Source organism: Gallinula chloropus (genome assembly GCF_964237585.1).
Source record: "Gallinula chloropus genome assembly, chromosome: 5".
Taxonomy (NCBI): domain Eukaryota; kingdom Metazoa; phylum Chordata; class Aves; order Gruiformes; family Rallidae; genus Gallinula; species Gallinula chloropus.
The window spans coordinates 82,028,105-82,170,734 of NC_140090.1; the positions used below are offsets into that span (position 1 = coordinate 82,028,105).

Below are 142,630 nucleotides of genomic sequence, written 5' to 3' on the forward strand. Positions count from 1 at the left end.
AATGCACACAAATCCTTGGGCCCAGATGGGTTACATCCACGTGTGCTGAGGGAGCTGGCGGAGGTGATTGCTGAGCCGCCCTCTATCATCTTCAACAGGTCTTGGAGGACAGGAGAAGTGCCTGAAGACTGGATGATAGCCAATGTCACTCCAGTCTTTAAAAAGGGCAAGAAGTAGGAACCTTGTAACTATAGGCCAGTCAGTCTCACCTCTGTCCCCGGAAAGGTAATGGAACAGCTTGTTCTGGACACCTTCTCCAAGCAATTGGAAGAGAAGAAGGTCATGAGGAGTAGTCAGCATGGATTCACCAAGGGGAAATCGTGCTCGACCAATCTCACAGCCTTCTATGATCTCATGACAGGCTGGGTAGATGGAGGGAGAGCAGTGGATGTCATCTACCTTGACTTCAGCAAGGCCTGTGATACTGTCTCCCATGAGATCCTGATAGCAAAGCTGAGAAAGCATGGGATAGATGAGTGGATGGTGAGGTGGGTTGAGAATTGGCTGTCGGACCAAGCCCAGAAGGTTGTGATTCGAGGAGCAGAATCTGACTGGAGGCCTGTGACTAGCGGTGTTCCCCAGGGCTCGGTGTTGGGTCCAGTCCTGTTTAATATCTTCATTGACGACCTTGATGAGGGAACAGCATCGACCCTCAGCAAGTGCCGATGATACAAAGCTGGGAGGAGTGGCTGACACGCAGGAACACTGCGCTGCCATCCAGAGAGACCTGGACAGGCTGGAGAGCTGGGCAGTTAGAAACTGGATGAAGTTCAACAAAAGCAAGTGTAAAGTCTTGCACCCGGGAAGGAAGAACCGTTTGTATCAGTACAGGCTGGGGGATGACCTGCTGGAGAAGAGCTCAGTGGAGAAGGACCTGGGGGTCCTGGTTGATGACAGGTTGGCCATGAGCCAGCAGTGTGCCTCGGTGGCTAAGAGAGCCAATGGGATCCTGGGGTGCATTCGGAGGAGTGTAGCCAGCAGGTCAAAGGAGGTGATCCTCCCCCTCTACTCTGCTCTGTTCAGGCCCCACCTAGAGTATTGTGCCCAGTTCTGGGCTCCTTGCTATAAAAAGGACAGGGATCTCCTGGAGAGAGTCCAAAGAAGGGCTACGAAGATGATTAAGGCCCTGGAGCATCTCCCCTATGAGGAAAGGCTGAGTAAGTTGGGACTGTTCAGCCTTGAGAAGAGAAGACTAAGGGGGGACCTAATTAAAGTTTATAATTATCTGAAGCAGGGGATGCAGGGGGAATCAGCCAGCCCCTTTTCAGTGGTCTGTGGGGACAGGACAAGGGGCAATGGCTGCAAGTTGGAACATAGGAAGTTCCGCACCAACATGCGGAAAAACTTTTTCACAGTGAGGGTGACAGCCCTGGAACAGGCTGCCCAGGGAGGTGGTGGAGTCTCCTTCACTGGAGATATTCAAGACCCACCTGGACACCTATCTGAGTGATATGTCCTAGGGAGCTGCTTTGGCAGGGGGGTTGGACCCGATGATCTCTCGAGGTCCCTTCCAACCCCTACAATTCTATGATTCTGTGATTTACGATACTGAACAAGAAGTGTGGACATTTGCTTCATTGAGGAGAAATTGCTTCTTGAAACTCAGAAATACCATGCATAGGATGTTAAAAAAACAGCTGTGTGAGAGTGATACAAAGCAAAAGGTATCTGGTAAGACCTAAAAATAAATAAATGCCAGAACCAGTGGAAAGGGACAAATGCCAGTATCTGGCAAGACATGGGAAGTTCTGACACTTCATCGATATTATGCTGTGCCCTTAGTTTTCAGGCTGTGTAACAAAGCATAGTTACACAGTTACATGATGTGTACTTTATGTAATTTATACTCTTAGCCACTGCCCAGATGCATGCCATAAAACCAGATCAGTACAGAAGAAAAACACAGATAAAGGGATCACATATAAAGACATGTGATGGAACACAGTTTGACAGAGCAGCTGCAGTTCATATAAGGTCATCTACTTAAAGAGCAAGAACAAGGGGAAAGGAGGTCCAAATTTATATTCTATTGTGTGCATCAAAAAAAGTGTTCTGCATGTCATGATTTTGTACTTATGGTCTATATAACACTTACCAGGTTGCAATTAACTACAAGACAACAAGCTGACAAGAACAGTGCCATTTTGACCCTCTACCAGGAACATTAAAAAAATCTACCACTGGAAACAGACATCACCATTTTACTGGGGAACAAAAGACACTCTTAAAATGGTTTTTGGTTGCAGTAACAATCAAAACACTGTATTTTCCATAAGGGTTAAAGTATTTTACTTTTATTTCTACTGTTATCACTACAAAGAAGGCTTTAAAGCATGTATTTTAAAAACACACTGCTGATTAAAAAAGCTTGTTACAACATCAGGACATGTAATAATCTTATCTGGGATTTTGGAATGATTTAATCTATCTGCATAGGCCATTCAGGAAAACTACAGGGAAATAAAGCAAAACTTACGAAAAAATTATTTAACACTACCTTGTTTTCTAATTAAACTACAAGTAAAATCACATAAAAAGTTAAAAATCAATTCACTTAGAATAAGGTGACTTTGTATGTTTTTCAGCTACTCTCCCAATAAATCTTCCATGTAAAAATAAAATACATCAAGGAATTTTTCCAATACTGACTATTATACAGTCTGATTTCATTCATGCATCAATGCTCAAAAATACTAGCCTAATTTTCTTTACGACCTGTTGGTACTCACCAAATTCTTTCAAGGAATTAATTGAGGTCAGAAAACTTCAGAGTACTCACTGAAATCTCTAGAATAAACGTTCTTTGATGTTTTTCTGACACTTATTCTGATATCATACTGTTTACATGTGAAAAAGAAATCAGTCTAATCAGCAAAGCATACATCTTTGAAGCTTAACTCTCCTTAGCCCACACAGAGATAACAATCTGCCACATCTTTCAATGCACACTGTTCCTAGTCTGAAAAGTCTGGCACAAATCATATAATAATCATGTTGGGTAAACCATAGAGCACACAATTAAAAAATGATGGATAAATTGCAGGAAGATTTGAGGAAGTGTGAATGGTCTGCTCTTCTGCTTTGCTTCCAGCAGAACTGTGAGAATCAGCTTGCCCTATAAAAACATTTTAAACACATTCTGATTACAGCTGGGTGGAAGAATGATTTCAAAACAGTAAACTATCATTTTTCACTTTGATTAATATTTGTGGTTCTTTTACAATCTTTGTATAAAATTAGTAACTGCCACTATATTCAACAAACATTTTCTGGAAAAACCAGAAAACTAGGCAAAATTTCTGATCTGAGCACACTCTCTCTCTCTCCAATTCTACAATAGGGTAAGTTATATTTTCTTTACCCTTGTTTTAAGAGGTAAGTCCAATACAAAGAAAAATATCTATCCTTCTCCCCTCTCCAGCAAGATGTCAGTTAGAATTCCATCTATATAGTGTGCCCTTTACGATGCAGACTCTCCAATGACTGCAGGCTCACCATATCGTTTTGCAGTCTATAATCCATAGAAATTCTAGTGTTCGTGTTACACTCCTGATCTAACTTTTCAGTCACACTACATCATTTTATAACAGTTCAGTGGAACATAAATTTTAGCTCTTAGTCAGTTATGACAAAGCCTCCCCCCAAATTTTATATGCATAAAATACAGCTATTCCAATTCTGATCAATGGTCTTCCCACTCTTAATTCTTCTAAGTGTTACAAGAATTGGTCATAGTTCATCTGAAAGATTTCACTTTCATGTAAGCCTAACAGATTCCAGTTGACACCCACTGCCAGTCTTTTGCACTACTGCAATTCCTTTCCCTGTGAACCTTACTCTTTTGAAGAATACGGACTGTCTGCCCAGTTGTTCTACCGATGGTCATCAAATCTGGAATGAAATGTTAGTTTCTGTGAGTTTTTAATGAAAGACTTGAAAAACAGGTCAACAGCCACACAGCCTAGTGTCTTCTCATGTAAAAATTAATGAAAAAGAGTATGTTTACAGATTTAAGCCTGTATCTCTGAAGATATGAGTGATCTCCAGCTTCTGTTTTCTATAGTTTATGTAACTAGAGATTGCTAGGCCCTAGGGCACTGCTCCTCACCAGAGAAATTCTGTTCTTGCTGTATGACCATAAGCAACCCTCCCCACTAAAACTAGTTTAATTAGGTTACTGCTCTATTTGAAAGATCAACCTGTCAACAACACAGTGGGTCCTGCATGCAGTTTACCTCCTGCTTTGGAGTAAAGACAAGAGATTAGAGACAAGTAGATAGACACATTCCATGAGCGCAAACACAAATGTCTGAAATAACACACAGGCAAACGAAGAGGAAGACAAACACTCACTCTCGGACAGGATTTCCAGCCTTTCTGCATTCTCTTCCAAGGTCGTGTACCACTGGTTGGCTATAAGACAGTGAACACCAGTAAGGCTCAGAACCATCGCTGTCTCTGTTGGTCTCTCGATAGCAATATGTAGACAGCTAAAAAAAAGTCCAAAGTATGACATCAAGAAACTAAAAATGTATGCACTATAGCAAAAAAATATAACTAAATATGCAATGCTTTCTAATGGAAGGGGAGAGAGAATACCAGACTGCATTTTCTTATGAGATCAGCATAAAAAGTTTTCTAATATTCATACAGCACCTTAAATTCAACACAAAGAATTTAGGTAACTTTCTCTCTATATTTTTTTCATGGTGCAATTTTACTATTTGGATTGCTTCCTGTCATATTACTGTTCTGGATATCTCAGTAATTGTGGAAGGAGGAATAACACACTAACTTTTACAAAATACTGCAAGATTCAGTTGTAAGATAGTAAAAGTCTTGGCTCTGAGGTGAAAGGACTTGGTTAGTTCTGCTTAAGTTGCTAAAGGGAAACACAAAATATGAAAGCTTGCTTCTTATCATAAGAGTAGCAGTAATTTGGAGGCTTAAAGGCAAATCACTTGTAAAGTGCATTAGATTTTTTATTGCTGAATATTTAAATAAGTATCTTTGGTGTTATTGTTTCAGTGATGGGAGGGGAGGGATACTCCGAAGGCTGAATTTTATTTGTGCCTCTACTTCTCATGGTAACTTTATCAGACGATAGTAAAGTTTGCTATAATCTTTTGGGGAGATGCTGTCTGATTGCAGTTATGTGACTCGGTTTTAACTGAATGTTAAAAAACTTTCTGGAAGCCTTCAGGCTTAAGGATGTATATATCCTGTTGATAAATTCACCAATCTATTAAACAAAGACTCCTAAATTCCGAGTTTAAAAAACTAGCTTAAGGAATTGGAAATGGATATTTGGGTGAGGTGAAGAAGGATGTTAAAAATAAGGGGTTGTTTAAACACCCAGACACCTGCATATTGTACACATGCATATTACACACAGCTCATTTTGACTTACACATACAATAAAAGTATATAAACCCTGCCTCATGTCAACTTAAACCCAAGGAAAATACTGAGATGCTTTTAAGACTAAAAAAGATTTGATTGATAATTTTAAAGACTCTGAACAGGTTATTTAACAAGCCACAACAATTTATTTAAATGCCTGGCTGATTGTTAAACTGTTCTTTGTTCAAAATCTTAGATGGACTCTTAATAGTTAATCTGTAATATATATTCATATATTTACATATTTAAATATTCTTGATCATTGCCTATAACACATCTTTCATCCTATTTAGCCCTATGTAAGGGATGAAGCTACAGGATGAAGGCTAACTTCTCCCATAGGTGTAGATATGAGCCTTTCTATCTGCAGAAGTAAATAATATTTATAACTCAAAATTTGAATTTTGCTTGGAAAAAAAAATCTGCCATATTGTGGACCTTAGCAAAATAAACTTTATCCTACCTTTTGTGAATATCAGAGTTTGTAATTCTTTGATAACTTTCCTTTGATCGCACCAGATCCAGAAGTACCATCAAATGGCATTCTGGAAAAAAAACATGGTATAGCAATGGTATTTGCACTAATAATAATATCCAACAGACTAAATATCAATAAATCAGGCCTTCCTAAAGTTAATGACTGTCTTGAACACATTCTAAACAACCAATAGAAATGTACACATTTCAGGCAAAATTACAAAATTTTAAGTAAAAGAACACAAATAAAGTAATCCTATCATTATTTGATGTAACTTTGCTGCACTTTTCCACAATGTTATGCAGGTTTTTTCCTGTGTGACCTTAGTACAACTAATAATGAAGTTCACATGCTGTCTTATAACAGGCTCATGACCTACATGACTCAATTCTGTAAAATTCTGTAAGAGGGAGGTACAGAAATTCTATCTACTGCTGCTCCTCTCCACAAATTAGGAACAAGTCATATCTCAAACATTCCTTATTTTCCTTAAAAGCCCCCAGTGAAATAACTTAGAATTGAAAATTTTTCCATACTGTTTGGTTTGCTGCAGCTGCAGCTTAAACCTGTTAATTATTCTCTTAACTCAAACAGATGAGAAGTACATTACCTTTCTCCTTGGAAAGCCTCTGACATACTTGATAAATATTTCCCCTCAATATGTCAGGCTTTCCTCCTTAAGTATGTTTTATATGCATATATACATATGAATACACATACGTATTTATTAATAAAGGCAGTATAGCCTTCTTACCACTTCTAATGTTCTCCATCCCTGCGCCAGGGCCTTCTCCCTCCCTGGGAAGGGTTTCTGCCTCCAATTTCATCTAACTCTACAGTCTTTTATAAAGCCTAATTGGCTATGAAGGAAAAAATACCTTCTCAGTCTACAAACACTCTGTAACACCAGAGTAGCCATTCAGCATTGACCCAGTCTTGGCAGACAATTCTGCTTGGCATGTGTAGAGACAGGAATTTTGAGGACTTTGTTACCAATTAGTAAATTTCATAGAAAGGGAGAGGAGGTACTGGGAGAGCCATCAGACGATGGCTCAGTTTTTCATGCTTCAGAAATTCCATTTGGAAGTGAAGGACTAGACTTATTTGTGAGGAATAGTAAGAAAGTTGTGCAACAGAATAAAATCTACATAGTTTTTCCAGTTAAAACCCTGGATCTTGAAAAAGGCCCTTCATTGTTAACATCAATACTGTGATAATGATACAGTAATGGGACCAAAAGGTGGTGTAATTAAAGAAAATACTTTTCAGTTTGCTTATCATACTTGGGATGTTCATGGCAACCACTCTGTTCAGTAAAATGTGAGACATTAATCTTTCCATCCCATAGAACAGGAATGCACTGCAGTTTGTCAACAGCTGCTCCCATTCGGCTTGGCTGAAAGGAATGAAGGAGGAGGAAATTACTTTTGTGTTATTATTTTGCAAGAATAATTTTCAGAAATTATCATGGCTAACATTTCACTGTTATTTAGCACAGAAGTACTTATGACAAGTCAGCATGCAAAACAAGGAGACAAGATCTCAGAATTGCACAGAAAGTGCAAAAACTCATTAATAATTATTATTTTAATACAGAGGCACAGTTTAGTAGCATCTAAAAGTAAACAAGAGGCATAGTGTGTTTTTACATCAATACAAGACTTTCATAAAAAAATCAATGCATGCATTGTACAGCTTTGAAATATGCAATAAATCTATGGGATTATTCATATATGCACCCATTAGGATATGAAAAAAATAGTTATTGAAAAGAAAAGTGAATACTCAGCTTGGCTGGCAGCAAAAATAGTAATGCCTAACCATGTTTGTAATTGCTGTGAAGAACTACTTGAGTATGTACACAGTGATATTACCTAAGCAGAGATTTGAAAGGACTGAACAAACCAGAAGTGTTAGAGAAAGGTCCAGTGATGACTGCGTTGACAGGACTTGTCACTACCTGACCTCTTGAGAATCCCTTTTATCCCTCTGTTCCTATGACCTTAAAAGTAAAGTACTTCTACAAAGAACAAAGTCTGTTTATGAACAAACTCCATAAAATGGTATTAGTTTCATGATGTTTCAAATTTTTAACTGTGAAATGTAACTTTTTTGTATAACTTTGCTGCTGAAATCTGCACTGTCTCAGGGTGCAAGGAGATGCTACAGTTTTAGCACTTGGATTTACAAACGGTTATGAGCAGAGACAGAAATTACATTTATGCTCACAGTGAGTATTCAAAGACTGCACCAGTTTAGTTTTTGTCAGAACTGGATTGTTTACATATACAGCAACTCTAATGCAGCTAATCCCAAACTGGCGAAATCCCTTTGTGGCACTGTATCCCAGATCCCTACAGCATCCTGCCTACAAACCTAAACACATGTTTAAACCAAGGCAGTGGTTTGCTATGTGTTTACCAGTTCAGCACAACACAACCCTGTTTTATGACTGAAGCCTTAGGGAACAGGCACAATTTTAAAATGAAACATGGATAAACATAAAATCAGAGTCAATATCACAAACCTTGGAACACGTACGTTGCCAATAACTCCTTGCCACTGTAGTGTAAATAGGTCGTGGTATTTTTCTAGGATTTCCTTTATTTTTTGGGAAGGACTTAAAGCTTCTGTAAAAAATAGAATTTCATCATTACAGGTTAATATGCCACAAAAGACATTGAGCAATATTAATTTCAATTATTTTAAATATACTATTTAGGGGGTTTTCAGCCATCATTACGTCTTACGTTTTTTGAAAGCTCATTCTGGCTTTTAAAACCATAGCAATTGTGGGATTTTTTGAATAAAAACTGTGATCCTCATTCTGTGATTCTGTGATTTGAAAGGTATACTTTATAACTGACAAGGATTATCTGGTAGACAGGCACAAAGAAAAAATTCTAGATACCCTAAGAAGAGTTGGAAACACCAACACTGGATGTACAGTTCCAGTTTCTTTCCTGAACCTGAAAGAGGTTATGTTGTTTCACTGATGCAGTGTCTGACAGGTGATAAGCACCACTGTTCCAATGAAAAGCTAAGCTTGTCAACACACTCATGTCATGACTTCATTGTCTGTAACAAAAATTCCTAAATTCCATGGGTAGTTTGCGTTAATATATATTACCTGCCTCTCTTCCTTCATTATAGGGGTCCACAACATCTGATAAACAGTTAAGTAAGAAATGCAATATAAAGAACAAAAACAAGTTTAACGGGTACACTTAGGTAATAGTTTGTGAAAGGATACATTTAATATTATGAGTATCAACAGGCAAGCAATTAGAAGGTAAAGCACGATTAACTGGTGCCTACAATTAAAAAGAATACATATTTTATTACATGCACAGGTCTCAGAGATTAACAGCATTGCATTCTTTGTGAAACAACTAGCAAGATGACCTAAATTTGGAAGGTAGGGTTAAAAGCAGCATGAATTGGCTCAATTGCCAATGGAACTGGAAAGCATAAGCTATTCTGCATCATCTACAATAATATGCATACATTACATATATATACATATGTGCACACATATAAAATATACTATATTGTTGGTGGAATTACTTTAGTAACCTTAAACAGCTCCATTGGTGGGTTGTTAAATGTCACATTTACACTGAGTATGATTTTTCAAAGAAACAATTACTCTGATTATAGCAAAACCATCAAGAAGCAAAATTCTTATGGATGTATGTGGTATTTATTCCACTTCAGAATTCTAGCATATAATATATATGTGTAACTTCTATGCAAGCCACTTGCAGTTCTTTAACTTTTTTTAACACAAAAAGCAGAGCTACTCCTATTGAGTTTATTTTAAAAATGAGGAAACTTCACCGTTTTGACATCCTTTTTCTGATTGGCTTTTGGTTTTGTTGCTCTAGAGACCTCAGGGTCTGGTTTAATGTCCATCTCTGTGGAATTGAAAAGAACAGAGTTTGTTTTAAAAAGATACAGGTAGTTTTATAAAATACAACTTCTTTTGAGGTCTACAACAGATGAAAATAGGAAAAGAAAAATGTAATTTCACTTCACAGCAAGGCAAAGACATTCCCAAAACCCCCTTGCCTAAAAATAATGACTTGAAAGTGGAAAACAGGATCTCTTAGACATGCAAATGCTTAATTACATTGCAGGATTAGGATAAATAGAGCTGAACAGTGATTACTGAAGCACTTCTCAAGCCTATTGCCATATTTATTAATTATTCATGTAACTGGAATAACTGAAGCTTCTGAGAGACATGCAGAGACCAAAAGTAAAAAGGAGGTTTCATATTTGAATCTGATTTTTTTATTTCTTTAAAGGGTTTAAAAAAAAGCAGCATATAAAGCTGAACATATTTCTCACTGTATATATGACGATCACCCAAAATACGTTTCAGCCAGTTGTCACTTGACTATACTGCAAGTTGGTGGAAGTTATGCACTATTCTATTTAGAAAGGAGGGGTGAAAAACAGAGGACAGCTTATACTGGAGGTGATAAATATTACAGCTATGAACTCAATACAAGAACGTCTCTGGAACAAAATACCTTTAAGGTATTTTTCTAAACTTAGCTTATTTTTAGCTTAGACTCACAAGCTTTAATAATTTAATTTGATTTAAAATGTGTTTTTATCTATGTATGAGAAAAACGTGACTTCAGATTTTTAAATTCAATGATAGAAGGTACCAGATTTATAAAAATACCTGTTTAGTGCCTGAATTTGTTACTCACTTTTAGAATAAATTAGTTTTAAGATGCCATAAGGATATGATTACAAACTGTTCAACTACCTCACTTAACAGACTCTTTTCATTGGAAAGTTTATGTAGGGTGCAAGCATCTGCAGCAAAGAAAGTCCATAAAGACTGTGGGATCTCATTTTGCTCATTATATAATGTAATATTAGCTATATAGAGAGGAATGAGGTCAATTACTAAAAGTTTTTTGCATTTGTAATAAAGTTTTATACTAATGTTAATGAAAATTATCAGAAGTCTAAATACTCATTTCGTTTTTTCTTTTTTTCCGTGCAGCTGAAAACAGCTTTAAAGAGTTTAAGACGATACTTGTATAACTGAAACTCTGAAATCTATTTTAGACTCCACTAAGTTTTACATAATTATTTAATATCGAGAGGTTATTTTATGTTAGCTATATAATAACTGCAACTATAATCAACCTTTATAATAACTACATTTACTGTATTATCTATTCCATCTAAAATACTGGAAACTCACTGTATATGGTAGTCTTCCAGTAAAATCTAATATACCATTCATATTATTTCAATTTTAAGTTATCTTGTTCACTGCATTATCACGTTATTGCAAACAATATTTATCTAACATTACCTGATTCAGCTAGATGTACTCTATTGTAGAGAATCTGAAGAGAAAAATCTCTCGATACAGAACTTATTCTCTCCTCTTTAAAGATACTCAGAGCTTCCAAAGGCAATTCCATAAATAATCTGTCTGCTAGTAATATCACACACAGCCCTAAATCCATATGTGTACCTGAAGAAATGTGACAGAACATGATTTTCAGTTCTCAGTATATGTATAAATAACTGAAGTTAGATGTAAAAACCTACATTCCCTCCATTACATGATACCTGAACTCCATTTTAATGTGGATTAAGTGCATTATGCAAAAATATTTCTTTTGATACTGTTACTCCTAAGATGTTGTCAAATTTCTAAGCATATGCAATTGTGACCATTGATTCTTCAGAGGGAGATATATCCCCATATTAATAACCAATCATCTCAGGTGGAAGCCCAGGTGCATGGGATGCATTCGAGAGAATGATGTTTGGAAATGCAAAATTAGTTGTGTTTAGTAAACGTGATAAAAATGTTGTAAAGCAGATCTTAACCAATACTACTGTGTCATTCTGTTGTAAATATTTTGTTTCTGTTATTTAGGAAAAAAAAAAGTACTGGATAACATTATGACAACATTTTCCCATTCTACAGAGAAACAACAAATAAATGGAAGAAATTATTCAGTCCTTGCAGAATGACAGATGATGTCAGATGCCAGATGGCAGGAAGAAACTATTGCAGGTAAAAGCAAATGCAGGTCAGGTTTTGGTAATTTTTAATTATGCTCCTGCCATAAAGCAAAAAACTCATCCCCAAAGCCAGCCATGTACTCAATTGTCTCTTCTGTGGGAATTCATATAAGGGCATATTCCAACATTAAGTCTGCATTAAAGCAAACAACCTGTGAGAAACCAGAAAGTAAGAAGCAGGAAAAGACAAAACAACAAACTTAAGTTTTTCTTTTGGCCTTTCTCGTGAAAATACTAGTTTGTAATGCCAGTTGTAATGCCTGAACAAAAATCAAAACTAAAATGTCAGGATTTTGATATTTGACCACACACACACACATACACATTGTACTCAAGAGAGCACATACCCTGCATTCCAGTGTGTTTGGTGTCCTTATCTTTCACTTTTACTTTGCCCAATTCAGCTGCTGAAACTGATGTGCTCTGTTCTCTGGGAAGAATTACAGTGAAAATATTACCAGCACTAATAGTTATGTACGTAGAAGGTTTCACAGGAAACACAAAGACAAATCTGTTTCTCATATTGAAATGTGGAATTTTACACAAGAGGTACTCCCCTTTGGCGGTCCCACTTTGGAAATCCCATCCTTAAGTATTAAATTATGTTTCATCCTGATCTCAGTATTGTATAACTTAAATTGGAGAACAGTGCTTGTCAGAAATAACTGTTAGGCTGTATAGTTCAATCCCCTTAATATTGCATATCCTACATGTCTTTCAAGAGGTAAAAACTTCATTCAATAGGGTCCATTCTTGCTAAAATTACTCCTGTATTTGTTGGGATTGAGTCATTATCCTGTTTTCACAAATTATGATAAAACAAATATCTTACCTGATATCAAGAAAATCAAACTGAGACAGCACTGGCTTCAGATATTCTTCCATAATTTGTAATATTTCAAAGAAATCGGATGTCAAATCATGTCCATTATCATCTATTGTCTTTGTTGTTGTCTATCACACACATTGCAACAAAAAAATAGAATATTTAACAAGGATGAAGAGTGCATTATGTTAAATCAGAGGCTAAATCAAATAATTTGAAACCTTATTAAATGGAAAATGTAAATATAGTCTCAAAATTACTTTAAACATCATAAAATTACTTAAAAACATCACTCCCATCAGCATTTTTGCAAAATATTCTAACACAGGAATCAGTACAAGATGTCAATATTTATTATTTAAGAGATTAATACGTAATATACTTCTGCATTTTCAATGGAGAATGACAGCAAAGTCAGCAGAAAGATAATGTGGTTCTGCAAATAACAGGAAGAAATTGTGAATGGGCAACATTGAGAAGTAAACAGAAACTCTAAGATGAATGTAGAAGCAAATGGAAGGGTATGATTCTATGATTCCATGATTTTGAAAAAAGTAAACAGAGTAAAAAAATAGATAAGGAGAGAATAGAAGAATCATGTAGGATATGACAACAGTGAAAACTGAAACTTCTAAAAGCCAATACAGATGGACACAAAAACACTAACTGGAAAAACAAGCTCATCTAAATGGTGAAGAGTGCTGGTATTAATGATTGGACTTCTCACCCAAAACTGTAGCTCTATGCAGGTTGCATGAAGAATTATTGAAAGTTATAATGCGCCTTTTAAAAACATAAGCCATTTATTTTTTTCCCCATCTGTTCTACCTGACATTATCTTCTCACCTTTTCCTTTACTTATGCAACTACAGAATATTCATGTAAACAACCACCACAACAAAAGCTGGCCATGAACAAGAGACAAAGTCACCAACACTTCAACTATCTGCAGTCATCAGTGATGAATAAAACGGAATTATAATTCAAGAATCAAATGTGTTTAAGTCGTGTGATTAAAACAATGAAAACTTGTACAGAACATTTTGCATTAATGATGGGAATAGTTCTGTACCAGCTTTTTTATTATGCTATATGAAACAGGTAATTTTGAGAGATATTGAAAAACTTAAATTTATCAAAATAAATTAGTGTTGTACTTTTGCATGGCTGGGTTCTGGCGGAGAAGAGGAGGCTGGGGTAGCTTCTGCAAGAAGCAGCTATAAGCTTTCTGTAGGCCCAAAAGAGCAAACACCAGCCAAATCAAGGCTGGAGTCATTGTTGACCAAGGCCAAGCCCATCAGCGATAGCCAGAGCACCTCTGGGAATCACATTTAAGAAAAAAACCCATGATCAGACACTTTTTGCCACCAGAGAAGGGAGTGAGAAGATTAAAGGAACTCAAGTGGAGGGGCTTGTAACCCTGTGGAGGACCAGGCTGGAGCAGTCTGGGCCTGACAGACTGAGAGACATTCTATGATTTATGACTAAGATTCAGCAGAGTACACAGCATTTAACAGCTGTGAAGACTAGGGATGTTACACTTGGAATAAACTGAAAATTCTGCATAGAAATTGTTTAGATAGTTTTTCATTACATGTTTTTCACCCTATTTTATATGTAAGGTAATCAACTGTATTACCGCACGTGTTTTGGAGACACACTCCTGCAAGCTCTGAATGACAGGCTGTTGAAGACAACTCTTCATCTTTTGCTGCTTGTAAAGATGCACTTTTCCCAACAAAATACAGAATGTATCAGGATTCACGGGAAATCGAGAAACCTTAGCTTGCACTATATTAAAAGAAGGATAGCAAAATCTTGAAACTTTAAGACACCGCATTTGTACTTGAATAAATGACTGTACACAGGCCACTAGCTTCTAAACTCATGGTATTCTTTGAAAATTGTTTATATGTCTAACCATTTAGCAGAAAACATATGCATAAATATATAATGAAAAAATATAACAAATTATTTACCTATAACAACTTTAGCATTCAGATATAAGAAAAAATCTGTACATTGTGACTAGATACATTTGATCTGATAATGAAACACATGTATTTAGGTTTTTACTTTCTTTTGATATTAGTAAATTCTAATTATTTAAAAATTATTTTAAAGTTTTACTGACAACAGTGAAAGATAAGACCCTTCTCTCAACATGGGTACGATGTGTTTTATCTGTTAAATGTAAGAGCACTTACCCATTGGCTGAGGGGGGGTTCCTTTTTGCTGTGAAGTACTTACTTTTGGCATCTCAATCAGTGAACTGTACAAATTTGATCTATGGAAAGCAGAAAATTGCTGAGCAGATTATTTGACTGTACGGCCTTAGTTATATCAATCAAATTTATTAGATGAGTAATTATTACCCTCTAATTTAATGTGCTCACAAATACTCTCAAGATGCAATAAGCCATATCTACTCCCACCTTGGGGTGCAAAAGCCTGCAAAATCTAACTAGAAGAAATGAGAGCTGTAAGGAAAGTTCTTTCTTTGCTATATATCCACTAAGGCAGATTTTTATTTGTTCCACAACTGTTTAAGACTTTTCACAATTGGTGAAGCTACACAGAGTCAGTTGCTACAGCTCAATTTATGAGTAGTCAATAATTAGGCTGTAATAATGAGATCATTTGTGGCTTTATAAAGTTAAATACGACCCCTCCCAACATTTTCAAGAGCATAAGCAATAAGAGTTGGAAATTATTAACAGTATTAGGAGAATGGTCTGAAACCTTTCAAGTGACCTGTGGAGATTTAAGAGATAATTAGGGAAATCAAAAGTATGGAAAAATGTACAGCTTTGAGCTGCTGGCAGTTTTATTTATATATTAATTTGTTCACTATCCTAAAACCTAAGTTCAACAAAATGAGAAATAAATTGCAATAAACAACCAAAGCAGTGATTAGTGATGAAATTTTATACCCATCTTCTGAATGCTGAAGAATAATTATGCAGAAATTAGATGGCAATTTATCCATTATATTAAAATGTTCAACAGGAATACCAAGGTTTCTCCATGCCTGTAAAATAATTCAAAAGTAGCATTATTTTCACAGATGGCATAAACTCCCAGTTATTTCATCAGAAAATTGGTAATTATTCTAGGAAAGAAGATGTTAATATTAGGGAAAGAAAAAAAAAACAACCCAAAAACATTCAGCAGATGTGCCAGGAGAGGAGACTCCATGCAAACAACAGGAAATGCCTTTTCACCGTGAGGGTGGCTGAGCACTGGCACAAGTTGCCCATGGACGATCACAGAATCACAGGGGTTGGAAGGGACCTTGAGAGATCATCAGGTCCAACCCACCTGCCAAAGCAGGTTCCTTCGGACACAGAAGTGGATGTGGTCCTGGACTGCTGGCTCTAGGTGGGCCAGCTTGAGCAGGGGTTTGGTCAGGATGACCTTGAAAGGTCTTGTCTAACCTCAACCATCCTGTTCATGTGTGATTTTTATGCAGTGCAGAACAACTTAGAAGTATTATTTTAAAAAATTTAAAATACTGTAACTGATTGCCTTTTCGTAACAGCAGACATTTTGGCCTACACTATCTGCAAAGATAAAAAGCTATCAAATCGTAGAAGAGTATTACCAAAGGAAAGGAGCAGAATAAATCATTGTAACATTTACGTTCGTAAAAGTCCTGCACGATTTTGTTAAGAATAGCCACCTCACCAAAAGGGACTATATAAACTTGCATTGCATTACTGGGTGAGGTTTTGGTAAGAGGGAGAGCTGCAAGTAAAATGAATTACATTTTACCAGTTGGCTGCTTTAAATATCCAGCTGTAACACCACAATTCAGCTGAAGCCCAGTCTCATGGATATAGTGTTTAAAAATAACTTTTTTCTTTAAAAATAGAATCCAGCTCTTTTCATAGGGTGCCACTTGCATGGGGACCCAACTATCTCAAACAGGATGACTGGATGCTGTCCAGTGACAGGAGTCTCTGTTCCAAGGGTCCTTTACAATGGCATCTTCAGCTGGACTGGGCAAGACTCATATAGAATTAATGATTTAAGCATGCTGATAGCACAACTCTGACATCAAGCTATATCAAATTGTTACTTGAAGGTAAACTGAAATAATATAATTTAAAATCTCATTTCTGACTTAAATTACATAGCTCATGCCGCACAGATAACCTAGCATAACCAAAACCACCAGACAGTACATACCATACTAATAAAAGATGTATTCCAATTCATAAACAGTTCAAACCATGACTCAATTTAAGAAAAAAAGTTAGAGTGTTTAAAGAAAACCTGTACTACTTTATTCCATGACTAACCGAAACAACAGATATCTGTACATGCATATGTGTACATATGCCTCTCTGCATTGATATAACATTCTTATAAATCCCTAATAAGAAGCACATCTCAAGAAGTTACCAGTGAAGTAGCAGTCAGCTGCTGTTCCACATTTTTCAGAAGATCACTTGTATTTCTGTTTTGCTTTAAATGATTCTGAAGATGCAGTAATGCTGCCAGCTGAGAGCTGCTGGTGTTAGATGTAGCTGTTAAAAGGATTCTCTTCATCGCCATAGATGCTGCGCAGCTCTGTAAAATTTTTAGATGCATTGATTTTCCCTCAAAAATAATATAAATACATATATACTCTATGCTGGTTATAATGTATATATTTAAAAGAAAAAGTCTCTGTGTTTCAAAGGTGACATGGATTAGCAAAAGCCTGCCTGCTATTTGTGTTTACAATCTAATGTAAACAGTCTGGCAATAACTTAAGATTTCTTAAATATAAACAGCTAGAACTGATGTCTTTGTCTACATTTATCATCTATGTTCCTGCATTTAGTTATCCAAGGTCTACATAGAAAGGTGCCTTTTACTGTATAGCCATCACAACATACATCTTAATAGACTTCCTACAAAGATCAATATAAAGGGTAAGGCTTTATATCGTTTTCTTTCAGCAAGCATACAAATCCTGTCCTTTGAACCAATGCTTGCTAAGAGGTAAAGCACATTTTCCCCCTATGTAATGTAGCTGTCACATTACAAAAATGGAATTTGAGTTGACCTAACACAAAACTCCAAAGGGAGGCTTAGTATTGACATGGAGTTGCATTTATTTATTTCAACTTTTCAGAGCAGCATGGTCTGAATTAGTAGAATTTTTTGCCCAGGAAAAGACATGACTACTCATGGGTTTGGTGCCTGCCGCGACGGAGAGAGACGAGACGGGACACAGCTTGATGCAAGCAAGAGTCGATTTATTGCAAAGAATCATTCCTTTTTATATGCTCTGCAGACGGCTGCTTTCTTTCAATCATACGGTGTTCGTGGGCTACATCTGATTGGTCAACGTTTTGCTGTCACAGCAGCATCTCTATCTTATCACGCTAATAGAACTTCTAAACCCTCGTCAGACAGCAGCTACACCTTAACAATAGAGGACACTTTTTCCTGGAGCCTGTCCCAGCAGGGGGCCGGCAACGATGCTGCCACCTTGTTTAGTTTCCCCGAGGTTCATGGCCTAAAGGCTCCATCCCGTTATCTGTTAACCTGGCAGTGCTTGAGGCTTTGTTTCTCAAGCTGCATGCCACAGGTGCCTTGATATTTATTATACTTAACTTGTTCACTAGCAAGTGTGACAGCAACCCATAAATAACGTGGCATACTGCAGTAGTACAGGAGTAAAGGACTGTACCATAAAACCCAATATTAGCCATTTTCCGAGTTATAAAAAGACCTACCTCATCCACTCCAGCCATAGTTGGACATATTTGCAAATCTAAGTGCTCACAGAGAGGCAGGTGCTTACTGTCTCTCATAATTTCCTGTGATTGCCTTGATGTGGCAGGAAGAAAATCAGTGTAAGGGGCATTTTTGTATTTCTATGATGGAGATGATGGTGCATGAAGTTTGTATTATTTGTTCCTGATGTAGGGAGTATAAGTCACACAGCCATTCCTCATCGTCTCCATGATGAAGGCACACACTCACACGAATGATTCATACACCTTCTAGCCATCTGTGCGACCACACTGTGCAGGTGTTGGTTTGACAAACTAAATATAAACCTTCCCCACCTACTTCAAAATAATGAATGGAGAAATCCAGGGAAATATTTTTAAAGGTATTTTTGTTAGGGAAGGATGAAACCACATTGTGTAGTAATGGCTTAGCTTAGCTTATCACATTAGCACAAGTTATTTGTATTAAAATCTTTCCATGTATGCAATCATCAATGAAAATGCCAAGCCAAACACAACAGATACTAAAATTGTCAAAAAGCCACTGATCAAGCATTTTGAACTCAGCAAACACAGTGCCTATTCGATTAATTGTATTACTCTCTAGTTCTTAATATGTATCCACACATTCTGTCCAGTATGAACAATTCTCATGCTACATGAACATAAATTTTTGCTTATGTAACTTAAACCACCCTTTTTACACTGGAAAGAAGCACAATACATTAGCTGCATTACCTGATGAAGTGCCAAAAATTGGCTGGTTGAGACTGGATCAAACTGTTGAAAGCATTCCACCATTTCAAAACTAGCAGGAGCCAGTACATCAGTAATATTATGACTGAAGGCAACACCCATACACTGTAGCAAAGCTTCACTGGACTGAGAAAGATATTTCTGAGCCAACTTATGTTCCTTCTAGATGACAGAAATATATATATATTAAAATATGCAGTGTGTTAGAAAATATAAGTATTGCTTTTTCATTACGAATGATTTTTCTAATTTTTAGGGAATTCTCTTAATGTACAATCAAAATATGCAAATGCAGATTAACTAACTGGCAGACACCAAAATCTGTTATACAACATTAAAGAAGTTAACTATTTTAATAAGACACTCTCTGCAATGTAAAATGTGTTCTTAGCAGAAGAGTATTTAAATTATAGAACAAAGGAATTTTCTGTCAATTCTCAATAGTTTTTTCAATTGACTGTTAATTAAATTTAATACAAATAAACCCACAAATCTCTTATCACAGGTATTTACTGTTTATAGTAGCAAAACAAACTGTACATTCTGAATTACCAGTGTGCTTTGCACTGCAGTAGTTAATAAAGGGTAGTTCACCATACAATACAACTTAACTGTTGTAAGAATTTTAAATATTTTGTCATAGAAGTTATTTATGCCATTTTTCACAGTCCACAAAATCTCATTCTCCCTTATAAAAGCATGTCTGAGAAGCAGAGAGAAAGTTGCCTATTCATTTTGTCTTAGCTGCTATACGCTTGATCCACAGGATATATTGAGGGACAGGGCAGAGATACACAGAAATATAATGATGAAAAGCTGGTGTTCGGGGGTGTTTTGGAGATATTTTTCTTTTATAAGATCAAATTTATGTTATGAACATTTCCATTATCCGTTCAAACAGAACTGTGACTATTATTCCACGAAAAGGAAGCACTCAAATTCTAATACAAGCACATGTGCTAATATACCTTTAATTCCTGTATTTGCCTCCTATACTCATCATATTGACATTTATTAGTTGGTAAACTGATGCCAGTCTCTTCCTGTTCATGGCGTTCTGCTGAAGTCGGGAAAGTTTTCATGATGTCGGATTTAGCTTCTTCCTATTCAACACAGTATAAAAATCCCATAATTAATCATTTTGTTATGCATGGGTGGCTTAATTCCTTTTGTGAAAGTCTAGGTGAAAAGGGAACTGATTCCAAAAGAAATCATCTCACTATATGAATCCCTTGACGGTGAGAGATTTAGCAAAATTTCAAAATTTCTCAAGATATTATTATGACAATATGACTAATAGAGACTCAAAAGGTCCCCCCATACAACCTCAAAGATTTTGATTTTGCGGTGTTTGTCCTCAGTTGATTTCTCCTGGACATTTTTATTCACCACTGAATTTATGACTCAATCAATTTTGTTGACTGAATCAATGTCCATGCATGGATGCAGAGATCATCATACCCAGACCTTTAGAGTATTTAAGGAATTTTTCTCTCTCTTTTTTGAAATTGCTCAGGCACAAATTAAAGAATTATCTACATGAGGATGGCATCTAGGCAGAAGTATTTTCCTGAAATTACTTAGTTCAATATACATTTTTATTATGCCTTGCATACAACATTTAAAACCTAGCTCTAAACAAAAGGTAAACAAGTGTAAACAGACAAACTTTACAGACAGGAATGAATTTAAATGGAGAAAAGAATACATACCATAACATTTGGCTTCCAATAAGTCTCTGAATGTATAGGGTCTACATTAATCGCAAGTAAATGAAGAGCTTTTCCAGTGAGATATAGGCATTTAGATTTGATGTCAGGACAACCTTCACAAAGATTCTGTAGGTGTGCTAACTGAGCCAGTGCAGTATGACTCACGGTGCATTCCAAACACTTCCAATCCTGGTAAAATACAGTTATGTTTATTTGCTCATGTATGCCCACACATACAGAAACATATTTTCTTTAAAAAATGTATACTTTTTTCAAAACCTGGGATAAGGGGATGGTACCATGGAGAAGGGTGAGGATGCTGTTTTCCTGACCTGGTGCCAAGGTCAGAGAATAATGAGCAAGAATTACTGCTCATTACGTTCTTATTCATCAGCTCAGTTAGGCAGTTCTGCTTAAAGCCAACTGGTTTTAAAGGAAGAGACAATAATGGAAAAAATAATCCCTGTCAGTTACAAAGCCTCAAGTAATTTCCCTGCTGCCCTTAGTGGGTTTGAAGTCTCTGCATTCCAGATACAAAATCATTCTGAGAAAATTAAACAAGCCCCAATAATAAATCATGACTGGGACAGAAAACACATACTAGATCTTTCTTTGCTGCAGAACTTCATGAATGGGGACCCACTTCCTCAGAAGAGGAAGTTCTACTATAAAAAACATTGCTGTGAAACTTTGTTATGCCTTTTATATGCAAATCATAGGAGTACAGATTCTGAATTACCTGTTCTGTTGCACCAGCTTCAAGAGTTCCCTTGATGAATGCATTCACAATTTTATGAGAAGATGACACTCTCACTTTTTTAAGTTTTTTCTCAGTAACAAGTTGCAATACATCCAAAAGAATTTCTACAAGATTTATTTTCCTGTTAGCTAGTTGCCTCATTAATGGGATACTAATATTTCCAGTCTGAAATACAAAAGAAAGTAGAATTCTAATTTCAGATTTGTTGTGTTAAGAAGTTAGAATATTGTATTTCTTTTAACTAAAGCAGCAAACATTTTAATAGCATCATCTCCATAGACCAGAGATATTTAAGTAACTTAAAAGATAAACTTCACTGTGAAATATATTACAAAGCAATCAGAATAGCTGTGTAGAAAAGGAACAGTTGGGTTTGTGCTTTTCATGTTGTATGCACCTGGTACAAATATCTAACTCCCAAAGAGTTACAGACATATAGATACACCCAGAATTTTAATAACAATGGTTTTGGTAGCTGCAAAAAAATATTCGCTCACTAATATACAATAATGCTGCACAACAGCAAAGTGAGCTACAGGCTTTCATTACCCAAAATACACTATTCTGAGGATAGGCAAAGACTGACAAAGTCCAAACAAGTTCTCTCAGTTTTACTTCTCCCCTTTTAAAACTGTAAATTCTTTTAGCATGGAACGTTTCTTTCTATCTTCATATCTTTCATCTATCATAGGAATATTATAGGAAGGTAATATCATTTCAGGCTTCCAGGAATTACCCAAGAATGAATGAACAGTACAGCTAAATTACATTTTTTCTCCATGAGTAGAAAAAAAAAATCCATACCTCATTAACTGCAGATAAGCTGCAAACATCATGAAACACTTTCTCTGTTCTGGATACTGCCCTCTGAGCTAAGTGATAAGCATCTAGATAGTGACGATGTTTTTCTTCTTCATTTCTTTCCTTCTTGGCAATCATCCTGAAATAAACAAAAAACATAAACCCAAAGGAACTAAGGTAAGAAAATGTTTATTTTTATGTTAGCAACACTATCAAACATATACTATAAGCTAATTAAATGAATGTATTATAGATTAGATTAATAGATAAAATAGGTTAACTTTGTACATGCATTTTCTAAATGTTCAAATAGGAAAAGTTAACATTGACACATTATGTTTTCAAAGTCTTACTCCTGAAACTGCAGTGCTGCAATGCAAGAAGATGTGAAGACACGAGGAGGAGGTAGATAATATTCTAGAGTACGTATGTATTCACCAGGAACACAACAGCAGAATAGCCAGATACAAAACCTGCCAGCCTTTTTAAGGGGACACCCTGGAAACAGCTGGGAGTCAAGGCACATCATGTTTTGCACTTCTCCTGTTATAGAAATTTCTGGAGAGCCAATTCAACAGTAAGAACTGTAAAAGCCTATAAATACCTGAGAATGATTGGTATGGCTGCCAAAACACCTGTACAAATGTCAGAGACCTTGATTCTTTGTTTTCACCTTAAAAATAGTACAAAATCACTAGTACCATGCAAGATTAACTTTTCCTTAAGTGAAAAGAATTTTTGATTCAACAGTAATTTTCTGAATACAGACCATATTGAGAATGTAAATAGACACATAAAGCCAAGACATAAAACCAGACAATAATATCCACTCTTTTCCATTTTCACCCTTCATGGACGAGTTAAAGAAAACTTCATCAGAGGTGCAATTTTACCTGTGAATATTTGCACATTCTAGTAGGATCTCAGCGCTGTGGTTTTTATGGCCATAATGAAAGAAATCTTTCTCAATTTGAACTAATTTATCGTAAGATTCCTGTAGCACCGGTGCCATCTGACACGACTCAGCATTAAATGCCATGCAGTCTTGGGAAAAATGTAGCTGAATAAGTGTTTTCCTAGGAATGAAAATTAAATACAAGAGAGCAGTCAGAAAGTACCAGCTGTGTTTCAAAACAGCTATTTCACTCTGTTCTCCCTTAAATTTTAAGAAATCTAGAAACAGTCTCTTCGTTCTTTAAATCTGTGGTCTACAAATTGTCATAGGTCCTGAAAAAAATACAAGTATATTGTCAGATTAGAATTGAGGTGCCACTTGTTCATGTATCTAATTATTAAAACTGCCTAGGACTAATCAGTCATCTAAACCTACCTGAACTGAGAAAACTACTAGCCTTCCCTTTCTAATCCAGAAATTCCACATTTCCAAAAGGAGAAGGAAGTGTAAATGTTAGATACTTCTCTCTTTTTACCAACAAATTTCAAACTCTCTGTGCTTGTATTTAAATTTAATGAAAATCACCGTTTCACCATGGAATCACGATGAGAAGTACATCACCACTGCAGACTACAATAGTGTTGTGGGAACATCTGTGCTCAAAGAGACATCTCTGCTTAGGCAAATGTATCTTCCTCCTTTGGATAACCTACAATACAAACTATGCACCACAGGTTGTGGAATCTGAAATAGGTCACTAACTTCAACAGGTAGCAGAGCTCCACAAAAAAGAGTGAAGAAACTGGAAGAGAAATTTAAATTTTTAAAAGTGATAAAAAAACTTTATTTAGAAGAAAAAATATTTGAGAATCCACAGAATGCGCTTTGCTTAAATAAAGATGAATGGTAAAAATCCCCATGTACTTGCAATATAGCTGTACAGCAGAGGATGGACACATTTTGATGAAAAGAGACCTACCTGGCTTCAAGGGATGCAATTATAAAACCCAACTCTGACTGCCTGTTAGGTCTCTTCAGTAAAGTAGATCTGAGCGAATTTACAGTGTTTTCCAGTATTGTGCAAGCCTGCAAGTAACATCACAAATTTCATAATTCTATTTTAAATGCCTGTGTATAATATTAAATATTACTTTACAAAGCTTAAATTTTGTGCAGAACATTTTAAGTATCTTTCCCTAATATTATCCAAGATGACTGATTCTTGACAGCTTTATATAAGTCTAGAAAGCATGATTTATCATCAGATTTAAACATTTTTTATATGATTAAGTGATTGGAACACGTACTCAAAAGGAGAGAAGATGGAGCCAGCCTCTATCTTAGAGGTATACAGCACTCAAATGAGGGGCAACAGATTCAACCTGGCAAAATATCTAAACAGATGTTCCAGTGTTTGGGCCCCTTCAGAGGTGTTTGTTGGGATTTTTTTGGTGGGAAGGGGGGTGGGTATCAAGGGCCCAGGAAGGTTGTGGAATCTCTGTTCTTGAAGCTATTGAAAAGTAGCCATATATGAAACAGAACAACTTGATTCAACCATAAAGGCAGATTTCACTTCCAAATTGCCCCTGCTCTGCAATGGATTAGACCAGACGACCTCTGGCCTGGAGAGTCATTTGATTCCACAGCCATCCTCCTAGGGACAGATTCCTTCTTTACACAGACCAGCATATTCAATCCACAAGTAAACATTATAGTTTCACCACCCGGGGATGTAACAATAGTCCTCACCTAACAATTCAGAATGAAAAAGCCATTAGATGATACACAAAACCTCATCTACAGATTTGTCCTTATTAAAAATTTTGCTGTTGCAGTCATGTTGGTCAGATATGTGTAGGTACAAAACCCCCAAAACAAAATACCTCACACATTTCACTAATAGCTATACTCTTAAAACCTCACTAAATACTCTCATTGGTAACCAGGTGTTGTGTCCTTCAAAAATTCTAAACATGAGTTCAGCCCAAATCAAAGTAATCTCTCTATGCAAAACAGACTTGTGCAGATAAAGGACACAACAAGATTTCACTTACACTGAAACTCAAGGATTGAACAGTAAATTGATATTTTAATGTTAACGGTCAAATAGGAAAAGGTTTTCAATAAATGTATATATTATACGTACAGCAGTATCTTTCAGAATCTACAAATAATATTTGTAAGAACTTCAAAATATTTGAAAAAAGTGCATGCTTGGAAAAAATATTGACAGTTACCATCTTGACTAACTGTGGAAAATAAACACTTCGATGTATATACAAAATTGTCTGCATGCAAAACTATTCTAACCAAGAGAACTGGATCTCTGGGATTTAGTTGCACGTACTAGACTACAATTGCTTGTATTTCAACAGAAGGATATGCAGCTTATGGTAAAAACATCCTGAACTTCTCTGGGTAAAATCTCACTCCTACTAGCCTACACGTTTGGAACTGAACCAATGTTTTCTGGACGTACACCACAGAAAACAACATTACCTACACCAAAAAACCTACTTTTGCTTTTACTGAAATGCAAAAGCTGGAACACTTGAGAGGCACCACTGCTGCAAAAACCCCAACAACTAAACACAAAGTATTTCCTTACCATGCTCTGTTTTCCTTCCCCCTCTTCCTCTAGAATCGCATCTATTAGACTCAGAGTACTGTGGTACCAGAACTGCTCATTTCCTCCCAGAAGCTGTGCTTTCTCAAGGAGCGCTTTAGCTTGTCCATGGTTTCTTTCCAGGTTAGCCAACACAGCCAGTAAGTACAAGCACCTTGACACGTCAGAAAGGGTCCCCAATTCCTAGGAAGAAAGATATGTGACCTCTATTCAAAAAATCCACTACTGCTGTTCATACTCATATCTCTTCATATTTTAGATTAAAGTTACGAATAGGCACAGGAATAAGAAGTGAATGTTATCCTCAGTTATCTATAGAATTTCTTAGTCACTCCTTATATTTTTTTCGAAAACTTAAAGGTGTCTAGTTCATAACAAGAACTTCAAATATACTTTATACTTCTTAATGTTCCCAAATCTTCTACTCCCAAGTCAAATAAGCTATTTTTCTGCTATTTAGTGTGCATGTGTCTGCTGTCATTTATCAGTATCTGATGAAGGAATGTGGTGATGAAAAAACTCTTAGTGAACTGGGATCTAGACACACTGGAGCTCCAGTAAATTTACAATGCTACTTTATGCTACTTACAAACTGGAGAAGTATTATACAAGAGACAAATGTAGTGTTCAGTATAGACAATATACTAGCATACCGACATATAGGATACTGGTAAGAAATTATGTAATAAAAGTTATTGTCCTTCCCTTTGAACTTTAAAAAAAAAAAATCCAACTAAATTAATGCTTTAATAAGACATGTTATTAGTGAATATATTATTAATATATTATTGTTCAAAGTATTAACGATTCTTATGTTGTATATACACAGACAGCTTTTACTTACACGAACAAAGTATTATGTGGAATAACGGGATAACAAATACGTTTTCTAATACATAAAGGATTTATTGCAATAATTATGTTTCAGTAGCCCATATAACCAGGAAGTGGGCTATAGTGGAGAACATTAGAGAAAAGAATATCTTTAATGTAAACTCTTCATGATGATGTGGATTTCTTTGGTGGAATATAGACATACTTCAGATTTGCCAGAATTCTAAGTTGCAACTTCAGTATCAGAGGCTGTTTGTCAAGTACAGTGGTAAAACCATAATGAAATTGAAAATTATATAATCAGACCTGCAAATGAACAAAATGTTGAGAGGATGAGCTAAATGCTCTCTCTCTTGCAAGAAACTCTTGAGCGTCCCTAAACTATTTCAACAAACACCGTTCCGATATACATGCATCTTCCAAGGTCCAAAGCAGCCAGAGATGCTGACACCATTTCACAAGTTGAAGCAATCTTTAGACAATTCCCATAAATGTGAATTTAAATGCCACATATTTAAATGTACATCTTATATATGTCGAAATTCAAATGACATAGGCTTGGGGTAGGAGGTTTGGCTTTGCAATTTGATTATTATTATTATGAGGAATGACTGCATCAAAATTAACATCTTCCTACCAATTTTATTCATTTTTCCTTTTCTATTTTATTTCTGGCGTACCTGAGTTGCAGCATGGGCCTCTGAAAGCAGAAGTCTTGCTGGCTGATACAAGCCCAGCTGAATTAGTACTTCAGCTTTTTCTATCCACAAGTGAGGGAAAGAAAGTGCACTCAGTCCTTTTCCTGTTACTGCATTTAACTCAAAAAACTGAAAAATAACAAAACATTACACATTCATAAATGTCAAAGCTAAGCTAGATAAAAATTGTTAGTAACTATCATATTTAAATATTGATATATCCCACAGACCATCTCTATTCTAACTTTTAAGTTCAACAATACATAGCAGGAAGAATGGGTTTACTTAGAGATTTGGATTTTATAATCCTCAAAAGGCATCCAACTAATAAGTATATACTATTATAACTGATTTTAGAACAGCTTAACTACTTTGATGTGCTACTGGTGTGTAGAAGCGGATTCTTGGTAATAAAGAAAACAGTCAAAGAGAAAAAATTTGCAAGAGCTAAGAAAGATGACCCAAGAGGTGCTAATAAATAGAAAAAAAAGATACTTTATGTGGAATGGAAAATTATACAAAGAGAGCAAAATGATACGCTGAAAACAAGGACAAAATTGCCATAATAAAGAAGGAAGTGGAAGTAAGCTTTAAGAATATCAGTAAGCCAATTATCTTCCTAAAGAAGAGACAGAAAAGACAGAGCTGAAATACTTAAATTCCTTTAAAACAATGTGTAAGAAGGAGCAAAACAGTATGGAGCAATGTAATCGAGAGAGGAATACAATGTCTTTTTTGCTTCTCAGTCTTTTCCACTGATTTGCATCAATCCCAAATTCTGTCTGTAAAAAAGTAGTTTTGCTTCGTATGGACACAGCCTCTATCCTTGTAGGCGTTCCACAATACAGTAATACCCAGGCAAACCCAGCTCACATTCAGTGGATGCCTGCCACCAGAATTTAAGTAATACACATCTGCAATGATTTTTTGTGTTCATGTGTTTCTCAAGAATAAAATTATTTAAAAACAAACTATCAAGCATATTAAAGTAAAAAGTGAAGAGTAATTATTAAAGAAGCTATAGCAGAAATAAAAACCTTTTCACTTGAAGTAAGGATATTCTCATCTCTACTACCACTGAGCTGAGCAGTGTTTTCAAAAAATGTTTTTCTTTCTTCTGTCTTAATATGTACTTTGCTTTCTTTTTTCAGTGCAATCTCCTGCCTACACCTAAATCACAAGAAAGAAGAAGTAACTTTAAGTATATTTTTAAAGTATTTCATAATGAAGTATTAGTGTGCTTGACATCTTCACCATGCGCTTACTCTGTGAATAGATACAAAACAATTACACACAGAATTTTAGGGCACAGCAAGTACACAAAATTTGTGTTAAGAGATTATGGGTTTTACTAATTTTTATCCCCCAACAACAATTATCAACTCTAGAGAAAAAAACCCCCACTAAACAGCCTCTGTAGTGAGAATACATACATTGCTTGTTCTGATTCACTGATGTACGCTTCTCCTGCAGCATTCTCGTGATACAAAGATGCCTGACACAGTTTTAGGTCTGAACATATCAGGGCAATTCTAAGGAAAAGAAGAAACGTTTAAGAAATTATTATAATCTTTCATATGTTGCTTTACATAAACAGAATCACAGAATCACTAGGCTGGAAAAGACCTTTGAGATCATTGAGTCTGACCATATTTGTCCTATATCCCTGAGCACCTCATGTACCTGTCTTTTAAATCCATCCGGGGTCAGTGACTCAAACACCTCCCCGGGCAGCCCTGTACACACCTGTCTGGCAAAGCTTGGCTGCCAATCAGTTTCCTATTAATAAATAGCATCAGGGTTTTAACACTCATTTTAACACTCAAACACAGCATTCCATCCGCTGCTACAAAAGAAGTTAACTCCATCTTGACTGAAACCAGGACAATAAATCACTTTTAGTCTTGTAAGACAGTAACTCAATAATCAAGTGGCAACTCAGATGAACACAAAACACATTTGTGTACACAAATATTTATCTATACTGTTACGTGGGGCTTCAAGCATTTTAAAAATACTTAGTGCAGCATTTAATAAACTATCATGAATTAAGCAATTACTGCTTAGAACTGTTAACTATTAAGCAAACATTATGTAATACATTTCAAAAAACCATGAGGAAATTTTTCAGCTAAAACAGCAATTTGCCATTGTTTGACTGTTAAATATTTTTGAATCAAAACTTTTAGGGCTAATCATCCATAAAAGTTATAGAAATTTGGTCACAAAGGCAAATGTCTATAAAAGAGAATGCACTTACTTGGGGTATTTATTCAGGTTCTTAAGCCAAAAGTCAAAAGACATAGTTAAAACATCAAATGAATAGCTGGCACCGTAGTTACACAAGACATCCTGAAATATTGTATTACAATATAATCTCATACAATCTCACCTGCCAGATATGGATGATACAGATAAGCCTATTCACAGAATCACAGTTGATTAAAACTCTATTAAAATGTATAAAAAGGAATAAAAAAACCCCAAACCAATGCAAATATAAAACCTTAAGTCACAAAAAGCCTTGTTAGTATTTAGTGAAATATTAATGGATGGTCCACTCCATTCAGTTAATAAAGGATACAAACCGAAGGTGATAGAGATCAGATAAACTTCTACATTCCACAACTTCATTAGCAATAACTTCAGCTAGCTGAAAGATGGGAAGAATCAAGTGGGGGCAAAAAATTGTGTGTAGTTCTTTAGATAAAAGGTCCATAAAATACAAAGTGCAAGTCTGAAAAGAAATAATTTTTAAAATTTAATCAGTATAAACATAATTTTGTAGACAATAAATTTTTAATTAATGATTCCATCCTGAGTTCCAAACTTTACTTAACCTCCCCCGCCCCCGAGATCATTCCAGCTGAAAAAGCAGCAAGGTGCACAGAAAGTCAGTACATTTATTCTGTAAGTTATGTCCATTCCAGAATGCAGAGTACTGATCAACACTTTTTGAAGTATTAATGAATACGATGACAAGGGATATTTCTTGACAGCTCTCTGAACATACTCTTTATTGCAGACAGAAAAAACTAAAAAGCAACATAGTTCTATGCTACTCTCTTTTTTTCCTAACCAATGCTCTAGAATTTTTAAGAGAATGCTTACAGGTTTGGGGAAATTATCCCAGTTAATACCGTAATTACTTGTTTTCTGTTTAAAACTATTCCTGATTTCACTGGGACAGTCATAATGAGCCCATTCTTCCACATTTGCTGGTAAGGTATCAATCGATCCTTTTGCTTTAAGCTTCTCTTTCACAGCAGAACTTTTAACCTATATAAAAAATAAGGACATTTATGAGACCAAACTAACATTCTTGTTTGTATTAAATATTCAGCTAACATTAAAAAACCCTCCAACTTATCTGTTTGATATGCTCTGAAGTTTGGGGCAAAGTACTTGACCTCTAGACTGTTAGTTTTACCAAACAGGAGTATTTTGACCAATGCAACAAAAAAAGAAAAGTACACTTAGATTTATCACCTGTCAAATCTATGTGACCAAGAGTGAAGGTCTCACACAGAAATTCTTCACAGGTTATAAGAGTCTTTACAGGAAAGCACCTGAACTATTTCCCAAATAAGCCCAGGGAAACATCTCTTAGAAAGAGATGAGTGTTTTAATTCCACAGGAAAGGGGTTCTTACTTGTTCCTTTTTCTTTTTGTCCTTCTCTTTTTTAGGACTAATTAGTGACTGTTCCTTCTGAGGAGCTGTAAGTTGCGGAGGCTTTGATAATACATTTGTCATAGCTCCTGATGCTGACAATGACACCTAGATAAAAACATCGTTCCACTTAATAATTTTCAGTAACAATGACAATTTCTAGTAGTAATGATTATTCTCTCTAAAACACTGTTCCTAAGAGAAATGATTTTCTTGTTTAATCCTTAAACCTGAGTAAGTATACTAACTATACCATAAAATTGGAAAGTTAAAAGACATAGTTAAAACATCAAATGAATAGGTGGCACTGTAGTTACACAAGACATCTTGAAATATTATATTACAATAAAATCTTATACAATCTCACCTGCCAGATACGGATGATACAAGCATATGCCATCAAACAGTGCTGCTGATGAGATGGAGAACTATGACCAGAAATTAAAGCAAATAATGTCTGTGCTCTAAACAAAGCTTCCAGTTGTTTAATATTACTCAAATCTTCCAAAGTAATTTGGGGCACGGTATCATTTGCTCCAAAGTCTATCTTCGAATTTTCTGTAGGTGAAAATTTTGGTATGGTATTTTTTAATGTTAAAAACCAAAGAACATGATCGCAGAGACAGTATTGAAAAAACTGTTCCACAGTTTAAATTTCTGAAGTGAAAATAAAAATGTTTATAAAAAAACCAGAAAAATGGAAATCCATCTATTGAAGATGTTCTTATGATGATGCAATACTACTTGTACCATGTTTGCAATTAATAACGAAACAGTTACACATATTAAATGATTCAAGTCTGACACAGAAATGAAATCCACAGCAAGCACACTTTAACTGTGTTTTCTCAAAAACAGATCTGGGTGAAAGAGAGTCTAGCTTATTTATTTCAGCCACTTAAGTAGTGTGGCAGCCAAATAAAAATCCTCTTGACCCTGATGTAGCAGTTGTCCTGGTTTCAGCCTAAACCCTAAAATACTAGATATAGTCAAGGAAAGAAACAGACATAGGTACCCAAATCTTGGCACAGAAACCATCTCCTATAGTTACACCTGGCCCTCCATGAGGATGCACTTGAAACGAACTGTCTTCTGGTAGCATCTCACACCTCAGGAACCCCTACGTCAGACAGGAGCTGTATCTTACTGTACCAAGAGATGCGGGGAAGGTCTCCATGGCATGTCGCAGAATTCACAGACACATTTAAGCTAGCCTTGAACAAGTAACAGTGAATACTGGCCAAAGTATAGCCAAGCTGGTGCCATTCTCTGTGGTAACTAAGTTGTAAATGAAAAATGTCTCTTCCATTTGCTGCTGAGAAATTTCTCTGAATGATATACACCTTTTACATACCTTCTTCTTGTGAGGTCTGCATAGAAAATTTCATGTGTAGCAAGAGATCTACTACCCAGTCCAGAGGTTTAATAACCTCACTGAGGGGAAACTGGTTACAATATAACCATTCGGAAAATGCCATCAGACAATCAATTTTCTGCCATTCATTTTCTTGTTTCTATAAACATAATAAAGCAAAGGTTTGTTTACATCTGGTTAACCATCAAAATTATATTCAAAATTTCAATATAGTCTTAACAGAAGCAAAAAATAGTAATTGGACAGTGAGCAGTCTGTCAACACATAATCAGAGTTACGCCGAACAGAATGGAACAAAGAATTCTACCAGTTAATTCTTTGCTTTATCAAAACCTCTTGCAATTGGCTAATCATAGTCATTTTTCATTAACAGGACTCAAATGAACTGGCTACCAAGATTCAACCACACAGTTTTCCAACTGAAGAGCAATTTCAAAGCTATAAAGCCTAATGGTCAAGTTTTGTATCAGTAATAGTGTGGTCAGCAGGACCAGGGCATTGATCGACCCCCTTCACTGGGTACTGGTGATGCTGTGCCTTGAGTGCTGTGTTCAGGTTTGGTCCCCTCACTATAAGGACATCAAGGTGCTGGAGCAGATCCAGAGAAGGGCAACAAAGCTAATTAAGTGTTTAGAGCACAAGTCTGATGAGGAACAGCTGAGAGAACTGGGGTAGGTTAGTTTGGTGAAGAGCCTGATAGGAGATCTTCTCATGCTCTACAGGTCCCTGGGGGGTGTGTGTGTGTGTGTGTGTGTGTGTGTGTGTGTGGTGTGTGTGTGTGGTGTGTGTGTGTGGGTGGGTGTGTGTGGGTGTGTGTGGGTGTGTGTGGGTGTGTGTGGGTGTGTGTGGGTGTGGGGGTGTGTGTGTGTGGGGGGGGGTGTGTGGGGGTGTGTGGGTGTGTGGGTGTGTGTGTGTGTGTGTGTGTGTGTGTGTGTGTGTGTGAACCCCCTCTCCCAAGTAACAACCAATAGGACAAGAGCAAATGGCCTGAAGTTGTGCCAGGAGAGGTTTAGATTGGATATTAGGTAAGATGCCTTCCCCCAAAGGGCTGTTGAGCACGGGACCAGGCTGCCCAGGGCAGTGTGAGTGTCACCATCCCTGGGGGGATTTAAAAGACGTGTAGATGTGCTGCTCAGGTGCATGGGTTAGTGGTGGGCTTGGCAGTGCTGGGCTAGCAGTTGGACTTGATAATCTCAAAGCTCTTTTCTATGATTCTAAGTATATGGCCTTCCTACCAGTACCATTATGTACCTGCAATCTCATGAATCACTTGAGAAACATCATTCTATCAGCGTTTGAACATAACAGTAAAAACCAACAAACCTGTAAGGCAATGACTGCATTCTGGAAACAGCTGAGCTGTTCAGCAGTGCTTCTGGAGACTGTTACCAAATGATGCCACATATATGACAAATATTCTTCACCTTCATCTCTGCACTTCTGAACGTCCATCATAAAACTGCATCCTAATCTTGCCTTCACTGTCACTATATACTTAAAAATCAGGCTAGAAAATGACAAAATTAAATTGCAAATTACTTGCATCTGTACCTGTAAAGTAACCCTGTATTCACAGGGTTACAGACATCTTAGCTCATATCAGCATAGTACAGACACATAAAGTTCATAAACTGACATAAAAGTGCACAAGTCTTTGAACTCAGATAAGCCTATGTAAACAGTACTCCAGATAATTCAGTTTCCATTTAATGTAAGTGGGTTAAAACTAGGAAAATGAAAGTTTCTGCTATATAGCTGCAGTTTATGCACTTATTTTCTTGCAAAAGATACTACTTCTATACAAGTTTTTTAAAAATGGAATTTACAAATATTATGAACAGACTAATGATAAAAAGAACCACCAATGTATGTCTTTTTTCATCAATAAGACACAAAAGTGTTCTGTTATAAGAACTGACAGGCTGACAACAATCATAGTATCTTCCCAATGAAAAATTAATACAGTTTTATACTTCTCAAGAATCAGGATACTTATTTTAATAAAAATAAATCAACCAACTTACAGCCTGTGTCTTGTCTCAGGCAAAACTTTAATAGCTTCATTCAGGACTTTTAGCGCTGCATTCCAATCAGCTTTATCAGCATGTGTGTGGAATAATAACCCATATAAGAAGATTCTTAATGTCAGATCTTCCTCAGAACCTTTGAAGTATAACGAAATATTAATTAATATACTGCAGAATTAGAATAATGACCTTACAAAATACTGAGGGGTTTTATTACTAGATCAAAAGAATGAAGAACATGCCTGGGAGAGAGCACCCGACTGATAGCTCAATACTTGGAAAATCCTTCGTAATCCACTGATGCAACTGCACCGCGTCTTTCTTCTGCTAGTGAGACAAAAAAAACCAACTAAGACCAGACCCTTTTGGTTAACACGTATCTGTAAGCATTACTGTACTTCTGTTTCATTTGTAAACCCATGAATATGATTAATGGCTAATGATTAACTATTAATCTGTTACTTAAATAGCTACTTGTGCAGGAGGTGAAAAGCACAGCCATTTCTCCAAACTGAGTTCTGTAACAAAAAACCAACAGAGCAGTAACAGCTTATTATGTTAGGCTATTTTCAGGTCATGTTTGAAACATGATTTAGTATCTCAACCCATTTTGCTTATAGCTGGCTTTACTTGTGAAATTTGACCACTGGAGTCCTCATCCAAATGTAAGAGACATGGTAACTGTTTTCTCCCTTTCCCCTCCCATTTTGCAATTTCAAAGATAATTTCACTATCTTGTTTCATAAATAGATCCATATAGAGTTCTACTGATGCACTGGCCATTGAATACATAATAAATTATCTCAGCTGCAGCTACAACTTTTGGGTAATCATTCCATTATCATCATCAAAGGTTTATCAGATTCGATCCAATCATCATTTACTTCCACAAAGGCACAAAGTTTCACTAATCTTGTGGTCTTCCATGATGGAGTTACTGCATCAGTGGACAAAAGTAGAGCTATCAATGTCACCTACCTAGATTTCTGCAAGACCTTTGATATGGTCCCCCACAAACTTATTGCTGCTAAATCTGAGATGTGCTGTTACATGAATAAGGAAGTGTCTGGATGGCCACATCAAAGAATTACAGTCAATGGCTCAATGTGCAAGTGGAAACCAGTAATGAGTAGCATCCCTCAAGGGTCTGTACTGGGACCAATGCCATTTAATATCTTCATCAGTAACACAGACAATGGGATTAAGAGTACACTCAGAAAACTTGCTGGTGACACCCAGATAAGTGGTGCAGTTGATTCACGAGAGGGAGAGATCCTGACAGGCTTGAAGAGTGGGCTTGTGTGAACCTCATGGAATTCAACAAGGCCAAGTGTAAGGTCCTGCACATAGGTCAAGGGAATCCCAAATAGCAGTGCAGACTGGGGCATGAACTGAGAGTAGCCCTGTGGTGAAGGACTTTAGGGTACTGCTGGATGAAAAACTGGACACGAGCTTGCAATGTGTGCTTGCAGCCCAGAGAGCCAACCATGTCCTGGGCTGCATCAAAAGAAGCATGGCCATCCAGTCAAGGGAGGCAATTCTCCCCCTCCACTGTGCTCTCACGAGATCCCAGTTGGAGTACTGCATCCAGTTCTGGGGCCCCCATCTTAGGAAAGAGGAGACCAAACAAAACAGTTCCAAATCTGAAAATTTCCTAAAACCAGAAGAAACTCCAAAAGGGAAAAGAAGAAGAGTACTTAATTCCCTGTATGTATGAATGTGTGCCATGTGATAGCAGGCAAGAAACCATATACATGTTTATGACAAATGAGTCACTTTCTTCTCTTAGAAAAGGCGTCTTCAAGTATATACTCAGAGCTTCACAGCAAACCAGTATTTTTATCATTGGTACCAATCACTAAACACAAGCACAATTAACAATAGCTATAGTCAGTCTTACCTGTTCATTTTTAGATTCTGCTTTAATTATACTCTTAAGAATTATTTCAGTAGGTTCTTTAAACTGCTCTCTGTCATGTGGAGAACCTAGCAAAGGTAAACATGTGTTCCAGAAGTGTCTAGCTGCAAACATTACAAGGGAATAATTTCTGGCTTCACCTGCATACCTGAAGAAAGTGAAGTACAGATTAATGAAAGATAACAACCCCACTCTAGCCAAAATAAAGGATTTTACTTTTACAAACATCTGGGTTTACCTGACCTAGCACCACTATGTATAATATCACAATGAGGGATTAACATAAGCTTCACAATAAACAGGTACCATATTGATGGTTTTACTGTATTTCTGTGTAATCTTAAGTCAAGAGCCTTCATTAAAAAATAGAAATCTACTCAAGAGGTTCTCACTGAAACCATTTTTGACTTCAAATCATTTTAATTTCTCACTCTAAAACCATTACAAAATAGAACTATTACTGAAATGCTACAGATTTTGGACAGTGCAGTACCACTGTAACACAAGAATATACCCCCAGATGCCTCTAGCTGGATTCAAATTGTTTCGAGCATATTCCACACAAATGTTACTTCAAATTAATAGAATTTAGTAATACTCTTGATACAACACAATACTCATGCGTGAGGAAAAGCTTTAGAATTCAGTTAAAAATGTTGTATTTGCATTAACCAATCACCCATTCCATCGTTTTACTATTTAAAAAAAAAAGACAGGTTTTGAATCTTGTGATCTTTGTCATTTTCTTGCACATTTCCATGATTATTAGAGTCCATGTGCTCACACACCTTATGTTTCAACACTAGACTTATTAAGGCCTAGATCTGCTCCCTACTTTCTGACACCCTTTTGGAATGGTCTTAAGATATATATATACACACACACACACGCTCATTCCTTCTTGAGAAAGTGCTTGTCATACCATATGAAGTTAAAATATGGAGATTCACCTGCACCATGACATCACCTCAGAGTTCTTTTATACTGGCTAGACTAACTTCATTCATCACTTGTTTTAATGATCAACAGAAGGAAAAAGTATTACAGTGTTAATTTCACAACCTACTGAGGAGTAGCTTTGCTGAAAATGACATGGAGATCTTGGTGGATAGCAAGCTGAAAAACAGCCAGCAGTGTGCTCTGGTAAAAAGTCAGCAGCATCCTGGGCTGTTTGAACAGGAAAACACAACAGACCGAGGGAATTGATTCTTACCCCTGAGAGGAAAGGCTGGGTACAGGGCTAGTTCAGCATGAAAGGTTGGCTTTGGGTGACATAATAAGAAGAATTTTCTTAATAACCTAACGAAGTTAGTGAGAAGCAGCAGCCAGGCTCTTCACAGTGGATGGCAGGACAAGTGACAATGAGCGTAAGTTGAAGTAAGAAAGGTTCAAATTGGATATAAGCAGAAACTTTTCCCCCATGAGTACAGTGATGCAGGTTCCTCACGGAGGGTATGCAGTCTCCATTCCTGCAGGATTTCAAGACCAGACTGGACAAAGCCCTGGGCTGGCCGGCCCTGCTTTGAGCTGGTCTCTTCCCACCCCAGTTTCATACGATCCTATGACATTACAAGATCAGCTATGTGGAAGATACAGTACTTGATAAATGTACTAAACTAAAAATCAGTCAAACCCTTTGTCAAAAAAGCATTTCAACTCAGAATTATCTGGAGTTTTATCAGTCTAGGGAGATAACATGTTGTTCCCAAATCCACAAAGCAAATTTTATGTCTGTTTTATATTGGTCATCTCTCAAAATAAAACATACCTGGCACTCTGAACAAAGGCTTCTGATGCTTCTACACGTAAATGTTTTCCTCCAGACAAATGTTCCATTATACTCTGGCCTTGTATACAGGCAGCAGTGCTTAACATTTCTTGTCTCACTCTGTTACCAGGCCTGCATAAAGGCAAATAATTCAAGAAGCGCTACTCTTACAGTCTAAGAACATACCAGTTCCTATTAATGATGCTTTCAAGTTGTTACTAAACAGACAGATGTCCATAGCTTTAGAATTTACAAATGCTTCTACAGGATTTTCTTTTAGTACCAGAAAATATTTTAAAAACTGAGTATTTTGTGAAAATATATCAGAAATTAAGTATAATTTTTACAGCTCTAATGAAAATGACCATGAAATAAGATTTTTAAATATTATCTACATTTAACAAGGGGAGAAAATAGATTTGGGATTTTCTCTCCATTATTCACTACTGTACACGTACAAAAATATTAGTCCAAAGTCAAACTTACATAACAAGCAATTAAAAACAGAAACAGTGGAAATTAGACAATTTTTGATACTATTCTTTGGAACTGGTCTCACTTATGTCTGGTGAAGTATGCACAGGAAAAACTGATTTGGATCATATTCCATTACATTTAAAAGAAAATAAGGTAGATTTTAGTCCCAGCAGATAATCAATTAAAAAAAAGTAAGTAAGCAAGTCTGGTATCTCTGGCTAATAGTGATTTTGTACGAAAAGAAGTAATATAGTTTGCACAATTTTATTTCTTACATCCTAGTTACAACGTGCAACCAGATACAGAACCGCAGACACTCTAGTCAGACAAATTCCTACTCTGTGGTGAGAACCATCATACAGCTATGATTTGCGTCCACAAGAGGACACCAGTGTTCTACAGTACAAGTTAAACAAGAAGTGTAAAATGTTTAACCTTTCTTTGTCCTGAAGCTGTGCTTTACAATGGGAAAACTAAGTTTAACTTCGATTTCTATGGAAACAGCATTGACAAGCCATGACTACTTGTCTTTACCAAACAATCAAACATTTTATCTTTTACTGGTTTGCAATTTACTAGATATGCATCAAGTAGTTTTTCAATTTCTGCAATGTTCTGGAACTATATATTTAAGGTATCTTACTGGATTTTACATATTTTTCCCCAGCTAGCAAACAACCATGAATTTCAAAGAGGTTTTTAGTAGGTAAGTTTTTTTTAAGAGAAATTATTTTACAAGAAATTACATTCAAAGTGTTTCAAACAAATTGTCATTGAATGTAGTTGACTCCTTCCTCTTTTGATAGAATTTCATTCTGGTTCTGGAGGAAAGCATACCAAAAAAGAGAAGGATTGAAGGATATCACCATTTTAAGTGACAGGACTTCACTGACAGATCTGTTCATATATAGAACCTTTTTTTCTTTTTTCCTTTGAGATCAAAGTTTTAAACTATCAATCAAGACACTGGACTTTTTAAAAAATTAGTAGCATTTCTACTGTAAGTAAATGCCATAATAAGGACCATAAAGACTGCCTGATACCAGAGCTTGGAATACAGTAGCTGCAATCACCTATTGCCACTCACAGCTCCAACTTCTTCTGTGAACTATGTAGACCCTTTGCGTATTACAGCTAGCTTAGCACTGATGCAAGGTACTAGAATAAGCTATGTTCTGCTTGGAAATCATGAAAGTGTGAACAGACCGAGATTGCCAGAGAAAAGCATTGCTTCAGAAAGTTCAGAACACTCAAATTCACATATGCGTGACAAAATTCATATATTTTCTTGAACTGGGTCCAGCAACACTGGAACTCACACTGCCTTTTATGCAGGCTACACTGCAGAGTTAAAACATCACCTGCAGTACCTTAAGCAACTGGTAATGACAGTCAGCAGCAGTAGGAAAATTTCACTTTCACCACTAACTGTACCATTTCTATGTTAAAAAATGACTGATTCACTGTTGATTATGTGATGAAATGTATTTACCATATATACTCTTTCTTCAAAACTTAGTTCAAGCATACAGCAGTATCATGCAAAATTCCACATACTCACATTCCATATTCCTCAGTATCTCTGTTGTGGAAAACATTCTCATCTGGTTGTAAAACCCTTTTGGAAAGAGTCATTACTATGTCATGGTCATGCGATACATACGCAAAGTATGTAAGTCGTGTCAGTGTCTGCAGTTCCACTAAGGAATCTGACCAATTGCACTCTAAAGCCAAATTCACTAACTGGGGAAAAAAAGAGAGGAGGAGGGTGGAGAAAGGAAAAAAAAAAAAAAAAAAAAGGAAAGAAAAGAGTTAAGAGAGTTTAAATCTCATATTTTTATCAGGCTCTTTTCTATAGCATTTACATCCCTGCAGCTGTAAGTTTTAAAGGAGATAATGGTACAATAAAAGTTTCAAAATTAATTTTGAGTCCATCCAAAACTGAAACTGAAATCACATTTGTACTATGTAACTAAAACTTGAGATCTAATAAACCAAAACCAAATACCTGACATATGCTAGGAAGACTGAAATCCATGAGACCCAAGCCATTACAGGAATACATTTCCAGACCAACAAGAAATCTTGTCATAGGATCTTGTGCTGCATCATTATTCTAAGCAGAAATAAAAAATTCATGTTAAAAAATTCACATTAACAGATCTTTCTTCCAAGTAAACATTAAGGACATAAATTAAGATGACAAGGTAGTAACAATTATGCTTGAAAACTTCCATTTGCGTTATGCATGTGTTCCTCTCTACTGTGTCCTTAAAGCAAGGGGTTTTACCTATTTATTAATTTTAATTATCATTGTGAACTCTAAGCTAAATCAGTTTCAACAACACAATGAATAGAAAGGAATTTATTAATTCAATGGAATGTATTAATTCAAAACCAACTTTTTTATACAGTATCATATGACAAACATCACTGTAACTGTTCTTGGCAACTAAAAACAGAAGATAGAGTTAAGAAATATAGACTCACTGCTATGTGCAGAGTGACGAATTCGCTGTATTCTGTAAAAATTAGTGGGAAGTACAGCCCAAATTTATTTTCACATTGTATTCAAATACATAGAAGAAAACACACATTAATAACTTCAGTCCATATTAAATGAATTTATGAATTTAATTTTAAGCATTCAAGTAGAAGTTTCAATGTTATGCAGGAATTCAGACAAAAAAATACCTCCTCCTCAGTCCAAAGTTTATCTCCGATCTGCTGCTGATTTAGCTGTTTTGCTTTCACCCACGTAGCAATGAGCTGCTGTTGTGCAGCAACAGGTACCGTTTCCTTACGTATGGTCCCAGTTGTCGCTTTTAGGGCAAATTCACAAATCTAAACACCAAGAAGAAAAAAGGCTGACACGCAAGAGAAATGTGAAAAGCTCTAGTATGTAACATGCCATCCATCAATTGTTTTTAAATTATTGCACACACACCACTGAGCCTAACAACATCTCCATACAGTCAGCCCATACAGCAAATTGAAGTTACAGTCCTCACCCCCAGCTGGTAAGGAACTTCAGTGTGCCTTTGCAGAGGACCTGTGGTTGCAGGAACTGGAAAAGACAGTAGCTTATTTTTTCCAAAAATCTCCACACTTTAATTTATATGAATTCCAACATATGAGAGCAGACCAAAAAAAGACTACAAAAAATGATGGCTTCGTACCTCTAACGCAGCTTTGATATCAGGAAGTCCTCTGGGATCTACTGAAGAAGACTGAACAACACTTGCTTTCTCATGTTTCTTTGCTGCAGCTGTTCTGCTTGTCTCTGTTGCTGCACCTTTTTTTTTCCTCTCAGCAAGCTTTGGCTTTGGAATCCAACAGAGGATTAAGCCCCGAGCCAAAGCATTACATAACATCAGCAACATCACAGTACTTCTGCAGAAGAAAGCAAAAAATTGGAAGTGAATACAGCCACAGTTACTAGAGGAAAGTAATAAAGTTTATTACCTTCAAGTAATGAACATTGCCTGAAAATCTAGATTTTTCTTAGAGACCAAAACTATGGATATTTCAAAAAAATTTTGCATTGGAATAGCAGTTAAAATGGTTAAATATACAAAACCAGCACAACTGACTTTCATAGTTTACATCATAATTAAAACTTCACTTTCCACACAGGAATAAAAAGTGTCAGACATTTAAAATATCTTTTATGATTGGTGGAATGCTATGTATAAAAATCATTAACTATATCCTGAAAAATTAACCAAAGCCAAACACCTCATATAAAACCATTTATTTAATACACTCTATTATTCCTCATACCAATCAACTGGTGAGCTGGAATTACTTTTTTTTTTAATAGAAAATACAAATAAATTGAATTACGACTCAGAGATCATTGCTGATATGTGCTAATATAAATATCAGAATTAATATGCAGGCTCTCTTCACAGTACTGGAGAACAAAGCCTTCCCTGCTGCTGGTCCTGACAGTTCACAGATTTACAGAACTGAATTCACAATCTGTCTGGTGCTGGAGTCACTGCCAATAACACGCTGAATCTCTTGGATTTTGTCCCACAGTCAGGCTTTGACTTGAGCACTCTTCTGTCACAGCCAATCATTCTGCCATTGCATTTACTACAGAACAGGATTTCTCTAAACCACTGTGGAATCTATGTTTTCATGGTCTATTGATGTGCACCATTCCCTTTCTTTTCTTCCATTTTATTTTATATTTCAGAACCAGCAGTAACCACCTTACTCTGATCACAAATATTTACAATGAACTGTAATTACAGTACAATTGAACTTCAGAGCAACTGACAGCAAGCAAATAAATGTCAAGCTGTCCTGCAAACTCAAAGTCTGAAGAAAATCTTCCTGATTATTTCTGACTAGCTTAATAAAATGCTATTTCACATGTACATGTTGCTGTTCCACAATGAAGAGAAATGAATACTGTTTAGTCTGAAGTTAATACGGCTTATAGTGAATAACAACAAATAGAAATGATTAAAAAGTCATTTTCACACCACAAAATTAAATTTATCTTCTGAACTACTCTGTAGTCAGTCCTTCTACTACTACTAAAGGCCAGAAATAAGTCTTTCACAGCACAAAGTGATTTATGGTGTTTGTAAAAATATTTTTTCTGTTTTAGAAAAAAAAGTGTGCTCATACCCAAACATCTAAACGTACCCAGTGTGTCCAACAGTCTTCATGGCTCCAAGAAGAGTCTGCAGACACTCAATAATTTCCCTCTGTCTTCCTGAAGAGATAATATGTCTGTTGTAGTTTAAGACATACACCACAGCATTGTGAACAATCCAGGCTTCATTCAATTCTTCTCCTATTTCGGCTGCACGCTGGAAGTTTTCCATAGTATACTGAGATAAGTAGTCTATCCATGAACTATAAAATTACCATGAAGAAGCTGTTATTCCAAAACTTCAACACTCAAAGGATAAACAACCACAATAAATATTTAATTGCCAGTTGCATTTATTAAGTCTTCATCTTGCATTTTACTTGAATGAGAAAATGAATTAGTTTCAATATAAAATGTGTAATCTCTGACAATCTAAAACTATTGGCTTCAAAATAGTGCATGCTTCATCCACATGTTCTGTTTAAATGCACATTATGAATCCACACATCAGTGCTAGAAATCATTAAATATCCATGACAGGGCACTGCTTGCATGCCGATACAAGTACGGCATTCCACTCAAGTGTTAAGGAGGCAACTTTTTCACTTAAATGTGCTCTTGCACTCAAAGATATCCAGATGTTCTGAAATGCTAAAGTCATTTTAAATAGAATAACACCTTTTTCATAGTCTATGCAACAGTTTTCTTCCATGGCTTTTTTTTTTTTCCTCATTATCAAGATGTATCATTACTTTGAAAGAGCAGTATCAGAAATACAGCATTGAGTGTCCAGACACAAGAGCTATGGTTAAAGTCACAAAACCAAAAGCACAACTTGACACAGGGTATTGCCATGACAACAGTGGTTCAGTGCACAGTAAACCAAAGTGCTTTTTTCCTATGACTTCTTAATCTAATTGGGTAAACTCAAAACCAGCTTACTAGCAAATTTGGAACAGAATCCTCATTATCTTTCCCCCTTGGTTCTGATCTGCTCATGCATTTCCCCATTTTCAAAAACATTTGCAGCAGACAGTGTGGGAAACTTTACTTAATCTTTTGATTTAATGAACAGACTCTGGACATGACCAGTGCCACAATAAGGCCAACATTAATATGGATGTGAACAGAAGATTATTTAAGTATCTTCAGAATTCTCCCCCCTCCCCTTCACAAGAAATAATTGCATGAGATCAGAAAAAAACCCAGTAGTGGCTAAGTTCTACTCTCCCTTACTCATTTCAGTTGGTTGGATGGAACAGACTAGTTTCTCAAACTGAAGTAATTCATTGTATGCATTCAGGTACTCAGACATCATTACAGTCATAGGAACTATAAAGCAAAACAAAGACTTTTTGATTTGGGGAAATTTATTTTTAAATGTAGAATTTCATGGTCTAAGTGTCAATATAATACAATTTTAAGTTTTTAAGGTTGAGGTACTAGCAGTTTCAGAGAAAGAAATATTAAATGAAACACAAAAAGCACATTTCAGAATGAAAACAAACAAGACAAAATATTTCAAACTATTTTTAAAGATTATTTAACGTTTTGTTATTATCATCTCTGTGTGATGATAACAATTTGTTAGAGTTATCAGGTCTTGTTATATATTAAAGAAAATCACCTATATGTTTGCCATTCTGGATTGCTTTCAGGAAGATATGAAATACATCCTGGATTATCCTGGCTTGTGTCTTCTGGAGGTACCGCACGATCATTCAGTTCAATTCCCTGCAATCTTAATAAGTGAACAGTTGCCTGAAAAGATACAGAGAAATAAATTTTCTACCCATGTTATCATTGTGAAAAAAGACTGTGACTTAATGTTGTTATCTCTTCAAGAATTAAAAAAATATAAACTGCCTTTCCAGATGTTGTACAGGCGAAATACAATGTAAAATAGTTCATAATCTTCCAATTACCTAGAGATAATTTTACTAATTTAATTAAGGAAAAAAATTAATCATGTCAGAACATTAAGAATCCAGAAATATAATTTTACATCAGACATTTACAATAAAATCCCTTATAAAAAGGTGTTATCACCACCTGCAGTGAAACTACTGCTTCAGTTACTTTCACATAGTATTTTAAAAAAGACACTACACAAAACTACTTCCTTTAGTTTCTATGGAAATAGACAATAAACTAAAAATTCCAGTGATTTCAGATTTATACATTAAATTATGCATTAAAAACACTACATGAAACAAATATGAGTAACAGCTGGATAGTTTATTTACCTCTGCATTAATGAATCGTATTTCTGCTAATATTCTGAGTAAATCTCTTTCAAAAGAGACGGATTTAGCAAGTAGCGATGATTCTCCCGGTAAGCTGTTACCCTGATCATCATCCATCACAGTCATACTAGCTTTCTTCTTCTGTGCTATAAAGAAACAATAATTCCCTTATTATTATTATTATTACCACGTGAATAAAAAAAAAAAATCACCTTCATTTTAAAATTTAAAATCACTACACATTCATAAATCCACCAGAAAATGCCGAGTACACATGTAAAATTATTTAATTCAACTATTTTTTCATCAGTACAATATATTGTACTCAAACCCAGTTCTTCTCAGGTAATGCTGAGGTATTGGCTACCTGTCATGAACCATTTGTGCATAAATTAAAGTATTTGCAGCAAACTTCCTCAAGTCATAACATGCATACTGAAAGTACATTAGTATGAATATAAACCACAGCCTCTAGTTGAATGTTATGGCTTCAGTGGAAGAGAAGCACTGAACACTATGTAGTGGAGAAAGTCTCAGTGTGCTTGAATTATAGATGAGGCTGACTTTCTGGCAACACACACAACAATAAAGTGAAAAGGAGCATTATATTTCTTTGGTTTAATAATGAAGAGTAAGGAGCAAGATTATTTTAATATAAACCCAAAGAGATTTTAATATAAGCCCAAAGAGCAAGCATAAAAGCTGTCACAGTGGGTTGCCTCTATATTGTTGGCCAACAATAGGTGTTTGAGGGAAAGCATAAAAAGTAGGATACACAAAGCTACTTCTTCTCCTGGCCTATCTTCACAGCTTCGCAAAACCTATTTTCTTGGATAGGGAGGTACATTCCATAAGAACTTTTCTTGAGCACTGATGAAATGCTTCTGAAGGCAAAGTGGTTCCAGTAGAAAAATGTATTGACTGATTTCTAGATTCAGAGGTAGAAGACACCAACATGCAATGACAGACAAGAGTCTCAAGGGATTTTTAGAATGGGAGGGAAGAAAATAGTAATACTGGCTGATGCCTTCAACCAACCCTTCAACCAACTCTAACAAGTGAGGAGAAAAGTTCTTCTTATAACATTCAAAATAACTCATTCACTTACTTTTTTTAGGCTTTGTTTCTTTCCTAAACAAGGTATCGTCATATAGGAGACAAAACCTGCATGCTGCGCGGCAGACATCCCACACTTCTTGTTTACGTGCAACTTTTGCCAAATCTGCCCAAGGAATAATTCTACCAAAGAAAAAGCCTACGTAAAATTACTTTTTAAGTAGGATTATCTTCCACACTTCAGGATCATAAAAAAAAAATCACATCAATAATGATGTCCGTCATAAATACAATGTTAAATCTAATAAAAATAAATTGAAGATTTCTTATCAGTAGTAAAGATATAACAGTTACTTTATTAATTTTTTTAAAAATCCCCTCATATATCAAGAGTGGGATGAAATTATTGTTTTGGATAGTAACTATCCTAAAATTTCAAAACGTGTATGACACCCCTAATTATCTATCTTATAAAATAAACCACACTCAATATTACAAAACTGATGTTGAGAAATTCAAAGTAAGTCTGGGAAACAGGTTTATATTCAGAATTTTTTAGAGAATCATTTAAATGGGAATTTTTAGTGCAGCAAAAAGGAAAAAACTACTTCAAAATAAAGAATGACAAAATGATACATACATAGTCAGAACAAAACCTGTGACATTCCTACAGATGAATCTTTCTGACTCTCAGAATAGACTATTTAATTTCTTTATCAAAATAAGATTTTGTATGCGATGCCCAAAGAAGCTGTGGTTGCCCCTGGATCCCTGGCAGGGAAGCTTTCCCATTAGAGACTTTTACCCAAGATTAAAGAGACACATTTGACTATTGTAATTACCTCTCTCTGTTATTGTCATTTAAGTGTTTCAAATGTTCAGCAACTTTCTCCACGCTTTTAATATGATGCTGTGCTTTTGCACAGAGGTAGCTTATATGACTCCCACTTTTACCTGAGAAAACTTAGCAAAGAAAAATAAAATTAAGGTAGTTTTTAAGTATTAGAAATGAAAAAATCCACATGAAGGGTATTAATTTAATATATAAGTACTTTCTGAAATCCCGCCCTTTTTTCAGTCCTTCAAGCTTCTCCAAAACTAACCAACACTAACAAATATCCCACACCCCACCAGCACCGAGTCTGTTTTTCCTCTATCTTCAGATATAGTTGTCCCATACAAAAACTAATTTATACTTGCTTAGCCTCCAAATATCTGAAGTACCCCTCCTTTCGGACCACACCTGTAATTCTCTAACTAGCCTCAGTCTAGAGTAAATGGATGAAGTAATACGTAAAGCTCATATTCATGCTGAATTTTAAGAACACATCTAGTCAAACACTTTTCCAACAATATTAGGGTTTTTTTTTTTGTTTGACAATACTCACTTTCACTTAGTTAGCAAGATATTGGGCAAAAATATTAAACAAATAATCAACACAGAAAAATGATGCGAGAAACAGGTTGGTCCAGAGTTAGAAAGTTACTCCACTGGTACAGGATAATTTCTTGCAGTGTAACGACACAGAGGAGATGCTTTGCTTTAGAATACAAGTAACATGATGTGCCTGGGAAATTCGATGAATCTGTATGTTCACTTGAAACTAAGTGATGATCCCTGACATAAGGGCCAAATAATAGCAGCAAATACATGTAACATATTTCTGGATTTAGAGTGTGAGAGTGCGTGTGTGAGAGTGTGTGTGTGCACGCGCCTGTGTGAAAAGGCGAAGACATCAAATATTTTTGTACTGCATTATCCAGTCTATGATGAGGCTGTGTTGCCTAACTACATATATAGATCAACTGACAGAAATTGTTCAGTGTAACACATGACAGCAATATCATGTAAGGTTTCAGGGTAAAGATTTGTGGATTAAAAACACACGATGTTCTCTGGATCTATGGGTAAAGTCTTGTTAAATTAGGCCGCATATACATCAAAAAATAATGAAAAGTTGATGCACAGTTATTTATGCAACCTAAAACAAAAAAGAACACTGATCTGATGTCCTGTCCTGTGTATATTTTAATAATACGGTTGCATATATATTATTTCTTTCTCTCTTGGTGGGACTGTTGGTTCAGTAAGTAACACCCTGTAGTGGTTTCACCCTGGCTGAGGGCCAAGATCCACGCAGCTGCCTGCTCCTTAAAGGAAAAGAGCAGGTTAAAGGGAAGAGAGGGGGGGAATGTGAGAAGTAAGGGAAGGGAAAAGGAAGGAAAAATGGGTGTCTGAAGCAAGAAATGGTTGGATTTGGTCATGACGTAAATGGTATGGAATAAGGGGTGGATAATGTCCTGGTTTTGGTCAGGATGGAGTTAATTTCATTTGTAACAGCGGATGAATGCTGTGTTTGAGAGTAAGATGGGAGTAGTGCTGATAACACCCTGATGTTTCTAGTTGCTGTCAGACAGTCAAGGACTTTCTCAGCTCTTCATGAGAAAGGAGGGGCGAAGCCGGGACAGGTGACCGAGCTGACCAAAGAGAGTATTCCACGCCAATTACGTCCTGCCCAGGATATCGGGGGGCTGATGGGAGGAAGGCCTGGGCCGGGACGCGCGGTTCTTGGGGGACGGTCAGGTTCTGGGACGGCTCTGGGTGGCACGGCCTGAGTTGTGTGGTTTGGTGAGAAACTGCATGGTGTATCAACAGCTTCATATATTTTTGCTTTGAAGTCCTGTTAGCATTGTTACATTGTATCTTTCTGTTATCTTAGTAAACTATCCTTATCCCAACCCACGGGCCTCTTAATTTCTTGGTTTTGGGGTTATTTGCCCCTTCCTCTTACTATTTCCCTTCCCTTACTTCCCCCCCCCCCCCCCCCCCCCCTTCCCTTTAACCTGCTCTTTTCCTTTAAGGAGCAGGCAGCTGCGTGGATCTTGGCCCTCAGCCGGGGTGAAACCACGACACACCCTTACATGTAATTTGTCAGTTGATCGCAGCCTTCCATGTCATGCGGCTACAGGACTCTTTCTGGAGCATTCCCTTCCTCCAGCAAATTCTCTACCCTGGAAGTACACTGGGCACACTCAGAAACTTGCTTAAATCAGTCACATGCTTGGTTTATTGTCAAGTGATCTAGAAAAGTCTGTTCTTTGTCCACGCTCCTTCAAGAACAGGCTGTCCTGCCACAAACCGAAGCCCTTAGTGACATAACAAAGTGCCCATTTTTGATCCATCTTTTAGTAAACACAGATTCATGCCTAAAGCTCCATCTCTCAGAAGTAAGATTTTTAGAAGAGAAAAGCAATTAAAACACAGAATTAAGACCCAATATTGCATGTAATTAACACAGAATATTATGGGGTGTTCAAGGCCAGGTCGGACGGGGCCTTGAACAGCCTGGTCTAGTGAGAGGTGTCCCTGCCCATGGTAGGGGGGTTGGAACTTGATGGTCCCTTCTAGCACAAAGCATTCTATGATTCTATGACTCCGAAAACACCACTTAAAACTGAGCTTGGGTAAGAACATTCAGGAGTGGCACATAGTGAAAATTAAATTACAGCCCAACTTACAGCCCACTACAGCACAACAGTAAGATTCAGATGAATTCAGAGAGGAAAATCACAACATTCCTTTTTCCAGTATCACAATATAAAACTTAGATCCCCAATGAAATTGCTAGAGGCCTTGCCACAGAACTCAGCAGAACTGTCACTTCACCTGTACTGCAGTGTTCCATACATGTTGCCACTAAATTTTATGTCCAACATCTACAGCTGCACAAAGCAGCCAAAATCGTGCACAGTAACTTCTAATCACACATACGTACGTTACCTTTAGCTTCATTTTCACTGTCAAGGACTATTTGAAATGAATCAGGAGCTAGTGCAAGACCTGCATTTACCAGAAGTAACTTCTTTTTCCTCACATCACCATTCTGCTTTCCCCTTTTAGCCTACATAAAGAAAAGAACTAATGGTTATAAGGTTATGTTTTTATTCTATTCCTATTTAAATATCTTTTTTTTACTAAACATAATATAACGCAGATCACAGAACTTGGTACTATAAAAAAATACCTACAGGAATTGTGTATCTTCATATATCTTACACATCATTCCAGTATTATTATTGCAAGTGACTGTTGAACTGTGGTTAATCCTAACATGAGTAAATCAAATGTAATTGAATTCAAAGGACTGTCCATGCTCCTCCTGAATCTTGACAGTTATAACCTGTCCTTAAGTTACTTTCTTGGATTCACTATTTGTTTAGAAACAAACAGTAACACATCTGTTGTGCAATAACTAGGAATTACTACAAAATATATACAATTCCTAGTCAACTCAGAATTAGCCAAAGTCCAGGGGGTGCTAAGTACTTCTTTAAAAGTAACATTTAAACAGAGTAAATGTGCATGGAAAGAACATTAAAACTAGACAAAAAAATTCTTCACTTTTCTTTCTCTTTAACAATAGACATATCAATTCACTGACAGCTTTCCAGCATTGATTTTAGGTTCAGTGAACACATCTTTATTTCTGTGAATATCTCAAAATGGTGTGTATCTGAAATTTCTTTTAGACAACTAACACTCAGTTGCCAAGATAATTTCTGTTTAGGTGCTGAGTTACCACAACAAAGTCAGACGCAGTAACTCTTGCAAAGACTACAATGTGACTTGCTATTATTTAGCATCATTTGTAAGCGTGACATAATACTGATTTATCTCAAAGCCAGCTAGGATGTTTAGCTATTTGTCTACTGCTCCTCTCTAACACAGTCTTCGGTGCAATGAAATCCTAATTTTTAACAATTATGAATAGCCTGCTTTTATGCTAATGAATAACTTCCTCCCCCCGCCCTGCCCCACAAATACATTTTGAACATAACTGGAAAAAGTCCTCTATGGCAATCTTCAGCGTGCAAAGCAGCATGACCACCACAGAGAGAACTCAGGCAGTTTTTAAGGGCAACCAGGCAATGCCAATTTGGTGCAAGCAGGCTGATGCTGGCTCTACTAATACGCAGGTCTACTAAACTGCTGGCTTTCCTCTGCCAGAATTTAATAAACCTGTTTCAGCTACTGACCTTAGTCTTCATGATTACCTGTTCAATCATCATTACTGCCTGATCCTCTAGACGCTCAGGTGACTTATACAGCATAGTGAACAAACGAAGACGGTTAAAAGTCAGTCTTAGATGTTCTTGATACTGCCCACTGCTGTCTAAATGCATAGCCTTTTGTAAATGTTCCAGAGCAGCCTCTATTCTATCTGCATCTTCTTCAATACGAGCTACTTCCATATGAACTTGGCAACGCAACAAAATCAACATGCTAAAAAATATGAATTTAAATGCAAACTGTTAACATCAGGCAAACTAAAATACTTAGATCTAAAAATTACCCAAAAATGAAATTGAGTAGTTAAAAGTGACTCCCAGTTTGAGATCAGGTAATCCCATTTTAACTTACTGGTCTTTTCTATTATCACTGTCATGCCTTTTTAATGAAATGGCTTAGAAAATGTAACTGTCATGCCTTTTTAATGAAATGGCTTAGAAAATGTAACTACCTTTTACTTCCATTGTCCCTTCCTAAGAAAACACAGCCATGAGAAGCAACATATCTTGTAGGCTAAGTGATCTCTGTGTATCAGCAGAAGCCTTCTTCAGTACCACTGTGGTGGTCTGGCCCTGGCTGGAGGCCAGATGCCCACCAAAGTCCACATACTAAAACATTTACTTATTCCACTCAAATTAACAGAAAAGGTGAAGCTATTTAGGTGCTTAACTACCGTGTAACAGCAGAGTACATCTAAAAAAATTTACATTTTCTTAATACATTAGGTTTTTCAATTAAAAAATATCACCAAAGATACAAAAATAGCATCTTGCAAGGTGTCTCAACATGTAATACAGAAGCCATGCTTGGGGTTTTTTTAAGTAGTTTTTTTATTACATGTTTTTAACTAACAGAAGTGATGTCAATACCAGAGTCTAAACCACATTCTAACACATCTACCCACATTTACTGTTGGTTTGGAATTTTCTTGCATAATTTTGACTAGCTATAGTATTTTACAGATTCTAACAAATTTCAGTATTTGCTACAGACCATGAAAAAGTGAGAGACTTTGCCTGAAAGGAACCTGTATTTAAATGAAGAAAGACATGTGCACAATACACTGACATTAATGTATTTACAACCAGTGGAAAATTTTCAAAGACACTTAACATCACAGAACTTCATCATTTAAATTACTTTGACACTCGGCCATGAGACCTTTCAAATTAATAAAAGAAGAACACAGCAGAGAAAGTTACCTGTCAATCCCCTCAAGGACATCAGCAACTGCTATCAACGGCTTTCGCACGTGTTGAAGCAGATTGCGCTGTAGTAGTGGCAAGCACAAATTCCACTGGGTTGTACAAACAACCTGAATCACATCGGGGTCTTCTAGGCGAACTGCATGCTTTAAGGTTAATTCGAGTTTTTTTATCAACTCCAGCTGAACCTACACAAATCAAAAATTCATCAGCATGTATTGCACTTTATGAATACAGCTTCTCCTATGTTCCTCCAAATTTCAATCTTAGGGCTATTTCTAATAGAGAACAGCCTCTCAGCCAGCAGACTTTGGAAAATTTTTTAGTAACTTCAAGAATTTATTTAATAAAAATGTTTTTTAAAAACAGACATTCATGATTTTAGGTACTCTGTGCAGCTACTGGATACTTCAGGCAGAGGTGCATCAGCTATTCCCCTTTCTTATGATAAAGTTATAATTGTGAAATGTTTGTGAATTCAGGAGCTTTTTATATACATATACACACAAGATTAACTACAGAGTGTAGGGGGGGAAGAAAAGAGCATTATGAATAGGATGTATCACACTATAAATTTAACTTGGTTCCTATTAAATCTAAAAGCAAACCCTTATCTACGGTGACTAATTACAAAGCGAGGTGATTAAAAAAAAAATCAAGCAAAAAAACCCTTTCCAACTGCAGTGTGGTAAGACTATTTAGAAATAACCTAAATATCCTATTTTTTCTTCATGCAGTGTTAGTACATCGTTCCTCATATGAGAAATTAATGATTTTTTTTTCATAAGGTGAATGGAATTTCTGAACAACAAAACGAGAACACTCATAGGTAGAAGTTTATGCACTAAACGCTATCAATTTCCAGGAAGCATATTCATATTTCCCATTTTAGGAATTTTAGTTGCGTCCAATAGCTCTTCTAAATTGCTCATTGTAGTCATCCGTCTAATCCTGTTGATAATATTTACAATTTAGGCTTCTACTTTTGATGATTTGAATTATAGCTGAGTCAAATGACTGTGGAAATTTAAGAAAAACCTCCCCAGTGTGACAATTTATCAACAATAATCTACATTTCTCTGACATAAGAATTTACATGAGATTGCCCACAACATGCAATAACAGTTGTGTTGGGCTCAATGATCCTTACTTCCAACTTGAGATAATTCTATGAAAACACCTCCCATAAAGGTAAAATAAGAAAACAAGAGTGCATTGTCCTTGCATGTCTCAACACTACCACCTTTACTCTCAGAAAGTAATATATTATGAACCTTTACACTTTACAGTCAGACAGAAGACTTAAGAAAGGAATACACAATTGTTACTTATGTTTTCCTGTTTTCTTCTTGGCAGCCAAATCAGCAAGAATAAAAAGTTTACAAGAATTCCTGATTAGCATCACGTAATTAAGATACACAAGTCCAATGCCATTTTCCATGTTTAACAAATTAAAAGTTTTACACTTCTCTCCAAGTTTATGTTAAACAACATACCTCCACAACTCCTTTGGTGTAAGTCGTAAGTTTAGCGCCAATTTTTTTCATTTCATATTCATATTCCAGGCATTCTACTTCAATAAGTTTCCCTTGCTCCTATGAAGTATTAATACACAAGATGCTAATTTTAGTAATTAAAAAAGAAAACAATGAAGATTAAACCCATGCAACTAGATTTGAGGGGGAGGATCACCTCCTTTGGTCTGCTGGCAACATTCCTTTTGATGCCCCCCCAGGATCCCACTGACCTTCTTGACCCTCAGGGCACGCTGCTGGCTCCTGGCCAACATGTCACCCACCAGGACCCCCAGGTCCTTCTCCGCAGAGCTCCTCTCCAGCAGCTCACCCCCAGCCTGTACCGATAGAGGCTGTTCTTCCTTCCCAGGTACAAGACTCTACACTTGCTCTCCAGCCTGTCCAGGTCTCGCTGAATGGCAGCGCAGTGTTCCTGCATGCCAACCACTCCTCCCAACTTTGTGTCATCAGCGTTCATACATCATCATCACTATTACTGTTGTTACTATGTATTATCTTTTTAATTAGCAAACTGTTTTTATCTCAACCCATGAATTTTCTCACTTCTACCCTTTCAATTCTCCTCCCATCCCACTGGGGAGGTAGTGAGTGAGAGAGCAGTTGTGTGGTGCTTCGTTGCTGGCGGGGGTTCAACAAAGACAACAGGGAAGGAACAGGAAAAAAGTGTATCTCAGAGGTGACTGGAGGTAAGATTGGAAAAGGCATACACGAATACCAGTTATTAGGGAGATCATGCAAAAATTTCATCTAAGAATAGCCCTGCAGTGATAATAAAAATACTACAGGGGAGTAAAAATTATTAAATGTTAGTAAATATGAAATAATAGTTTGACTGAAAATTAAACATTCCTACTAAAGGAAAGTGGGAAATGTATAGAACAGACGCTACCAGAAAAGATCCAAAGGAAAAGATTAGTGAGAGGAGTTTGTGGCACAGTGTCTCAGTATTTGTCGTTCCCGTGAGAGGACTATACTGCTTAAGTCCTACTTCCCAGAAGAGGTAACAACTTTGTGGATTTGGTGAGCGTTATTGAACTCCTCCTGTCATCAGTCCCCTAATCATGCTCCAGAAAAACGCTCTGTTTTCTCCTTATCAAAATTACAAATCATGTGGTGTTCTGCAAAGCTGCACTCAGACTAAAGTGAATATATGTAACACTAACTGCCTTTAGAGTTTACATCCTGGGGACCAATTGCCATCTGAGTGGGTAAACTGGTTCAATTTTTGAAACCTGCAGGCAGCATTTAACTTCCAATCAACCTGTTCCAGAAAGAACATTTAAAAAACACCGGCCCAAGTTTACAGTTAACATTTACCAATTACCCTATTCTACTTCTATCCTACTCTTCTGTCCTTACAACTTCTCTCTAGTTTAGCAATAGATCACTTATCCAACTCATTATGCATGTTAATGAACATATAAAAATTACAGAGATGGACAGACAATCCCAGAACCATCAGCATTATTTTTAAAGTATAATCAGGATAGGAGGGGGGTGTTTAAAAAAAGCAAACAACTGCACTTAATATTAGTACTTACAGTAATCCCAGCTTTCTTCAAATCAAGTATACAGTCATATGCAAGCTTGATGCAGTTTACTTTGACAGAAAAACGAGCTAATTCCAGAATCAAAGGAATCCTTCAAAAATAGAAAAACATCACTTCAGAGAATCTGCTATTACTCTTTTATGGAGTTAGAAAAAAAACCTATATGAAAGTAACTTTGTGCAATATATCTGAAAACCTTGAAGTTATCAGAATATTGGAGGACATGATTATTTAACAAGGAGAAAGGAAAAAGATTACAGTTGGCTACACAAAAAATACAAAAGTTCATCTGTTTATGGAAAATAATTGTGTATATATATATTTTAGATAGATAGATAGATAGATAGATAGATAGATAGATAGATAGATAGATGCTGTCTTCCATCAAACTGTTCCTGAAGAACACAGAAAATACCCAATTAAATGTATGCAGCATAAAGATAGTGAAACAGCAAACAGACTGAGGTAATCCTGTAAATACAATGCAGTCAACTGACACACAAAAAAGTCAAGTCCATTGGTCATTTATTTAGAAGCTGAGAACACAGAACACAAACAGTAGGAGACTGTTCCGAATGTCTGGACCTCTGTAAATAACTGAATGAGCATAGTGTACTGCTCGAGACAGGAGAAATAATGAAATATCTGGATATCAACAAAGAAGATTGACCTTAACAAGTACAAATGTAGTATTACTTCCACATGTAACAGCTGTGATGTAACTACTGGACAGAGTTCAGTTTAGGCTGCATTTCAAAATTATGCTGAAGTACTGGAAAGGGTCCCCCAGAAAGCTGAAAATTAACTAAAGTCTGAAAAATACTTGCCAACTCTAAGACCTTTTAGTAATCCCATTTTATCAACAAAAAATGGTTATAGAAAGATTTAATCACATTATGCAAACAGCTATATGGAAGAAGATATTTAACCTATGGTTCTTTAACAAAACTTAATAGGATCTTCGGCTTTTTTTAAGATGACCTCAGCATTAACACAACACAAACTCTGAGTCACTCTCCAAGGTCAACAAAAATTTTGACAGCACGACCAGCTTCCACATCAACTTTCATGAGGCTATGACAAGAAAAACTCACTTCACACTAAGTAGAGCTGCTGGAAGTACATTGTATTGTTTCAAAAGTACATAGACAGAATTCAGATTTTCGGTGGCATCACTTGGAAATTCATTTCTGTCCCACTGCCTGCAATATATTAGGAAATTATAATCATTTTTCACAAGAAATATTACTGCATGAAAAATTGGAAATAACTCTCCTAACTTCAGAATGGGTGGCTCTTAGTGTGGTATACCAAAGGGATACCTGGATTTTGAAATATCAAAGACAAAAAAGCCAAACAAGCCAACAAAACCTACTTCAGTATGTCAATTACGTTATTCAGAGATGGACAGATATGAAACACAAGGCACATTCCAGCATAAGAATTAGTATTTCCAAGGGTAAACATTATCCCAGAAGCAAAGAAGTCTGGTGTACAGAACTCCTTTCCTATAATGTCAACATAAATTAATCCACTTTTCAGATGGGGAACTGTTGAGACATTGACAAAAAATGAAATGAGATTTCGTTATGAGGTCTAATTTTCAAACTTCTTGTATGCCTTTAAAAATATTATGCTGCCTATCCCTGCGATTAATGGGTTGTATTTAGGCATGATTTCCCCACTGTGTCTTTACTCTCTTACACACAACTTGTGTACCAATCTGCAATCTGGGGAATACAGGCATGTCTTTCAATCTTTTAAATTCTTTCATCTGATAGTAACTGTACAACACAGTATTCCCTACATTCCCAAAGAACTCTCTCACTTTATATCTGAGGCTCTTCTCTAGACAGGCCTGACAGTTACTACCCAATCTGTCGTTACAGTATTCCATATGAGAAACATACCTTTACAGTAGATTTTTCTACTGGCATATGGGATGCCACAACCTGACCCTAGCTCTGTAATATCAAACATCAATGTACAAGTGGAAGGATATCTTTTAATACTTACAATTTTAACATCTGCATTTTATAAATAACTGAAAAATGGATGGAGTTTTGCATTTCCTTCTCTATCTGGGCAATATCCATTAGCTGGTGATATACCTACAAAACAATTTAATTATTGACTAAATAAGCAAATAAAGGACAGTCACTCAACCAGGCTAGAATAAAGCAGATATGTTAATGTAGGCTTTTCATGGGCTTTAATGGTTGTGAGGCTACTATGACAATGTATGTTGCTCTGCACAGACACCACAAAGAACTGTACCACTCTTCACATAGTGAGGATGTGTTAGCATAGTATTAGCAGAAATCTAAACACGTGGACTTGTTGAACAAGGCCAAGCCAATCAGCAAAAGTCACACCACCTCTGTTAATCACATTTAGGAGGAAAAAAAACCTGCTAGCAGACACTTTAGCCCACTAGAGAAGATGGTGGCATCTGGCCTCCAGCCAGGCTCAAACCACCCCACTCTAAATATACATAAGTTATTTTGTAGGCATGCTTCATTAATAACATTCATTTAGAAGGTTGAACATTGGTTCTCTAAATTCAAATGTTAGAGAACATACACTCTTGAAATGCAGTGATTGGCAGTAGACAGAAAAAGGCAATACAGCGTAGCAGAATGAAAGAATACATGACTGTATTCCAAGTTTTATCTGCCTATTGCTGCTTTTGCCACATTTGTCTTCACCTCCTTATTTCCCAAATAAAATGTACGCAAGAAGTGTGAATCAGCTCTGATTCCTAGAGCTACTCACAGGGTTCAAGTTGGGTCACAAGGATCTATCAGTGTGAGAATAGTCAACAAATGCTAAATATACTCAATGGCATACGGCAGGTTAAGCGCACTCACTACACTTTCTGTGTTAATAGTAATTAATCCCAAACAGAATTTTTAGGGCTAGCAACATTTATCCTAATGATATTACGTTGTATTAAAATAACACAGAGCCGCAGGGAGCTCTTTAGCTTATAGTACCAAAAAATACAAATTGCAAAAATGTCTCCGTATCTACTGTATCATTTGGTAGCTCCCAAAAATCAAATGAAGGGAACAATATATTTAACAATTATAACTATGATCTCATGAAACATAGAGAAAGCTTCTGTCTGACTGGGAATTAAAAATATTTTACAACATTACCATTAGAGAAAATATTTGAGAGTATTTATCTGGAACATTTTCCTTAATAAAGACTGCTGCAGTAGATGAAAACTCTTTTGCTTCTTTCAGTTTTGAAGTATCAAGGAAGCATTCTAGTAGATTTCTGCAGATGAAATAAATATTTGTCTTAAACATTTATTAACACTTTGTGAAATAATTCTTAAGTGTATTTTTAAAAGAGACTCTTTATATTTAAGATACCACTCCTAAATGGTGTGATTACAAATGATTAGTGATACAAAGCATGGACTCAACATGAAATAGATCCTCTAACTTACACATCTTCATTTCTTCCAGAGATAGACAGCTATTAGCATACATTTAGTGCAGACCACAAAGATAATCCTGGAAAAGGAGATTTTTGTGAAAACGCTTCTCAACGGGCCACCTGTCATTAGAACTATTGAATTTAAAGCTGTATGACAAAAAAATAATTCTGTGAGATGTATTCTAAGATTCTCTCTTAATTACTGGAAAGGCTAGAAACCATCTAGCAAACGGAAACTATTCATGTTGGGAACTGCAGCATATCTACTGGATTTTCAATACTTTATCTGACTTAACTCAAAGAGCCTGGGATTCCATGAACAAAATGAATAAAAATATTCAACATGAAGTACAGAGAAAAATAAATGCCATGATTCATTTCACGATACAAACACAGTGTGTGCACTTGCTAGTTCTCATCAATACCACAGCAAGGGTATGTCTGGTGTAAAAACCCCACATGCATGGTATTCTAGATAACCTTTCACATACTTGTTGGAAAGTCTTCTTACTTCTTTTACCATTTCCCTCCAGTTTCAGCTTATGAAGAAAATGCTGCACAGCAATAAACCATCAGTCACAGACCAAAGAAACAGAAAAGTTTACACAGAGAATTGAGAAAACCGTGGTAGAAGTGTAACGGGAACTGGAAGCAGTCTGTAGAACAGCAGAGCAAAACATCTCTGAGATTACAGGGACACTCTTCATTTTGCAGATAAAACTGTTTCTCTCAGTAGAGATATCCAAGGTTTATACTCTGGCTTTACTCAGGAAATGTGAGAATGGTAATGCTAATACATTGATACACAATTTATTAACAGATTACTATCAAGTAATTGGCAATAATGCAAATGTGTAAAATAGCACCAGTAGTGCACTGGGTTGACTGTGGGGGTTTTTTTCAGACTTTCACTCTAATCTTGCTTAAGAAAAAAACCCACTCAGTTCAGTTCTAAAAGTTAAATTACAAATTTGGTGGCATTCTATGACAGGGTTACAGCACTGGTAGATAAAGGAAGTCTTCAGTGAAATATCAATTGCTAAAATTCTTCCTAGAATTATTTAATTTGGTGTAAACTACACTATACACGCTTCTGAGCAGTAAATTACACTATACACACTTCTAAACAGTATGTATGCAGAAAACCCTATAATTTCCTACATTAATTGTGAAATTGGTTGACAGATTTCAGTTATGACAGACAGAAATGTGGAAGGCATTTTTATCCAACCCTAGATTAATAAACTTTTCCCTAAAAGTAATTAGACTTTTAATTAATTTCTTTTTGCATAGTATTTAAAGATAGTCTGTGATTTCATCTTGATGGTGATGGAAGGTTTAACTCTCAGAGGACAGAAGACATCTGTTTATCTATAAGGTTATGTTTGTTTTCCTGAAGAAAACAGTTCTTAAAGAAAACCGGAGTTTGTCTTTCTCCTTAGTTACAAAGACTGCACATCAGGAATGACTCAAGCACTACATCCAAAATGTCTGTGGTGCTTCAGATCAGACCTAGGGCCTAACTGCCTTTGCCACTAAAATTTTAACCTGAAATTAAAATGAAGCACCTTTTATGTTAAGTGTACGTTTATGTATCTTTAAAAGTTACAAATTAAGCTTTCCACAATAAATTTAACTACAATGTTACAAAGGAAATACACATTTTGAAAGACTGCCTCGGGTGGATGCCACAGGTACCAGAGGAGTACAGAATGCACATATGAAAAAATACAACTGAGCTTACATCATGAGTTCTGCTCTCCATTCCTTGTCTTGCTCTTCAGTTTGGTTTAACGCTGTAACAATCTGAGAAAGGCTGGGAATAAGACAACCACGGAATCCAGGCTTAAGATATGGCCTCACAAGTTGCCAATAAAGAACCGAGGCATTATATATCAAAAAATAGTATCTGAAAAACAGAATTCAATAATTTAGTATTTCATAGACTTAGATAAACATAAAACACAAGAAGAACACAGTAACTCTTGCAACTCTATCCTGCAATTAGGCACTTAAAATAAGCTAACATGAGCATAAATATAAACCATGAAGAACGCTCAGAGATATCTACCAGTCTGAGCAGGCTGATTCATCACATCTGTTAAGACTATTCAGTATTCTTATAATGCTGCAGCACGCACAGCAGCTACAGAAGCGTTGTAACAAAATAGAATGAAAATCCCCGAAAGCAAAGAAAAACCCTAACGCACCACAACTACAAGATACCTAGTGAACATCCGAGACAACTACGAAAACCTGACTATAACATTTCCTGATATTTAAAGAGTTAATCCCATCAGTACGACCTACCTTCGATCATGGATGGCAAAATCTATTGCCTTCATAAAAAATGCCACGAACTTTTCAAATTCTTCCTAGAACAGAACAAAAAAACAAATGTTAATGCAATTTGAATATTGCTTTTATAAATCAGTACATTATTTCCCTTTTTCAGTATGTTCACATCTCATAATCTTTGCTTTCAGACCAATGTCAAGTAAAACATGCTGCTGCCATAAGCTGCTGACAGAAACAGAGTAACTAAAAACTGGTAGCATTGCCCATGTTTTCCTGATTTCAAATTTTAAGACTGTATTTTCAGTTTCTTTAATTTCTGCCAAGCTTTAATTATTAGGACAAGCCAAAAAGTGTTGCTCCTTCACTTTTTCCTGGACAGGAGCATTTCAGAGGAAGACCTGAAGTCCTGGTGGACAACAACCTGACCAAGAACCAGCAGCACACCCTTGCCGCAAAGGCAGCTGACGGTGTCCTGGGCTGCCCCAGGAGGAGCAATGCCAGCAGGTCAAAGGAGATGATCCTGCCCATCTACTCAGCACTGGTGAGGCCACACCTGGAGTACCGTGCCCAGTTCTGGGCTCCCCAGTACAAGAGAGACCTGGACACTGACTGTGGACAGAGTCTAACACGATGGGGGAGGATGAAGGGGCTGGAGCATCTCTCATATGAGGAAAGGCTGTTTAGCCTGGAGAAGAAGGTTCGTGGGGGGAACCGCATCAGTATGTACAAATACCTGAAGGAAGGCTGTAAAGAAGACAGACGAAATCATAAAAAGGGATTTTTGAAAGCCTAAGAAAAAGATGCAGTGGAAATGGCAAAGTGGAGGTGGGACTAGGTGGGCAGGAAGGGGATGACACCAGAATATTCTCTACAGTGAGACAGAATAAAAAAGGGAAAAAAAAAAGTAAGGGTTTAGATAAAGACAGTTTAATAGGACAGAAAGATGATGGCAACAACCACAAATGATGAACAGCACAATTTCTCACCACCCAAAGTCAATGCCCAGCAAGGCTCCATGCTGCCCCGCCTCCAGGCCAACCAAAGTTATATAGAGCATGACACCATATGGTATAGAATACCCTTCTGGCCACATTGTGTCAGCTGTCCCAGCTGTGTTCTCTGACAGCTTCTTGGTGCCCCCCACCCTCTCATTGGCAGGGCAGTATGAGAAGCTGAAAAGTCTCTGACTGCGTGGCAAGAACATCAATGTGTTACCAGCATCATTCTCATCCAAAATCCAACACACAACACTATACCTGCTGCTAGGAAGAAAATTAACTTTATTGCTGCCTAAACTAGGACAGTCACTAAAGTAGAAATTAAGGTATGTGCAATATTAGTCTAATTTGTCTGTTTACCTGTTTATCTGTTTGTATCTTTTCCTTTGATTTTTCCCTCAGTCCTGAATACCCATGTGTTTTAAATGACTGAAAGCAACACATAAAATCCTAGGAAGAAATGCTCTTAAAAAACTAGCTTAATATAATTCAACCTTCATAGCTTCTCACCAAATTATCTGTAGAGAGTGGAGTGTGTAGCTGGCCTTGGCACAAATATGCTCTGCCAAGAAACTGGTTCACAGGAAATCTTCCTTTAAAATACATCTGTAGACAGTCACTGCTCATTTCCAGATATCCCAGCTAAGAACAAAAAAAAAAATTAATATTTAAAAAGCACAACAAGTAATTAAGTAAGAATTGTCAGAATTTAAAATGCATTCCTACTCAAACTGTAACTGCATATCAGTACATCTACAGTATTCCATAAAGCTGAATATCAGGTCTGGTCCAAACCCATTAAGATGTATTAAAATTTAAGGCTAAATTTTTATCATTACAAACATATAGGTCCTTTACTTAACAAAGCTCCTGAGTCACTCAGTCCCCTTACAGTATACAAAAACGTTCCGTTTTTTTAATAGCCATTAACAGAATTCTTAACATAAAGGCAAAATTCTTAGATTCTTTTTTTACAGATGAAAAACAAGATTCTATGTGGATGTCAGTGCTGCATCTAATTTTTCAGACAGCAGATTTTGAATGGCTTACAGCTTGGAAAAAAAAAGATATATATTAGAAACTGCTTAAAATTCAATCACTTGTGCCCAAGGATTGGAAATGTAAAAATACTTGAAAATTAAGAAAAATCTACCCCATTTTACGGAGGTTAGCTCAATCAGCAACAATCTTTCAAAATTAGAATGTCACCTTTTCTTCTTTTGCCCAGGAAGGACTGTTCACAAATGCATTTTCTTCAGTCATCATCAAATTGCAAATGTTAGTTTTCCATAACAAGAGAAAAAAGGCATGGTAAACTCTTTTATATTACTATGGCATACTTTGGGTATTTTGGTCTAATTACAAACTTCACAAAACAAGTGTTTGCTGCTTGATTATAAAGAAGGCATAAAATAGAGGCCTAGTTTGACCTGAAAATGTATGGTTAAACAATTGCTCCCCGAAGACATAAGAATGTACTATTTTTTACAGAAACTTCTGGGAATATTTTAAAGTAGTAGCTTTAACAACTGTAAGTACAGTCTGTCATATAGAAGTTTTTATTCAATACACTGGCTGAATTACAAACCTGAAATGCTTGTTCAGCACATAAGACATATAAGTCGGTGCTGAAGTTATCTGATGAGTCAAGCGCAGATTTTCCTTGACTGACTGACTTGATCAACTCATAAACCTTCTCCAAAGCCTGAACATCTGAAATTAAAAAAGGAATACAGAATGCAAGAGGTAATTAATGCTTCAAGGTGGACCGACAGACACAATCACATTATTTCAAATCAACTACAGGGCATCTTGTTTCTCCTTTACAGAAATAAACTACATTTCAGGACAATAATGTCAAATAAGTGTTTAAAGTCACACACAGTTGTAAGATGAAAGCAGTAACAAGTCCTGCAGTTGAAAATCACTACTGTTAGCACACAAGAGAGCAAACTCCTCTGGAGGCCTGCCTCACAGTCCCCTGAATTTGAGGGCTCTCTTTCCGCTGACACAGGAATCGGGGATTCGATCCTTAAAACTGCTGCATGAAGGAAACTTGACAGGAGGAAAACCCGGCTGGGGACACTCAGCAGTCACTTCGGGGCTAAGCAGCACACCTGCGGCACTGGAGAAGGAATACGTTTTCTATGTATTTAGAAGCAGATTAAGTACTTTCCGCGTTTGAAGCGCCGTTTTCACTTCAGTTATTTTCAAAGACGGGCAGAACTTGTCGCCCGCCTGACACCCTCTTTCTTACCTCGGCGTCTGCCCGCCGCCAAGAGCCGCTCCCTGACGGCCAGCTCCATGCCGCCCACCGCCGCGGGCGTCACAGACGCAACTTCACCCCGAAAGACGCGGGGCAGCGCTTCGGCGCGAAAACGGAGCGTTGGGGAGGCGTTTTCGGACGGGACCCCCCCCCTTAACAACCTTCCCCCGTCAACCGAAAGAACCGGCTGCGAAGGGCGTCGGCGCGGAGACGGCGGTCTGCGGCCCCGACCCCCCACCTCCCCTTCCGCCACAGCCCAGGGCTGCCCGTTACCGCTCCGTGCGCTCCTGCCGCCGCGCGTTCCCTAGCAGCGCTCCCGCAACGCGCAGGCCTGCCCGCCGCCCCGCCCCGGGGCCGCCATGCAGAGGCTGTGCAGGAGCAGGCGGCGGAGACCCGGCAGCGGGCCTGGCTCCGAGCTGCGCGGGACAGGCCGGGCAGCGGGCGGTGGAGGAGCGCAAGGGAGTTGGGCGGCCGGCGCTTACTGTCTGCTGAAGGGCGGCAACGGCGCATTCCTCCGCGAAGGGCTGCTGCTTCTAGCGGTGCTCGTGCTGCGGCATACGCCATGGCACGGATCTCTTACTGCACACTCCCATTAGTAAGCACACACTTATAAAATTGCTTCTCAGACAGCCACTGCTTAACAAAGGCAACGGTTGATAGCCTCCCCCAGATAAAAGCATTGCTAAGAAATGCTGTCAACAGTCATTTTCATCCTTGTCTCACAGAATCACCAAATAGTAGGGGCTGGAAAGGACCTCCAGAGCCCATCGAGTCCAACTCTCTGCCAAAGCAGGGTCCTGAGGACAGGCCGCACAGGTTGGTGCCCAGACAGGACTGGAATGAGACTCCACACACGCCTGGGCAGCCCGTTCCAGTCTCAAGGGCTTCCAATATGAAACCACCTCAATTTAAGCACACACCACCAGTGACTGAAGCTTTGGGTTCAAGCAGAACAAAGTGCCAAAGGACATTTTGGTTGTATCTGCTAATGCAGAAAGGATCCATAGGATAGGGTATGGATATTTTACTGTGTGTCATGAGGCACAATTTCATGATTAAAAAGAAAGAAAAATTAAGAGAACAACAGTCCAGAAGACAGGTAACAGTCAAAAAAACCCTGGAAACTCACTGACCACAGTGACATCAAGACAGACCAAATGAAGCATTTAGGTCTTCATGATTTCTCCCCCCAACCATTGAGTTGTGGCAGCATCTATGAGGTGAAAGACTGCAGTCATGAAGACGGTATAAATGTTTACGTATATGCCATGGTTTTACCCAGTCAGCAGCTACAACCACACAACCATTTGCTTACTCGAACCCCCCCCACACACAGTGGGATGGGGAGAGAACCAAAAAGAAAAAACAAACTACAAAACCACAACAAAAACCACTTGTGTGTTAAGATAAAGGCAATTTAATAGGACAGAACAGGAAGACAACAATAATAACAGCAATATTAATAATAACAGAATATACAAAACAAGTGATGCACAGCTCGCCAAACCAGCTCTTGAGCCGAACTGCTTCCTGGCCCACCTCCCTTTACATCCTTTTGGCCAGTTTGGCTGACCTGTCCTGGCTGTGTCCCCTCCCAGCTTCCCCTGTGCCCCCCACCTTCTCGTTAGCAGAGCAGGATGAGATGCTGAAACATCTTTGACTGCTTGGCAACCACTAAAACCAGCAGTGTGTTACTAACATTGCTCTCATCTTAATCCCAAACACAACACTGCACCAGCTACTAGAAAGAAACATAATTATCTCACCCCAAACCAGAACAATATATAAATTCAACTTTCAAAGTTTTCTGACTTTTCTTAAATTGTAATCCAATCCCAACTTGTCTGGAAGTTAAGAAATAGGTATTCATCCTCCTGCTTGTTACCAAACAAGTTATGGCCTCCTGACAAGGTATAGATAAAAACAAAAGTATCCCTGGTTTGCTTTTTGCCTAACTGCTGATAGCTTTTGCTAAAGGGTCTTGATGTACCCTTTATCGGTACTATAGTCACCTCTATTTCTACAGATTAGTCATAGTAACCAACATAATTAAAGATTTAAAAATGGAATGCGTCCTGTAAATGGTCAAAAGAAAGTGCATCAGGGAAGTTACTTCACACTCCAGCTGCCCTTTATAGGAATTCTTTCGCCCAGAGATGGGCTTCTGGATGACGCATCGGATTCCCATCCTCCTACAGAAAAGGTGAGTACAATGAGAATGAGGTATCATACAGAACTAATGCTCTTTAATGAGAGTAGTAAAGACCTGAAACTGGTTAGCTCCATATGCACTAGCTTTTTAATTGTAATTACTTTCTGAGTCTTTTGTGCTCTGATTTGCAGATTCAAACATCTCATTTCACACACACATCTGTTCTTCCCAAAGGGCTTTTCTGTAGCAAGTTTCTGAACATATAACAGAGAACAAAAATGGTCTTCTGTAACATGCTATCATCTCTTGATCCTTTTCTTCTGCTCTATGCAGAAGAGTTTAAGGCCAACTAAACCATCTGTACAGCAGATTGTCCCATCTCATCACAAACCCTGGAATTCATACAACTCTGAGGAGATTAGACATATACATTCCCTTTATCACCAACCTGCACAAAAACATAAAGCTACAAATGCACTTTAAGAAGGGCAACTAAGGGGTGAAACAAAACTTCTGGGCAGCAAAGAGATTTAGACAAACTGGAAGCATTATCTACATATTCTTCCTGTTTAGAAATTGACCATGAGCAAATAACTTGTATTAAATGAATTTCCATTGTTAGCTCTCTGAATAAGGATTTAAATCAATCTATTTGGATCTCAATTTTTATTATATGCTCTAAGAAAACACTCATAACCGAATCATTGGTGCAGTATATCTACTTTAAAAAAGCAAAACCCAACAAGTTAAGCACTGCCTAGGTACAGCGGAATATTTACCGAAGAAACCACATGTCAAGATTGCTATGAAACAACCTCCCCAAGACACGAAGCACCACACGCACATTAACCTAAGATGAGTGCGTCTGAGGTTAGCGTTGCACGGCTGCACCATCACCTGTCTACCCTTACACAGCTCTTGAAGTTATCGCCTGTCTACATCCTTGGCTGAGATGAGCTTGGAGAAAGGCAGGGGCAGGCCGTGCTGCCGGCACGCCGAGGCGAAGGACGCGCCTCCCAGCAGGGCGCTGGCGGAGCCCCGGGGCACAGCCAGCCTGGCCCCTCGGGAGACACGCCGCCAGGCAGCCTTGCCGGGTACGGCCCCAGCGTGGGAAGCTGGGCACCAACCACCCTGCACCACTCCCAACACCGTCACTGCAGGTACCTCCGGCCAAGGGGCCTGTACGGGGCTCGTTCTGGGCTTGAACACCTGCGGGGCAAACTCTCCTCCCTGCGGAATCGGCGGAACGCTAATACCGACCGGAGCAGCCCGACCGGGAGCGAACGGCAGCCAACTTCCCGAGGCCGGAAAATAAAAGGAGACATGGAAAACGGGTCTCTGAGGCCTCTCGATGATGAGGACGGTGAGTACCAGGAGCAGCGTCCGCCCCGGCGCCGGGAGGAGCACACCAGCCGCCCGGCGGGGGAGCACTGTTTGCGAGAGGTCCCACCGCCGCTCACGCTGCTCTCCCCCAAGGCCCCCGCGGCAAAGGCCTCCCCGGCTTCCCAGCAGGCCCCTGGGACGACCACAAGCCCTCCGGTCGCAGAAGCACAGCGCCGCAAAGCGAAACCGGTCAACACCCCGCACCAGCCCCTCACTGGACGCCCCCAACGCGGAGGCGGGAGCGAGCGCGGTCGCGCATGCGCTGGACCTACGCGCTCGTCCGCAGGGATGGGGGGCGCGTCTCGTAGCGACGAGGGGATGCCATGCGTGGGACCTGGGGGCTGCTGCTGGCCCTGCTGCTGGCCGCCTGCAGCCCTGGGCCTCCGCCTGCAGCCGCCGCGGGGCTTGGGCATCGGGCTGCTCCGCAAAACGAGAGAACGGCCTCCCGCCGAGCCCGCGCGGGCCGACCCGGCACCCCGGTCGTCGCCGCCGGGCCGCGCCGCGGCCCTCCTGTTCTTCCGCTACGCCGCCGCACCCCGCGGGCCGCCGGCGTCTTCCTCGCCCGCCACGTTCCGGTCGCCTGCAGCCTGCGCGACCCCGGCGTCGCTGACTCGTCTCGTCTCTCTGGCGGCAGCAGGTGGGCGGGGGACGGGTTCCCGCTGCTTCCGGCACCGGCCCGGTACTGCCGCGCTGGGCCGAGGGGGGGCGGGGGGGACCGAGACCCGCCAGCCGACGGGCGCGGCGGTTCGGCCGCGTTAGTTCCGCTATCATGTTTGCCGCTATCGCGGACGCGGGGGCAGCTTAATTCCGAGTCGAGGCTTGGAAGGGCTTCCCGGGCCGACATCTTAACGGCCCAGGTAAAGCTGGGCTGGGTCGCTCCATGATAGAGCTGTTGGCGAGGGGACCGGGAAGTCTTGACTTGGGGAACAACTGTAATATGGGACTGGGAGACGGTAAAGCCATTACAGTCTGCGAGAGGCTGTAACTGAGGACGACGCTCAAAGCTATTTGGGGAGTAAACTGTGTGGGTGAGCCCTGTCTTTGCAGACTGCAGTTGTGAGGAGTACTGGGAGGGGCTGTGATACGCAGGCATTGAATTTCTTTGCCAGTTTTTGTTCCAGGGAATTTTGGGGTGATTTCTAAATATACAGAGAGTATCCACAAGGCTTACAGTGATGAGAGGCTTTCTGTAGATTATAATCAACGCAAGCCGATGAAATGTAATAATACTGTGTTCCGTTGCTGGCATTTAATAATGTAAAATACAAAATTATGCAAGAATAGCCTCTTTAATGGTGTGCTGGGGGAGGGAGGGGCTCATCTTTACAGGTCTGTGAGTCGAGTGTGTGTGGAAAGCTCACTCCTGTTCAGAAGTAACGTCCCTTATCCTACTGACACTGTTGCTGTTCCTGGCCGACATGATCTGCTGTTCTGCGTGCAGCTGGATGACTGTGAGTAACTTTTCTTTCCACACATTTAATTCATAGATTGCCTCTGCATAGGGAATCCTTTCTTTTTAAATAACTTAAATATTGTAATTGTTACTGATTTTTTGGGCTATTATAGTTCCAGAGAGACCATAGTCATTTGGGGTCCCAAAGACAAGGTTCATTGCACTCAGGTCTATAGCTAAATGCCAGTTAGCCTTTGTCAGTTGCTTTTGTATCTGAGATACCTTACTTAGCTTGCTACACCTAGAGCAGCAAATAAGGGCTGATTATGGAAATATACCACTATTTTCCTTTTCAGGAAGTAATTTCTTACCATATCTTGGATTTTTTGGTTTGTATGCTTATTTCAAATTTTCTGCTGACAATTATTTTTCTCTAGTAATCATATATTCTTGTAGGGTATGTCATTAACATTTCTTTTTTCTTTCTGTCTTCCACATTGTATACTTCATTTGACTGATCTTATGTCCAACTCTGGCATTCATTGACATTCACTGGGGTCTCACATTTGAACACATACTATTTTTCTCTCTCTTCAGCTTTAGAACTGGAGAATTGTCTTGGTTGGAATGAACCCCTTAGATCATCAAGTCCAACCATCCATCTATCTACCCATCTATCTACCCATCTATCCATCCCCAAGTGAATAAAAGAAAGCTGCTCTTTGCAGCTCTTCTTGTGAACCTTCTAGGAGCTCCTTTGGCCTTTATCGCCTTAAAAGATTTAGTTGACTGCCTGACTAATGCCCTATTTGGATATAAAAAATCTTTTATTCCTGCTTGCTGCTCTGTACATCTGAGGATCTGTTCTGTCCTCAAACAGCAGAATTGCACTGAGAGCTGAAGTTTCAGACACACACAACCCACACCCCCCACAACCCAACCTACTCGACAAGGGGCCCAGGGGACAGGAGATGGGACAAGGGGCAATGGGCTCAAGCTGTGCCAGGGCAGGGTCAACTCAGATGGGAGGGAAAAGCTTCCCTGGCAGAGTTGTGGGGCTGTGGCACAGGCTGCCCAGGGAGGGGGCTGAGTCCCCACCCCTGGGTGTGTTTAACAGGCGGGGAGATGAGGTGCTCAGGGAGATGGTTTAGCACAGGACAGGAATCGTTGGACTCGAAGAGCTTAAAGGGCTTTTCCAGCCTGGTGATTCTGTGACTACCTAAATTCTTTGTGGTACTGTAGAAGATACTGCCACTCACTCCTGTTGGTATGATCTGTAGTCCTTGGAACATTGTAAGATGTTTTATTTGGATGAATTAAAAAGTTTATTTTTCAAACAAGTATTTCAGGATGATTCTACATGGTATGTCCTTAATTTGCCATTTTATGACTTTAATGTTTGAGCAGTAATAATTGAATGCATTATAACATTGTAATGACACTGAATACCATGGGGTGAGGAGGGTATCACTGGGATACCAATAGAAGGTCTGGGTTTTTCAGATGCCTATTTCTCTATTCATACTTTCTTAGGGTTTCACCAACCTTAATTTTTTGGGTTCGGTTTAATGTTGCTTTTAGTGAACTCACATATTGGTCGTATTGTTAAAATATCACAAGTGTCTAATTTGAACATCTTAGCACATAGCAAGATAGTTCTTTTAGGCTGTTTTCATGCTTTTTGAAAGTCACTGTGGTGTGCTAATAGTACAAATCAGTGTTCATTATATCATCACATTTATAATTCATATTAGCCTGTAAGCAGTGTTGTTACAGATTAATTCATAAAAGTCACTAGCTGCCGCCATGAGAGGGAAGAATGCAGCCAATCAATGTGATTGATAAAGCAACTTCAACTTTATTGCAAGCACACACTTCCTTTTATACTATTTTATACTATTCCTACCACATGTTATACTTGTTGTATTCTAATTGGCTCTTAACTAAAGGTTACATTTACATACTCCACCCATCTTGCAGCTTGGGAATCATGTCTCTTTCTCAGTCCCAGGAGCACTGAATCCTTATCACACCTCCTGCTCCCACATCTTGTGGCCTTGCTGCACGATACACAAGAATACGCTGACCGATTGTTGACCCTCCTGTTCTCACCAAGATGGCGTGGGGCCTAGTCTTACTAAGCTACACAAGCGTCTGCTTGAACAACTGCTCCATAGGCTCATGGCCTTGCTTCTCAAGCCATTCTGCAACAACTACCTAACTTCTAATTCCTGAAGCTGTTCCTTTTGAAAATACTGGCACTATATTTACTTTTTCTAAGATCTGTGTTTTCTAGTAATTTGATATTGATCGATTTCTTTTTCCCCCCCCCCCCAATCTATAGCAAAGCTGAACCTTCTCCAACACCCACCAGATATCAAAGAATCTGATTTTTTAAAATTCGCGGGGAAGTACAGCAGATACTCTTTCTTAGCTCCATCACAAGTCCAGCCATCGTTCTCTGCCTTTTACCGGGTGAGTGGAAAGAAGAGAGCAAACAGTTTGCAGGTGCCTTTTTCCTAAAGCTGTCTGTAATGGAATCAAACAAGAAAAATTCTTATTTTACTACCTATAATCCATATTGCCTCTCAGTTCTTTTAATTTCTTGTTGTGTAAAAAAGTTTCTGACTAGTTGTATTTAAAACTTTGGATGATCCTTTATAGAAAGCTGGGTGTATGATGAGAATTATGAATTTGCCCCTGGGCTGTGATGATGTCATCACCCATGTGCTTGGCCTTAGTATTCCACAGTTAGTTCTCCAAATTGTCTTTCAGGCTGGTGATCCAATCCTGATCTACTCTGAATCATCCTCTGTACTGAGCATGCTGAGACAGCCATCAGAAATGGGAGCGAGCGGACTTTGTGTTGATGGAAATCCTGCTGGTTAGTAAAGTGGAGGGAATTTCTCAGATGATTCGCATCTGTTTTATCTGTTGTCATGTCTTAACTCAGGCTTCCTGGACAGTAAAACTACAAGTTGTACTCGGATTTTTGCCAATTTAAGCAAGAGCTGCATTGCTGACCCTGCCCTAAATGCTGCTTCATACTACCGTGACTTCACAGTGCTAAAGGTGCGTGTCATATTCCTTCCTTTTGCTCATCGTCTTATTTGCTTGACTTCCCACTGCAGCTTTAGCTAACTGGAGAACTAAAGGTCATCTGATACGTCATCCCTGATTTCCCAATTGCTAAGGCCTTCTTCATTAAAATCCTGATAAAAATGTCATAATCAGCGATAATTCCTGAATTCAAACAACTTTCCAATAAATTTTGGTTATTAGAAAATTCTTAATACATTCAATAGGTACTTCATTGATAGTTCATAATTTTAATGACATTTTAACTAGACTTTTTATCAGAGTATTTCTACCTATTCCATCAACTTGATCAACCAAGCAATGCACATGCTTAGTAAAGAATGAGGATTTTACACAGTATGTTATTTCTAAAATTAAGGCCAGCTACTAATATTAGCTTTATTTACATTCATAGATTGAATTCCATATCAATTTCTCCATTATTTATCCTGATAGTAATGTCAAAATAAAAGATTGTTGTTCAGGGTTCATCATGTTGGTGTTAATGAATGTTAACAGCAAAATATTTCCTCTTGCCTTGTAGAGTTTCTCCGGCCATACAAGATGAAATGGCAGTGTAAATATTAACACTTTATTAAGGCTAAGTCATTAGAAGGGCTGAGAATAAAATTTGGCTTATGATACTCTAAAAAGGCTCTCTGTGGGCTGTATCTGTGATGTCTGGATCACAAATTGATGCCAAGTTTTACACTTCTGGAATAAAGAAAGTATTTTCTATCAGTATAATATGCAGACTCTGTTTAGGGCTTGTTTCATGACTTCGGGCAATTGCAAAACCAGAAAATGTATTGGATTTTTGGTGTTGTATATTGGTTTGTTTGTTTTTCCCAGGTCCCAGTTAATGACACCATTGTGCAGTCCATGAAGGTCAGTCACTGTTGCCAATGACAATAACTTTTGCTTCTGAAACAAAATATATGTGGAATCTTAGGCATTCATAGTAATGCACTTGGGTTGGAAACTTGGGAGAATGGGAATATTCTCTGTCTGAGACAAGATTTATTGGACAAAAGTGAGTCATGATAGGAAAAAAACAGGGATATAAGGAAAGAAGTACTTTTAAACGAATGGGTGTAGACAGGGCTGGAGTCAGGGAGGTAGCTTCTTTTCTTAGAAAAAAGAAATGGGTCATCTGGAGCGTGGTGGTGTGTCCACAGGTCACAGCTGCAGCAGGGAGATAAATTTGACTTGGATGTAAGAGCGGTGGAAAAGAGTTGCTAATTGTTAATATGCTTACTGTCTCCAGGTAACAGTCACTGCAGTTGCACCGCCTGGAGCTCCCCACATGAAACACAACACATGTCATGATGCTGTTTCTGAGGTATCTGAATTCTCTTTCCTTTGGGCAGCATGAAGTCATTGCCCTATTACGTGCCTCTGATTCTTCTCTGAATTGGACTTTCAGGTTATATATGAGATAGAATACAGTAGCACACATGGGATTCAGAGTGTTTCTGTCCGGTTCAAAGTGACCAGCATACCTGGGAACTCAGGATCCTCTCTGCAGCAGCACTTCACTTTGCACTTCTGGGTCAGTGTCTCCATCATCCCTGGGCTCTTACAGAGTTGGTATCCTGAAGTTTGTGACCCTGTTTTGTACTGATGAGATGTGAAGAGATTAGAGCAGTGTCAGTATGGTATGTCGGTACCAGAACCCTGGTCGAAGAAGGAGGGGACATTGCTCTGATCTCCAGTAAACCATGTTAGTAGAAAAATTCAGGCTCGGTACAAACATAGAATCATAGAATTGTCTTGGGTGGAAGGGACCTTGTAGGTCATCAAGTCCAACCATACCCGGACCTGCCAAAAACACTACTAAACCGGGTGCCTGAGCACCACATCTAACCATCTTTTAAATACCTCCAGGGATGGAGACTCCACCACTTCCCTGGGCATCCCCCATTCCCCAATGTCTAACAACCCTCTCTGTGAGGAAGTTTTTCCTAATATCCAATATAAAGGTCCCCTGGCATAACTTGAGGCCACTTCCTCTTGTCCTGTCACTTGTCACTAGGGGGTAAAGGTCAGCCCCTACCTCTCCACAACAAAGGCATGTAGTCTTGCACTGCATAAGTTTGAAGGGGCTGACTATTTTTAGTTGTTCTTTTGGTTTGGGTTGTGGTTTTTGTTGTGGGCAGAAGAGGGGAGGATGAAATCACTGTCGCCAGTACAGTCTTGTGAAGGAAAAAGTTGGAGCTGCTGTTTTATCTGAGCTGTTCAGTGGTTTTTTTGAGCGAAGTTGCTAAATTTATTCCAGGTATTTACTAACTTTTCCTTTTCAATGGGGAAAAGGCTTACTATGGAGAAGGTGGACATCTGGGAAATACTAATGTGTGTTGAAGTTCATATAAACCTTGTCTCGTAGAGGCAACATGAAGTGGGTAAGTGGTGACCTCAGTGCAACCTTGCTGAAGCTAGCCCCAGAACCTCTCCTCATAAAGCAATTTAGAAGTGGAATCTGCCACTCATAACTGGGGTCAAGGCAGGGGTTGTTCTGCAGATCATCTGTATAATTGCCCAGACTGATACGTTCACTTCCTTAGAGACAAATGCTGAGCAGTAGGAATGTGTTGTCTCAAAAACTGTCCTGGTAGTATCCACATTTCAGGGCACCAACATTGAGGGTTTTTTATCTCCCAGACTGCAGATGAATTTGCCAGGTAAGAAAGAGCATTTGGAAACAACAGAGGTTTTAGTAGTGTGTAATGTGCAGTCGTTCAAAAAATGGGCTATATTTACATTTTTGAGAATGCAAATTTGATCTTCTGAGATGAGAGGATCTCATTGGTGCTAATGTTTTCCTCTTCCTTCGTTTCTTCCCTTTGCCTCTTTGCAGACCAGGGCTCTCTCTGACAGGCTGCCTAGAAGTGGAAACCCTGGCTATATCACTGGAGCACCACTGTTGATTGCAAACAGTGGTGCCATGCAGCATGTATCCTTTTCTGCTCTCACGCTTTATTTATCACTGGGTTGTTTGACTTCTGGTACTCTACTGTCTGGAGTTCTGAGCTTCTACCTTTACCTGCAAGGGCATACCTCAGTATTACACTGCAGTCATCAGCAGGCCTTTTGCTTATGACTGAGTTGTAGTCCTGTGATAGGGATAAGGAGGACTGTGGGGGGAGGGTTGTTAAATACAAGTTGGGTGTCCTGTGTTGTCTGTGTATATTTTCGTTTGGCTCCTTGACACGCAGTCTGTCAGATGAGCATTTTACAGAGCAGAGGTGATGGAAGTTGCTCACAGTTCCTCAGACATACAGTGCAATTTGGAAGAAATATGAGGACAGGCTGCAAGCTCAGGTAACAACATGCTTTGCAGTCACTCTTCCTGGCACATTTGGAAGGCATAGACTCACTTAGCATGGTTTTCCGTAGTCTCTCACAGGTCCTTTCCCAATGTCAACATTTTTGTTGACCTTTCCCAGCTCTGTAGAGATTTTTCATGTACTCTTAAGAAGATTTAAATATTGGAGATATGGGGGCACCTCTGGAACAATCTGAATATTCTGAAGGTCTTCTGGAACACTTTGAGGCTGTAGTCTGGCAACACATCTTGGGCAAGGGTAGAGTTTGTATTTGAGGAGTGAATTATAATGTGATTGTTTAAAAATCACTTAAAAAGTGATTGGTTTTGATGATTTCAATCATCATTTTGTGATAAGAATGGCTAAAGAGCTGTCAGTTTTCTTTATCATGTGTTACCCTGCCATATTCATCTTCTCCCTTCTTACTGCAGAGATGATTGAAACTGCATCCATTTAATAACAGTTACCTCAACAATGATTCTGTTGATACATTACAAGAGCAGAAGAAATACTCATTACAAAGGAAGGATGTTGATAGTTTTTTCCTTTTTTCCTCTCCTGGGAATCACTTTGTCAGAGCTGTTATTTTCTTATTTCCAGCCTATCCCCAATGCTGGAAGAAAGTAACTGTAGTTACATCCAGCAGAAGCTGTACAAGGCTCTTCAGGGGATGAATGGAGCAGGGGACGTTGCTATAACTGGCACTGCTCATCCAACCCAGGCAGAAGAGTGGACAACCATTCTGATTCAGAACTGCAGTATGCAGGTAATATGAATCAAATAAAACCCCAACTGTGCATATTTTCCCTTTCATACCGTTGTATTTCCATGAGGAAGTGTGGGCATTGGAAAAAAGGAACCAGCTTGATCATCTGGGGTTACTTTCTTTATGTAGCCATCCACTGACTATCAGGGGTCTTAAAACAGCCCTTCTTTTTATGGTTCATATTATTAGGATTCTTACTAAACAAACAAGAAAATCTCACCCTGTCAGATTTACACTCTCTTGAATCCCATGCCTGCTATTTAAATGGGCAAAAAGAGTTTAATACTGAATCAAATGTTCTATTACCTAGTTTTCTGATGGTCTTCTAGAACTAACACTACCTGGTTAAAAGCATCAAATTAATAGGAAGTAACCAGGATAATAATTCTTTTTCAGTTTCTTAGGATTTTTATATGTTACCTAATCAAGGTAAATGTTTGCAATACAAGTATTTACGGAGGAGAGAAATAATATATTAATAACTATTAATCTTTCAAGAAATGGGCCAATGGAATGCAAAATCCAAGCTGTAGAACTCAGACAAAATCTGCCTGGAAATGAGATGACGAGGAGATGGATATTGCTCTAAACTGACCTGATCAGAAGTTGTAGGATTAGTGCTGAAGTGACTGATTCAGGTTCTGTGACCTATGCTATCCAATATATTAGACTTTGACCATAATGGTCCTTTTTTAAACCTTTAAATACTATATTATTACTATATACTGTATATAATACTATATTATATTTGCCCCTCAGTTCAAGAGGGCATAGAACTCCCTGAAGGAGTCCAGCACAGGGCCACCAAGATGATTAGGGGAGTGGAACACCTTCCTTATGAGGAGAGGCTGGGGGAGCTGGGCCTCTTTAGCCTGGAGGAGACTGAGGGGTGACCTCTTTAATGTTTATAAATATGTAAAGGGTGAAAGTCAGGAGGCTGGAGCCAGGCTCTGCTCAGGGATGACAGCAACAGGACAAGGGCCAGTGGGTGTAAGCTGGAGCAGGGAAAGTTCCATGGGAATGTCAGGAGGAACTTTGTCACTGTGAGGGTGATGGAGCCCTGGGACAGGCTACCCAGAGAGGTTGGGGAGTCTCCTTCTCCGGAGACGTTCAAACCCTGTGATTCTGGACATGTTCCTGTGGGATTTAGTCTGGGTGATCCTGCTCTGGCAGGGGTTGGACTAGATGATCTTTCGAGGTTCCTCCCAACTCCTAATGCTCTGTGATTCTGTGATATTAAGGTGTTTGCCATATATTTTATTTTCAGGCTGTGAATTGCACTTCCTGTTGCGTGATTCCTGTGACCCTAGAGATACAGATATTGTGGACTAAGATGGGCCTCCTGTCCAACCCACAAGCTCAAATACTGGGTGCACGGTACTTTTATCAGTGTCACCCCCTGAAGGTATGGAATTTAAAACCTCTCCCTCACACACAGACGTAATTAAATGGGATTCAAAGATTGTTTAAGAAACTAGGAATCAAATGGTCTTGAAATGTTGAGATGTACTGAACTTTGGCAGTGGTCTGATTCCAGTGGGAAGAGTTTGTATTTGATACCTCCACAGCAGAAAATGGTTTTACGGTCTTACAACTGCTGTCCCTAGTCAGTTGTACGGCTGGAAAGGTACTTTTTTTCCAACTCCAAACCATCTTTTGCCACTTCAAGACTCAAACTTCAAACTTTAATTATGCTTAGTATAAAGCTGTGGTTACAAACATTCAATAATTACATGGTTTATCTAGTTGTCTCATAAGGCTTTGATACGGAATTTGAGTTGATCGGTATTTCACAGACTCCACAGCACACTGGTAATCTGTGCAAGAAGATACTTCTGTTCCTTCAGGGGTTTTGAAATCAAAAGGTAGCTGAGGAAGAGGCTAATGCTGATGGCAGCAGGTTTGAAGGATTAGAAGGAAAGGTGGTAAGCTAGAAAGCAGGTTTCTAAGAGAAGATTACATGTTGGAGACATTGAAGGTCGGATTGGATGGGCCTGTGAGCAACCTGGTCTAGTGGAAGATGTCCCTGGTCATTGCAGGGGGTTGGACTGGATGTCTTTTCCAACCCAAACTGTTCTATGATTCTGTGATGCCAGCAGGAAGGTGGAGCTAACAGGTCCGCAAAGGAGAACGAATCGTCTTTTCCAACTGTGAGTCGGTTGATCCTGTTTTGGTGCAAGGCTGGATTCCTGACGTCACAAAGTCACATGTATTTCAAGGCTGATACTTCTCTGCAAGGGCTTTAGGAGGAGCAGCTGACAGCTGCCCATGTTATGGCAGTGAAGTATGATGCAGAAAGTGTCTGTCTGAGTTGTTGCTACTTTTTGAACTTCAGACTCAGTCTAAATGAGATTTTCTATCACTTGTTTGGATGCGTCTTATGGTGCTTCTTCATCCTCCTTTCTTGCAACGTCTGTGAAAAGAACATGCTAGGAAAATGTTCACTTTATAAAGCACATGTTGCCCTGAGGCAAACTGACACCCCTGCCCCATGAAGATATTTTCCAAGTCTGAGCTGTTGTATGGCTCCATTAACAACACTCCCACCCGAGGAGGGAGGCTAGCGTTCCTAGTGAAAGGACAGGGTGCATACCCCTCAGTAAGGATTAGCCAGTCAAGAACTATGAGATTCATCTGCTTGAGTAACTGATGCTAATTACTTTACTTACATTGCACAGCAAATTGTAAGAAACAAGAAAAAAACACACCATTGTAATCAGTACTGATTTCCTCAGCAGCAGCCCATGAGTTAGGGTTGTGAGTAAAGACATTTTAGCAGAGGTACTGGTCCGTACAATACCCAGTAGTTAAGAACTGGAGCCAGTTGAAGCACTCCAGTGACATAATTCACATATGCTGTATATTGCTTTACTTCCAAATTATGTCACTCCCCACTGCACAGATCTCCATTATCCATTCTTTAGAGATAACCTTTTTCCTTTAGACAGCCCTGTGTCACCAGAGAGTTGCCTTAGTGACTGACCAGAAAACACAGAACCCAGGAAAGACATCCCCTTTTCTACACTGATCTACAACATCTGGTCACAGTATTTGGACTTCTTGAAATTAAGACAGTCGTAAATGCTGTAGAGCTATACAGGAGCATGCTGGAAGTTGATCGTGGCCACCTTCTCCCAGCTATTGAGGCAGGGCTGTGTATGTGGGTTTTTTCCCTCACTAATCTCTGATTTTAAGGCAGATTTTGAAGGTCGAGGCACAAAGCCTCATTTTGAGGCTTCTTCTTGACTAAGGTGATTGCATCATTCATTTATAAAAGAACTTATATCTGACAGGAGCAATGAGGAAATTCTAATTCTAACTACCTCAGCGGTGGTAATTTGTGACCGAGGAATGATCTGGCACAGAGGGCAAGAAGGCCCAGCTGCAAGGGGTCAGAGTGGCTGGAAGCAAGAATGCCAGAGACAGACTCCTTGCAAGGGAGCGAGGTTTCCCTTGGTGATAAGAGCCCCAGCACTGCCTTGTAGCCACCCTGGAATGAGAAGGCTCAGGGGACACCTTTGGGCTGAGGTGCCCCATCCTGATGATGCAAGTACACTTAAGAAATCTGCTCACGATGCAGTTTGCAGACTCCATGTAGAACCGTATATTGCAGCAAGACTCTAATGTTCATTGCATTTTACTTTTTTAAGCAGAAAGGTGTGTTTAATTTGCCTGAAGAGGTACTGCTCCAACAGGAATCTCCTAAGAGAAGTCATGAATTCTGTTTTGGAGCTTTTCTGAATGCTTCCTGCATGACATTGCTCTAGAAGCAATCTTCTGGACTGTTTCCAGGAGGTGAATGAGGCAGTCATTGCACACGGACAGAGCAGTGCAAGCTCAGAAGAGATGCTGCCAGTACATTCCCTCTCTTGAGGTTAGCCTACAGAGCTCAGAAGACAGGGCAGGGAGCGAGGTTACTCTTTTGGCAGCAGCATGGTCTTGCAACTGCCCAACCAAGCCATGACACTCCAAGCAGCCTCAGCAGCAAGTGTATCAGTTGTCTTGCAGCATCCTTTGGAAACAGAAAGGAACTGAAGCCTTTGAAGCTTAGTCACCCATTTCATGTTTACCAATTGACCTACCAATCGCTTTTCAAACAATATCCTGAAATGTGAGAAATAAATACATTGTTGGGTCCCTGCTTTATTTTTTGAAAGGATCAGATCTTGTGGCAGTCCTGTTTCTGACAGGAATCACCTGTTGAAAGTGCCAAGTGATCTTATGTTACATAAATAGGTAATTTTATTAAAAAGCTAGCTTTGCTTCTGTTCTTATTGCCAACTAACTGATACGTCTTTCCTCTGAATAGAAGGCTAACTGAAGCAGAACTTGTCGGTGCTTCCATTCTGGAGATCTGTAGCATATGAGGCACAGTAGCTACTATCTATCCTGAGACTTGTGCCCTAGATTTACCTGCTGAGGATCAATTTTGGGAAAGAAGAGTTGCGCCACTAAAAAATATATGTGTGACATTTACCTCCTCCCCTCCTAAAGACATCTTGCTTGGCAGTGGGTTTCCAACTGCAGAGAGAAGTGCATCTTTTGTATTAAGCTTGCTAAACTCTGTGTTCTTTCCTTCTTGTTACAGTTCCTGAGCATGAGCACAGTGCCTTTGCTGACTGTCGTTACCTTCACCGACATGACGGAATGGCCAGAGCCTCCACGAGGCCAGCCCCAGACACACTGGAAACTCCCATTTGACCTCTTTTTCCCATTCAGGGTGGCACTGAATGTTGAAAGAAGTTACAGAGATAATCTGGCTGGCTACTTTTTGTTGATTCTAATAGTGTCTAGTATTCTCTGGTTTTGAAAGGTCAAATAGATGGCACCTATAGTTAAATTTGGTCAGTGAATTGATACATTCAGAATATGATCCAGACACAGACTTTTCTCGCCTATGATATTTTTGTGCCTTCTGTTCTTGGATTAAGTCACATGGCTAGCTTCTGTCCTGTGTCCTCTTGTGCCTCTGTTGTCCGTATGTATCATCTCTGAGCATCACTACAGGTAAACACCAATTGATGGAAGGATCAAGACATACAGCATTAATGAGGAACAAGGAGGAGGACATTAAAATGAACATTTCCATGTTCCCAGAAATCAAGCATGCTTTCTAAACCAAGGAGCATGGAGAGAGGAGCGAAGTTCAATCCAAGCATTTTGGAGCTGCATGTGGTTATTTTCCTGTTGGAGAAGCACCTGATTTTTCTACTTGGAACTAACTGAACATTTAAAATACAGGAGCCCTCCCAGACACCCTGAATTATTAGTAGACATGTCTGCCAGTCACCTTTAACCTGTTTTTATTACATGACAACCTTGCCTCTGTGACAGATTTTGACTCCTTATTTTATGTCAAGTACAGATGTTCCCTTGAAATTTTTGTGTTTTAATCAGTTTACATTAGTAGCAGCGTTTTACAATTATTTTGTGTATGTCCCATCCTCTGAAATACAACAGAATTTCACTTGTCACAGCTTCCTTCCTGATTATTTTCTTCTTGAAATAGTGAGATCGTCTCCTTCTAGAATGTAAGAATATGCATAAAATGCAAAGAAAAAGCTAAAGAAGGCATCTCAAAAATTTCTATAAGCCCCTTGGTGTGTTTCTGCTTTCTTCAGGCTACTGACAAATTTCTTTGCCATGTTTTAGCCACTATTTCCCACTGCAGTGCTGGCGTTGAAGGGGAGGTGGCTTGCATACTGTGTTCCCAAACATGCCATAGGGCTCAATTTCCTCTTCCAGGTGCCACTCTATCTGTATACCTTTAGGAACAGCTATTACAGCAATACATAAACATGGTCCTGCAACAGACTTGCAGTCTTCACGATCACCTAAGAGACCTGCATTGCACCACATGCAGTAGTACATCAGGAACACCTGCCATCAGGAGCTTTCTTAAAGAGCTTACTTATCTTTAGCATGCCTCACACCCACCTGGGCCGGAGGCCAAGCCCTACTGGCATCAGTCCTGGGTATCACGGTGAGCCACAGGTTAACGTTCCCTGAGCACAGTCTTTTTCGCCCTTGGCTTCCTCTGGAGCCCCCCCCAGACACCGCGGGTCCTCCCATGCCCTGGGGCCGCTGGCCCAGGGAGAAGCGAAGCTTGCACTCAAAGGCACACCCAGGCTGTAACGGAAAGTTAATACGCAGGAAGCCCCTTGGGCCTTCAGCGAGGTCTGACGTGTCGAGCGGTTCACGGGGAACACAACCGGTAACCGCAGGCGCCCCTGGCTGACAAGGAGCCACGGCACAGGGGAGGGCGCGGGCTGGGTGCTGCCCGCAGCAGCATCGACATAAAGAGCGTGCGGGGCTCACTAGGCGCTCGGCCCGCAGAGGCTCGCTCGCCCGAAGGCCGGCCCGCGCAGAACGCCGCAGGCAGCAGTCTCGCCAAGTGAGCCGGCGGTCGGAGCGCACCACCGGGTCTCCGCCACCCAGAGCAAAGCCCAAACCCCGGCCCAAGTGCGCGGCGATGCCGGCGGCGGAGCGTGGCCGGAAATGACGCATCCCAGCGAGCTGCTGTTCGCACGGGCGGAGCCGGTGGTTCGGAAGGGTGAGTGGTGCCGAGCGGTTCCGAACAGAGCCGAGCAGAGCCGAGCGGTTCCGAACCGAGCCGAACCGAGCAGAGCTGAGACGTTCCGAGCCGAACCGAGATGTGCCGAGCCGACCGGAGCCTTTTCGTTCCGATCCGATCCGTGCCGAGCCGAGCAGAACAGAGCCGAGCTGTCCCGAGCCAAGTCAAGCCGCTCCGAGCCGTGCCGAGCCGTTCCGAGCAGGATCGAGCCGAACCGAGCCGTTCCTATCCGAGCCGTTCCGGGCCGGTCTGAGCCGACCCGAGCCGTTCCGAGCCGACCCGAGCCTTTCCGAGCCCAGCCAATCCATACGATCCGTGCCGATCCGAGTCGAATCGGGCCGTTCCGAGCCAAGCCGAGCCGCTCCGATCCATGCCGAGCCGTTCCGAATAGGTTCGAGCCGAGCCGAGCCGTTCCTATCCGAGCCGATCCGAACCTTTCCGAGCCGTTCCGATCCGTGCCGAGTCTGTCCGAGCCGAGCCTTTCCAAGCTGAGCCATTCCGAGTCGAGCCTTTCAGAGACGTTCCGATCCGTTCCGAGCCGATCTGTTCCGATCCTTGCCAAGCCGTGCCGAGCAGGTCCAAGCCGAGACGAGCCGAGCCGGTCCGAGCTGAGCCGAGCCAAACCGAGCTGAGCCGAGCCGTGCCGAGCAAAACCGAGCCGAGACGAGCAAAACCGAGCCGAGCCGAGCCAAACCGAGCTGAGCCGATCCGTGCCGAGCCGAGCCGAGCCTTGCTCGCGGTCCTGACCCGTGTCCGGCACCGGAGACCCCCCCTCCGAGTGGGATCGCGGTGGGACCCGGCCAAGGGGCTGGGGCAGGTGCCGGTCCTGCCGCCCGGGATAGCCGGAGAGGCGGGACGAGCTGTCGCCACGGCCCCCTCGCTGCGGGGTGAGCCGTGGTCCGGCCAGCCCTCGCCCTGGGTGCCTTACGGGCAGTAAGCGGATGCTGCCGGTTCCTCGCGGGATGCTCCTTGCTGCTTTGGTCCTCACAAGCTTTCCTGAGCCCGGCAGCCTTGGGTTCGAATGTTCCTGAGGTTTGGACCCCTGCACGTACTGGGCTGATGGACAAGAGCCGTGTTTGGCTCGTTCTTCCCGGACTCTGTGGGAGCAGAGCTGCGGTCCCACTTGAGATTTCTTTTTCCTTGCTTGTCTCCTGTGCCTACCTACAAGATTTCTCCATTCCCAAGGAAAATATTTAAACCTTCCTGACACTTGTGTGACACATAAAAGTTACTATCTAGGGCTTTGCCCTGACTTGTGTTGATAAGCTATGTTGTTCCCTTAGTGTTTCTTCAGAGGACATATAAGAGGGTCAGATTAGAGGGGTTTTTTAAGAAACCTGAGAGCTGTCTGAAAGAAGTAATAAAACTGTAGATAAAGCAGGGCTTACAGAGTTCCAAAAGCTTTTGGCAAGTGTCTGTGTACTATGAAGTCAAGAACGATTTTATTTTCTCAAATGGCAAATAACTAAAATGCTTCCATAACTGGTTATACCTGTGCTGAGTCTGTACCCTAAGATGATGGATACTCTTCTCCAAATTGCTCTTGATTTATTAGGGGCACTAAATGTTATCAGAAGTAGCATGGATTCACCTAGGGAAAGTCATGTCTGACCAACCTGATAGCCTTCTACAAGGGCATGATTGGGTGGGTAGATGAGGGGGGAGCTTGGCTTCACCAAGTCTTTTGTCTCCCACAGCATCCTCATGGATAAGCTCAGGAAATGTGAACTAGATGAATGGATTGAAAATTGGCTGAAAGACCGAGCTCAGAGGGTTGTGATCAGCAGCACAGAGTCTAGTTGGAGGCCTGTAACAGGTGGTGTTTCTCAGGGGTCAGTGCTGGGTCCAGCCCTGTTCAATGTATTATTCGTCAATGACTTGGATGAAGGGATGATAATACACAGCTGGGAGGAGTGGTTGATACACCAGGAGGCCATGCTGTCATCCAGCGAGACCTGGACAGGCTGGAGAGCTGGGCAGAGAGTGATCTGAAATTCAACAAAGTCAAGTGTAGTGTCCTGCCACCCGGGAGGAACAACCCCAGGCACCAGTCCATCTTAGGGCTAACCTGCTGGGAAGCAGCACTGGGGGAAAAGCCCCAGGAGTGCCTGGAGCCAGCAACGTGCCCTCAGCAGCATCCTGGGGTGTATCAAGAAAAGCATGGCTAGTGGGTTGAGGGAGGTTCCCTGCCCCTCCGCTCTGTCCTGGGAGACATCGGGAATAGTGTGTGCAGCTTTGGGCTCCCTGGCGCAGGAAGGACAGGGAGCTACTGGAGAGGGGACAACAAAGGGCTACGGAGATGCAGAGGGGACCAGAACATCTCTCTCACAAAAAGAGGCTGGGGGACTTGGGTCACTATCCCGAGGGGGATTTAAAAGCTGTGTGGATGAGGTGCTGAGGGACATGGGCTAGTGATGGGCTTGGCAGTGCTGGGCTTATGGTTGGACATTTCCAACCTAGCTGATTGATTCTGCGATGCTCTTAATTTAGAAATGGATGCAAATAGGATGTGGGAAGCAAGTGGCAAGCAATGCCAGCACTCCTGCCCGCGTGGAAGGGTTTGCGCCACAGTGGACAAAACAGAACAGGTAAAGGGCCTAAGGACGGAAAGCCACTCTGACAGGTTTGGCTGCAGATCCTTCCATCTCCTGCCCGCATCAGGCTGCAGATGTCCGAGGACGGGGAGATTCAAGGTCAGGGGAAGCTGCCTGTGGGAGACAGGCAGCAGCCTGCGCTGTAGGTAGGGCTGTCTGGACTAGTCCGGGACCAGACAGAAAACAGCTGTCGACGCTGCGGCTCGTAAAGCCCTGGATTTTGTGCTGCAACGTGGAGCAGGATTACATCATCTGCTGGGGCAGCAGGACGGGAAGCTGAGCGCGCGGGCGGGGGCACGGCCGCGCTCGGGGGTTGCATCAGCCGGCGGTCGGTTTGCAGCCCGGGTGGGCGGTGTCGTGCTGCCGGGAGGCCGGGGATTGGCTGGCCCGAGTCAGCTGGGCTGGTCCGCCGCGCGCGCCACCTGCGCCGGGCTCTGTCGGTCGTGCGGCCTCGTCCGCCGGTGCCGCGCCGCTGGGAGCTTCTGCTGGCAGCGGGGCCGGGGCGCTCGGGCCGGCAGCAACGCTCGCGGATGAGCCGCGAGTCGCTTGCGTGCGGCTGCCCTGCTGCGCCGAGCTTCTGTGCGTGCTGAGCGGGTTGTGCCGCCCGCCTGCGCCCCGCTGCCCTTCGCAGGCCCCGGCCGCGCTCCGCTGCGGTACAGCCCGGCCCGTGCGTGGACGAGGTGCGGCGGAGTGGAGCAGCGCTGAGGTCCACGGCTGCTGTCTTCCGAGGTACTCGGGCGGAGCGCGCTCGGGCGTTCCGAGGCGGCGGTGTCGGGTTCCGCGCGGGCCGGTGTGCTGGAGCGGGTCCTCGGCAGGAAAAGCGCGGTGCGCGTTGGTTTGACTCGCCCGATACCTGTACGTCCCTTGCAGGGGGCCTGGCGAGGCCGATTGCGAACTTCTTCAGACGGGTCACCTGAAGCTTTTGCAAACACTTTATTTCATCCCTTCTTAACTTCATTTTGCGTTTGCCATAAAATCTATTGTGTTTTTTCCCTTGCGAGAGGTGCAGTTTAAGGTAACAGAGCAGTTTAAATAACAACCGCGCTCCCAGGTGTTACAGACTTGTCTGTAAGGCTTACCTCCCTGGAGCCGTGTGCGTCCCCTTGGAATTGGAGTGGTCTCTGCAGAACCGCTCCAGTGTAGCACAGGATGGCTTTCTCCACAGGAGTTTGGTTTCTAGATTTCTTTTTTTTCCCACCTGTGGCGTATCCCGGCGCTCAGCTGAGATCCTGGCCTTTGTGTAGAAAACCCCGGCAAGGTTTTATTTCATTTTGTTTTGTGGACTCACTGCAAATAGTTGTGGAGGTCCTGTGGGCCTGCAGTCGTCGACTGAAACATCAGTGCTGCAGAGTGTGGTTAAAAGCACCAGTTTTAGGATTTGAGACTCCTTATTGCTTGGGAAGGTGACAAAGTCTCTCTGCAGTGGGCTGGAACAGAACCTGAATGTGCTGTGCTGCTTAATAGCTGTTACGAATTAACTTTTATTATTTAAAGAGATAATGGGAGAATAATACTTTCAAAAGTCAGGTTTGGAGACTAGTTTGGAAGAACTGTTGGAGAAATACCTGAGAAATGCATTTTGCATTTCTTTTTATTGCTATCTCCCCTCCAAGTAAGGCAGAAGTTTTTAATTGATGTCGTCTTTATTAGTTTTTGGGGGTGTTTGTGCTTTGTGCATTTTGTCTGCTTGGTGGCTTGGGTTTTTTTTGTGGGGTTTTTTTTTTTTTCTGTGTTGTTTGGTTTTGGTTTTAATAATTGGTATGTTACTGAAGATCAGAATCATTCCAGGTATGGAAATGGGACTGGAATGGAAAACAAGCATTGAAATTAATTTGAAATCCTTGGTTAAGAGGAGATACAGGACTTATCTGCAGCTTCAGACTAGCCCAAAAGAAAGCTTGCAATTTACAGTGTGCCCTGTGCTGTCTGTGCTTTCTGCAGCATCGTTCCCATTTCATACTCTTTTCTTGATGGCTGCTGCTTTTGAAATTTCTGGTCTGTCTTCCTGTTAGCTTAGTCTTCTTGCCTTTTCTCAAAGGCTATTTTTGAAAATGTGCTACTTATTTCTAATCTTTGTTTCCTTTAGAAGATCCACACTGTCTGCCACTCCTTACTCCTCGTTGTCTGCTTGCTCGTTGTAAAACTGTCTCTGGCAACGGGAAACAGGAGGCAGTCTTCTGGAAGGACAGATTTGCTCTTAGTTGCTAGCAGTCCTGGAGTAAGAAGATGAAGTGAATCTCTGGCAGATCAGTAGGAGCAACCAAGAAGACAACACAGCTTGGCCTAGCTACAGTGGGTCTGTATTCTAGTGGCAGTGCAACACCAGGGGAGTCGAAGGCTTCACAGAAGAGATCGTAATAAGAGTTGCCTGGGAGCGAAACTTCAGGTCGGGTGCCTGGTTCCGTTCCCTAAGGGAGACTGTCTGTGAAAAGAACTGAAGAGGCATGGTACAGCTGTTCAGGGTGCACAGGGTAACTGGTGGAAGGGGTTCTGGGAGAAGGACCTGCCATTTGCCAGTTCAGGTCGACAGGAGGTACTGGACTTCGAGCATCCCTCTGAGGCATAGCTAAGACCCTGCTGGAAAGATGATCGCTGATAGGTAGCTCCCTGTGTGTCTTGAACTGGGGAGCCCAGTGCTGACACAGCATTCCAGGTGTGGCCTCACCTGGACAGAATGGAGGTGGAGGAGAACCTCCCTCAACTTGCTGGCTGTGCTCTTCACAATGCACCTGAGGTGTCATTGGTCGTCTTGGCCATGAGGACACACTGGTGGCCATGGAGAACTGCTTGTCCTTTTCAGGACTCCCAGGTCTTCCTCCACAGCACTGCTTCCCAGCAGGTCAACCCTGAACTGTACTGTTGCCTAAGGATTATTCCTCCATACGTGGAGGACTCCACACCTGCCTTTGTTGAACTTCAGGAGGTTCCTCTCCACCCAACTCTCCAGCCTGTACAGGTCTTGCTGAATGGCAGCACAGCCTCCTGGTGTATCAGCCACTCCTCCCAGTTTCCTATGGTCAGCAAACTTGCTGAGGGTATGTTCTGTCCCTTCACCCAGGTCATTGATGAGTAAGTTGAATAAGACCTGACCCAGTACTGACCCCTGGGGCACATTGCTAGCTGCAGGCTTCCCATCAGACCCTGTGCTGCTTATCACAATCCTCTGAGCCTTGTCATTCAGACAGTTCTCGATCCACCTCACTGTCCACTCATCTAACCTACACTTCCTGAGCTTGTCTATGAGGATGTTATAGGAGACGGTGTCAAAAGCCTTGCTAAAGTCAAGGTGGACTACACCCACTGCTCTCTCCTCATCTACCCAGCTGATCATGCCATCATAGAACGGTATCAGATTGGTCAGGCATGACTTCCCCAACATAGTGAATCCATGTTGACCACTCCTGACAAGCTTCTTTTCTTCTGCGTGCTTAGAGATGGCATCTGTAATGACCTGTGCCATCGCCTTTCAAGGCATGGAGGTGAGACTGACTGGCTTGTAGTCAGCTGTTATGATGATCTGCCAGCAGGTAAGGAACAGGAGCCTTCAGTTTGTCACAGTCTGAGAATTCTGCAAAAGAGAGAGAGTGGGCTGTCTCTCTCTTGTGCCAGGAAGTTGCATTAAGGCTGTACAGGACAAAGCAGAGTTAGTGGAGGAGGCAGGTGATGCGAAAAATATAGATGGAAATTCATTGATGTTTAACCAGTTTTCCCCCCTTCCCTCTTCCTTTTACAGGTGTCCTTGATTTCTAGAAGGCCTCTCAAAATGTTGTGTCGAGCTGCTCTGAGCCCTCTGGTCCGTGTCCCCGGATGGTGCTCTGCGCTATCGCCACCTGCTGTCCCAGCCATTCCCCGTTTATGTACGTATGAGACACAGCAGACCTTTCTTACAGTGTTGCTCAGTACGTGTCTTGGCATGCCTAGGCTCTTTCTGTGTTGAAAGGAAAAACCACGTCATTAACATCACTCAAAACTTACCACCTCTGCAGTGAGCTGCGGTTGAATCGACTTTCTTAATGTTATTTTCTCCATTAACTCAATAATATTCAGCTGGATGTCTGAGAGGGTGTATTTTTCAAAAATAAGTGATTTCTTTTCAGATACAGGTTATCCCCCCAACAGCTGCCTTCTTGGAACCTTCTAAATGCTGAAGTTCTAGCACTAGAACCCTGAAGAACTAGCACTAGTTCTTTGCACCGGTCAGTGCAAAGTGCGTATTGTGAGCTTTTGCTTTGGAAAAGTTGGAAATAACTGCATGACTTCAGAAGCTTCATGTCTGAATGAAACACTTTAAACTGCGTTTTTGTTCTTCATTCTTTCTCTCTTAATCACAGATCTCCCTTGCTGTAACCAAAGATTAAGGAATGAATCTATCCGTTGTTGGAGCAACATCCCCTTTATCACCATGCCACTCAGCCGTGCTCATGGGAAATCCTTTGCACACCGCAGTGAGCTGAAGAATGCAAAGCGGATTGTAGTGAAGTTGGGCAGTGCTGTTGTGACTCGAGGGGACGAGTGTGGCTTGGCTCTTGGGAGGCTGGCATCTATTGTAGAGCAGGTAATTCTGTAAGTGAAGTGGAATGTTTGTTTTGACTTGGGGTACTCAGTGATTGTTGGATGGCACAGAAAGCTGTAGGAAAATTCATAAAGCAGCGATGGCCCTTTAAAGCAGCAAGTTGGCCTTTCCCTTTATCATCCCCCCCACATGCTGTGGTAGCATAAACCATGTAACTTAACTCAGAACATCGGTGTTTGAAAGTGTGGTGGGTTGACCATGGCCAGCAGCTGAGTGCCCAGACAGATGCTTGTTCACTCCCCACACCTCCACCCCACCACCAGTGAGACTGGGGGAAAAAAGCAGGAAGAGCAAAAGTAAGAAAACTCCTGAGCTGAAATAAAGACAGTTTAATAAATGAAGGAAATGGGAGAAGAAAGAAGTCATGCTAAGGCAGTCACTCCATACCTCACGCAAGCAGAACAATGCCCAACTAGTGTGTAACTGACAACTGTTGCTGGAAGACAACCCTCTGTTGCCCCAGTGTTATTACTATGATGTTACATGGTGTGGAATGTCCCTTTGGCCAGTTCATGTCAGCTATCGCAAATGTGTCCCCTCCAAACATCTTGCCCAGTCGCTAGCCTACCTGATGCGGTGGGGTATAGTGAGAAAAAGAAAGTCTCGATGCTGTGCAAGTACTGCTCAGCATAGGAAAAAGAGAAGGCTTTAATGCTGTTCAAGCACTATTTAGCAATAGGAAAAATACCAGAATGTTAATGACGCTGCTACAGGCATGAAATCCAAACCACCACACCGTATGGGTCTTCATGGAGAAAGTTAAGTCCATCTGGGCCAGACCCAGTGTAGAGGGAGAGAGATTGCTCAGTGAAAATTTTTTGCAGTAGGTAAGACGTGACTGGGGCATCATTTGGATCTAGTGGAAAGGTGGCACTGCAGACTGTGATGTGAGCAGAAAGAGTAGAGCCTTCTTGATTATCCGAGCATTTGCAGATCTCCTCCAGGAGAAAGTGTGAAACCTCATTACTTGCAGGAAGAAGTGATGAGATCAGCTCATGGATTGGTTCTCCAAAATGAAATAATGACTTTGGGAGGCATCAGACATGTCTTCTCTGGAAAGTAAAATTCATACAAGAGATTTGGCCGTAGAGCTTTGAAAGGCATCTGGGCAGATGCATGTAAGGCAGAGATAATTAAAAGCTGTACTGTCAAGAGTTAGCTTCTTGACTTCTAAGAGACAAAGTTACTGAAAATGGCAGCTTTGGGAATGGACCTTGAATGAGAGGGTTGGTGGAAGCTACAGCTGCTACTTTACAGTCTTTTTGTATCTTTCCCTAATTGGAGGTGGAGCTATGGAAATGCTGCTGTCTCATGTATTGTGAAAAATCAATCATTATGCTGTCATAGATCCTGGTATTGGAAAAGAAGCTATAGCTTGCATGCAGTCCTCTGCATAGCTCCTAAGTGTCTGGGAGGTATCTTAGAGAGTGGTTGCCTCACTTTGCAGGTCCATGGATTAAAACAAAGCATTTTTGTCAGAAAGAACTGGGGAGCATAAGGTTACCTATGATAGCTGGCACTATCACACTAACAGTCACGACACTCCAACCCCTGTATCTGCTGTTCTGTGCTTACAGGTGTCAATGCTGCAGAATCAAGGCCGAGAGATGATGATTGTCACCAGTGGTGCTGTAGCTTTCGGAAAGCAGCGGTTGCGTCATGAGATCTTGCTTTCTCAGAGTGTGAGGCAAGCACTTCATTCAGGCCAGAGTCAGCTAAAAGATATGGTGAGTGGCTTTTCCTTGAATGCTGGGCAGTGCCTGGCCAAGCCTCTGCCTGACATCTGTTCTTTATCTTTGTAGGCTATTCCAGTCTTGGAGGCCCGAGCCTGTGCAGCAGCTGGCCAGAGTGGACTAATGGCTCTGTACGAGGCCATGTTTACGCAGTACAGCATCTGTGCAGCTCAAGTAAGGGATTCCTGCTTTCCTAGGCTGACTTTCTACTTCAGACAGTGGTGGAATTGTTCTTGGATTTTTTTCTATGTTTTACAAGCTGCTATCTTTGTGGTAGTCTTGCCTTTCCATTACCATCCTACTTTTGGGGTGTATTACGGTAGCTTATACAGGAGTGCTTTGCTGATTATTTCTGAAATGGAGTCTGAAGTCTATTGTGGTTGAGTCACCAACCCTGGATGTATTTAAAAGATGGGTAGACAAGGTGCTCAGGGATATAGTTTAGTAAGAGAACAGGTATGGCTGGACTTGATCTCAAAGGTCTTTTCTAACCTAGTGATTCTCTTAAGGTGAGGCAAGTATGCTTTCTCTTGTGGGAGTTTGCATGTGTCCTGCTGTACAGGCTGAGTGTCTGTTAGGCTGTCTTACAAAAGCTTAAGTTGGTGATCCAAAGCAAGGGTTTAAAAACCACAAGTGGTGAAACTGCCACGTGTTCTGTAAAGCTGACAAACATGCATATCCATAATTCAGAACTCATTGTCCATCTGATCCACAAACCCTTGTAACTTGTGGGTGATGGTATCCCTACCCTGGAGCTTCTATCTGTGCTGAGTGCTGCAACTGTATTAATTGAACTACTTTTAAACAGGCTTTGCTTATCTTAAATACTCTGAGAGTACAGAATTGCATCAACTGTAAGGCATTACTTGTTTAGACACTTGTAATGAATTTAGCAGCCTAGTATGATGTCTTGCTTGGAGGAAGTTCTTTCCGTAATACAGTATAGTTGAAACTGTTGTCCCGAAAGTGGGGTTGTTACCCGGTGTGCCGGACGCCAATACACCCACACAGCAGAAGTGTTGGATTTATTCCATGTCTGTGCTGAGCTGGGTGCTGGGTGATAATTCCACACAGCTGGCACATAGAATTTACAACCTGTTTATCTTGTTACAGGATCAGAAAACCCTGCCTAAATTTACACTAATTGATTAATTACCGCATCATCTACTATTGGTCAAGCATATCAAATTAGCATGCATGCTCCTTGAAGATGCGTGTGGGTCATTTGCATAGGCCTTTTTTTGGGTGGGTGGTCGCCATCTCCCCCTGCCACCTTTACCTTTCCCCCAGTTTTGGTTGACTTCAGGCCTCTCTGGCCATGCCCCAGCTCTGGCACCTGCTGGGGCAGGAGGTTTCCTCTGTATCAGCCCTTCAGCTCTTCTCCAAGGATACATTTTAGCAAAACATGCTTATCAGTCCTTCTGCTCTTCTTCAAAAGCAAGTTAGTACACTTAGTCCTGAACCAAACAGCCTCTAAGCACTAACCCAAACTTATTTTTGTCCCTGTGAAACTTCTACTTGGTAGATATTAATGCCACTAAAATTATTACAGTGTAGTTATGACAGGGGAGGTTTAGGCTGGATGTCAGGAAGAGGTTCTGTGCTGAGAGGGGGGTTGGGTGCTGGCACAGGCTCCTCGGGGAAGGAGTCACAGCCCCGAGCTGGGCTGAGTGCAAGCAGTGCCTGGACAGTGCGCTCAGTGCAGCACTCTGGCTTGGCTGGGCTGTGTGGAGCCAGGAGCTGGACTCCATGGTCCTGATGGGTCCCTTCCAGCTCAGGAGATGTTAGGATTCTGTGAATCACTGTAGATTGGGCTGGAGTATAATATTGTTCAAGTCTGCAGTCAACTGTAATTCTTTCGATTTAAGGGCATTAGTTGCCCGTACCAAAAGCAGTCAGTGTATGCATTGATCACAAGTGCTTTTGGACCTTTTGTGTGGTAGAGTTGTCTAGTGGCAGAGTAAAAATGAAAGAAGTCGTCTCTTCAGAGCAGACATTTGAGGGCGTTTTTATCTTAAAATACCAAAGAGAAAGGTGTGGTGTCTGCATGCAGGAGGTTTTAAGACCAACACTGAATGAAAAAAAACAGTGAGTAGTAGAGCTGAAGAGAAATCTTGAGACAAAGCATCTCTTCTACCTGTGTGAGTGGAAACGTTACAGTGGGAGGGGCGGAGAGGAAAGGCAGTGGCTTGAGTAATCTGTCAAACTTTTAGAGCCTTAGTAGTTATCATCAGAATCTTTGTGCTGCTTATGTGTTTTGTTTTGTGGGTTTGTGTGGTTGTGTTTTTTTTTCTTTTTTTTTCCCAAGTTGATTTGTGGAGCCTGTGGTCTGTCAGCTTGAGGGAGACCAGTATAGCCTCCAGTAGAAGTTAAAGCATGTAACTGAAAATGTGGAAAGCAATTTCTCACTTGTATTCTTTATCCTTTAAATGTGGCTTATGTTTCTTCAGTGACCGGAAAGGCATGACTGATCTGTTATGATATGTTAATACATGCATTTATGATGGCCTTGTCAGGAAAAGTGGTAGGCTAAGTACAAATTCGAATTTTTTGGTTCTCCTTCTAGATTTTAGTCACCAACCTGGATTTCCATGATGAACAGAAGCGACGGAACTTAAATGGAACATTGCACGAGCTTTTAAGAATGAATATTGTCCCTATAATTAACACCAATGACGCTGTTGTTCCACCTCCAGAGCCGAACAGTGACCTGCAGGGGGTAAATGTGGGTAAAGTATTGCAAGGGGATGGATTCTGCTTGTAGATTGTGCAGCAGAAACGTGTGCTTCGCTGACACCGTATTCGGGGACCTCTTGCCTACAGCAAGGAAACAAACATGCAAGATTCATAATGTGGATAGAGCACTGAAAGACTGTGCTGACCTGTCTGTTTGTTGCATGATGCAGTGCTGGGGGGTGGAAGCAGCTCAGACGTGTGCCTTGGAGCAAGCGTGCCCAGTTTGGCTTTCCCTGAATAGCTGAAGTTGGAAGGAACTTGTGGGTCGTCTAGTCCAGCAACCCTGCGTACACCAGGGTCAGTTAGTACCTCTTGTCCTGTCGCTGGCCGCCAAGGTGGAGAAGGCAGGTACTGGTCACACTGCTTGTCACCTTGATACCACTTGAGCACAGTCCAAAAGTGCCTGTCTTTCCACACACAGATTGCCTTGTCAGTTGCCAGCAGGTGTGCGCAGAGTAGCTCAGAAAGACTTGGTAGTGCTTAGGTAGCTTGCTTCTGTGTGTTGCAGGCAGATGTTTCCTAGTTCTTCCCACTATTTAGTACTGCTGATATGCATGTGCATTGCAGGTTATTAGTGTGAAGGATAACGACAGTCTGGCAGCACGACTGGCTGTGGAAATGAAAACTGACCTCCTGATTGTTCTCTCGGATGTGGAAGGTTTGTGAGTCATTCCTTTGCTTTCTTGTTTTATTGAAGTACGTCAGATTGTAAAACCAACCTATATTTGGGTTTTCTTGATCTCTTCAGTTCATGTCTTTTACAGGGACAGTTCCAATGTACCACATACCCAATGCTGGTACTGTTGCATTAACCAAAGATTGTCTGTCACAGTTGAATCTGGGTGTGTGACAATGCATGTGAACTCGAGACTTGTTCCAGAACCCAGAATACCGTATGTCCTGTGGTACTTCTGCTAGCTTCCCAGAATTGTGTGCTGTAGTTGTGAGTAATGTGCAGGACAAGACTTCTGTTTCGAATCGGAAATACAAGCCAGATACTATTCTATAATTGTTTGTTTCTTCTGGCAGCTGGTTCTGTCTTTCAGTGAATGACAGGTACGTTACAAGTCCTGGTCATTGCCTTCCAGATACCTGGAATGTACTAGCTTTTTCTGTCTCCCAGACACGCGGCTTATACTGCTCTAGTATTCCAAGCTCTACTGCTGTGATGTAGCCTGTCACCTGAGGATGCTGAACCTCCTTTTCTGGAGGGAGGAGAATAGTGGGTGCAGTTTCAGATCAGTGCAGTCTACCCAAGTCTTTTCATCTTCTCCAGATGGGTTTCTTTCAGTGGGTCCTGAACTTGGGCGATGTGGTAGGCCCTGAGGAGGGAGGAGGTACCTTTCCATAAACACAGATCTTTTTAGCATTTTTCAGCATATTAGGCTGGATTTCATGGTTGATTCGAGCTGAAATGACTGAGTACAACTCATAAAAGCAATAGGCAAAACAACTTGTGAACAATCAACACCTAAGGCTTCCACCCTCCAAGCTTATTCATTCTATATGACAATTTGTTAATGAAAAATGTGTGTCCTCTCCTTCCCAAGCTATCAAGGAAGGACATGGTCTGCACTTGTGCCCTCTAATTTGTAATGACAGTGTTTGTTCACATATGGTGGTAACGTTTAGCTTTAAGGTGTTAGGTAAACCAAAGTGTCATTTCACTCCAGAGTTACGTACAATTTCTATATTTAAAAAAAAGTTAACAGTATCTGTAATGTTGTGTTCCTTCCTAGCAGAATTCCATAGTTACCTTTTTTACATGTTTCTAAATTGCTCAGTTTATCACGTTATAGGTTATATATCCTTTGCCTGTTCAGGTGTGGCTTTTATATGTAAGCCTTGATTTTGAACATAGAAAAGCTGTAAAAAGTCTCTGTAACCTCAAACAAATGTCGCTGTCCCAACTAGCACGCAACTATTCAGCACGTGGGGTTCCAGTTTCTTTCTTTCTTTCTTTCTTTCTTACGCTTTTGGTAAAGCTGTATTTCTTGAGTCTGCCTGTTACATATTTCATGCTTTTGGTCCCACAAAAAACAGGGCTCAGTGAAATTTTTCAGTCCTGTAAAATGGAATTCAGCTTTTTAGCTTTATCTATAACTTCCCCCCCCCCCCCCCCCCCCGTTTTATTTTTTTTATGGGTGAGCTTTGGAAATGAGGATATATAACACTAACGGATTTTTATTATTTATTTCAGGACTCTTTGATAGCCCTCCGGGATCTGATGATGCAAAGCTCATTGACATATTCTACCCAGGAGACCAGCAGTCTGTGACATTTGGAACCAAATCCCGAGTAGGAATGGGAGGCATGGAAGCCAAGGTAGAAATACAGAACGTTTGTTTTGTTGTTGAGAAGGGAGATGTGGGAAGGGAAGATAGATGAGGTGGTTGTGTTGACATTCAGATGGATCTTGACAGGCTGCAGAAGTGGCAGACAGGAACCTTACGGAGTTCTGTAATGAGTAATTCAGAGTTCTGACCTAGGGAGGAACACTCAGTTCAACAGTCGGGGCTAGGGATTTGACTGGTGGGAAAGCAGGTTCACGGAGAAGATTTCAAGGGTACTGGTAGACACCAAATGGAATGTTGGCCAGCAATATGCCCTTTGGACAAAGCAAGCCAGCAGCGTCCTGGGTTGCAGTAGAAAGAACATAGCCAGTAGGTCGAGGGAAATAACAATTTCCCTCTATTCATCACTAGTGAGACCATCGTTAGAGCTGTGTCTAGTCTGGACACTGCAGTACTAGAGGGACATGGCATACTACAGTCAGTCCAGTGGGGACCCCTGAATGTGACTAAAAGAATTGGAGCATCTGTCACACTAGGAGAGGCTGAAAGCTAGTACTGTTTACCCTGGAAAAGAGAAGCTTTGTGTATAAATACCTGAAGGGAGGGTATAGAGAACACAGAGCCAGACTCTTTTCTGCATCCAGGGAACAAACAAGATCCGATGGGTACAGACTGAAATTTAAAAAATTAAGTTGAAATGTAGTAATTCTATGGTGAGGCTGCTGAGCAGGTTGCCAAGAGAGCTTGTGGAATGCAGGACAACCAGGGGATCAGGCCCAGTCAGCATGAGTTCAGGAAGAGCAGGTCTTGTGATCTCCTTCTATGATCAGGTGACACACCTAGTGGATGAGGGAAATGCTGTGGGCATTGTCTACTTGAACCTCAGTAAGGCCTTTGACACAGGGGAGACCTCATCGCTCTCTACAACTACCTAAAAGGTGGCTGTAGGGAGGTGGGGGTTGGTCTCTTCTCCCTGGTAGCCAGGACAAGGGGAAACGGTCTGAAATTGTGTCAGGGGAAGCTTAGGTTGGATATTAGGAAAAATTTCTGCTGAAAGGGTTGTTACATATTGGCACAGGCTGCCCAGGCAGGTTGTTGAGTCACCATCTCTGGAGGTGTTTTAAAGAAGAGTTGATGTTGTACTTGGTGACATGGTGTAGTGTTGGACCTAGTGGTGTTGGACCTGGTAGGGCTGGACAGATGGCTGATCTCGATCTTGCAGGTCTTTTCCAACCAAAACCATTCTATGATTCTATCTCCATGTTTGGAGATCTTCAAAACCTGACTAGACAGTGTGTTGAGTAACTTGCTCCAGTTTGCCCTTCTTAGAGCAGACCCCCCCCCCCCTTCCCCTGCTCTCTTCCTTTAAAGAGCAGGCAGCTGCATGGATCTCAGCTCTCAGCTGGGGTAAAAGCACGACAATAAGATAACCTTGCTGTAAGCTTAACAATCCGTAGAAGGATTCAATAAACGTCAGTATGCCAACACTGAAGATCAGAAAGGAAGCACCTTCCTGTTAATTACAAAGATAATGTCCCTAAATTTCACAGAACTCTTGCTGAACATGATGCTCCCCCTCACACACATACACACCTGCCCTGTGACAGCCTTTAGTACATAAGTGATCCCATGGTATCAGTGATTGCAGTCCCTAGCTGTTTGTGGACATCAGATATGGTGTTGTTCTAGACTTGCTTCTTGCCTTAGATCACGTTGCTTCCTTAAATTGCTTCGAATGCTGGGGTCCCGACAAGTGAAATGCTCCCAAGTGCTGTACTTGCAGAATTCTCCTCTGAAATAACATCAAAAGGTGGGAAGAATGCCAAATAAAAATGATATAATTACAAACTGAGGAAGTGCAAGGTCTTCAACTAGTTGTTTCTTTCAGTAGGCTCTGTTGAGACAATAGGTGCACTCCCAAGTAGAAGCAAATAAATAAAATCTGATGAGAATGTGAACATAAAATGTGAATGAAATAGGTAAGAACTTTGTGTGTAAACCTGAGTAACTCTTCAGCAACCTTCACAGCTTCACCAAACAGTTATAAAATATGAGACTACATCTTTGTCTTAAGCAGAGCCACGAGGAATGCTTAGGCTGATCAAACTTTAAGGGAGTAATTTAGACAGCTAAAGGTGTGGAGTAATATTTTGTTCTGTGGTAATGGGTAGGACCTGAGTAAGAACAGTGCTCGCAGTGCAGGTAATAACATATGGTCACTTAATGTGGGTTAATTACTGATCGCTAATCAATGTCAGGGAAACTGGCAACAAAATCTTTTTCAGAAAAGAAAATTAGGTATTTCAGACAACAAGAAGTACTTGTAACAACATAATATAAACATAACATAGTGGTGAAAAGGAACATATGACTAAAGTGCTCTTGGAGAGGTCCTGGAAAAAAGCAGGCTGCTAGGAAGATTGAAGAACGCTTGTAAAGCGGCGGCTGGTTGAGGAAGGGAAGGTGAAGTGCAAATGTTTCAGCTTGTTCACTGTTATGTTATAGAAATTCCTGGTGAGCTGAAAACTCTTGGAAAGCATAACTGATCAATCTGGAGGTCAGAGCGGAACGAGAAGTCTTGTTGGCAGTGGTGGTTGAAATGACAAGTGGATTTCCTGGAACTGTCTCTATCCTTCCCTGTAGGTGAAAGCGGCTCTGTGGGCCCTCCAAGGAGGCACCTCTGTAGTGATTGCAAATGGAACACACCCAAAGATTTCGGGTCATGTCATCACAGATATTGTGGAAGGGAAAAAAGTTGGAACTTTTTTTTCAGAGGTAAAACCTGCAGGTGAGTACTGAGGCAATGTGTACATTGAGAGTTGTAGAGGTTTCCTCAGAGGTTAGAGCTGAAAATTTGGCTAAACCTGTACAATAGCTAGGAAACGACATTACTTGAATAATGGTTTTTGAAAGGTATTTTCTAAGGTAGGAATGGAAAAATGTTACATTCTCTGCCCCAGTTCCTTCCATCTGATAAACTGCTACATTGGACTTGCATTTGGAGAAGTCAGTGAGTAGCTTTACTGGTTTTGGTCTTAGGATTATCATCTAGTATTGAAGATTTCAGTGTGAGAATGTGGACACAGAATCACAGAATTGTAGGGGTTGGAAGGGACCTCCAGAGCCCATCAGGTCTAACCCCCCTGACAAAGCAGGGTTCCTAGGACAGGGCACACAGGGCGGTGTCCAGACGGGGGTGGAATCTCTCCAGAGAAGGAGACTCCACACCCCCTGGGCAGCCTGTCCCAGGGCTCCCTCACCGGGAAGAAGTTCTTCCCCAGATTGGTGTGGAACTCCCTGCGCTCCAACTTGAGCCCATCGCCTCTTGTCCTGTCCCCACAGACACTGAGAAGAGGCTGCCCATGTCCGCCGGTGTCCCACCCTTCAGCTATTGATACCCATTGATCAGATCCCCTCTCAGGCTTCTTTTCTCAAGGCTGAACAGCTCCAGTTTATCCAGCCTTTCCTTGTAAAAATATGCTGCTGAACTAAGATCGTGTTTAGTTTTATTTCTTACCCTAAATTCCGTTCACAACTCAGTCTTCTGGTATGTTGGGTAGAAAGGCTTTCCTGCCACTGCATTGCTGGGATGGTGTAAGATTTCCTGGAGACAGTCAGACCAAAGATCTGTGACCTTAGCAGAATAGGACAAGTACAGAGTGATACTTTTGACTTGCGCTTTAAGCCAAGCAAATTTCTTTGTGTCTAATAATCGAAAATTGATTTATTGTATAAATTTGTTGAATCATCCTTTGAACCCATGTAAAAACAGCATCCAGTCTGTGAAGAGCTGCCTGCTTTAATTTGGGTTTGGGGGTGTGGAAGGTTTTGAATTTTCTTTCTGATAGCTTCATTTAGTGCCCTCCTGCTTGTATGGGCAATCAGCCTTTGTTCAGCATGAAGATGCAGAACATTGTCTTTCCCTTCATCATCTCTCTTCCACATTAAAGAAGTTGGATCTTAGGCATTTTGTACTGAAGCTGTTCAAAAATTTGGTCATCCCTGTTTCTCTTGTTCAAAGCTGTTTTGATTCTATTATTACCTTTTGAAACGGACAAAAATAAAACTGTCATGTAGTGTTCAAGATGCAAATGAAGATTTAACTTATAAGATGACAGGACTAACTGAGTTTTGATAAGATTATGTTTTCCGTTATGTTCTCCAGGCCTTTTCTAATAATTCCAAACATCTAATTTGTTTTTTGATGTTGATGTTCACCGAGATGACGTTTTCATGGTAGTATTTGTTAGAGTATTAAGGTCTGACTTTTCCCCTCTACATTGCTTCAGGTTTTTATGATTTAAATTACACTTGATATGTTGTGACCTCATGGCTTGGCTGTAGAGGAAATCACAGAACTGCAAAGTGGATGAGGTTGGAAGGGACTATATGGTAGATGACAGGGTCATCTATTCCTACCCCATGCTCAAGCAGGGTGACCAGGACTCTGTCGAGAAAGCTTTTGAGTATCTTCAAGAAAGGAAACTTTACAACCTCCCTGACAACCTTGTGCCAGTGCTCAAGCATCCTCACAATGCAAAAGTGCTTCCTGATAGGAGGCAGCTCCTGGTTTTCAGCTTGTGTCCGTTGCCTCTTGATGTTTCACTGAGCACCACTGAAAAGAGCCTGTCTCAGTCTTCTTTACAGCCTCCCTTCAGGTATTTGTACATACTGATGCGGTTCCCCCCACGAACCTTCTTCTCCAGGCTAAACAGCCTTTCCTCATATGAGAGATGCTCCAGCCCCTTCATCCTCCCCCATCATGTTAGACTCTGTCCACAGTCAGTGTCCAGGTCTCTCTTGTACTGGGGAGCCCAGAACTGGGCACGGTATTCCAGGTGTGGCCTCACCAGTGCTGAGTAGATGGGCAGGATCATCTCCTTTGACCTGCTGGCATTGCTCCTCCTGGGGCAGCCCAGGACACCGTCAGCTGCCTTTGCGGCAAGGGTGTGCTGCTGGTTCTTGGTCAGGTTGTTGTCCACCAGGACTTCAGGTCTTCCTCTGAAATGCTCCTGTCCAGGAAAAAGTGGAGGAGCAACACTTTCTGGCTGGTCCCACTATATGAGAAATTTCTATCAGCAGTGAAACGTTTAATCTTGTGACCCTATTCTGAGTCACTTACAAATATGGAATTTTACTGGCACTCTTCTGCTATTGTGGCAAGTTTTTCCTTCAGTCCATTCTTTGTCTTCTAGCTTCCAAAGGATGCAGTTTGAAAAATCAAGTAACCTTTTAAAATCAACTATATTTGCTTACATACATGTCACTTTTCTCAAAAAGCACCTATGCCCTACTTTGTTACATATGACTTCACTTTAAAAAGCTGTTTTACCATGTCTCCACAAGTTCTTTTCTTACACTTTCCACTATACTTCTTGATATTTTCATAATATTGGAACTCCTGCTCTGGCAAGTTCCGTGGGACCCTTCTTAAACAAAAGCTGGGTCATTTTGATCGCCTTCAAGTCATCTGTTTTAGAGGCAATTTAAGGTGAGCTAAAAATCACAATTTAGTTGATGCATGAGCTTCTTGTGAACTCTTTGAGGAAACTATAATTGAAACTGGTGACTATTTTTGAAATAGAAGCAGAAGTAATCTGTTCCGTATCATTTCAGTTTAAGTCTGTTACTGGTATTGGAGTTTGGCTTCCATTATGTTTTTTAAATTCCCATGCTATTTTGTTATCCCTTCTGATTTCCTCAGCTGGATACTTATCAAAGTTTGCCTCCTTTCTTTCCCTAGCCAGCTGTGCCCTCAGACTTAGCTATCCTGGTGTTCTTTTGCCCTTTATCAAGTTTTTTTTGATACATGGTGCACACTTGCCTTTGACACGGTGACCTTGTGGAATATCTCTGATGACTGCGTGTGGAGACTAGCACTATTTTTGTGTCAGGTGCAGATGTTTCTGGTTTCACATCCAACAGATTTCTTGAATATGTCTGTCTGACTCTGCTTCGAGCAAAGAATCAGAAGGTCCAATGTTTGCTTTCACATGTGCTGTTATGTTGTCTGCATGGCATGTTTTTGTGGCTTTTTGCAGGTCCTACAGTAGAACAGCAAGGTGAAATGGCTCGAGCTGGCGGCAGGACCCTGGCTGCTCTTCAGCCTGAGCAGGTGACAGAACAATATGGCCTTGCTTGTTAAGCTTGTGAACGTGTGGCAAGTTTCACAACACATTTATAACACAAATGGGCCCCTTGAGACAAGACTCTGTTCTTTGTGTGCCAGATCCATTGGCTGTAGCATGCTTAAAGAGAGGAGAAAAGCATAATGTATCACAGAATGCTTTGGTTTGGAAGAGACCTCAAAAGATCATCTAGTTCCAACCTCCCTGCCATGGGCAGGGACACCCTCACTAGACCAGGTTGCCCAAAGCAACCCATCCAACCTAGCCTTAAACGCCTCCAGCGATGGAACTTCCGCAACCTCTCTGGGCAACCTGTTCCAGTGCCTCACCACCCTCATAGTAAAAAATCCTTTCCTAATGTCTAACCTAAACCTACCCTGTACCTTGGGAATGAAATAGAACATACTTCCATGTGGGGTTAATAGCATCATATATTGTAGAGAAGTTAATAGTGATCAGAGCTGCTGAAGAATTGATAGGAATAACTTGCTCTGTACACTCCTCGTATAGTGTGTGCAGAAGAGGAGCTGCAGGCAATTAATTGCTGCTCTGTAGCTGGGTAGATAAAATGAGGTAGTTGTGAAAAAGACAAGGTGGTCTTAGAGGAAGAAAGTTGTGGGTTTGGTGAGGACAACTGCACATGGAAAGTCATGGTAATGAAAAAACAAAGGTTGCAGCAGTGTCCAGCCTCATTGTTGAATGTGATGCACGCTGGCAAAATCATCTGGCCCCATGCATTTGAAGGGGACTAGATGTCAAATGGCTTTGATTTTGTGTGACAAATCAGTTCAGAAACTGTTTTCTCTTTCAGAGAGCAGAGATTATTTATCGTCTTGCTGACTTACTAACTGACCAGCGAGAAGAAATTCTTTTGGCAAACAAAAAGGACTTAGAAGAGGCTGAAAATAAAGGTAATATTTCAAGTTTCCTGTTGTCTCTCCAAGCCTTGAAGGAAATAAGCAGAAATAAAATCTTCAGTCACCTGAGATTGGGTAGTATGGCTGCCACGGGTGAGTGACCCCAGGGCCTTGAGAATTCAGCAGTGTAAGCTGCTGCATCTTCTTTAATTACACAATACAGATGCCTTCATCAGAAGATACAGAATCCCTGCAAAACACCAAGCAGTTTGTTCTAAAAAAAGGCCAATACTTATTAGTGCTCCATTTTCCCAAAGGAGGCTCGCTTTAGAAATGGAATATAACATCATCTCTGTTACTGTCATGCAGCACTGGACTCAATGCTGTGCGTTTTTCATCTTAGTTTTTTTGCTATACTGTGAGAAATGTGTGAACTTTCCTTAGGTTCACCACTTACTATGTTGCTTTTGCTTCAACCTAGGCAGACCAATCTATCTCCAGAACAACTTTTTCTTTCTTTTAGGGAGATTGGCACTTCCTTTGTTGAAACGTCTAAGTCTGTCTACATCAAAGCTGAACAGCCTGGCCATTGGTCTGCGTCAGATAGCAGCATCCTCACAGGACAGCGTTGGCCGTGTAATTCGGCGAACACGAATAGCAAAAGACCTGGATTTGGAGCAGGTGACAGTGCCTATTGGCGTCCTTCTTGTGATCTTTGAGTCCCGTCCCGACTGTCTTCCACAGGTATGTAAGGAGGGCAGATTACACTGTTAAGAATTGTTTGTTGACCACAGAAAGGGCGTTTCTGTTGGTGAGCAATTGGGAAGCTGCAAGAAGTCTTGTCTCAAAGGACTTTTGCTTGTATTCTTCTAAAATTGATCTTGTTGGCATCGCTGATTTTTCTGGAGAGGTATTCTCAGTGCTTGTACCTTCAGATGGTGCAGTTCCTGCCAGTGTCTCACAAATGTCTGTTCAGTGCCTAACTTAGAGCTTCAGAAGCTCCTACCAAAATGCACGTGTTACCCGTCTGTGCTGCATACAACTGAACTGCAGGCTGGGATTAAACAGGAACTGTTTAACACACATGCTAGTAACAGACTGCAACCGTTAGGAATGCATGATAAAGAAGTGCCTAAGCACAGAAGTTCCAGGCATTGAGTACTGTACTGATACTGCTGGAGTGCAGTGAGGCAGAATGAAAGCTTTTACTGGTTGTAGTAAGATGGGTGTGAGGAATAATGGTGTTCTAAATTCTTAAGTACTGAAGTTGCTGGAAAGGCTAGTGAAAATCTCAAATAACATACTGTAAGTGAATGTAATTTATCTTAATGATAATGTAATGCCAGGAATAAGGCAGGCATCTTAAAGACAAATACCTTGGTCTGCAGCGTTGTGAGTCAGTAGTGCTGTGAGTAAATGTTGTTCTAATGCATGATAATACGGGGCTGAACTAACGTTGCAGAGGCAATCTTTATCTTATTTTCTAACTCCCAACTACTGTACTGAGTAACTGTAGAAGATTTTTAAAAGAAAGCAAAGAAACTTTATTTATTAACACTATTTCCTGCAATTAACAGTAGGTGTCCAGGAAGATGGATTGAGGAGTAACATAGGAGCAGGTGTTGAGGAGGAAGTGGCAGGTACAGGCACTTTAAAAGGAAGTGAGTCTCAGCCAGCGGGCAGCCTGGTACTTCCTGCCTGAATTTTGTCAGTGATCCCCATTTTGTACAGAAAGCGAGTATGCTCTGGGCAAAGCTCCTGTGAAACAAAAAGGCACTAGTCTGCCTCCACTACCATTACTAGCTCCTGGCTGCATAGGTCATGTTTTCCTTGAATTCTGTTCTGCCTTCCTAGATGTCAGCCCTGGTCTCTTGCCTTGTGTAACTGATGTCCACCTCTATGTCCTCCCCTTTCTCCTCCCCTTTCTCTTAAAACTTACACCACGCTGCCTGCTGCTGGCTTTTTCTCCCCCTTTGTTTTTCAGACTTGGAGTCGCTTGTCTTGGTTGTTAGTTGTATTTCTTCCTGCCAGCCTCCTGTCCTCATAGTCATGTCAGGTTCTCTGGTGCAACTTCAGAGGATCATCTCTGACACATATGCAGTTGAATTGCATGGTCGTGTCCTGCACTGTAGCTGATAGTGGGGTGTTATGGTCTCTGAGTGCAGAGGAGCAGTTCCCTTCTCTTAGTTTTTATTACTGCATCTCATGCTTGTTTAGGTAAACAGTTCAGGGGAGGTGTGACTTTTCCCTGGAAGACAGCACACTCAATTTGTTCCTTGGAGATCCCTTACACAGAGTTGGGTCAGTGCTCTGAGTTCAGTCTTGAGCTGCAGAGAAGGTGAAATAATTGTGGATTGCCAGTTAAGATCTAATAAGCTTCTAATGAGCACATAAAAATAGTATGTTTGCCTCTAACATAGGGCCAAATTGTGACTATATATTCACAGGCTACTTCTATAGATTCCACCAAATCCAATTATTGCTCTGAGTATACTCATGCTGTACTGTTCTTTCAAGGGACTGTGAACTGTTTCCAAACTCCTTATCTTCTCTTGTCCTTTTAATCACAGAAGTTTTAAATTTTTTTTCTTAATTCTTCATTGTTTGTCTCTTTATCTCTTTAGATCAGTTCATAACGTTTCTTTCAATCTCATACCGGCAGAGCAGAATTATTTATTTAAATAGGCTTATTTGTTTATCCTTCTCTTATGATGCTGACCTTTGGAAAGAGAGATACTTAGAAGACACTTTCAAAATAGAATCAGACTACTTTTTCCAAAGTATTTCTTATTTTTCAATATTCTTTTCAAATTGGTGACAGTAGAATGAGGTAGAGTATCAAATATTGTGATTATAGTTACCCATGTGATATTGGAAAGGGAAAGGAAGTGATCTGAGGAGATGTATCTGATAGGCCTAACTTTTTTGTATGAATTGGCAACTGAAGTGTGCCAACAAGTAAATGTATGTTAGGTGTGAGCCTGGCTATGGTGGGTTGACCCTGGCTGGAGGCCTGATGTCCCCCAAAAATGCTTTATCACTCCACATAGGGGAGAAAATACATAACACGAGGCTTATGGGTCAAGATAAGGACAGGGGGAGATCGTTTAGCAATTAACGTCACGGGCACTCAATGTGGAATAAAATGCGCCTAATCTATTACCCAATCCAAACAGACTAGGATAAGGAGGAAAAACCCCAAATCTTAAAACACCTCCCCCCATATACTTCCCTTCTTTCCAGGGATGAAAAATCCTGTTCTTAATTTGGTTTTATGTGTGGTGTTCTGACAGAATAGACAAATTACCTTTGTCTCTCTTTGTTTTAAAATACATAAATTGTTTTCTAACAGGTGTCTGCTTTGGCCATAGCCAGTGGAAATGGCTTGCTACTTAAAGGAGGGAAAGAGGCAACACATAGCAATCAAATCCTTCATCATCTGACACAGGAAGCACTCTCTGTTCATGGAATCAAAGATGCAGTGCAACTAGTAGGTGCCTAGAACTAGACCAACAATTTTGCTGCTGTGGTATGTATGAAAAGTAGAGGCAGACCTTGGGAGTTCAAACTGTAGATTGTTTGTATTGCAACTACCACAGGTGAACACAAGAGAGGAAGTAGAAGATCTCTGCCGTTTGGATAAGCTGATAGATCTAATCATTCCACGTGGTTCATCACAGCTAGTTAGGAATATCCAGAAGGCTGCTAAAGGAATCCCAGTGATGGGACATAGTGAAGGGATCTGTCATGTGTATGTGGACACAGATGCCAGCGTTGAGAAGGTCACACGAATAAGTAAGTTGAGAGAGGATGACTTAAACCTCATGGGTGTTACTTCATATTTGGAGTATGCAATGTGGTTATGGTAATTGATAATTTATATGCTGTTTGAAATTATGTATGTTATGTAACCAATTATGTACTCTTAAACCTCAGTCAGAGACTCAAAGTGTGAATATCCTGCTGCCTGTAATGCTCTGGAAACTCTCTTAATTCATCGAGACTTGCTGAGAACACCGTTGTTTGATCAGATCATAGACATGTTGAGAGTAGAACAGGTCAGTCACTCATACTTGTGTTTTGGTTTGTGTTTGCTTTTTCTTTTTCCTTCCTTCATTCCTAGCACTTCAGAAACCTTTGGGTCTGGCTGGTATAGCCCTGTTTAATTTTATGATGGCATAACACTTCATATATCCATATGTCTGTTTGTATGCACAGAACTTAGGGAGAACTTTCTGTGCTGCTCTACACAACTCCAAGTTTGTTTTTTGTAGAAATGATCTGCAAGCAGCTACTTTGGGACAACTATGTGTATTGGGATACAAACGCTTCCTTTTATATAGCAAAAATAACCTGCCTTAGAAAAGCATATAGATAACCCTTTCTACCCTTCTTTCTTCTGACTTAATTATTGTTAGCCTTCTAGACACAAACCCACCTCTTCTTGAATTTAGTCATTTAGCGTCTTACCCAAGTGAATTCTTTTTTTTTGTTGTCTTCATTCTGAATCTTTCATCCTTTTTGTTAAACCTTTATTTTTATATGCCCTTTATCCTCACCCATTTTCTCTAATAGTATGTCAAAGGAACAGCGAAAGGCCAATATACTAACTAGTTGTCCTGACATGGGTAATGTTTTGCCAATAAAGGTAGCAGAGATGCACTGGGAGAGACATACCCATGAAGTGGTGTGAACTGCACATAAAGCAAGGATTTTCACACAGCAGTATGCCTTGGGCAAATAGAGTGTACAGATGGTAATTAACGCTCGTAAAATAGAGGGGCCACATGTTTTGATAAGGTTGTATGTTGAAAGGGTCACAGTAAAAGAAGTTCATAGGTAGAAGCAAGCCCTCACTTAATGGAGGTTTTTTTATTTCTTGTTTGGTTATTTCTTGGGAAGAGTAGAGTGAAAGGTAGATCTCTGGACTTTGAATTGAGGAATGTGAGGGCTAGTGCATTTCCACCACCACTTGCCCAACTCTTAGTACAGTGGGGAGAATGTTACCTTTGTCTAATCTGACCTGACAAGAAGACAGAAGCAAATACAGAGCGGGGTTATGCCATTAAAGTAATTTATAGTTGGACAAGAGCATGCTGTCTTACCGATACCTTCTTAAAAGCGTTCACGTTTAGCAGACTTGTGCCTTAGTTCCTGTTTGTCTTGTCAGAGTTTCCCATTCCATCTGCATGGAGATCTCTCTGCTGTATCAGTTCTAAATCCTCTCATTGTTCAGGTGCCTCAGCTGCCATGAATAAACTCAAAGGTTGATTAAAACATTAGATCATCTTTACAACAAATGAAAGATACCTGCCTGAATTTTCTCGTTGTGGACCCTTTGTGTCTGAAACACATGCTTCAGAGAGGGCTGGTGTCATTTTACTAAATAAAGGTGAAAAGCGAGTCAGGATGTTAAGTTTTTTGTAGGTGCAAACTGGGAAGCATTCCTGTAATGATTCTGCCAGCTACTGTGCTAATCACAGATCCGCTAAGTTTCTCAGTTTGCTTATTTCTCTTATGCTGCACACAGTGAACACTTGGTTCACAAATGTTGTGGATTAATCACAGTCAGCTGCTAAGCACCTTCCAGCTGCTCACTCACTCTCTCCGGCCCCAAGGAGGGTTGAATAAGAAAATCAAAAGCCCAGAACCTTGTGGGTTAAAATAAAGGTGGTTTGGTAAGGTTGAAAGAAGGAAGATGATGATAGAGGAAGAAAGGGAGTGAACAAGAAACAAACAAAAACACACAGGCAAGGCAAAGTTAATAATTTGCTGCCACCCACAAGTAGACCGATGCCCAGACAGTGCCTGAACAATGCCTTCCTCCTTCAAAAACCCCCATTTCTGCAGTTTGTATTGCTGTGCATGACATCATATAACATGGAATACCCTTTGGTCAGTTTGGGGCAGTTACTATGGTAGTGTCCCCTCCCAGCTACCTGCATACTCCCAACCTTCTTTCTAGGGGAATGGAGTGGAGGAACAAGAGAAAGCCTTGATGCTGTGCCATCTCTGGTCAGCAACAGCCAAAACATCGATGTCTTTTTGACACTTTTACTCAGGAGTCCAAAACACAGCACCGTAGATACTGCTGTGAAGAAAATGAACTCCATCCCACACAGAGTACAAGAAGCCACGCTTTCGCCTGGAAGGTGTTAGTACGCTCAGCAGCCCAAAACGTTTCTGGTATTGCAGGTGAAGATTCACGCTGGCCCAAAGTTTGCATCTTACTTGACGTTCAGCCCTTCAGAAGTGAAATCTCTCCGCACAGAATATGGGGACCTGGAGTGCTGCATCGAGGTGGTGGACAGTGTGCAAGAGGCTGTGGAACATATCCACAAGTACGGAAGTTCTCACACAGATGTTATCATCACAGAGAATGGTTAGTGATCTGTCTGCTTCCTTAAGCTGCTGTTCTGGTTTGGCTGCTGATTGTTGGTGTTTGTGTAACAGCTTACGTGGCAATCTCTGTAGCAGAACTAACTGGAGGTCCATGAGCTAAATGTGCCTGTAGTCCAGTTTAGCTCAGAGAGAGCGTGTCGTGTGGCTCGTATTCCTGGGTGTTAAGGAGTGTGCTTGAGCCACTGGCTGATGGCAAGTCAACGCACGCTCTTGTCAGGCAACTGGCTTTGTGTTCCTGTATTGCAGAGACTTACTGCATCACAGGATTTTGCAGGAGGTGAGCTTCTATAGTACCTCACTGGAGGGAAGGAGGGGCTCTAGGGAATGTCAGACTTTATCCACTTTGTCTTCCCATGACGTTTTTGTATCTTGCAAGCAAGGACCACAACTGTTTTCCCCCAACTTCTCCCCATCCTTTATGTTCCAACTTCTGCATCCCTACTGGAAAATCTGTGTTTATATCAATTCACAGTTTCTCACCTTTGTTGTGAACTTGTGATCCTTGTGCAGCTCTGTGCCGCTGCCATCCCAGGCACCTCTCCTGCACAGGGTTTGAACATTGTGCCAGTTTAAAACCTAGCTAGAACTGCCAGATTCTCAGACCAAGCCTGGAACTCTTGAGAATCAGCCTAAGTAAGGCGAAGTTGATACGTGGCTGACCAGTGTGTGGATCAAACAGGCTTCTTTTTGTACCTCCTCCTGACCTTAAATGAGCGTCACTGAAAGGCGTCATTTCGTACCATAACCCGCTGCCACCGGGCATGACACACTAGTGATGTGCCAGGTTGTGTCCTGGAAATAGAGATTCTGTTGCTAAGGGCGACTGACCAGCAGCTCTCAGCCTTCAAGGGAGCGGAGTCCTCCAACTCTTAGGATTACGTGTGGTATTTCTGCACCTGCATTAGCAACTCAGTGTAGGACTTTTCAGTATCAGGAATGATTCTGTGTTTGAGATTTATGGAGAGCTGACTGCGTTTGAGTTTGACTGCAAAATGTTATTTGAGGCAGCTGGCCCTTCTCCACAGACATACAGCTGTCCCTGTTTGCAGGCCCTAGATTGGGTATATTTAGAATAAGAATTTTTGCTTTCTTGTAATCTTTGAAATTTGTAACGCTTGCAGCCATGTCTACTTGATAAGCACACTGGGAAGAAGGTATAAATGAATATGTTTTAGGCCAGGCTGTTTAAATACTGTCTGATAAGGTTACACATGAAAATCATACTGTTGTATCTGTTCCCTGTATTTTGTTGTGTCCATTGGAATGTGTGATCATCCTGTATGCACTGGATTTTATTTTTTTTCTCCGTCTCTTTCCCAGAGAACACAGCAGAGTTCTTCCTCCAGCATGTGGACAGTGCTTGTGTTTTCTGGAATGCCAGTACCCGATTCTCTGATGGCTATAGATTTGGACTTGGTAAGAGAGAAAACACTGCAGGGATGTGACTGCAGGATTTGCTGTTTTGTGAAAATTGTATGTCTTGGGTTTAGCCTAGGATAGTGATGCTGAGGCTAAAACATGACAGTGTGGCAGTCTGAATACTTAAAGATAGGATTAGTGTATGATCTTACTGTCTAGTAAAATGTTTTCAGGAAAGGAAGCATAGAAGAAGTTGAAGCCTAGATGTTTCATCTATGTGGAACAGCAGATAGTTCAGTATCTCTTTCCTGCCAGAGGTGGTTAATACTACTATACAGACTACGTAGACTAATTTTAGAACTAGGTAGCAAAGATGTTTTATTCCTCCACCTGTGGGTTGATACTGATGTGACTCAGCAGTAAGAGAAGATAATTGTGGAGCATGCTGAGTCAGAAGAGACCTATCAGGATCATGGGGCCCAGCTCCTGGCTCCACACAGGCCCAGCCAGGTCAGAACAGGGCACTTGCCCAGATTCTGCTTGCCCTCAGCCCAGCTCAGAGATGTGACCCCTTCCCTGGGGAGCTTGTGCCAGCACCTGACCCCCCCTCTCATTTCTATTCAATCAGAACAAAGTATGATGCACGCATGTAATGATCAAAAAATGCAACACAGAATCTGAAACTGGTGAACAGTTTTTCTTTTGTTTTTCTACCGATGCTGTGGAGAATGCCATGCTTTGTTCCTGCTGGGCAGACTGAGCTGCTGCTGGGTGTGACAGCCCTGCAGTGTCAAGGAATGAAAGGCAGGAACCGAGCTGAGTACCAGTTGCTTAAACAGGTGCACTTGCTCTGAGTAGCACAAGACAAGGGAAACACTGTTTACAGAGGTAGAACCTCAGAAATACATGCAGGAAGTGATTACTGTGTCAGCTGGAACATTCAATGTTCCAGTGATTAAAAAAATTCTAGTTAGGGTCTTGCAGGATCTTCTCAATATGATAAAAAAGGACATAAGATCACAGTCTTGACTAGCGTAGCTTTTGTTTTATTTGGGTTGGGTGGAGTTTTTTTAGGATTAAACCGTCAGGAAGCACGTCTAAGATCCATTACCTCTTTTTCTTGCATTTTTCTCTCTAAAAGGAACTCTGCGGCAGCTGAAAGTGTAAAAATTACAATTTTTGACATAATAATTAAGGTACTTTAACTTTTAAATAAGGTAAGCGTGATTTTTGGCGTTTGAAGACGAGCTGAGAAAGGCAGGTCACTGAAAGGCAAGCAGTCATTTTCACATAGAGGTACAAAACTGCTTGGTATAAAGTGAACATCTTCTAAGGATTAACTACCTTTATCTTTTGTATGGCCTGCAGGTGCTGAAGTGGGAATTAGTACTTCTCGTATCCATGCACGTGGACCAGTGGGAATTGAAGGACTCTTAACTACGAAGTGGTTGCTGAGGGGGGACAATCACGTTGTTTCTGACTTCTCAGAGCATGGGAGCATGAAGTATCTCCATGAGAGCCTCCCTCTCCCTCAGCGAAATTCCAACTAAGAACATCCATGCTGGGGGATGGGGGTGAGGAACCCGGGGTATAACTATTTCCTGGAGCTGTTCAGGCTTCAGGGTGCACTCTGGGGAGTTTGTTTTTCATCTCCAGGAACGTTGTTCTCTGTCACTGTGTGGTACAGTGACTACAACATGATCCCATCTATGCGATTTTTATTTCCTGGTTCCTTAAATAGTATCTGCAAACTGACCTCACCTTTTTTTCCAGACAGAGACTCCTTCAAAACATACAAGTAACATAAGGAAAAAATTATCTGCTGCATTCTCTTCTTTATCTGAGTGCTCCCTATGGGAAATACGCTGTGTGGAGGAGCATAACTTTTTTTCATGAGTCTTTCCTTTATTCAAATACCTGTTCAGGAGACCAAATTTGATAAGTTTTGGGTGGTTTTATTGGTTTGTTTGGGTTTCATTTTTCCCTTTGCTCTTATGGTCGTGGCAGCTCTCAAAAGCTGGAAAGCTTCACGCTCGCTTGGTATTGGATCACTCTTGTGCCAAGGTGATGTCCCAAATGCACAGTAAGCTTCTGACCAAGAAACCTTTTATATCTGATTTCTTTGTACTATTGTAGATAGATAACCTAACTGTCCACTACGTACATTTTTTACTTACTTGTACCAAAGGTTTGTTTTTCTTTGGTTTTATATAAAACTTAATCTTCCACAACCCCTCCTCTGGACTCAGTACTGCTTGGTGGGAGTATCCTGAATGAGGCCCTGAAGAAGCGCTTCCCTCTGCACTGCGGGGAGAGGTGCAGTGTGGCCCTGCAGCGGTGGAGGCTGGCACGGCAGGGGAGAGCCAAGGCCTAGAACAACTGGCTGTCTTCTCCTCTGACAGCACTTACCCAGCTGCTGTGAGGGGCTGGGAGCGTGAGCAGTCTGTTCCCTGGCAGACCAACTCTGACGAGTGCCGAGGTGTCCTAGGGTGGGCCTTGAGCACTGGAGCAGAGTCACTTCCAGCACTGGTTCTGGATGTGACTGACTGAACGCTCGCTGCCTGCCTCCATTGCCCTCTGGCTAGGTTTGTACTTCCTTTGCCCTGGGTGAGGGGCTGTGAGGGAGGGCGGGGGGGGGGAGGCTGTTGGAGGTGGTGTGAGTTTGCTGGCGAGGTTTTGGTGATGGTGGTGGGACAGGGGAGCTGCAGGGTGGCTTCTAGAAGCTGCTAGAAGTTCCCCTCGATCTGACACAGTAAATACCAGCTGGCTCGAGGACAGATATGCCGCTGACCAAGGCTAAGTCACTCAGTTATGGTAGTAGCCCCTCTGTAATGGGGATGTAAGAAGGAAAAAAAACCTGCAAGTGGCTAATATTTGCTGCCAAAGAAAGGAGTGAGAATATCTAAGAAACTTTGCAGACACCAAGGTCAGTGAAGAAGGAGGGCAAGGAGGTGCTTCAGGCGCCAGAGGAGAGATACCTTTGCAGCCCATAGAGGACACCATGCTGCAGCAGGTGGAATCAGGTGGTACCTGAGGCTCAATGTGGCAATGCGTCCCAGTTAGCAGAGGTCCAGTATGCCTCTTGGTTGTCAAGAATGGATTTTGGGTCCCTGCACCTCTCAAAGGTAAGTGGAAAGAGCTAGAGGAGAGGAGAGGACAACGTTGAGTATGGTGGGGGGGTTAGTTGGTGATGGGAGGAGCGGGTTATGTGTAAGCAGGACTCTAGGCTGTGCCAGGCACGGCAGTTCCACCCTGCATTTGTGTTTGTTTGTTGTGCAGCATGTCTTCTGTGTCTTAGTCCTTCTCCGGGTGTCAGTGTCCTCTGTGCACTCAAAGGTGCACAGCATGCCTCTCGGGCACAGTCATGGACTGAGGCTTCTTCCTCACATCCTTCTGTCATTAGGTCTTGAAGGCAGCCTCCCTGTGCATCCATCCTCAGAGTTTTGATAGTAAGTCCTTCCACCACCTCGTTCCAGTCAACTCTTCGGGGTTCTTGTATGTGTCTGTATTGGGCTTATGTCTTGAGCCATCTGACTCTGTATTCAGGTGGTGTAATGTATAGAGTGTCTCGATATTGACATCACAGGAGCTGGGTATTTTTGTGTAAGAGGCTAGGTCTCTTAGAGCTGAGCCTTTTTCTTGCTTTTTCTTGCTTTTTCCAGGGCTTCGTGGCAATTCGCCTCCAGGTAGAAACTCCTTTGGCAAACTTTGCTGGAGCAAAAACTTTAAAAAGAAACAGGAGTGAGCCTGATGCACATAGAGAAGTGATTTCTTAGGCTTTGGGTTATGGGGTCTGACACTTTAGAGTCACACAGTGCAATGAAGTAGTCTGAAGAGCATTGTGGTTTTGCCCCAGTTGCTAGCTGAGCACCATACAGCTGCTGTCTGCATGGGGGAAGGAATTCAAAAGGGGGAGGGAAAAGAAAACCAAAGCTGCAACCCTTGTGTGTTGGGGTAATAGTTTATTTGGACAGTAAGGAGAGAGAGAATTAACAATAACAGGGTTTTGTAGCAAAATATATGAAACTGGTGATAAAGAGTAGCCCTCTGGTTAGTTTGGGTGACCTGTTCGGGCTGTTTCCCCTCCCAGCTTCCTGGGTGCCACCTGCCTTTTTGGTAGCAGGGAAGTATGAGAAGCTGAAAAGTGTGCAACTGCTTGGCAACCACTAAAAGCATCCATGAGTTACTGACACTGCCTTGATCGTAATCCCAAGCACAGCACTGCACCAGCTCCTTGGAGGCAAATGAGCTCAGGACAAAAACTTCTTCTCAGGCTCCATGCCACTTTCCACTGCTGCACTGGGCTTCATTAATTGTCATTTATACAGATGCTTTTACTGAATGCTCACACAGTACTCCCAGCACTCCCACCTTAAACTACACAGCACTCACCCACCACCATTAACCCAGCCCCTAATGAACACTGTTCTGTAAGGAGACAATTAAGCCAAGTATTTTTCCACACCTCTAACCACACGAGGGCACCACTGACATAAATACAGCAAATAAAACCACCACGGCAACACCACCAAAAAAACCCACCCCAAAACTACTCCCCCCCGCCCCGTCCCCCCATCCCTCCCTCCTATTCTTAGCCATCTCCGGCGTTACAAGTCCTCCCATTAAAAAAACTATTAAAAAAAAAAATGACCCGAATGGAGTCACTGTAGCCGAAAGCCCTGCGACGGCCATTTTACCGCCGGCACACCATGGAGATGGGCGCCGCCATGCCCGGAAGCCCCCCGGCGGCCATTTTTCCGCCGGAGCCGCACGGGAATGTATCCCGGCATGCCCCGCTCCCTTGTGGGGGAGTATATCCCGGCATGCCCGGCTCCTTTCCGGGGGAGTATATCCCGGCATGCCCCGCTCCCTCGCGGGGGAGTATATCCCAGCATGCTCCGCTCCTTTCCGGGGGAATATATCCCGGCATGCCGCGCTCGTTTCCGGGGGAGTATATCCCGGCATGCCGCGCTCTTTCCGGGGGAGTATATCCCGGCATGCCCCGCTCCTTTCCGGGGCAGTATATCCCGGCATGCCCCGCTCCTTTCCGGGCAGTATAACCGCGGAGCTGCCACGAGGAGCCTGCCCGTGCTTTCCGGGGCGATGAGGGGGCCCGTCGGGATGCCGGCGCTCCCTCCCGGTGAGGCTCCGGTTCCGCCGCCCGTCGCGGGGTCGGCCGGGGCCGGGCGGTCGGCGGGTCGCGGCGCGAGTGGTCGCGGCGGGCCGGGGGTCGGTGCGGGGCGCGCGGGCGGCGAGGCGCCGCGCCTTCCACCCCCCCCCAGCCGCGGCCGGCCTTCTGCCGGCGCCGGTCCGTGCCGGGACGTGTCTCCGCGGCGTCCGGCGGGGTGTCTGGGCCGGGAGGGGGGGCTCCGCGCCGCGCGGGCAGTGCGCGGAGGGGGTCGCGGCGGGGGCTTGGGGGTGCGGCCGGGCCAGAGCTCCCGTTCCCCGAGCAGCCGGCACGGGAGACACGGGGCACCGAAGGGGCCGGCGGGGCGGGGCGCGACTGGGCTCTTCCGGTCAGTCTGAGCGTGTCCGGGCCGCGGGGCTGGCAGGTTTGGGGGGATTTGGGGGTTTGCGTGGGTCTGTGTCTCTCTCTAGTTGCGGCTTGTGGGTTTTCTGTCTCGCGGGGCTCTTTTGGCAGAGGAGGGCTTAGGGCTTCTCTTGTGGCTGCTGTGGCGTTCAGTGGTTATCGGGGGTTCTTGTGGTGTCTGGGGTTTCCGGGTTTGCTGGTTTCTTCGGCTCGGTGGTTATTTTGCTCTGGTCTTTTGTTGGTTTTCTGGTTTGGGTTTCTTTTGTGGTTTTAATTGGGTTTTTGGGGGTTCCGTGGCTCGCAGGGTTTCTATAATTTTTTATGGTAAATGAAAATGGAGCACAGGTTCTGCTCTGCCTTTTGTTTCCTTGTCAGCCTTTGTTGCCCTTGTGAAATGTCCAAGCCCATTGGAGACGTTACTGTTTGGCTTGCTATTTGAGCTTTCTTCTTGGATACCTTGTACCCATTAAGTCCCCAAAAGTTTAAGAGTTGGGTGGTTACCCATCCAGAACCTGTTGTCCTTCTTGTGAGTCTTGGTCCTTCCCAGCCCTCCACTGACCCCTGCCCTTTCTTACTACTCCTCTGAATTTTTTTTTTTTTTTTCCCCTTGCCTGTACTTCTCTATTCTACTGTCCTGCTCCCTTTTCTTCTCTCCCTTTCTCTTTCTTCATCTCCCTCTCCCTTTTCTTTTTCTCTCTGTGCTTTTTTCCTGCTTTCTCTTCCTCCTTTTTTCGTCTTCCATCTCTGTCCTGCAGGCCACTGCAGTTACTTTCCTTTTCCATCTCTTTGTCGTGATCTGCACCTGTCTTGTTTTCTCCAACAATTTCTCTAGCCTGTTGTCTGGTGTTCTTTTTTTTTTTTTTCATTCTATATCTCACTGTCCCAGGCAGCAAGCTGGCCCTTGAATATGCTTTATTCTCCATAAATGCAGGTGCTGTTGGCAGCAGTTCATGAAACGAGGGGCATCTCCAGCAGATCCTGTAGAAGACAGAGTTGCTGCCTGAGGAGAGCACGCCTCAAAGTGTGCATCGTCAGATTTGCGCTCGCTAGAGAGTATGGGACGAAGCTGGCATTGGCGTCCTGTCCAGCCAGTGTCAGGTGACACCCACTTTGCTGCGCACTGGTTACAGGAGGATCTAGAGTAATACAGATGTACTTCTCAGCGAAGGCAGCGAAGCAACACTTTCCTTTCAAACGGTGAGGCTGGTAAGGAAAGCGCAGTTTGTCTCTGACTGTCTCTATTCCCTTTGTCTCAGGGAGGCTGAATGAAAATGATGACTTCTTGACTGTGTTATCACACTGGGTGAGTAGGTGTGACATGCTGGAGCTGGATACTGAAGTTGAGTACGTGGTGGAATCGATGGATCTGTGTTTTCTGCATGGAGAAGGTAACCTGTCATTCGTTTATTTTTCTTAAAATGAAGCAAAGGACTAGGGAAGGTGGGTTCTTCTTCACAGCGCAGATTTTGATGACATTGTTGGAGTAGAAATCCATCCAAGGGTGGTCCTAAAGTTGGCAACATCAGTAGCATAACAAGAGAGTCTCATGGTTCCACTGTAAAGTGGAAGTACAGAAAGCTGTTCAGCTCGCAGAGTGCAGGCCTGTGTGACCTGGGAATCTACTGATGGACTCTGCCTTATGAGGTGAGATATTTTCGATCGAGCAGGGGGAGTCATCGTGACTTAACAATGTGGTAGCTACACTTGTGATGGGCTCCTGCAGTTTTATCAGCTGTCGGACCCCGGAAGGCCTTCATCCTCCCTCCGTCTCTAGGATGAAAAGGCAAAAAATGCCATATTGTGAGGATGATTGAGTACAATTTTCTGCCGCTCCATAAATAACTTTGATACTTAGTATATGTTAGGAGTGCTTGTGGGAGCTTCAGCCTCTTCTCGAAGCAGTCCCGTCTGTCTAAAGCGCGTGCTTTTAAAAACATCTGTGTGTTACATACATTAGGAACTAAAACTGCAGCTTGATTTTCCTCCTCTAGGGCTGATTTTTCATAATTGCTTCACCCCGGTAACAGAAACGGATAGGCCCTGTTTCGTCAGGGTCAGTCCTGACCTCGTTTAAATGCTGCTGCAAAGCTTCAGTGTTTCAGTTTGCAAGCTGTAAAAATACTTTGTTAAAGATAAGAGTGCTTCTTGGAACTTAAGTGGTAGAACCGCCTTCTCAATGGTAGCTTTTGCTGGCTTGCTTTTGTGCAATGTACATCTTTGCCATTGTGATTTAGCGTGCCTGATTGGTTTAGCATACAGACATTGGCACCCGCTGAGTTGATAAACAGGTCTTTCTCACTGTGCCATTTTTCCACTTCCTTTAATTGTATCTTTTTCAGTCTGTAACCACAGTTAATGTCTTTTTTTTTTAAAAAAAGCACACTACAGCAGCTTGCTTTGTTCATGTGTTCAAAAGATGTTTGTGGTTGCTTTTCCCCCAGTTGTTGCTTGGTTTTTTTTCCTCTTTAAATGCTTTCTGAAAGGTAGAACTGCATTTCCTTGTAGGGTGCACTTAGACTTTTTCCATGTTATCGGAGTTGTAAGAACATGTCAGTTTCAACACAGAAAAAAGGTCCAGCTTTTGCCACGAGGCTTTTGCCATTAGGGTTTAGCCTAATGTTGCCGAGGAAGCTTTCTTTCTGCTTCCCTCTAAGCCTTACTGTAAAAAAGAAAAAAAGCTGTCATGGGAAAGCCGGTTAAATCGGGCTCGGACCCCAGATTGTCACCGGTTTAATGCAATGAAAGTGTCCTGACTGGACTGAAGCACCCTAAAACACTTTGCGTGCTGCAGCATAAGAATGCAGATGGCTTATCACGCAGTAACTTGGGGATCAGCACCGTTTGCTGCCACTGGCAGAGGCTTTTTTCTTATTCCTTCTGACTGACACGGCGATAGCAGGTGCCTGTTTTGTGGCAGTAGTGCAGCAGCACCATCTCTCGACCCTGCTGCCTCAGACATTGCTTAGCCTCACTGCATTTTGTTTCCTGGTTTTGCTCGGCAGGACAAGTCCTGTTTGGCTGTAATTGCAGGGTTAGAGTGTAATATGAGGAAAGGAGGGTGTTGGCTTAGGAATTTCTGTTCCGCTTGCCACAGTTTTGCCACCAGTATTGCAGTTGGCGAGGTGGCTGTCGGGCGTGGGAATCGCGGGGGTGAGTCTCAGTGTGGGGACAGGTTTGTTGCTGACGCTTCAGCTGTTGGGGTTTTTGAGTTGCTGATGTGTGTTTTCTCATTCTACAGAACCACCTTCATGTTGCGTTCCAGGGAGTGTACTGTGGATGTACAGGAAAGATCTTTCCTGGTGAGACTGTCTATAACCACCGAAGATGTTCGCCAGCTCTGCGCTGAGAAGTTCGAGGTGGACAAGCCGGCAGAGTGCAGCCCGTTTCTTGTTGTCGATGACACCTGGCAGCAGCTGACGGAGCATACCTGCCCTCGGGAAATGAAGGCTGAGTTGCACAGCTGTCCCCAACCCCAGGTCTTCCACTTTGTCTACAAATGTGTTAACAGAGATCTGTGTGGTGCCATTTGTCACAGTGATGACTCCACGTTTTAAAAGCAGCAGCTCGTCGTTGGATTTCTGTTCCTCTTGTTAACGGCTGAAAACATCTTTGTTGGCTGGCATTCCTTAGGAGCCGAGACTGGTCTTAAACCAGGATTGCCCAGTAAAAATCCCTTAGCCACATCAGGCATAGCTTAGAAAACCCCATGTAAATCGTGCCCAGGGCCGGTTATGCAGACTATTCCACCAGCGTGTTTGAGCGAACAGCCACAAGACTCTGCTGCAGCATATCATATCGTGGCCCTCGGCAGGTTGTCTGCTGTGGTGTGCAAATGTCTTATTTTTTTTGCACCTGGCCTCTAGCCACATGTCATTTTGATTTATATATGTGTATGCTAGACAAGCATTGCAGTAAACTGGCTGGTGTTAGCTTGGATTCGACTTGTCCCATTCAGGGCATCAGTTAACTCAGAATTACCTGGATGATTGATTGCATTCTTTCCTGGTTTTTTTTTGTTTTGTTTTGTTTTTAATTACAGAAAATTGTGGGGGTTTATTATAGACATCTTGCAGCAGTTGCAGGTAGACTGTCAGGGTCGTCTTCTAAAAATATTTTTTCAGCTGTAAAGAATTCAGTAATTATGCATGTGATTTTAACATTCAATATACAAGAATAAGTCTCTTTCGGGTTTTGGCGTATTGCATTTAAGGTCTCTATGGTTTCTCCTCTTTTCCTGTTACAGGTGAGTTCTTGGGAGCTTGTGGTACCTGTAAGAAGGTCGTAGTATTGGCGCTGGTGATTTCATTGCCTTTATCTGAACTGGATGTGCTGTTACCTGGGTTAGTGTTTCTATCCATTGGTTTAGACAGCCTTGTGGGTAGGAAGAGGAAGTTGAAAGAAAAGGATGTAGAGAAGGGGCAGAGAAAGAACGCAGAGAACCGAGTTTAGGATTAAAATGTGTTAGTCTGTCTGCTGGTGCAGGCTCCTCTCAGAAAATGAGCCAAGGAGGTTGGTAAGGTGTTTGTAGTTTTACTGATTTTTTTTTTTTTTTTTCCTGGTTTTTGTGGCTATAGGGGTTGGGTGGGTTGGTTTTTTTACAGGCTCTGGGATTTGTGGGGTTAGTGTGGGCTTGTGAGGTTTTTCTGTTGGTTTGTTTTTTTTAACTGGGGTTCTAAGGGGGGGGTTTGGTTCTCTGCCTTTTGAAGGCTTTGGGGTTCTGTGGGTTGCGGGTTTGGGGGAGGGCTAGGGGCTTCTGTGGTGTTTTGAGTTCCCGCAGCTTTTCTTGTGGGGTCTGGGGTTTGTGTGTGTCTTTAATGGGGGTTTGTGGCTTCTTTGGTTTTTGGGCTTTGTGGGGGTTTCTAGTTTGTGGGAATTCTTTGGGTATTTTGGTTTGGTTTTTCTTAGGCTGAGAGGCTTTAGGAGGAAAGCCTGTTCTGAGCGTGGTGTTCTCCTTGTAACAGAAGCAGGGTCTCACTGTGGCATGCCAGCTGTCGTGGCTAACAAGGGAGCTTTTTTGTTTTGTGTTGTTATAAATATTACAAGAGTTCCACTTTGTAAAATGCTTTTGTGATGAGTTCAGGCTACGTCTTGCATCCATTGAAAGCAGTATTTACTGGGGCCGAGTCTTCCTGTTTGGAGCTGAGGAAGGAAGTATGGATTGAATAACAATGTATTGGTTTTTGACCTGCAGATGGTGGAAGAAAGTGAGGAAAGACTAACAGAAGAGCAGATTGAGTCACTTCTCCAGGCAGTCACCAGTCTTCTTCCAGGGGATCCAGAAGAACAGCCAAGAGACTTGGCAATGTTGGCTGAAGACGAAGGTGACCAAACCTTGGAGGCATCTCAGCCCAAAGCTGGCAACGGTTTCGACAGAGGAGAATCGGCTAACAATTTTCTGGGTTATACTTGGCAGCAGTTTACTGTTGTATTGGACATTGTTGTAAAATGCCTTAGACTTTTTATTATTCAGAGGTGATGAGGGAACCAGTTGTTTCCAAGAAAGCGTGGCCAAGGCCACTGTTGTTGTGGCATCTTTCCATCGATGGGGCTGGCAGCAGCTGAGTCAGGGCGGTTGGCTCTTTTTGGGGGACTATGGGGTCTTTACAGGGTCTCTTTTTGGTGGGGTCTAGGGCTTTTGGGGGGGGTTCTCTAAGGGGGGGTGTGGGGTTCTTTGAGGGGATCTTTATGGGGTCTCATTTTGGGGGGGATGTGAGGGGCTTGGGGGCGTCTTTAAGGAGTCTCAGGTTTTTTGGGGGGTGGTTAGGGTTCTTTATGGGGTCTGTTTGGGGGGTCTGGGTTTTTTGGGGGGGCTCTTTGTGGGCTTTGGGGAGTTGGGGGGCCCTAAGGGCCTTTTTAGGGGATCGTGGGGGGGCTCTTTGGGGGGGGGGGTGTCTCTGAGGGGTTCTGGGGGGGTCTCTCTAGGGTCTATTTTTGGGGTGTTGGGGGTTCCTTCGGGGGTCTTCTAGGGGGTCAGGGGCCATGTTGGGGTTCGAGGGCTCTCAGAGGGGTCGCAGTAGGGTTGGGAGGGGGGTTGAATTCGCTGGAGGAGATGGGGGGTTGTTAATGAGCGCAGGTCAGCGGCAGACGGGTAATTAGTGGGGCAGGGGGAGCCGAAAAGGGCCGAGCAGAGGCGGAGAGATACGAGCAGAGGCGGAGAGATACGAGCAGAGGCGGAGAGATACGAGCACTGGCGGAAAGGCCCGAGCACTGGCGGAAAGGCCCGAGCGGGGATTCGAACACGGGGGTCCTCGGTGCTGCCGCCTTGCGGACACGCAGCGGTACTGCGCCCGGGTGGCGCAGCGCACGGAAGCCGCCGCGTTCTGCTGCCTCCGTGCACACTCGCCGCGTTCCTGCGCGGGTGCGCGCAGAGCCCGCTGCGTGCGGACTGCGGCCGGGCGGCGCAGCGCGAGCGGCAGGGCGCTTTAACGAGGGACGCCGCCATTGCGGGGCGGCCGCTCCCTCCCGGTGAGGGGGGGGTTCCGCCGCCCGTCGCGGGGTCGGCCGGGGCACTGTCAGGTCCGGGGAACCTCCGAAGGCGATGGGACTCCCTCGGGGGGGGCAGATTTTGGGAGGGGGCGCGCGGGGGGGGGGGTCACTGTCATGTGCGGGGATTCGAACACGGGGTGAGGTCGCCCATCCGGGCGCTGACCGAGCTGGTACCTGCTTAGCTTCCCGGACGGGGAAGCTGTGAGGTCACCGGACGCTCCCTCCCGGAGAGGCGCCGGTACCCCCCCCCCCCCTCGCGGGATCGCTCGGTGCTGCCGCCTTGCGGACACGCAGCGGTACTGCGCCCGGGTGGCGCAGCGCACGGAAGCCGCAGCGTTCCGAAAGTTCCCTCCCGGTGAGGCGGGGTTTCCTTCGCCCGTCGCGGGGTCGGCCGGGGCACTGTCAGGTCCGGGGAACCCCCGAAGGCGATGGGACTCCCTCGGGGGGGCAGATTTTGGGAGGGGGCGCGCGGGGGGGGGGGGGTCACTGTCATGTGCGGGGATTCGAACACGGGGTGAGGTCGCCCATCCGAGCGCTGACCGAACTGGTCCCTGCTTAGCTTCCCGAACGGGGCAGCTGTGCTGTGTAGCCCCCCCCAAGCTCGCGCCCCCAAACGGGGGCCCGGAAGCCCCCCGGCGGCCATTTTTCCGTCGGAGCCGCACGGAGATGGGCGCCGCCATGCTCGGAAGCTCCCCGGCCGCCTTTTAACCGCCGGAGCCGCACGGAGATGGGCGCCGCCATGCCCGGAAGCCCCCCGGCGGCCATTTTTCCGCCGTAGCCGCACGGAGATGGGCGCCGCCATGCCCGGAAGCCCCCCGGCCGCCTTTTAACCGCCGAAGCCGTACGGAGATGGGCGCCGCCATGCCCGGAAGCCCCCCGGCGGCCATTTTTCCGCCGGAGCCGCACGGAGATGGGCGCCGCCATGCCCGGAAGCCCCCCGGCCGCCTTTTAACCGCCGAAGCCGTACGGAGATGGGCGCCGCCATGCCCGGAAGCCCCCCGGCGGCCATTTTTCCGCCGGAGCCGCACGGAGATGGGCGCCGCCATGCCCGTAAGCCCCTCGGTCGCCATTTAACCGCCGGAGCCGTACGGAGATGGGCGCCGCCATGCCCGGAAGTCCTCCGGCGGCCATTTTTCCGCCGGAGCCGCACTGTAATGTATCCCGGCATGCCCCGCTCCCTTGCGGGGGAGTATATCCCGGCATGCCCCGCTCCTTTCCGGGGCAGTATATCCCGGCATGCCCCGCTCCTTTCCGGGCAGTATAACCGCGGAGCTGCCACGAGGAGCCTGCCCGTGCTTTCCGGGGCGATGAGGGGGCCCGTCGGGATGCCGGCGCTCCCTCCCGGTGAGGCTCCGGTTCCGCCGCCCGTCGCGGGGTCGGCCGGGGCCGGGCGGTCGGCGGGTCGCGGCGCGAGTGGTCGCGGCGGGCCGGGGGTCGGTGCGGGGCGCGCGGGCGGCGAGGCGCCGCGCCTTCCACCCCCCCCCCCCCAGCCGCGGCCGGCCTTCTGCCGGCGCCGGTCCGTGCCGGGACGTGTCTCCGCGGCGTCCGGCGGGGTGTCTGGGCCGGGAGGGGGGGCTCCGCGCCGCGCGGGCAGTGCGCGGAGGGGGTCGCGGCGGGGGCTTGGGGGTGCGGCCGGGCCAGAGCTCCCGTTCCCCGAGCAGCCGGCACGGGAGACACGGGGCACCGAAGGGGCCGGCGGGGCGGGGCGCGACTGGACTCTTCCGGTCAGTCTGAGCGTGTCCGGGCCGCGGGGCTGGCAGGTTTGGGGGGATTTGGGGGTTTGCGTGGGTCTGTGTCTCTCTCTAGTTGCGGCTTGTGGGTTTTCTGTCTCGCGGGGCTGTTTTGGCAGAGGAGGGCTTAGGGCTTCTCTTGTGGCTGCTGTGGCGTTCAGTGGTTATCGGGGGTTCTTGTGGTGTCTGGGGTTTCCGGGTTTGCTGGTTTCTTCGGCTCGGTGGTTATTTTGCTCTGGTCTTTTGTTGGTTTTCTGGTTTGGGTTTCTTTTGTGGTTTTAATTGGGTTTTTGGGGGTTCCGTGGCTCGCAGGGTTTCTATAATTTTTTATGGTAAATGAAAATGGAGCACAGGTTCTGCTCTGCCTTTTGTTTCCTTGTCAGCCTTTGTTGCCCTTGTGAAATGTCCAAGCCCATTGGAGACGTTACTGTTTGGCTTGCTATTTGAGCTTTCTTCTTGGATACCTTGTACCCATTAAGTCCCCAAAAGTTTAAGAGTTGGGTGGTTACCCATCCAGAACCTGTTGTCCTTCTTGTGAGTCTTGGTCCTTCCCAGCCCTCCACTGACCCCTGCCCTTTCTTACTACTCCTCTGATTTTTTTTTTTTTTTTTCCCCTTGCCTGTACTTCTCTATTCTACTGTCCTGCTCCCTTTTCTTCTCTCCCTTTCTCTTTCTTCATCTCCCTCTCCCTTTTCTTTTTCTCTCTGTGCTTTTTTCCTGCTTTCTCTTCCTCCTTTTTTCGTCTTCCATCTCTGTCCTGCAGGCCACTGCAGTTACTTTCCTTTTCCATCTCTTTGTCGTGATCTGCACCTGTCTTGTTTTCTCCAAAAATTTCTCTAGCCTGTTGTCTGGTGTTCTTTTTTTTTTTTCATTCTATATCTCACTGTCCCAGGCAGCAAGCTGACCCTTGAATATGCTTTATTCTCCATAAATGCAGGTGCTGTTGGCAGCAGTTCATGAAACGAGGGGCATCTCCAGCAGATCCTGTAGAAGACAGAGTTGCTGCCTGAGGAGAGCACGCCTCAAAGTGTGCATCGTCAGATTTGCGCTCGCTAGAGAGTATGGGACGAAGCTGGCATTGGCGTCCTGTCCAGCCAGTGTCAGGTGACACCCACTTTGCTGCGCACTGGTTACAGGAGGATCTAGAGTAATACAGATGTACTTCTCAGCGAAGGCAGCGAAGCAACACTTTCCTTTCAAACGGTGAGGCTGGTAAGGAAAGCGCAGTTTGTCTCTGACTGTCTCTATTCCCTTTGTCTCAGGGAGGCTGAATGAAAATGATGACTTCTTGACTGTGTTATCACACTGGGTGAGTAGGTGTGACATGCTGGAGCTGGATACTGAAGTTGAGTACGTGGTGGAATCGATGGATCTGTGTTTTCTGCATGGAGAAGGTAACCTGTCATTCGTTTATTTTTCTTAAAATGAAGCAAAGGACTAGGGAAGGTGGGTTCTTCTTCACAGCGCAGATTTTGATGACATTGTTGGAGTAGAAATCCATCCAAGGGTGGTCCTAAAGTTGGCAACATCAGTAGCATAACAAGAGAGTCTCATGGTTCCACTGTAAAGTGGAAGTACAGAAAGCTGTTCAGCTCGCAGAGTGCAGGCCTGTGTGACCTGGGAATCTACTGATGGACTCTGCCTTATGAGGTGAGATATTTTCGATCGAGCAGGGGGAGTCATCGTGACTTAACAATGTGGTAGCTACACTTGTGATGGGCTCCTGCAGTTTTATCAGCTGTCGGACCCCGGAAGGCCTTCATCCTCCCTCCGTCTCTAGGATGAAAAGGCAAAAAATGCCATATTGTGAGGATGATTGAGTACAATTTTCTGCCGCTCCATAAATAACTTTGATACTTAGTATATGTTAGGAGTGCTTGTGGGAGCTTCAGCCTCTTCTCGAAGCAGTCCCGTCTGTCTAAAGCGCGTGCTTTTAAAAACATCTGTGTGTTACATACATTAGGAACTAAAACTGCAGCTTGATTTTCCTCCTCTAGGGCTGATTTTTCATAATTGCTTCACCCCGGTAACAGAAACGGATAGGCCCTGTTTCGTCAGGGTCAGTCCTGACCTCGTTTAAATGCTGCTGCAAAGCTTCAGTGTTTCAGTTTGCAAGCTGTAAAAATACTTTGTTAAAGATAAGAGTGCTTCTTGGAACTTAAGTGGTAGAACCGCCTTCTCAATGGTAGCTTTTGCTGGCTTGCTTTTGTGCAATGTACATCTTTGCCATTGTGATTTAGCGTGCCTGATTGGTTTAGCATACAGACATTGGCACCCGCTGAGTTGATAAACAGGTCTTTCTCACTGTGCCATTTTTCCACTTCCTTTAATTGTATCTTTTTCAGTCTGTAACCACAGTTAATGTCTTTTTTTTTTAAAAAAAGCACACTACAGCAGCTTGCTTTGTTCATGTGTTCAAAAGATGTTTGTGGTTGCTTTTCCCCCAGTTGTTGCTTGGTTTTTTTTCCTCTTTAAATGCTTTCTGAAAGGTAGAACTGCATTTCCTTGTAGGGTGCACTTAGACTTTTTCCATGTTATCGGAGTTGTAAGAACATGTCAGTTTCAACACAGAAAAAAGGTCCAGCTTTTGCCACGAGGCTTTTGCCATTAGGGTTTAGCCTAATGTTGCCGAGGAAGCTTTCTTTCTGCTTCCCTCTAAGCCTTACTGTAAAAAAGAAAAAAAGCTGTCATGGGAAAGCCGGTTAAATCGGGCTCGGACCCCAGATTGTCACCGGTTTAATGCAATGAAAGTGTCCTGACTGGACTGAAGCACCCTAAAACACTTTGCGTGCTGCAGCATAAGAATGCAGATGGCTTATCACGCAGTAACTTGGGGATCAGCACCGTTTGCTGCCACTGGCAGAGGCTTTTTTCTTATTCCTTCTGACTGACACGGCGATAGCAGGTGCCTGTTTTGTGGCAGTAGTGCAGCAGCACCATCTCTCGACCCTGCTGCCTCAGACATTGCTTAGCCTCACTGCATTTTGTTTCCTGGTTTTGCTCGGCAGGACAAGTCCTGTTTGGCTGTAATTGCAGGGTTAGAGTGTAATATGAGGAAAGGAGGGTGTTGGCTTAGGAATTTCTGTTCCGCTTGCCACAGTTTTGCCACCAGTATTGCAGTTGGCGAGGTGGCTGTCGGGCGTGGGAATCGCGGGGGTGAGTCTCAGTGTGGGGACAGGTTTGTTGCTGACGCTTCAGCTGTTGGGGTTTTTGAGTTGCTGATGTGTGTTTTCTCATTCTACAGAACCACCTTCATGTTGCGTTCCAGGGAGTGTACTGTGGATGTACAGGAAAGATCTTTCCTGGTGAGACTGTCTATAACCACCGAAGATGTTCGCCAGCTCTGCGCTGAGAAGTTCGAGGTGGACAAGCCGGCAGAGTGCAGCCCGTTTCTTGTTGTCGATGACACCTGGCAGCAGCTGACGGAGCATACCTGCCCTCGGGAAATGAAGGCTGAGTTGCACAGCTGTCCCCAACCCCAGGTCTTCCACTTTGTCTACAAATGTGTTAACAGAGATCTGTGTGGTGCCATTTGTCACAGTGATGACTCCACGTTTTAAAAGCAGCAGCTCGTCGTTGGATTTCTGTTCCTCTTGTTAACGGCTGAAAACATCTTTGTTGGCTGGCATTCCTTAGGAGCCGAGACTGGTCTTAAACCAGGATTGCCCAGTAAAAATCCCTTAGCCACATCAGGCATAGCTTAGAAAACCCCATGTAAATCGTGCCCAGGGCCGGTTATGCAGACTATTCCACCAGCGTGTTTGAGCGAACAGCCACAAGACTCTGCTGCAGCATATCATATCGTGGCCCTCGGCAGGTTGTCTGCTGTGGTGTGCAAATGTCTTATTTTTTTTGCACCTGGCCTCTAGCCACATGTCATTTTGATTTATATATGTGTATGCTAGACAAGCATTGCAGTAAACTGGCTGGTGTTAGCTTGGATTCGACTTGTCCCATTCAGGGCATCAGTTAACTCAGAATTACCTGGATGATTGATTGCATTCTTTCCTGGTTTTTTTTTGTTTTGTTTTGTTTTTAATTACAGAAAATTGTGGGGGTTTATTATAGACATCTTGCAGCAGTTGCAGGTAGACTGTCAGGGTCGTCTTCTAAAAATATTTTTTCAGCTGTAAAGAATTCAGTAATTATGCATGTGATTTTAACATTCAATATACAAGAATAAGTCTCTTTCGGGTTTTGGCGTATTGCATTTAAGGTCTCTATGGTTTCTCCTCTTTTCCTGTTACAGGTGAGTTCTTGGGAGCTTGTGGTACCTGTAAGAAGGTCGTAGTATTGGCGCTGGTGATTTCATTGCCTTTATCTGAACTGGATGTGCTGTTACCTGGGTTAGTGTTTCTATCCATTGGTTTAGACAGCCTTGTGGGTAGGAAGAGGAAGTTGAAAGAAAAGGATGTAGAGAAGGGGCAGAGAAAGAACGCAGAGAACCGAGTTTAGGATTAAAATGTGTTAGTCTGTCTGCTGGTGCAGGCTCCTCTCAGAAAATGAGCCAAGGAGGTTGGTAAGGTGTTTGTAGTTTTACTGATTTTTTTTTTTTTTTTTTCCTGGTTTTTGTGGCTATAGGGGTTGGGTGGGTTGGTTTTTTTACAGGCTCTGGGATTTGTGGGGTTAGTGTGGGCTTGTGAGGTTTTTCTGTTGGTTTGTTTTTTTTAACTGGGGTTCTAAGGGGGGGGTTTGGTTCTCTGCCTTTTGAAGGCTTTGGGGTTCTGTGGGTTGCGGGTTTGGGGGAGGGCTAGGGGCTTCTGTGGTGTTTTGAGTTCCCGCAGCTTTTCTTGTGGGGTCTGGGGTTTGTGTGTGTCTTTAATGGGGGTTTGTGGCTTCTTTGGTTTTTGGGCTTTGTGGGGGTTTCTAGTTTGTGGGAATTCTTTGGGTATTTTGGTTTGGTTTTTCTTAGGCTGAGAGGCTTTAGGAGGAAAGCCTGTTCTGAGCGTGGTGTTCTCCTTGTAACAGAAGCAGGGTCTCACTGTGGCATGCCAGCTGTCGTGGCTAACAAGGGAGCTTTTTTGTTTTGTGTTGTTATAAATATTACAAGAGTTCCACTTTGTAAAATGCTTTTGTGATGAGTTCAGGCTACGTCTTGCATCCATTGAAAGCAGTATTTACTGGGGCCGAGTCTTCCTGTTTGGAGCTGAGGAAGGAAGTATGGATTGAATAACAATGTATTGGTTTTTGACCTGCAGATGGTGGAAGAAAGTGAGGAAAGACTAACAGAAGAGCAGATTGAGTCACTTCTCCAGGCAGTCACCAGTCTTCTTCCAGGGGATCCAGAAGAACAGCCAAGAGACTTGGCAATGTTGGCTGAAGACGAAGGTGACCAAACCTTGGAGGCATCTCAGCCCAAAGCTGGCAACGGTTTCGACAGAGGAGAATCGGCTAACAATTTTCTGGGTTATACTTGGCAGCAGTTTACTGTTGTATTGGACATTGTTGTAAAATGCCTTAGACTTTTTATTATTCAGAGGTGATGAGGGAACCAGTTGTTTCCAAGAAAGCGTGGCCAAGGCCACTGTTGTTGTGGCATCTTTCCATCGATGGGGCTGGCAGCAGCTGAGTCAGGGCGGTTGGCTCTTTTTGGGGGACTATGGGGTCTTTACAGGGTCTCTTTTTGGTGGGGTCTAGGGCTTTTGGGGGGGGTTCTCTAAGGGGGGGTGTGGGGTTCTTTGAGGGGATCTTTATGGGGTCTCATTTTGGGGGGGATGTGAGGGGCTTGGGGGCGTCTTTAAGGAGTCTCAGGTTTTTTGGGGGGTGGTTAGGGTTCTTTATGGGGTCTGTTTGGGGGGTCTGGGTTTTTTGGGGGGGCTCTTTGTGGGCTTTGGGGAGTTGGGGGGCCCTAAGGGCCTTTTTAGGGGATCGTGGGGGGGCTCTTTGGGGGGGGGGGGTGTCTCTGAGGGGTTCTGGGGGGGTCTCTCTAGGGTCTATTTTTGGGGTGTTGGGGGTTCCTTCGGGGGTCTTCTAGGGGGTCAGGGGCCATGTTGGGGTTCGAGGGCTCTCAGAGGGGTCGCAGTAGGGTTGGGAGGGGGGTTGAATTCGCTGGAGGAGATGGGGGGTTGTTAATGAGCGCAGGTCAGCGGCAGACGGGTAATTAGTGGGGCAGGGGGAGCCGAAAAGGGCCGAGCAGAGGCGGAGAGATACGAGCAGAGGCGGAGAGATACGAGCAGAGGCGGAGAGATACGAGCACTGGCGGAAAGGCCCGAGCACTGGCGGAAAGGCCCGAGCGGGGATTCGAACACGGGGGTCCTCGGTGCTGCCGCCTTGCGGACACGCAGCGGTACTGCGCCCGGGTGGCGCAGCGCACGGAAGCCGCCGCGTTCTGCTGCCTCCGTGCACACTCGCCGCGTTCCTGCGCGGGTGCGCGCAGAGCCCGCTGCGTGCGGACTGCGGCCGGGCGGCGCAGCGCGAGCGGCAGGGCGCTTTAACGAGGGACGCCGCCATTGCGGGGCGGCCGCTCCCTCCCGGTGAGGGGGGGGTTCCGCCGCCCGTCGCGGGGTCGGCCGGGGCACTGTCAGGTCCGGGGAACCCCCGAAGGCGATGGGACTCCCTCGGGGGGGCAGATTTTGGGAGGGGGCGCGCGGGGGGGGGGGGGGGTCACTGTCATGTGCGGGGATTCGAACACGGGGTGAGGTCGCCCATCCGAGCGCTGACCGAACTGGTCCCTGCTTAGCTTCCCGAACGGGGCAGCTGTGCTGTGTAGCCCCCCCCAAGCTCGCGCCCCCAAACGGGGGCCCGGAAGCCCCCCGGCGGCCATTTTTCCGTCGGAGCCGCACGGAGATGGGCGCCGCCATGCTCGGAAGCTCCCCGGCCGCCTTTTAACCGCCGGAGCCGCACGGAGATGGGCGCCGCCATGCCCGGAAGCCCCCCGGCGGCCATTTTTCCGCCGTAGCCGCACGGAGATGGGCGCCGCCATGCCCGGAAGCCCCCCGGCCGCCTTTTAACCGCCGAAGCCGTACGGAGATGGGCGCCGCCATGCCCGGAAGCCCCCCGGCGGCCATTTTTCCGCCGGAGCCGCACGGAGATGGGCGCCGCCATGCCCGGAAGCCCCCCGGCCGCCTTTTAACCGCCGAAGCCGTACGGAGATGGGCGCCGCCATGCCCGGAAGCCCCCCGGCGGCCATTTTTCCGCCGGAGCCGCACGGAGATGGGCGCCGCCATGCCCGTAAGCCCCTCGGTCGCCATTTAACCGCCGGAGCCGTACGGAGATGGGCGCCGCCATGCCCGGAAGTCCTCCGGCGGCCATTTTTCCGCCGGAGCCGCACTGTAATGTATCCCGGCATGCCCCGCTCCCTTGCGGGGGAGTATATCCCGGCATGCCCCGCTCCTTTCCGGGGCAGTATATCCCGGCATGCCCCGCTCCTTTCCGGGCAGTATAACCGCGGAGCTGCCACGAGGAGCCTGCCCGTGCTTTCCGGGGCGATGAGGGGGCCCGTCGGGATGCCGGCGCTCCCTCCCGGTGAGGCTCCGGTTCCGCCGCCCGTCGCGGGGTCGGCCGGGGCCGGGCGGTCGGCGGGTCGCGGCGCGAGTGGTCGCGGCGGGCCGGGGGTCGGTGCGGGGCGCGCGGGCGGCGAGGCGCCGCGCCTTCCACCCCCCCCCCCCCAGCCGCGGCCGGCCTTCTGCCGGCGCCGGTCCGTGCCGGGACGTGTCTCCGCGGCGTCCGGCGGGGTGTCTGGGCCGGGAGGGGGGGCTCCGCGCCGCGCGGGCAGTGCGCGGAGGGGGTCGCGGCGGGGGCTTGGGGGTGCGGCCGGGCCAGAGCTCCCGTTCCCCGAGCAGCCGGCACGGGAGACACGGGGCACCGAAGGGGCCGGCGGGGCGGGGCGCGACTGGACTCTTCCGGTCAGTCTGAGCGTGTCCGGGCCGCGGGGCTGGCAGGTTTGGGGGGATTTGGGGGTTTGCGTGGGTCTGTGTCTCTCTCTAGTTGCGGCTTGTGGGTTTTCTGTCTCGCGGGGCTGTTTTGGCAGAGGAGGGCTTAGGGCTTCTCTTGTGGCTGCTGTGGCGTTCAGTGGTTATCGGGGGTTCTTGTGGTGTCTGGGGTTTCCGGGTTTGCTGGTTTCTTCGGCTCGGTGGTTATTTTGCTCTGGTCTTTTGTTGGTTTTCTGGTTTGGGTTTCTTTTGTGGTTTTAATTGGGTTTTTGGGGGTTCCGTGGCTCGCAGGGTTTCTATAATTTTTTATGGTAAATGAAAATGGAGCACAGGTTCTGCTCTGCCTTTTGTTTCCTTGTCAGCCTTTGTTGCCCTTGTGAAATGTCCAAGCCCATTGGAGACGTTACTGTTTGGCTTGCTATTTGAGCTTTCTTCTTGGATACCTTGTACCCATTAAGTCCCCAAAAGTTTAAGAGTTGGGTGGTTACCCATCCAGAACCTGTTGTCCTTCTTGTGAGTCTTGGTCCTTCCCAGCCCTCCACTGACCCCTGCCCTTTCTTACTACTCCTCTGATTTTTTTTTTTTTTTTTTCCCCTTGCCTGTACTTCTCTATTCTACTGTCCTGCTCCCTTTTCTTCTCTCCCTTTCTCTTTCTTCATCTCCCTCTCCCTTTTCTTTTTCTCTCTGTGCTTTTTTCCTGCTTTCTCTTCCTCCTTTTTTCGTCTTCCATCTCTGTCCTGCAGGCCACTGCAGTTACTTTCCTTTTCCATCTCTTTGTCGTGATCTGCACCTGTCTTGTTTTCTCCAAAAATTTCTCTAGCCTGTTGTCTGGTGTTCTTTTTTTTTTTTCATTCTATATCTCACTGTCCCAGGCAGCAAGCTGACCCTTGAATATGCTTTATTCTCCATAAATGCAGGTGCTGTTGGCAGCAGTTCATGAAACGAGGGGCATCTCCAGCAGATCCTGTAGAAGACAGAGTTGCTGCCTGAGGAGAGCACGCCTCAAAGTGTGCATCGTCAGATTTGCGCTCGCTAGAGAGTATGGGACGAAGCTGGCATTGGCGTCCTGTCCAGCCAGTGTCAGGTGACACCCACTTTGCTGCGCACTGGTTACAGGAGGATCTAGAGTAATACAGATGTACTTCTCAGCGAAGGCAGCGAAGCAACACTTTCCTTTCAAACGGTGAGGCTGGTAAGGAAAGCGCAGTTTGTCTCTGACTGTCTCTATTCCCTTTGTCTCAGGGAGGCTGAATGAAAATGATGACTTCTTGACTGTGTTATCACACTGGGTGAGTAGGTGTGACATGCTGGAGCTGGATACTGAAGTTGAGTACGTGGTGGAATCGATGGATCTGTGTTTTCTGCATGGAGAAGGTAACCTGTCATTCGTTTATTTTTCTTAAAATGAAGCAAAGGACTAGGGAAGGTGGGTTCTTCTTCACAGCGCAGATTTTGATGACATTGTTGGAGTAGAAATCCATCCAAGGGTGGTCCTAAAGTTGGCAACATCAGTAGCATAACAAGAGAGTCTCATGGTTCCACTGTAAAGTGGAAGTACAGAAAGCTGTTCAGCTCGCAGAGTGCAGGCCTGTGTGACCTGGGAATCTACTGATGGACTCTGCCTTATGAGGTGAGATATTTTCGATCGAGCAGGGGGAGTCATCGTGACTTAACAATGTGGTAGCTACACTTGTGATGGGCTCCTGCAGTTTTATCAGCTGTCGGACCCCGGAAGGCCTTCATCCTCCCTCCGTCTCTAGGATGAAAAGGCAAAAAATGCCATATTGTGAGGATGATTGAGTACAATTTTCTGCCGCTCCATAAATAACTTTGATACTTAGTATATGTTAGGAGTGCTTGTGGGAGCTTCAGCCTCTTCTCGAAGCAGTCCCGTCTGTCTAAAGCGCGTGCTTTTAAAAACATCTGTGTGTTACATACATTAGGAACTAAAACTGCAGCTTGATTTTCCTCCTCTAGGGCTGATTTTTCATAATTGCTTCACCCCGGTAACAGAAACGGATAGGCCCTGTTTCGTCAGGGTCAGTCCTGACCTCGTTTAAATGCTGCTGCAAAGCTTCAGTGTTTCAGTTTGCAAGCTGTAAAAATACTTTGTTAAAGATAAGAGTGCTTCTTGGAACTTAAGTGGTAGAACCGCCTTCTCAATGGTAGCTTTTGCTGGCTTGCTTTTGTGCAATGTACATCTTTGCCATTGTGATTTAGCGTGCCTGATTGGTTTAGCATACAGACATTGGCACCCGCTGAGTTGATAAACAGGTCTTTCTCACTGTGCCATTTTTCCACTTCCTTTAATTGTATCTTTTTCAGTCTGTAACCACAGTTAATGTCTTTTTTTTTTAAAAAAAGCACACTACAGCAGCTTGCTTTGTTCATGTGTTCAAAAGATGTTTGTGGTTGCTTTTCCCCCAGTTGTTGCTTGGTTTTTTTTCCTCTTTAAATGCTTTCTGAAAGGTAGAACTGCATTTCCTTGTAGGGTGCACTTAGACTTTTTCCATGTTATCGGAGTTGTAAGAACATGTCAGTTTCAACACAGAAAAAAGGTCCAGCTTTTGCCACGAGGCTTTTGCCATTAGGGTTTAGCCTAATGTTGCCGAGGAAGCTTTCTTTCTGCTTCCCTCTAAGCCTTACTGTAAAAAAGAAAAAAAGCTGTCATGGGAAAGCCGGTTAAATCGGGCTCGGACCCCAGATTGTCACCGGTTTAATGCAATGAAAGTGTCCTGACTGGACTGAAGCACCCTAAAACACTTTGCGTGCTGCAGCATAAGAATGCAGATGGCTTATCACGCAGTAACTTGGGGATCAGCACCGTTTGCTGCCACTGGCAGAGGCTTTTTTCTTATTCCTTCTGACTGACACGGCGATAGCAGGTGCCTGTTTTGTGGCAGTAGTGCAGCAGCACCATCTCTCGACCCTGCTGCCTCAGACATTGCTTAGCCTCACTGCATTTTGTTTCCTGGTTTTGCTCGGCAGGACAAGTCCTGTTTGGCTGTAATTGCAGGGTTAGAGTGTAATATGAGGAAAGGAGGGTGTTGGCTTAGGAATTTCTGTTCCGCTTGCCACAGTTTTGCCACCAGTATTGCAGTTGGCGAGGTGGCTGTCGGGCGTGGGAATCGCGGGGGTGAGTCTCAGTGTGGGGACAGGTTTGTTGCTGACGCTTCAGCTGTTGGGGTTTTTGAGTTGCTGATGTGTGTTTTCTCATTCTACAGAACCACCTTCATGTTGCGTTCCAGGGAGTGTACTGTGGATGTACAGGAAAGATCTTTCCTGGTGAGACTGTCTATAACCACCGAAGATGTTCGCCAGCTCTGCGCTGAGAAGTTCGAGGTGGACAAGCCGGCAGAGTGCAGCCCGTTTCTTGTTGTCGATGACACCTGGCAGCAGCTGACGGAGCATACCTGCCCTCGGGAAATGAAGGCTGAGTTGCACAGCTGTCCCCAACCCCAGGTCTTCCACTTTGTCTACAAATGTGTTAACAGAGATCTGTGTGGTGCCATTTGTCACAGTGATGACTCCACGTTTTAAAAGCAGCAGCTCGTCGTTGGATTTCTGTTCCTCTTGTTAACGGCTGAAAACATCTTTGTTGGCTGGCATTCCTTAGGAGCCGAGACTGGTCTTAAACCAGGATTGCCCAGTAAAAATCCCTTAGCCACATCAGGCATAGCTTAGAAAACCCCATGTAAATCGTGCCCAGGGCCGGTTATGCAGACTATTCCACCAGCGTGTTTGAGCGAACAGCCACAAGACTCTGCTGCAGCATATCATATCGTGGCCCTCGGCAGGTTGTCTGCTGTGGTGTGCAAATGTCTTATTTTTTTTGCACCTGGCCTCTAGCCACATGTCATTTTGATTTATATATGTGTATGCTAGACAAGCATTGCAGTAAACTGGCTGGTGTTAGCTTGGATTCGACTTGTCCCATTCAGGGCATCAGTTAACTCAGAATTACCTGGATGATTGATTGCATTCTTTCCTGGTTTTTTTTTGTTTTGTTTTGTTTTTAATTACAGAAAATTGTGGGGGTTTATTATAGACATCTTGCAGCAGTTGCAGGTAGACTGTCAGGGTCGTCTTCTAAAAATATTTTTTCAGCTGTAAAGAATTCAGTAATTATGCATGTGATTTTAACATTCAATATACAAGAATAAGTCTCTTTCGGGTTTTGGCGTATTGCATTTAAGGTCTCTATGGTTTCTCCTCTTTTCCTGTTACAGGTGAGTTCTTGGGAGCTTGTGGTACCTGTAAGAAGGTCGTAGTATTGGCGCTGGTGATTTCATTGCCTTTATCTGAACTGGATGTGCTGTTACCTGGGTTAGTGTTTCTATCCATTGGTTTAGACAGCCTTGTGGGTAGGAAGAGGAAGTTGAAAGAAAAGGATGTAGAGAAGGGGCAGAGAAAGAACGCAGAGAACCGAGTTTAGGATTAAAATGTGTTAGTCTGTCTGCTGGTGCAGGCTCCTCTCAGAAAATGAGCCAAGGAGGTTGGTAAGGTGTTTGTAGTTTTACTGATTTTTTTTTTTTTTTTTCCTGGTTTTTGTGGCTATAGGGGTTGGGTGGGTTGGTTTTTTTACAGGCTCTGGGATTTGTGGGGTTAGTGTGGGCTTGTGAGGTTTTTCTGTTGGTTTGTTTTTTTTAACTGGGGTTCTAAGGGGGGGGTTTGGTTCTCTGCCTTTTGAAGGCTTTGGGGTTCTGTGGGTTGCGGGTTTGGGGGAGGGCTAGGGGCTTCTGTGGTGTTTTGAGTTCCCGCAGCTTTTCTTGTGGGGTCTGGGGTTTGTGTGTGTCTTTAATGGGGGTTTGTGGCTTCTTTGGTTTTTGGGCTTTGTGGGGGTTTCTAGTTTGTGGGAATTCTTTGGGTATTTTGGTTTGGTTTTTCTTAGGCTGAGAGGCTTTAGGAGGAAAGCCTGTTCTGAGCGTGGTGTTCTCCTTGTAACAGAAGCAGGGTCTCACTGTGGCATGCCAGCTGTCGTGGCTAACAAGGGAGCTTTTTTGTTTTGTGTTGTTATAAATATTACAAGAGTTCCACTTTGTAAAATGCTTTTGTGATGAGTTCAGGCTACGTCTTGCATCCATTGAAAGCAGTATTTACTGGGGCCGAGTCTTCCTGTTTGGAGCTGAGGAAGGAAGTATGGATTGAATAACAATGTATTGGTTTTTGACCTGCAGATGGTGGAAGAAAGTGAGGAAAGACTAACAGAAGAGCAGATTGAGTCACTTCTCCAGGCAGTCACCAGTCTTCTTCCAGGGGATCCAGAAGAACAGCCAAGAGACTTGGCAATGTTGGCTGAAGACGAAGGTGACCAAACCTTGGAGGCATCTCAGCCCAAAGCTGGCAACGGTTTCGACAGAGGAGAATCGGCTAACAATTTTCTGGGTTATACTTGGCAGCAGTTTACTGTTGTATTGGACATTGTTGTAAAATGCCTTAGACTTTTTATTATTCAGAGGTGATGAGGGAACCAGTTGTTTCCAAGAAAGCGTGGCCAAGGCCACTGTTGTTGTGGCATCTTTCCATCGATGGGGCTGGCAGCAGCTGAGTCAGGGCGGTTGGCTCTTTTTGGGGGACTATGGGGTCTTTACAGGGTCTCTTTTTGGTGGGGTCTAGGGCTTTTGGGGGGGGTTCTCTAAGGGGGGGTGTGGGGTTCTTTGAGGGGATCTTTATGGGGTCTCATTTTGGGGGGGATGTGAGGGGCTTGGGGGCGTCTTTAAGGAGTCTCAGGTTTTTTGGGGGGTGGTTAGGGTTCTTTATGGGGTCTGTTTGGGGGGTCTGGGTTTTTTGGGGGGGCTCTTTGTGGGCTTTGGGGAGTTGGGGGGCCCTAAGGGCCTTTTTAGGGGATCGTGGGGGGGCTCTTTGGGGGGGGGGGTGTCTCTGAGGGGTTCTGGGGGGGTCTCTCTAGGGTCTATTTTTGGGGTGTTGGGGGTTCCTTCGGGGGTCTTCTAGGGGGTCAGGGGCCATGTTGGGGTTCGAGGGCTCTCAGAGGGGTCGCAGTAGGGTTGGGAGGGGGGTTGAATTCGCTGGAGGAGATGGGGGGTTGTTAATGAGCGCAGGTCAGCGGCAGACGGGTAATTAGTGGGGCAGGGGGAGCCGAAAAGGGCCGAGCAGAGGCGGAGAGATACGAGCAGAGGCGGAGAGATACGAGCAGAGGCGGAGAGATACGAGCACTGGCGGAAAGGCCCGAGCACTGGCGGAAAGGCCCGAGCACTGGCGGAAAGGCCCGAGCACTGGCGGAAAGGCCCGAGCGGGGATTCGAACACGGGGGTCCTCGGTGCTGCCGCCTTGCGGACACGCAGCGGTACTGCGCCCGGGTGGCGCAGCGCACGGAAGCCGCCGCGTTCTGCTGCCTCCGTGCACACTCGCCGCGTTCCTGCGCGGGTGCGCGCAGAGCCCGCTGCGTGCGGACTGCGGCCGGGCGGCGCAGCGCGAGCGGCAGGGCGCTTTAACGAGGGACGCCGCCATTGCGGGGCGGCCGCTCCCTCCCGGTGAGGGGGGGGTTCCGCCGCCCGTCGCGGGGTCGGCCGGGGCACTGTCAGGTCCGGGGAACCCCCGAAGGCGATGGGACTCCCTCGGGGGGGCAGATTTTGGGAGGGGGCGCGCGGGGGGGGGGGGGGTCACTGTCATGTGCGGGGATTCGAACACGGGGTGAGGTCGCCCATCCGAGCGCTGACCGAACTGGTCCCTGCTTAGCTTCCCGAACGGGGCAGCTGTGCTGTGTAGCCCCCCCCAAGCTCGCGCCCCCAAACGGGGGCCCGGAAGCCCCCCGGCGGCCATTTTTCCGTCGGAGCCGCACGGAGATGGGCGCCGCCATGCTCGGAAGCTCCCCGGCCGCCTTTTAACCGCCGGAGCCGCACGGAGATGGGCGCCGCCATGCCCGGAAGCCCCCCGGCGGCCATTTTTCCGCCGTAGCCGCACGGAGATGGGCGCCGCCATGCCCGGAAGCCCCCCGGCCGCCTTTTAACCGCCGAAGCCGTACGGAGATGGGCGCCGCCATGCCCGGAAGCCCCCCGGCGGCCATTTTTCCGCCGGAGCCGCACGGAGATGGGCGCCGCCATGCCCGGAAGCCCCCCGGCCGCCTTTTAACCGCCGAAGCCGTACGGAGATGGGCGCCGCCATGCCCGGAAGCCCCCCGGCGGCCATTTTTCCGCCGGAGCCGCACGGAGATGGGCGCCGCCATGCCCGTAAGCCCCTCGGTCGCCATTTAACCGCCGGAGCCGTACGGAGATGGGCGCCGCCATGCCCGGAAGTCCTCCGGCGGCCATTTTTCCGCCGGAGCCGCACTGTAATGTATCCCGGCATGCCCCGCTCCCTTGCGGGGGAGTATATCCCGGCATGCCCCGCTCCTTTCCGGGGCAGTATATCCCGGCATGCCCCGCTCCTTTCCGGGCAGTATAACCGCGGAGCTGCCACGAGGAGCCTGCCCGTGCTTTCCGGGGCGATGAGGGGGCCCGTCGGGATGCCGGCGCTCCCTCCCGGTGAGGCTCCGGTTCCGCCGCCCGTCGCGGGGTCGGCCGGGGCCGGGCGGTCGGCGGGTCGCGGCGCGAGTGGTCGCGGCGGGCCGGGGGTCGGTGCGGGGCGCGCGGGCGGCGAGGCGCCGCGCCTTCCACCCCCCCCCCCCCAGCCGCGGCCGGCCTTCTGCCGGCGCCGGTCCGTGCCGGGACGTGTCTCCGCGGCGTCCGGCGGGGTGTCTGGGCCGGGAGGGGGGGCTCCGCGCCGCGCGGGCAGTGCGCGGAGGGGGTCGCGGCGGGGGCTTGGGGGTGCGGCCGGGCCAGAGCTCCCGTTCCCCGAGCAGCCGGCACGGGAGACACGGGGCACCGAAGGGGCCGGCGGGGCGGGGCGCGACTGGACTCTTCCGGTCAGTCTGAGCGTGTCCGGGCCGCGGGGCTGGCAGGTTTGGGGGGATTTGGGGGTTTGCGTGGGTCTGTGTCTCTCTCTAGTTGCGGCTTGTGGGTTTTCTGTCTCGCGGGGCTGTTTTGGCAGAGGAGGGCTTAGGGCTTCTCTTGTGGCTGCTGTGGCGTTCAGTGGTTATCGGGGGTTCTTGTGGTGTCTGGGGTTTCCGGGTTTGCTGGTTTCTTCGGCTCGGTGGTTATTTTGCTCTGGTCTTTTGTTGGTTTTCTGGTTTGGGTTTCTTTTGTGGTTTTAATTGGGTTTTTGGGGGTTCCGTGGCTCGCAGGGTTTCTATAATTTTTTATGGTAAATGAAAATGGAGCACAGGTTCTGCTCTGCCTTTTGTTTCCTTGTCAGCCTTTGTTGCCCTTGTGAAATGTCCAAGCCCATTGGAGACATTACTGTTTGGCTTGCTATTTGAGCTTTCTTCTTGGATACCTTGTACCCATTAAGTCCCCAAAAGTTTAAGAGTTGGGTGGTTACCCATCCAGAACCTGTTGTCCTTCTTGTGAGTCTTGGTCCTTCCCAGCCCTCCACTGACCCCTGCCCTTTCTTACTACTCCTCTGATTTTTTTTTTTTTTTTTTCCCCTTGCCTGTACTTCTCTATTCTACTGTCCTGCTCCCTTTTCTTCTCTCCCTTTCTCTTTCTTCATCTCCCT

At 43.0% G+C, this 142,630-nt stretch overlaps 3 protein-coding genes and 4 long non-coding RNA genes across 10 annotated transcripts in view; 6 read left to right on the forward strand and 1 right to left on the reverse strand.

Moving 5' to 3' along the window:
- Positions 1-2,978: 2,978 nt before the first annotated feature.
- Positions 2,979-65,676, reverse strand: CFAP46 (cilia and flagella associated protein 46; the record flags this gene model as incomplete). The annotated part of the gene is made up of 55 exons (XM_084264654.1): positions 2,979-3,115; positions 4,354-4,490; positions 5,867-5,948; positions 7,165-7,277; positions 8,409-8,511; positions 9,012-9,047; positions 9,135-9,195; positions 9,722-9,798; positions 11,226-11,390; positions 12,298-12,380; positions 12,783-12,904; positions 14,416-14,567; positions 14,984-15,063; positions 15,710-15,807; positions 17,184-17,351; positions 19,247-19,426; positions 20,977-21,165; positions 22,541-22,676; positions 23,431-23,613; positions 24,412-24,518; positions 26,041-26,241; positions 27,573-27,719; positions 27,975-27,993; positions 29,024-29,122; positions 30,179-30,327; positions 30,702-30,869; positions 31,243-31,368; positions 31,628-31,818; positions 32,615-32,774; positions 34,025-34,142; positions 34,660-34,798; positions 34,938-34,989; positions 36,563-36,728; positions 38,349-38,480; positions 40,387-40,568; positions 40,834-40,941; positions 41,520-41,669; positions 42,005-42,218; positions 43,488-43,700; positions 45,065-45,198; positions 45,684-45,829; positions 46,792-46,922; positions 47,582-47,702; positions 50,521-50,641; positions 51,795-52,023; positions 53,013-53,203; positions 54,512-54,610; positions 56,092-56,191; positions 59,254-59,385; positions 61,295-61,459; positions 61,861-61,925; positions 63,357-63,488; positions 64,435-64,559; positions 65,104-65,211; positions 65,274-65,676. The coding sequence occupies 55 exons, from the start codon at positions 65,674-65,676 to the stop codon at positions 2,979-2,981; spliced, it is 7,545 nt and encodes a 2,514-aa protein (XP_084120780.1).
- A 3,285-nt stretch (positions 65,677-68,961) lies between these two features.
- Positions 68,962-82,682, forward strand: TCTN3 (tectonic family member 3). 2 transcript variants are annotated; one of them, XM_084264948.1, is made up of 13 exons: positions 68,962-69,284; positions 69,932-70,098; positions 72,385-72,515; positions 72,816-72,924; positions 72,994-73,112; positions 73,971-74,006; positions 74,386-74,460; positions 74,545-74,670; positions 75,976-76,071; positions 76,342-76,439; positions 77,045-77,210; positions 78,478-78,615; positions 81,799-82,682. In XM_084264948.1, exons 1-13 carry the CDS (start codon positions 68,971-68,973, stop codon positions 82,018-82,020), a joined length of 1,797 nt encoding a protein of 598 aa, XP_084121074.1. In that variant the 5' UTR covers positions 68,962-68,970; the 3' UTR covers positions 82,021-82,682. The 2 variants fall into 2 exon arrangements, with proteins under 2 accessions (XP_084121074.1, XP_084121073.1); XM_084264947.1 differs by lacking the exons at positions 68,962-69,284; positions 69,932-70,098; positions 72,385-72,515 and having other exon boundaries at positions 72,882-72,924; positions 73,007-73,112.
- An 8,105-nt stretch (positions 82,683-90,787) lies between these two features.
- On the forward strand, positions 90,788-114,685 carry ALDH18A1 (aldehyde dehydrogenase 18 family member A1). Of its 2 annotated transcripts, XM_084264386.1 has the most exons (16): positions 90,788-90,933; positions 92,529-92,678; positions 92,754-92,858; positions 95,251-95,409; positions 95,988-96,078; positions 97,621-97,745; positions 100,358-100,502; positions 103,756-103,829; positions 104,654-104,753; positions 105,223-105,443; positions 108,052-108,189; positions 108,299-108,494; positions 108,636-108,757; positions 110,895-111,081; positions 112,422-112,517; positions 113,829-114,685. In XM_084264386.1, the coding sequence occupies exons 2-16, from the start codon at positions 92,535-92,537 to the stop codon at positions 114,008-114,010; spliced, it is 2,085 nt and encodes a 694-aa protein (XP_084120512.1). In that variant the 5' UTR covers positions 90,788-90,933; positions 92,529-92,534; the 3' UTR covers positions 114,011-114,685. The 2 variants fall into 2 exon arrangements, with proteins under 2 accessions (XP_084120512.1, XP_084120513.1); XM_084264387.1 differs by lacking the exon at positions 92,754-92,858.
- Positions 114,686-118,965: 4,280 nt separating this feature from the next.
- LOC311192648 lies at positions 118,966-123,507 on the forward strand. Of its 2 annotated transcripts, XR_014617349.1 has the most exons (4): positions 118,966-119,378; positions 121,229-121,466; positions 122,234-122,330; positions 123,182-123,507. It is a non-coding gene; the product is annotated as an uncharacterized lncRNA (long non-coding RNA). The 2 variants fall into 2 exon arrangements; XR_014617350.1 differs by lacking the exon at positions 118,966-119,378 and having other exon boundaries at positions 120,483-121,466.
- Positions 123,508-126,350: 2,843 nt separating this feature from the next.
- LOC311192352 lies at positions 126,351-131,730 on the forward strand. The gene is made up of 4 exons (XR_014617336.1): positions 126,351-127,600; positions 129,451-129,688; positions 130,456-130,552; positions 131,405-131,730. It is a non-coding gene; the product is annotated as an uncharacterized lncRNA (long non-coding RNA).
- Positions 131,731-134,200: 2,470 nt separating this feature from the next.
- LOC311192843 lies at positions 134,201-139,580 on the forward strand. The gene is made up of 4 exons (XR_014617358.1): positions 134,201-135,451; positions 137,302-137,539; positions 138,307-138,403; positions 139,255-139,580. It is a non-coding gene; the product is annotated as an uncharacterized lncRNA (long non-coding RNA).
- Positions 139,581-142,386: 2,806 nt separating this feature from the next.
- Positions 142,387-142,630, forward strand: part of LOC311192643 — a 5,082-nt gene continuing 4,838 nt past the window's right edge. The window contains exon 1 of the long non-coding RNA XR_014617348.1: positions 142,387-142,630. This exon is cut by the window's right edge and continues 709 nt beyond it. This is a non-coding gene — a long non-coding RNA (uncharacterized lncRNA).

Bases quoted from the DNA above. Each gene is read 5' to 3' on its own strand.
- TCTN3 (XM_084264948.1), top strand. From the start codon at position 68,971: ATGCGTGGGACCTGGGGGCTGCTGCTGGCCCTGCTGCTGGCCGCCTGC. The intron at 73,113-73,970 runs GTGCGTGTCATA...TGTTTTTCCCAG, and splicing joins GTGACTTCACAGTGCTAAAG to GTCCCAGTTAATGACACCAT. The intron at 74,461-74,544 runs GTATCTGAATTC...TTGGACTTTCAG, and splicing joins GTCATGATGCTGTTTCTGAG to GTTATATATGAGATAGAATA.
- ALDH18A1 (XM_084264386.1), top strand. From the start codon at position 92,535: ATGCTGCAGAATCAAGGCCGAGAGATGATGATTGTCACCAGTGGTGCT. The intron at 96,079-97,620 runs GTTTGTGAGTCA...TATTTATTTCAG, and splicing joins TGTTCTCTCGGATGTGGAAG to GACTCTTTGATAGCCCTCCG. The intron at 108,758-110,894 runs GTCAGTCACTCA...CTGGTATTGCAG, and splicing joins ACATGTTGAGAGTAGAACAG to GTGAAGATTCACGCTGGCCC.